This window comes from Colletotrichum truncatum (genome assembly GCF_014235925.2).
Source record: "Colletotrichum truncatum strain CMES1059 chromosome Unknown Contig_0001, whole genome shotgun sequence".
Classification (NCBI taxonomy): domain Eukaryota; kingdom Fungi; phylum Ascomycota; class Sordariomycetes; order Glomerellales; family Glomerellaceae; genus Colletotrichum; species Colletotrichum truncatum.
In genome coordinates this window covers 5149198-5271746 of record NW_027222398.1, presented here as the reverse complement: position 1 = coordinate 5271746, position 122549 = coordinate 5149198, and the positions used below count along the sequence as shown (strand labels likewise).

At 47.9% G+C, this 122549-nt stretch overlaps 43 protein-coding genes across 43 annotated transcripts; 21 read left to right on the top strand and 22 right to left on the bottom strand.

The window, feature by feature from the left end:
- Positions 1 to 10428: 10428 nt before the first annotated feature.
- Positions 10429 to 12312, top strand: CTRU02_201483 (integral membrane protein (CFEM domain-containing protein); the record flags this gene model as incomplete). The annotated part of the gene is made up of 5 exons (XM_036732587.1): positions 10429 to 10593; positions 10651 to 10786; positions 10856 to 11034; positions 11091 to 11127; positions 11186 to 12312. The coding sequence occupies 5 exons, from the start codon at positions 10429 to 10431 to the stop codon at positions 12310 to 12312; spliced, it is 1644 nt and encodes a 547-aa protein (XP_036575704.1).
- Positions 12313 to 13186: 874 nt separating this feature from the next.
- CTRU02_201482 (cytidine and deoxycytidylate deaminase zinc-binding region) lies at positions 13187 to 13811 on the top strand (the record flags this gene model as incomplete). Its single annotated transcript, XM_036732586.2, has 2 exons — positions 13187 to 13334; positions 13408 to 13811. The coding sequence occupies 2 exons, from the start codon at positions 13187 to 13189 to the stop codon at positions 13809 to 13811; spliced, it is 552 nt and encodes a 183-aa protein (XP_036575703.2).
- A 2686-nt stretch (positions 13812 to 16497) lies between these two features.
- On the top strand, positions 16498 to 18537 carry CTRU02_201481 (aspartic-type endopeptidase; the record flags this gene model as incomplete). Its single annotated transcript, XM_036732585.1, has 3 exons — positions 16498 to 16605; positions 16727 to 16965; positions 17022 to 18537. 3 exons carry the CDS (start codon positions 16498 to 16500, stop codon positions 18535 to 18537), a joined length of 1863 nt encoding a protein of 620 aa, XP_036575702.1.
- A 348-nt stretch (positions 18538 to 18885) lies between these two features.
- Positions 18886 to 20976, bottom strand: CTRU02_201480 (uncharacterized protein; the record flags this gene model as incomplete). The annotated part of the gene is made up of 3 exons (XM_070203863.1): positions 18886 to 19745; positions 20043 to 20469; positions 20524 to 20976. 3 exons carry the CDS (start codon positions 20974 to 20976, stop codon positions 18886 to 18888), a joined length of 1740 nt encoding a protein of 579 aa, XP_070062445.1.
- Positions 20977 to 22636: 1660 nt separating this feature from the next.
- Positions 22637 to 24031, bottom strand: CTRU02_201479 (uncharacterized protein; the record flags this gene model as incomplete). Its single annotated transcript, XM_036732583.1, has 1 exon — positions 22637 to 24031. The coding sequence occupies one exon, from the start codon at positions 24029 to 24031 to the stop codon at positions 22637 to 22639; it is 1395 nt and encodes a 464-aa protein (XP_036575700.1).
- A 2420-nt stretch (positions 24032 to 26451) lies between these two features.
- CTRU02_201478 (mutator-like element) lies at positions 26452 to 27468 on the top strand (the record flags this gene model as incomplete). The annotated part of the gene is made up of 1 exon (XM_070203862.1): positions 26452 to 27468. One exon carries the CDS (start codon positions 26452 to 26454, stop codon positions 27466 to 27468), a length of 1017 nt encoding a protein of 338 aa, XP_070062444.1.
- A 4222-nt stretch (positions 27469 to 31690) lies between these two features.
- Positions 31691 to 32728, bottom strand: CTRU02_201477 (uncharacterized protein; the record flags this gene model as incomplete). Its single annotated transcript, XM_036732582.1, has 1 exon — positions 31691 to 32728. The coding sequence occupies one exon, from the start codon at positions 32726 to 32728 to the stop codon at positions 31691 to 31693; it is 1038 nt and encodes a 345-aa protein (XP_036575699.1).
- Positions 32729 to 33758: 1030 nt separating this feature from the next.
- On the bottom strand, positions 33759 to 35426 carry CTRU02_201476 (uncharacterized protein; the record flags this gene model as incomplete). Its single annotated transcript, XM_036732581.1, has 5 exons — positions 33759 to 34302; positions 34359 to 34696; positions 34757 to 35074; positions 35095 to 35235; positions 35289 to 35426. The coding sequence occupies 5 exons, from the start codon at positions 35424 to 35426 to the stop codon at positions 33759 to 33761; spliced, it is 1479 nt and encodes a 492-aa protein (XP_036575698.1).
- Positions 35427 to 37079: 1653 nt separating this feature from the next.
- CTRU02_201475 (uncharacterized protein) lies at positions 37080 to 37688 on the bottom strand (the record flags this gene model as incomplete). Its single annotated transcript, XM_036732580.1, has 1 exon — positions 37080 to 37688. One exon carries the CDS (start codon positions 37686 to 37688, stop codon positions 37080 to 37082), a length of 609 nt encoding a protein of 202 aa, XP_036575697.1.
- Positions 37689 to 39205: 1517 nt separating this feature from the next.
- Positions 39206 to 40420, bottom strand: CTRU02_201474 (mannosyl transferase; the record flags this gene model as incomplete). Its single annotated transcript, XM_036732579.1, has 1 exon — positions 39206 to 40420. The coding sequence occupies one exon, from the start codon at positions 40418 to 40420 to the stop codon at positions 39206 to 39208; it is 1215 nt and encodes a 404-aa protein (XP_036575696.1).
- Positions 40421 to 40966: 546 nt separating this feature from the next.
- On the top strand, positions 40967 to 41320 carry CTRU02_201473 (ethanolamine utilization protein; the record flags this gene model as incomplete). Its single annotated transcript, XM_036732578.1, has 1 exon — positions 40967 to 41320. The coding sequence occupies one exon, from the start codon at positions 40967 to 40969 to the stop codon at positions 41318 to 41320; it is 354 nt and encodes a 117-aa protein (XP_036575695.1).
- Positions 41321 to 41601: 281 nt separating this feature from the next.
- CTRU02_201472 (C6 zinc finger domain containing protein) lies at positions 41602 to 43722 on the bottom strand (the record flags this gene model as incomplete). Its single annotated transcript, XM_036732577.1, has 2 exons — positions 41602 to 43521; positions 43627 to 43722. The coding sequence occupies 2 exons, from the start codon at positions 43720 to 43722 to the stop codon at positions 41602 to 41604; spliced, it is 2016 nt and encodes a 671-aa protein (XP_036575694.1).
- A 1528-nt stretch (positions 43723 to 45250) lies between these two features.
- Positions 45251 to 46837, bottom strand: CTRU02_201471 (uncharacterized protein; the record flags this gene model as incomplete). The annotated part of the gene is made up of 3 exons (XM_036732576.1): positions 45251 to 45722; positions 45780 to 46242; positions 46297 to 46837. 3 exons carry the CDS (start codon positions 46835 to 46837, stop codon positions 45251 to 45253), a joined length of 1476 nt encoding a protein of 491 aa, XP_036575693.1.
- A 1361-nt stretch (positions 46838 to 48198) lies between these two features.
- On the top strand, positions 48199 to 49899 carry CTRU02_201470 (ammonium transporter; the record flags this gene model as incomplete). The annotated part of the gene is made up of 5 exons (XM_036732575.1): positions 48199 to 48297; positions 48375 to 48657; positions 48713 to 48839; positions 48887 to 49323; positions 49409 to 49899. 5 exons carry the CDS (start codon positions 48199 to 48201, stop codon positions 49897 to 49899), a joined length of 1437 nt encoding a protein of 478 aa, XP_036575692.1.
- A 1459-nt stretch (positions 49900 to 51358) lies between these two features.
- CTRU02_201469 (mitochondrial import inner membrane translocase subunit) lies at positions 51359 to 51956 on the bottom strand (the record flags this gene model as incomplete). The annotated part of the gene is made up of 3 exons (XM_036732574.1): positions 51359 to 51400; positions 51471 to 51824; positions 51882 to 51956. The coding sequence occupies 3 exons, from the start codon at positions 51954 to 51956 to the stop codon at positions 51359 to 51361; spliced, it is 471 nt and encodes a 156-aa protein (XP_036575691.1).
- Positions 51957 to 55766: 3810 nt separating this feature from the next.
- Positions 55767 to 57565, top strand: CTRU02_201468 (uncharacterized protein; the record flags this gene model as incomplete). The annotated part of the gene is made up of 2 exons (XM_036732572.1): positions 55767 to 55938; positions 56019 to 57565. 2 exons carry the CDS (start codon positions 55767 to 55769, stop codon positions 57563 to 57565), a joined length of 1719 nt encoding a protein of 572 aa, XP_036575689.1.
- A 568-nt stretch (positions 57566 to 58133) lies between these two features.
- On the top strand, positions 58134 to 59158 carry CTRU02_201467 (thiamine pyrophosphokinase-related protein; the record flags this gene model as incomplete). The annotated part of the gene is made up of 2 exons (XM_036732571.1): positions 58134 to 58201; positions 58264 to 59158. The coding sequence occupies 2 exons, from the start codon at positions 58134 to 58136 to the stop codon at positions 59156 to 59158; spliced, it is 963 nt and encodes a 320-aa protein (XP_036575688.1).
- Positions 59159 to 60380: 1222 nt separating this feature from the next.
- CTRU02_201466 (nadh:flavin oxidoreductase nadh oxidase) lies at positions 60381 to 61460 on the top strand (the record flags this gene model as incomplete). The annotated part of the gene is made up of 1 exon (XM_036732570.1): positions 60381 to 61460. One exon carries the CDS (start codon positions 60381 to 60383, stop codon positions 61458 to 61460), a length of 1080 nt encoding a protein of 359 aa, XP_036575687.1.
- Positions 61461 to 62024: 564 nt separating this feature from the next.
- On the bottom strand, positions 62025 to 63329 carry CTRU02_201465 (uncharacterized protein; the record flags this gene model as incomplete). Its single annotated transcript, XM_036732569.1, has 1 exon — positions 62025 to 63329. The coding sequence occupies one exon, from the start codon at positions 63327 to 63329 to the stop codon at positions 62025 to 62027; it is 1305 nt and encodes a 434-aa protein (XP_036575686.1).
- Positions 63330 to 64893: 1564 nt separating this feature from the next.
- Positions 64894 to 65511, bottom strand: CTRU02_201464 (extracellular scp domain protein; the record flags this gene model as incomplete). Its single annotated transcript, XM_036732568.1, has 1 exon — positions 64894 to 65511. The coding sequence occupies one exon, from the start codon at positions 65509 to 65511 to the stop codon at positions 64894 to 64896; it is 618 nt and encodes a 205-aa protein (XP_036575685.1).
- Positions 65512 to 66884: 1373 nt separating this feature from the next.
- Positions 66885 to 68299, bottom strand: CTRU02_201463 (FAD binding domain-containing protein; the record flags this gene model as incomplete). The annotated part of the gene is made up of 2 exons (XM_036732567.1): positions 66885 to 67932; positions 68004 to 68299. The coding sequence occupies 2 exons, from the start codon at positions 68297 to 68299 to the stop codon at positions 66885 to 66887; spliced, it is 1344 nt and encodes a 447-aa protein (XP_036575684.1).
- A 3386-nt stretch (positions 68300 to 71685) lies between these two features.
- CTRU02_201462 (uncharacterized protein) lies at positions 71686 to 72068 on the bottom strand (the record flags this gene model as incomplete). The annotated part of the gene is made up of 3 exons (XM_036732566.1): positions 71686 to 71864; positions 71936 to 71993; positions 72060 to 72068. 3 exons carry the CDS (start codon positions 72066 to 72068, stop codon positions 71686 to 71688), a joined length of 246 nt encoding a protein of 81 aa, XP_036575683.1.
- A 2949-nt stretch (positions 72069 to 75017) lies between these two features.
- CTRU02_201460 (uncharacterized protein) lies at positions 75018 to 75953 on the top strand (the record flags this gene model as incomplete). The annotated part of the gene is made up of 1 exon (XM_036732564.1): positions 75018 to 75953. One exon carries the CDS (start codon positions 75018 to 75020, stop codon positions 75951 to 75953), a length of 936 nt encoding a protein of 311 aa, XP_036575682.1.
- Positions 75954 to 76249: 296 nt separating this feature from the next.
- Positions 76250 to 76927, bottom strand: CTRU02_201461 (GNAT family; the record flags this gene model as incomplete). The annotated part of the gene is made up of 1 exon (XM_036732565.1): positions 76250 to 76927. One exon carries the CDS (start codon positions 76925 to 76927, stop codon positions 76250 to 76252), a length of 678 nt encoding a protein of 225 aa, XP_036575681.1.
- Positions 76928 to 77892: 965 nt separating this feature from the next.
- On the bottom strand, positions 77893 to 78051 carry CTRU02_201459 (uncharacterized protein; the record flags this gene model as incomplete). The annotated part of the gene is made up of 1 exon (XM_036732563.1): positions 77893 to 78051. The coding sequence occupies one exon, from the start codon at positions 78049 to 78051 to the stop codon at positions 77893 to 77895; it is 159 nt and encodes a 52-aa protein (XP_036575680.1).
- A 1091-nt stretch (positions 78052 to 79142) lies between these two features.
- CTRU02_201458 (uncharacterized protein) lies at positions 79143 to 80165 on the bottom strand (the record flags this gene model as incomplete). Its single annotated transcript, XM_036732562.1, has 3 exons — positions 79143 to 79475; positions 79529 to 79812; positions 79865 to 80165. The coding sequence occupies 3 exons, from the start codon at positions 80163 to 80165 to the stop codon at positions 79143 to 79145; spliced, it is 918 nt and encodes a 305-aa protein (XP_036575679.1).
- A 729-nt stretch (positions 80166 to 80894) lies between these two features.
- Positions 80895 to 81535, top strand: CTRU02_201457 (uncharacterized protein; the record flags this gene model as incomplete). Its single annotated transcript, XM_036732561.1, has 2 exons — positions 80895 to 80952; positions 81030 to 81535. The coding sequence occupies 2 exons, from the start codon at positions 80895 to 80897 to the stop codon at positions 81533 to 81535; spliced, it is 564 nt and encodes a 187-aa protein (XP_036575678.1).
- Positions 81536 to 82630: 1095 nt separating this feature from the next.
- On the top strand, positions 82631 to 83587 carry CTRU02_201456 (uncharacterized protein; the record flags this gene model as incomplete). The annotated part of the gene is made up of 2 exons (XM_036732560.1): positions 82631 to 82641; positions 82705 to 83587. The coding sequence occupies 2 exons, from the start codon at positions 82631 to 82633 to the stop codon at positions 83585 to 83587; spliced, it is 894 nt and encodes a 297-aa protein (XP_036575677.1).
- Positions 83588 to 83759: 172 nt separating this feature from the next.
- CTRU02_201455 (cytochrome P450) lies at positions 83760 to 84991 on the bottom strand (the record flags this gene model as incomplete). Its single annotated transcript, XM_036732559.1, has 5 exons — positions 83760 to 83804; positions 83871 to 84262; positions 84316 to 84485; positions 84545 to 84752; positions 84808 to 84991. 5 exons carry the CDS (start codon positions 84989 to 84991, stop codon positions 83760 to 83762), a joined length of 999 nt encoding a protein of 332 aa, XP_036575676.1.
- A 335-nt stretch (positions 84992 to 85326) lies between these two features.
- Positions 85327 to 85701, bottom strand: CTRU02_201454 (uncharacterized protein; the record flags this gene model as incomplete). Its single annotated transcript, XM_036732558.1, has 1 exon — positions 85327 to 85701. One exon carries the CDS (start codon positions 85699 to 85701, stop codon positions 85327 to 85329), a length of 375 nt encoding a protein of 124 aa, XP_036575675.1.
- A 4170-nt stretch (positions 85702 to 89871) lies between these two features.
- On the top strand, positions 89872 to 91386 carry CTRU02_201453 (FAD-linked oxidoreductase-like protein 2; the record flags this gene model as incomplete). The annotated part of the gene is made up of 1 exon (XM_036732557.1): positions 89872 to 91386. The coding sequence occupies one exon, from the start codon at positions 89872 to 89874 to the stop codon at positions 91384 to 91386; it is 1515 nt and encodes a 504-aa protein (XP_036575674.1).
- Positions 91387 to 91591: 205 nt separating this feature from the next.
- CTRU02_201452 (carboxyphosphonoenolpyruvate phosphonomutase-like protein) lies at positions 91592 to 92431 on the bottom strand (the record flags this gene model as incomplete). The annotated part of the gene is made up of 1 exon (XM_036732556.1): positions 91592 to 92431. One exon carries the CDS (start codon positions 92429 to 92431, stop codon positions 91592 to 91594), a length of 840 nt encoding a protein of 279 aa, XP_036575673.1.
- A 1066-nt stretch (positions 92432 to 93497) lies between these two features.
- Positions 93498 to 94848, top strand: CTRU02_201451 (ubiquitin conjugating; the record flags this gene model as incomplete). The annotated part of the gene is made up of 2 exons (XM_036732555.1): positions 93498 to 93641; positions 93700 to 94848. 2 exons carry the CDS (start codon positions 93498 to 93500, stop codon positions 94846 to 94848), a joined length of 1293 nt encoding a protein of 430 aa, XP_036575672.1.
- A 169-nt stretch (positions 94849 to 95017) lies between these two features.
- Positions 95018 to 97243, bottom strand: CTRU02_201450 (heterokaryon incompatibility protein; the record flags this gene model as incomplete). Its single annotated transcript, XM_036732554.1, has 1 exon — positions 95018 to 97243. One exon carries the CDS (start codon positions 97241 to 97243, stop codon positions 95018 to 95020), a length of 2226 nt encoding a protein of 741 aa, XP_036575671.1.
- An 899-nt stretch (positions 97244 to 98142) lies between these two features.
- On the top strand, positions 98143 to 98673 carry CTRU02_201449 (uncharacterized protein; the record flags this gene model as incomplete). The annotated part of the gene is made up of 1 exon (XM_036732553.1): positions 98143 to 98673. One exon carries the CDS (start codon positions 98143 to 98145, stop codon positions 98671 to 98673), a length of 531 nt encoding a protein of 176 aa, XP_036575670.1.
- Positions 98674 to 100510: 1837 nt separating this feature from the next.
- Positions 100511 to 101664, top strand: CTRU02_201448 (uncharacterized protein; the record flags this gene model as incomplete). Its single annotated transcript, XM_070203861.1, has 2 exons — positions 100511 to 100743; positions 100773 to 101664. The coding sequence occupies 2 exons, from the start codon at positions 100511 to 100513 to the stop codon at positions 101662 to 101664; spliced, it is 1125 nt and encodes a 374-aa protein (XP_070062443.1).
- Positions 101665 to 102039: 375 nt separating this feature from the next.
- CTRU02_201447 (uncharacterized protein) lies at positions 102040 to 104300 on the bottom strand (the record flags this gene model as incomplete). Its single annotated transcript, XM_036732551.1, has 2 exons — positions 102040 to 103648; positions 103705 to 104300. 2 exons carry the CDS (start codon positions 104298 to 104300, stop codon positions 102040 to 102042), a joined length of 2205 nt encoding a protein of 734 aa, XP_036575668.1.
- A 956-nt stretch (positions 104301 to 105256) lies between these two features.
- Positions 105257 to 106058, top strand: CTRU02_201446 (uncharacterized protein; the record flags this gene model as incomplete). Its single annotated transcript, XM_036732550.1, has 2 exons — positions 105257 to 105534; positions 105599 to 106058. 2 exons carry the CDS (start codon positions 105257 to 105259, stop codon positions 106056 to 106058), a joined length of 738 nt encoding a protein of 245 aa, XP_036575667.1.
- Positions 106059 to 108393: 2335 nt separating this feature from the next.
- On the top strand, positions 108394 to 108956 carry CTRU02_201445 (small secreted protein; the record flags this gene model as incomplete). The annotated part of the gene is made up of 2 exons (XM_036732549.1): positions 108394 to 108699; positions 108762 to 108956. 2 exons carry the CDS (start codon positions 108394 to 108396, stop codon positions 108954 to 108956), a joined length of 501 nt encoding a protein of 166 aa, XP_036575666.1.
- Positions 108957 to 109255: 299 nt separating this feature from the next.
- CTRU02_201444 (beta-glucuronidase precursor) lies at positions 109256 to 111070 on the bottom strand (the record flags this gene model as incomplete). The annotated part of the gene is made up of 1 exon (XM_036732548.1): positions 109256 to 111070. One exon carries the CDS (start codon positions 111068 to 111070, stop codon positions 109256 to 109258), a length of 1815 nt encoding a protein of 604 aa, XP_036575665.1.
- A 2792-nt stretch (positions 111071 to 113862) lies between these two features.
- CTRU02_201443 (cytochrome p450) lies at positions 113863 to 115709 on the top strand (the record flags this gene model as incomplete). The annotated part of the gene is made up of 2 exons (XM_070203860.1): positions 113863 to 114954; positions 115011 to 115709. The coding sequence occupies 2 exons, from the start codon at positions 113863 to 113865 to the stop codon at positions 115707 to 115709; spliced, it is 1791 nt and encodes a 596-aa protein (XP_070062442.1).
- A 1485-nt stretch (positions 115710 to 117194) lies between these two features.
- On the top strand, positions 117195 to 117628 carry CTRU02_201442 (peptidase s8 and s53 subtilisin kexin sedolisin; the record flags this gene model as incomplete). Its single annotated transcript, XM_036732546.1, has 2 exons — positions 117195 to 117370; positions 117439 to 117628. The coding sequence occupies 2 exons, from the start codon at positions 117195 to 117197 to the stop codon at positions 117626 to 117628; spliced, it is 366 nt and encodes a 121-aa protein (XP_036575663.1).
- Positions 117629 to 120373: 2745 nt separating this feature from the next.
- CTRU02_201441 (uncharacterized protein) lies at positions 120374 to 121552 on the top strand (the record flags this gene model as incomplete). The annotated part of the gene is made up of 1 exon (XM_036732545.2): positions 120374 to 121552. The coding sequence occupies one exon, from the start codon at positions 120374 to 120376 to the stop codon at positions 121550 to 121552; it is 1179 nt and encodes a 392-aa protein (XP_036575662.2).
- Positions 121553 to 122549: the final 997 nt, after the last annotated feature.

Here is a 122549-nt window from a genome sequence, read left to right as displayed (position 1 = left end):
TTCTAGGATTTGTTGAATATAGTGGCTTTGAGAGATTTGTAAAGACCCATTAGGTCTATCTCTAGTGATCTTGAGACCTAGAAAATAGCTGATTTCGCCTAGATCTTTAATTTCAACGAATTTAGAAACCAATAACTTAAGCTTCTTTATTTCGTTAAGATTCTTAGCGAATATAATAAAATCGTCGACGTGGGTTACTATGATAATAGGATTGTCCTTATTATTATTATAGTAGGTTGCCTCGTCGGATTTAAGAGGTTGTAGGCCTAGTTGTTTAAATATAGCCTTAACCTTAAGTTGCCACTGTCGAGGGCTCTGTTTTAGGCCGTATAGGGCTTTTTCTAGCTTTAGAACCTGATTACTAGTAGGATTATATCCTATAGTGTTTTGTTTAGGGTTCTGTTTAAAGAATTCAGCTAGAGGAATATTAGAGGGATCTAAATAGATATCTTCCTCTAATTCGCCGTTTAAAAAAGCTCCTATGATATCGATATGATGAATTTCCCAATTGTAATAGGCGGCAAGGGCAAATAAAACCCTATAAGTTGTAGGGTTAGACCCTATAGCGAAAGTCTGGAAATAATCGATTCCGTAACGTTGTTCAAAGCCTCTAGCCACAAGGCGGGCTTTATATTTATCGATTTTTCCATTAGGTAATAATTTTCGCTTAAATACCCATCTAGCCGTTATAGGCTGGGTTGAGGCTAACTTAGAATTTATAGCCTTAAAGGTGCCTTTAGAGATAAGTTGGGAAATCTCTTGATATATAGCTTTAAGCCATTTGTCTTTTTCAGGGCTTTTAAGAACCTGTTTAATAGTAGACGGTTCCTTAGTATAGTAACTAGAAAAGAGATAGTGAATAATATAGTTATTCTCTTTAATAGTTATATATTCCTCCTTGTTCTTAATAGAAGGAAGCCTGATTTCGATTTTGTTTTTAAAGTCTTTAGAGACTATAACGTCTTTAGAGACGTCTTTAGAGGGTATAACTTCTTTAGCTTCTTTAACGTCTCTAGAGACGTCTTTAGAAATACTAGAAGTAATGGATTTAGAGGAATCTTGAGCCTCTTGTTCCCCCTCTCTTATAGTATTTCGTATAAAACGAATATGAGTAGCCCTTATGATTCGTGATTTATAAGGCTTAGTAGGGCAGTATATAATATGAATATTCGTTGCCTCTGTATAGAGGTATATGCCCTCTTGAGTATAGGTATAAACCTTATTCGATTTGACTTGTTTTTCCTTAGGATAATATATATAGACCGAATCTCCTATGTTATATAAGGAAGATAAATCAGGTCGATTATCCTTATTAGGAAATATATAGTTGAAAAATGCCTCGTATGGTGTAATAGGGAGTCTTGAAGTAGCTGTATAGTTTAATAACTTAATAACAGCTTTAAAGACTTCATCCCATAGAAATAGAGGTAGTTTTAAAGCTAGTAATATAGTTCTAGCCTTTTCAACTATGATTCGATTTGCTCGTTCAGCTATACCGTTTTGTTCTGGCGTGTATGCAGTAGTAAGCTCTATAACTATCCCTTTAGGTTTAGTATAGGCTTCTAATTTGCTTATAGCGAATTCAGTACCATTATCAATTCGTAATGACTTAGGGTACTGGTTATACTGCGTATAATAATATTCTAGCTTATTTTGTATAAGAGATAAGATTTTATCCTTAGTAGGACTGAAATCTATATCTCTATAGCTAGTATAATCGTCAGTATATGGGATAGCGTAGATATTCCCAGCTATAGTAGAAGGCGTAATCTTAATCGTATCGATACATAGTCGATCGAGAGGTTTAGTAGCCCTGTTATAGTTAACTATAGACTGTTGTCTAGTTAACTTAGCTTTCTCACAGCTAGGGCACTGTAAATCGTCCTTTTTAAGCTGGTTGATAGGAATCCCCTTAGTTATCTTAGCTGTCTTATATAGGTAAGAGTAACTAGGATGTCCTAATTTGTTATGCCAATCCATAGTAGGATTAGTAGGGTTATTACCCTTAAGATTAGGGTTATTTTGACCCTTTAGACCCTTAGGGTTAGGGTTACCTTGTAATTCCTCAAAAGCCATATAGTTAGAGGCTTCAGAATCGGAAAGTTCATCGATTCTAGAGGATAAATCAACCTCGTTATAATTAGAGGTAGTAGACTTTTTAGTCTTATTAGTTGAGGAGGACTTATTCGTCTTCTTATTCCTCAAACTATGAATATCAGGTTCTAATTTCCCATATATAGATAGGAAAAATCCCCTTTTAGGGATATTCAAGGCAGCAAAGGCTTTGTGAGACGGGGTATACAAATAATTCCCGTTAATATAGCCTCCTGAGAGATAGTGCCTTAGACCTGAAATAATATTTATAGGGAAATCCGGTATATATAAGGCTTGTTCAAGCCTAATAGTTGACCTTTGACCTTTAAAGTAGAGCGGTAGGTCTATAGTACCTTGGCCCTTAGGTTTTATAGGTCCAGCGCCTGTTTTGACTTCTGGGAGGTTGTCTTTAGAAGTATAGGCTGTAAAGAATTCTCTACTGTTAGCTATGTGAACAGTAGAACCGGAATCATACAGCCACCAGTTCTTAGGACTAGAACTAGAACTAGGGCTATTAGGCCTCTTATTAAAGTAACTAGCATCAATCCCACTATAATATTCTAAATTATAGAAAGAGTAGGAGTTGCTAGGAGGCTGTTGGTTTTCCCTTTTATTATTGCCTTTAAAGGCATTAGGTCTATAGTTAGACCTCTTAGTCTTTTTAGACCGTTGTTGAGACTGTTGCCTATGGATATAGGAATTAGACATAGGGGTGTCCTCATCACGCCTATTTTCATCTAATATATCCGTAATAAGGGCTTCTAAAGTAGGTATCTCTTTAGAACGTAAGGCAGCCCTTTGCCTTTCAGCCCAAATAGGAAATGATTTTGATAAGGCAGCTATAAAGACCGTATTTTGGTCTATAGTCTCGATTTTTGCTCCTACAGAGGCTAATTTAGATAAATAAGCCTTAAAAGAGCTAATAAATAGATTTAAAGAGCTATAATCCTCGAATTTAATAGCGTGGAATTCGAGATATAGCTGTTGCCTTAGAACCGGCCCGGAACCTTCATAGGTATCCTTTAGTAACTTTAGGGCTTCTGCTGGGTCTTTATTATTAAAAACCAGGCTAAGAGGTTCTGGCTGTAAATTTTGCCTTATAACTAGTAAGGCTTGTGATTTTTGCTCTTCGGTTATAGCTGAATATTTCTCTTGATCCTCAAAGTATTGGGATAAATTCAGCAATTTAAAATAGATTTGAAGGGTAGTAATCCAGGTATTCCAGTTATCTATACCCTTTAATCGTTGATTTTCAGGCATTAAACAGCCTGTAACGGCTCTTATAGCAGTAGTAGTAGTCGTAGTAGTCGAAGACATATTGACTTTTAATAGGGTGCTTATTGCCCTTAAATATAGGGACTTATAGCCCTTGGGTACTTATTGCCCTTGAGATAGGGGACTTATAGCCCAAAAACTGCTTATAATATAGGGAATTTATCCCTTAATAGGCTGCTGAAGATACTAAGGAGCTATGCCTTGAGTAAATAACAGGTATTTTGCCTTGTTATTAAGTGCTAAGCCCTAGGATATGCCTTTATAATAGGGTATATAAGCACTAAAAGCAGCAAGTAATATCTTAGAATAATAGTTTCTAAGACGTAATCCCCTTAATAGTCTCGTATTTAGTAGTACTAAGGACTTACACTTCGTCTGCCTTAATAGTACTAGAATAGAGTTAAAGTTTTAGACTTTTCGTCTTAGGGGAATATAGCCGTTATAATAATAACCGTTATAATAATGTACGGTTTAAAAGAATAATAAATATAAATTCCTAAAACTTATATCGTTTATAGGAATAAAATAGAGTTTAAGATATTTAATAACCGAAGAGTTGAGGATAAAAGAATAAGTAAAGTTATTACTCCGCTGGGCTCATAACCTGTTGGAACGGTAGGTAGGAATCTCGTAGATAGTACGATATCCTTATAACAGGGTATTAGAGTAAGGGAACTTGTACTTATGAAGTAGGGCTTTAATAGTAAAGAATGTATAGGCTTATATTGAAGCTGAGTTAGTTGAGGAACTAATAGCTAGCTAAGGGAGAGAATTAGGCTAGTTATATAGTAGTATAACGTCGCCTATAATAGCTAATATAGGAAGCTATAAGCTAGGTTTAGTATACGTAAGTATATACGTCAACTAGCTTATAAATCAGCTTATAAATCAGACTAGAATCTTCTTTAACTAAATAGACTTTTAGATAAGGTTAAAGAGAGTATTCCATAGGGATCTGAATGTCATATGTTTAAACTAGCAAGCAGCCATTCTTAGCTAGTTACTTTTGTAAGTCCTACTAAGTCTTAGATAAGACTAAATAGGATAAATAAGTAAAATAGAAGTATAATATACTTATACTTCTAACACATGATCCCTTAGAAGTTCTGGGCAGAGTAGCGTCCCTCGAGTGTGAATTGCGAAGGTAGCTTTTTTAGTTCTGGTTGGTTGCGGAAGAGGTCTTCTTTCGTAATAGCATAGCGGGTTGACTAGTCTGCTAGGATCGTAGCGATCCTATTACCGTTAATTACTATTATAGTGAAATAGGCGGTAACCTGGAATTGACTATCGCTGCCGGTCTCTTCCTCTTCGTTACCTTTACTAGTTTGTTTAGTTATATAGTAGTATTACTAGGGGTTTTCGGCAGTAGGTTATAGGTCTAACCCGTCGAAACCTTCGTATTAGACGAGAAATTAGCTATATGCTAGAAGTAACGTATCCTAGGCATATTAAGTAGTTTTAAACTTCTCGTACGCTTTTCGTCTTTCTTCTATAGTATGTTTAGTTAACTAGTAGTTAGGTTTTCTATATACGTAGTACTTCTTAGGCGTTAGCGGTAATAAGGGTTTGTTACGGCTTCTTCCTCGTGATAATCGACTTCGTAATAAACGACTATATCGTAAATAACGCCCTCGACCGTTAAAAGTTTTGTCGGTCTAGTACTGCTTTAGTAGGTTAGCTATTATGTTAAATTGTTATTAGTTAAGACGGGTAGCTATCTCGATCGACGAGATTAATTAGCTACGAAGTCCTTTGTACGTCTTAGCCGGTATAAATAACGCTATTACATACTCTAGAATATCTCTATAAGCGTATAGAAGTTAGGTATAGAGGGATCGGTCGTTATAATCCTGTTATAGCAAACCAGGCTAAATCTTGCTTAATTTGTTATATAGTATATTAAAATACTCCGATTTAGTCTTTCTAGGGTTATTACGAATGATTTAGGGAAGAGTAGTTATATTCTACTACGTAACGTACGCTTATTGCCTTTCCCTAGTCTCGAAGTATGATTTTAATTAGTTAATTATAGTCTCGAAGTTAGGCTATAGGTTAATTACTTTAATCGAGGCATAGAAGTAGGTTTTAGCTATTCCTTTTAGTATTAGGGGAAGTACCTTGTTATATTAAGAGGTATGAATTCCTAGCATTTTATAGTAATCTACAAATACTAGCATCTTCTTTTCGAGTATATCGTATATATCGCTACTATATTTTATATCGTCGGGGTATAGTTTCGTAAATTTTATTAATTACTTTCCGATACGGTCTATTAACTTATATAGTTAGAAGTCTATTAACGGAGAAACCGTAGGATATAGCGGTCGGTACGGTAGTTGCTACTATTATTATTCTTATAGAGGAGGTAGCTATAGGGTTAGTTCGACTCTTCCTCCTATACTATTAGCTACTATTGCCGGTCTCGTAATCTCTTTGTAGAATTCGGGGTCTTTTATTAAAGCTTTTAGGTTGCGATATCTCTTAACGCCTTGTTCGAGTTCTTAAGGTGACTAGTAGTAGAATTCTTCCTTTTTAAAGGCTAATGCTATGTTTTTCGAGATTTTCTTACTATCTATTTCGACGTAGACGCTATTACTAATTAAATAGTCTCTAAAGAATCGTAGGATTAGGGGAGGTACGTTCTAGAAGTCTTTTTCTAACTAGTCGGCGAAATCGGGAGAAACTTCGTTTTATAGCTCGAAGCCTATAAGATTCCTCTTTTCATAGGTCTTAAGTAGGAAACCTATATAGGAACCTAGTTGCTATAGGCTAGCGTTTGTAAGGTCGATTGCTTAGTTGCCTTATACTACTAGATCGATTATACTTTCGATTCTTTATAGGATAGGGACTGTTGATTAGCTTTTAGTAGTAACGCTGCTTATAAGCAATCCTTCTCGTAAATTTTGCTTTATTCTAATAGTATAAAAGGATTACTTCTATTTAGAATCTTAAATTCTAATCCTTAATAGCATTAGCTACGATTAGTATAAGATATAGGCTTAGAAGTAGGAGTTAAAAGACGATTCGGGATATTATAATTCTAAGGGGAAAGAATCGTAAAATCGGGGATTTTCGTTAGTTCGTTGTTTGTTTCCGTTAGCGCCGTTTTTACTAATATTCTCGAAGGGTATAAAGGTATATATAGGTCTCGAATTAGTAGGGAGAGAGTTCTACTATAGATTTTCTCGTAAATCTCTCTTTCTCGCTTTAGGCTTCGCTCCTTACTATTAGGAAGTTTAGAATCTAGTAGATAGTTAGCCTTATAACGCTTATAACTACGTACGTTTCTCCTAAGCTATAGCCTCGGAAGCGTATACGTATAGCTATATAAGCGGATTACTACCGGTAGTCTTTGCTTGCCTTTTAGTATATTCTTCTTCTAGTAGGGAGGTCTTTTATAGCAGGCGCCTCGCGGTTAGCACCTTGTCTAGGGATTTATTAAGAAACTAGTAAGCGCTTTGTAATTAGCACCGCGCGTAGGGGATAGTTATAGTTAGGGAAGTTGTTATCCCTTATAGGATTTATAAATCTTCGCCTTTATAGCGTAAAAAGGTTAGAAGACTGTTGATTCGGTAGGTCTCTTCTTCTAGTAATTGAAAACGCGTAATAGAACGCTTTTGCTAGCGATAATTAGCTACGATTAACCTTATCCTGCCTAAGGTAAGCGTAACAGTCCCTAGGTTATTCGAATAATCGGATTACTAGTAGATTCGAGGAAAAGAAGCTTTCTTCTACTAGTTTCCATAGATCCTAGTTACTCTCGCTTCTTCTCTTATTAGTACGAAATCCCTACTTTTACCTAGGCTTAGGTATCTAGTTTAAGAAGTCGTCTCTTCTAGTATTAACCTTGCTAATCTACGGTTTATCCGTAGCAAAGTAGTAATTATAAAGTTAACTAAATTAATAGTAACTATAAGGTTTACTACTAATTAGTATAGGTTTTATAGGGGGTAAAACGGAATTCCGTTCGTTAATAATAAATAATAGTAAATTAGTTCTAATCGATAGTTTATGATAGTTGAAAGTGGTATTGTTGACTAGAAGGTGGGGATATTCCCCCTTGGCCTGTTACGTGGGTCTGGGAGGCTTGGGCCTCTCAGCTGTTACGGCCAGCTAACTGACAGTGGGTTTGTGTTAACAGTAAGCCAGGGATTGACAACAGTAACAGTCGTTCTGGGGTCTGGTCGATTGAATCGTAGATCTTCAAAGGTCTTGGTGATCAGTCAAGGCCTCAACAAGAGTCGTAGAGTAGTCGTCACTTAGGTATAGCTGAAAGTACCGGTTAGGGTAATCACAAAGTTGATTGCTGAAGAGCTATGGAAGTCTGTCCTCGAGCCCGGCTCGAGTCCATCCTATATACAAGTCCTGAACGGTCCTCCTTATCTTGGCTATGTTGGATATTTGACATATCCAACATATCCGGGGATCGGTTGGATATCTGACATATCCAACATATCCAGCCCGGGTTGTCCCTACCCCGCGTTATCCCCGAGGCCACGTGACTTGTCCATAGTTCTTCCGTTCCGAGGATCCCTGGTTACACCTGTCGGCTGGGTTACATATGCCCTGCGTTAGCCGCCGGGATCCAGGCGGGGTCGTGTTGGCGACCATGTCCAACGGGTCGTAACATCAGCCTGGCGGGCGTGTGGCTGGAAGTGCTACACGACTCCGTATTCCAACTATCGCAATAGTCACCTTACCCTTGCTCTAATGACAAACTGACTATTTTTAAAGTCATGCCGTCACCTAAAGTGGTTTGTTCGGGTAAAGGATTCGATGCTCAGAGATCTTGTGTTGAAACGTTGAAAATTGATTCTGGCAGCGAGTCTTGAAGTTTCTGTTCTAAAAGGGCGCTGTTTGAAATAGAACCTCGCTAATGCCCTCGAATAATGAAGCTTTGGGCGTGAAGTTATGAGTACGACGGCTGAGATGATGGGATGATGACATGGTGATTATGAAGCGCTAATAAGAGCACAATAATGCTTCTTCAACATTATTAAATCTTGCGCGGTATGACGGATACTATAGCAACGAGCTGGGGCACACGAGGAAGCGTAAGATGCCTAGTCTTCCTTGATATTTATCTCTATACATAACTGTACTCTCGCCACAAGCCTTGTACGTCTGTACAGCTTCAATCTCATGGAGGATAAGGCAATCCAACGCTCCTGGTCTGGCCTGACGAACTTTGTGTCCAAGACCAGGGATGTGCTCACTACTGTTAGCAAATCACCTTTCGAGAATTCTACACTTGCAAAAATGCCTGCTCCCTGTGAGGATTTGCACACTGGACGAGCTTCAGCTACTAATAATTGGCTTGATTAGGTCTGAGCTCAGCTAAATGTGTTAACAATCGTTGCTATCGCGGTGTCGCCACAGCTTGCTTAGTCACGTCTAGTGATTAATATTACATCTACTAATAAATCTGTCATAATCTCCAGTAGGCTCTCAATTACGTTCATTCTGTTTAAGTACTCTTGACCTGGTCTCCCACCACAAGCCTGTGCAGGCCCGGAAAAGGCCCCTTGGAAGCTTGGGAACGCAACGAAGTCCGGCCCATCAAGAGACAGAAACTTTGCTAAGGGGTGCCATTGCGTGATCTCAGTTCGTTGGATCTTTCATCTTGGCAAGGGGAGGCGTCTTGGCAAAACGGTAGATGGATCTTACTTTGAGCAGGGAAAGGATCAGGTACCCCCGAGAAGCGATGCGAATAACCGATGTGCAGCTGGACATTAATCGAGGGTTTCGTATAAGGATTTTAGCCAACTGCCGTTGGGATACGCCAGCTCTCGTTTTCACCAGAATCGGAAAACGACCGGATGGTGGGCGGTCGAGAGAGCATGCACGTAGTAGGCTGGACGCAAATAAGAGTATCGGAGCATGGCGGAGTCTAAATAGAGTTTTCTGCTAAGACTCCAACAAGTCACCACTGATCGAGTAACCCCGCCTGAATACACCATTCTGGGCGGATTGTGGCCTGGACCGATGTACTCGTAGGCTAAGGGTTGGGACTAGACTTGCCAGCCGTTCTCGAAGCCACTCTCGAAACACCAAGGGTGAAACATCACAGCGTCCAACCCGGACCAGCATCCGGATGGAGACACGGATCGCGAGCGGGGAAGTTGGTCCGCGACCAGGAGACTCGACACTCCATTCAGAACCACGGACATTATGGCCCTATTATGCTAGATGCACTTTACTAGTCGACTTGTATGCGTGAGAAAGACGGGTGCGCACAGTCCGCTGTCATGGCCACTTGCTGCTGCTGCTGGTCGGCTCCATGAACAGGGAGAAGAAGCCCACGGCCCCATGAAACATGACAACCGACACCATGGTTGCTGCATCTTTCGCTAGAATTGCCCGTCCGAACTCTAATCTCACAAATGGCCAAATGGCGGCGACGCAACGAGGAAGAATGTCAACACTACCCTGCTGTGGCAAGGAAGTTATCATGCAGCCATGCTTGATGGGTGGTGTCCTCCCTCCAAGACGGCATTTGGTCTGGAACCACGAATCGTATTGCTGCTAACAAGAGAAACGCGCACAGATGCACAGATAAACATGCAGGCACACCTACCACTTTCAAAAGTGTCTCTCCCATCTCATCCCATAAACCCCAAACCCCAAATAACCCGATTGGGGCGCTGAAGACAAGAGAGAGCTAAGCGAGGAGAAAGCTTTGTCCCCTTTTCAGACCCCCCTCCTACAACCCTCTTCTAACCCATCTGGCATCTGAAGCAAGACCGGTTATCCTTGATGTGTCAAGACGCAACGGTGAACGGGTTCCTGCGGAAGGGGTTGATAACGACGTTTTCCCCCCCACCACCCGAGGAGGCGAAGCTGGAGGTCCCGTTCCCAATGGTCTTGAATCAAGAAGCCCTTGAGTTCATTCTACCGAAACTCTGGAAAAATTTCTTACATGCCGCCCCGTGTGGCGTCTTGGAGACTCGATATCTCTGATCGAACCTCGAACTAATACCTCAGTCGTCATTCTCGGTTGGCAGATTGGTTCCATGGATTCCTGAGCGGCTGTTACCGATAAAGAATCATATGGTCGGCATGCGGTCATTCACATCACCGGTTGCCTTCTGGGGCTTTGGGTGGATCGTCTTCGCGCTTTCGATGAGCGGAGTGATGGGGGCGGATGGACGAGGCGTCTACCTGGTTGAGCATCGGCTGGTTGAACGGCAACTACCGGACCTGAGCCATATCTCAACATGTGGTGTGAGTAATATGATCCCCTTGACTGGTTTGGTTGATGTGAGCTAACAGATGACGTAGATAAACTGTCTTGTCCAGGGCATTACGGGAGCAGGTTGTGACTTGACAAACACGACGTGTTCATGTGCAAGCTCTGAACTTGGCCCACTGACTGCGAACTGTATACTTGCCAACTGTACGATGCAGGATTCTTTAGGTAAGTTGCCCACGCTTTTCATCTTGGTGAATCGTTCCATATCATTGAAAAACTAACATGATGATAAAGATCTTGCAAAGCTCCAGGCTTCGCAGTGTAACCTACCGCACGAGTCTCAAACTACAAAGATGCTTGCGATTCTTGTTGTTGTCTACACATCCGCAGTAGTAGCTATTGGCCTACGTCTTATTGCAAAAAGCCTGGCCAAGACGTGGAGTATAGACGATGTCTTGATTATAGCTGCGATTGTAAGTTTTACAAGCCTTCCGGGTATGCAAGATCGGAGAGCTAACGTCGCCACCAGGTAATCGCTATCGCACCCTTTTCTTTTGTCATATTAAGTAAGTCACCAATGCTAAATGCAAACGAGGACAGGATGGTACTTACGGTAACCCGCAGTGGCCAGCAAAGGATTCGGGACTCACCTTTACGATCTCCAGCCCGGTGGTTTACTGGAAATCTTGCGCCTCTTGTATGCCGCCGAGATCGTCTATGTTTTTGTCCTCCTCTTCGCAAAACTATCGCTCGTCGTCTTCTATCTTCGAATTTTCACCGTTAAAAAGTTTCGGATAGCTGCCTACTCACTCATCGGATTTCTCGTGGTGGGACAGGTTGTCATCGGCTTCCTTACCATCTTCTCTTGCCACCCCATCGAGCTGTTTTGGAACAAGGACATCCACACTGGCGGTTGCCTTGACATCAACCAGCTCGCATACGCAAACTCGGCCTTGGCCATCCTTCAAGACCTAATCATCCTCGCATTGCCGATAGCTATGCTGCCTGGCCTTCAGATGAACCGCAACAAGAAAATTTCAGTCGCAATCATCTTCCTCCTGGGTTCGGTCGGATTCATCTCTACCATTATCAGACTTCAAGTTCTAGCGGTATTCGGCAGCTCCATCGACCCAACGTGGGACTATGTTCCTGTAGTCTGGTGGACCACTGTTGAGCTTGGCGTGGTTATCGTCTGCGCATGCCTACCGATGATTCGCAATCTTGTAGAGAAATTCTTCCCGGGGCTCAAGCTGTTCAGGTGGACCTCACCAAAGAAATCGAAAGACAGCTTTGGCTCTTCAACCGACGACAAGTCGTTCCAGCTGGGCCGATATCAAAAGTTTGGCCGGAGCCACAGCCCACCGCAGTTCAGCGACAATTACGTACGAGATCATATTGGGGGCCCTCCAATTCCTCCACCAAAGACTGGGGAATCAATAAAACACCGCGACATGCATGCATACGGCGGGCCAAAACCAAAACCTAAAGTCGTCGAACTTCCTGTCGCGGCTCCTCAGCCTTATGACCTTTCATGGAGATCTACAAACCCATACGGGATACCCCCGGACAACCCCTATGGGCTCGGGAAAACAAACTACAGCCTCAAGACTGAAATGTTGGAGAGAAAAGAAAGGAATTTCGATGTTGAACAGCTAGATGCCAGATACTATGGCCAGGCGATTACAAAGGGGGAACACCCTAATCCGGAGCGATGCTCGCATTGCGGAAGACAACGATGCAACGATGTGTAGCGCCTGCGATACCAATTTTCTTAGTAATTGAATAGATACCAGATATTAAAAACCTTGTTTCATCGTTTGCTGTATGATTATCATGGACTAGATGCAGCCATAATTCCCCATGAATGTCAGAAGCAGAGGTTTCAGGCCTTTGTTGAGGCCGAGAGGGTGTCTGATTTGATACCAAAATCTAGGTCTTTAGTATCAAACGGTACCATGACGGCTTCTTCCTTTTTCCTGAAAAGATGATAGAAGCACTGCCAAGGTGCGTATCAAATGTGGGGCAGTGAATGAAGTTATGCATACTACATAGTAATCCATGACGATGACTTACCGCAGCCATATACGCCTCGCTTGATCCAAACCAACCTCTAGGTTTTCAATACCCCGAATTTCTCACCAGGTACCTCATAATCCGCATATATCAGGGAGATACCGCTTACCTATGGCAGCTTTACAAACCCCACAACTTGAGGCACAAATCGACACATAAACTGCCTGGACGGCAACAAGAGAGCTGCATTTCGCACTGACCCCCAAGTTTGTCACGCTCGCACATTGGTAGACCCCTCATCCGCTATTCCCAAACTGGCGCCATCTAGGCCTCATTCGGTTGCATCTTGATCGTCGTGTCGCAGCTTTCGCCTCACAGACTACGTGAAACATGCGCGCACCTTCTACCAGCGTCCATACGCTCGCCCTCCTGATGCTCTCGTCGGTTGGGTGGTGCTGTCAACTCTTCGACACGGAGCAGGAGCAGCAACATCTAGAGAAGCATGGACTTGACTGCGGCAGTTCGACACCGCAGTGTTCGTCGCCGGTTCCGCCGGATTGGACGGAATGGAAGACAGACGATAGGATTGACCACACCATACGCGCACATTGGATGCGACAAGCGAACCTAGCTCTGCCAAGTCCCTGTCCATTCGCGGCATTCGGGTCCGTTATTGTAAACCATACGGCTGGCGGTCTCGGGGAACTGGTGTGTTCCGGCGCGAACAACAATTACCTCTCGGGCAACCCGACGCTTCACGGTAAGCAACCGTATATACATACTACCTGGCCTGTGAAAGAAGTTTGGTTTAATGCTGAAGCTTAAAATATCAGGTGAGATGGTGGCGATCAACAACTGCTCTGCCGTCTTCACCGACCCTCAAGGGCGGTATAAAATGACGCCGGCCGAGTCTCTCGCTGCCTTTGCTGATTTGACGTTGTATACCAACGCTGAGAGCTGCCCGATGTGCGCATCGGCGATTCGTTGGGCAGGCTTCAAGGAGTACGTTTATGGGACGAGCATCGATTCTCTTGTCGACATGGGTTGGGGCCAAATCACCCTTTCCTCAAGGGAAGTGTTTAACCAGTCCTCTAACCTATCCCGCAAGACTGGCTTGCTTGGGCCCGTGTTGACGAATGAGACGGATGGGTTCTTCAGTTGGCAGTTTCGTCCAGCTACCCCATGCCCCAAGGGCTGCTCTCGAAGCACAGATGCCGGCAATTGTGTTCCTGCATGAGCTGCCGACTCGGCACTAGGGCCGCGGAATAGGTATCGTCTTGCAGGACAGTAGCCCCTCCTTCTGAGGCGAAACGATGTAGGCAACTCAAGAGCTTGCTTGAGATTGGGCTTGATACAGTCTGTCTCCCGCTAATATTGAAAAGTTAATTGCCAAGCTTGATGCAAAATTAAACTTTGGGGTATCGTATGCTTTTGCAGTCGTAAACGAGGGCGTTTACCAGATAGTGTAGCTCTCAACGCATCCCTTCCACCTTGGGGATGTCAGGAAATAATATATTCATGCTAGAATTGATTGCCTGTATCGCCTAGTCGAACATTTTTCAGAAACGGCTTTAACACCTCAATAATAAATAGAACAGGAGAAGCTCTTGGTCATCACGATGTAAGACAGATAAATAGTAAAAAGTAGATAGAGGGAAAGCATTCAAAAAATTCTATCTATTGAGGAAAAAACCAAAAATATCAATTCAACAAAAGAATTTGATGCAGGGCTCAATCGGGGATCGAACCCGAGACCTCGCCCATTCACGCTGTGCGCAAGGGATGTGACGAACACAACACCCGAAGGGCGAATCATACCACTAGACCATTGAGCCATCAAAGGTTTGCAGTTCCTATGGAACCGAATGCACTGTGGATGCGAGGGCGGCGAAAATCCAGTACTATGGTGGACACCCACTCAAACCACCACCAGCCAATGCGCCTGCTATCGTGACCTGAAGCCGTAACCCTACATCTTCATCGAGATCAAGACAGAACAAAACACCCTTGAACTTACTGTTTTAGAACAGTCTAACCCCTATATAAACATGTCTGGATCACTTTCTACAGTCTACATTTACTTACCATGAATGCACTATGAATTGAAAAGAGCATTGGCTTGAACGAGATGCCAGCCAAAAAGCGGCCTCCCATGCGTCCAAAGGTATCAATAATCCAAACAAGCAATTCGACTCACCGTGACCAATCTTGCAGAATCTTCACAAAACACAACTCAATGTCCGAACAAATTACTGTTCCATCTATTAAGCGAACCATTACTGGTGCTTTTCTGGATCAGCGTGGCATCGAACACCACAGCGCTCGTGCACACGCTCGTTTCCCCATAGTTTCTCCATCGAGAAAATAACCTGCGGACCCAGCTCTGGGGTCGCCAGGTCTTTGGGACCGTGGAGAGCATTTGAGAAGATGCCTTGGCGGAGATCATACTTGAGTTGTATCGCCACGTAGGAATGCGAACGAAGAGCTCTCTGTCTCATCATCCGTAGGCTCGTGGTATATTTCACCGATGCCGATGGGCTTCGGCGATGTCGGGAAGTCGGCGACCACGTGCACAACTTCTCCAACGCTAACTCAGCGGCGTCAATGAAATGATTCAATCTTATCGAGAACGTAATTCTCTCGGAACCATCCGCTAGCAGCAGTGCGGTTGACTATCCGGTCCCCGCGGGAAGCTGGAACCACATCACGCCCCTGTTCGCGCGTGTTGTTCGATATGCTTGGTTGAATTACGGCAGCAGTGGCAAATTGTTCACTCGCGCTTAATCAACTTAGCCGACCTTCATATCACCGCAGTGGGTTACCTTTTTGAAAAAGACCACGGAGAACATACTACTACTAGTAGTTGGCACGGCTCTGACCCGACCAAAGGATCGGATCAACGTCCTCCCACATACCTTGGCCGCTAGGATTCCCGAAGACGAGAGAAACCATATCCCTGTTCAAGCATGGTATGTCAGACTTGAACAAGGGAGGCCAAACTCGGTCCGTGATGAGAACCTTGTCCTGGCATGTTGGCAGCACAGATGAACCCATGAGTAACAGTCTTAGCGCTGGACTTTATAGCCCTATGAACTGTTAGCTTCTGAGCTTGTGCCAACCTAACTGAGACAGGATTGATTAATAAATCCTGTTGATATGAGCGCTGATCGCGGCATTTGCGATGTTGTTGCGCAGATCTCGTCAGGGTTGCCCAGGCCACAGGGTCGGTGAGAGCGATTCGCTGCCAACACTCAGAACGCGGCCTGATGCGCCTTGCAACGCTTCGCCAGGCGCACTTGCGACCGTATAAATGCTTGCAATACGACCCTAATCTTACCCTGACGCCCGAGCGCCAAGGAACTGGAACTGCAGGTACTGGTGGCTCCTTGAACAAGGTTCATGACTAGTGCACACAATCAGCAACAGTAGTCGTCGTGCCACTGCTCAACGCCAACTGAACGAACTGAGCATCACCAGAGGCTTTAATTGCCATGTTTATATAGGACTTCGTCCGATTTCTCTTATATGGTCCCTACCGGTGAACTTTGTCACCTTTACAGAGTTCCTTGCTGAGCACATCTAGAAACCAAGCAGTCACAAGGAGGATGCCCTGTGCAACACATGGAATCGCCCAGGTGCAGTCGAAGCGGGGATAGAGTTACGAAAGTGGAATATCGTGAGCCCCTTCTAATAACATGGGGGTTTCTGGGTGGGTTTTGTCTCCCACTTCCGGCTAGGTAACCTTGCGCAACAGCAGGGCTTCAACTTCTCAGATTGCTTTCTTCCAGGATGGTGGGCAGACAAGAGCGCTCAAAAGGGGCGGCCTGCCATCAAAAGCGAAGGCTCAGTCAAACTTTGTACGGCCGGCTGCCCGTCATGCCTCGATTGAGAAGTGTATTGACTCCAAATCGCGATTACTCGTGATGTTGTTGCTTTCAAAGCCCTGGGCGGCGCTCATGCTGGCCAGCGTCTTTTATCCCACGACGAAGGCCGACGACTGTTCTGTCGACCCATTAGTTTTACCCATAAAAGTAAGAAGAATCGCGAGTCATTTCGTCACTTTTCACGCCTCGTTTGTTATTCTTCTTTTGGTGTCGTGGTGGGTTTGGTTGGCTTGTGTGTTCGTTTGGTATTGACTTCCTCTCCCCGCAGAATGTTACCTTTCCGAATGGCATCGGTGCCAACCGTGGCGTCAAGGTCACACTTGGCGGCCAAGTGCAGGGCATGCGAATGTCGACCATTTTGAACAACACACGAGTGAGGAATATCTTGGACTGTCCGCAACAAGACACATTGGCATTTGTTGGCTGCCAGGGAGCATCTGGTAGTGTGTACGACACAACCAAAGGATCTTTCAGTCAGGTATTGAACCTCAAGGACTGGAATGTCACGTATGTGTCACCTTTTTGAGCGACAGGGCCGGTGGTTTTGCTTACTCTTCGCACAGAACGGTTGATGCGCAGCCTGCTGATGGCATAACAACGGTGCTTCATGGATACGAAACTGCCAACTTCACAGACGGCCCAGCTGTCACCTACGGATATCCTTTCGAGGTTTGGGCAGATTTCGACTCCATGAACAAAAGCGCCTTGGCCCTTGGTCCTGATTCTTCCACCATCAGCCTCCTTGTTAAACAGAAACACGCACCGACCTCTAGCTGGAGTTTGGATTATGGCTCGACATCAGAACTGTACCCTCGCGACGGTCAGATTGTCTTCGGCGGCCTCAATGAAGCACGATTTAACGAGACGAAAAAAACCGAATTCAACATGTGGGGAGCAGGGGCGCCTGTAAACTGCCCTCTGCAGGTTCTTATCGCTGATATTATTCTAACTAACGACGACGGCGACCATTCCCTCTTCACCGACGTGGGCACCCGAGTATCTGCATGCATCGACACCGTCCAGAATGATTTCACATTCACGCCGAACATGTTCTCCCGGTTCCAAAACTTTACGAACCACACTTCCACCATCAATGGCTCTACCTTTGGTCAATCTACCTACCCGGCCAGTTTAGAGCCCAAGATTGGTACACTAACCATTAAGCTGACAAATGGTTACACCACCGTGATTCCTCACTACGAGTTGGTTACCCATGAACGCGGCACCGACTCTCGCGGCAGATACGCCGTGACAAACAACACACATATCAGCGCAACAGTGAGCTCAGGGATGAGCGACCTGGGGAACAATGTGCCTATACTTGGCGGTGTCTTTCTTTCTCAAAACTACCTACATGTTGATTACCAGGCAGGCAAGTTCTGGCTCAGCCCACAAGTTGCAAACGGCACTTTACCAGACCACATATCAACATCGTGTAACGGCACGAGCACGGGCAGCACAGGCGGTTCGGCCTTGGGCCTGAAGGTTGGCATTCCTGTAGCAATCGGTGCGGCTGTGGTGTTTCTGGTCGCTCTCTGGTTCTGGATGAAGAATCGCAAGCGGAACGTTAACAACTCTGTCGCCGGGGCTTCCAGGTCCATCCCCCGATCAGAGAAGCGCGACGCACCCGATTCCAAGTCATCCACGACTCGTTTCGCCGGATATCCAGCCGCCCACCACGCCAATCCTGACAACCATATGGAGCTCGAGGGCGACCTCGCGACAAGACCAGCAGAGCTGGAAGAGCCCGCTCCGGCGTATTCGCGGGCATCAGAATGGCCCCGTATGAACTCCATCCAAGGAGAGAATATGACATATTACCGGCCATCAGCGCGAGAAGAAGAGCACGTGGAAAGCTACGAACTCGCTGATACTTCCCCGAACCCACCACCAGCCGCAGTACCACCACGTCCGCCCCCAAAAAGACAGGACACAGCGGTATCGGCTATGAGTGACTCATGGACGCAAAGTCCGACAGCACTGCAGAAGCAGATATCAAATTTTAGCGACGTTGTGTCGCCGACAAGTACTACACGGGCAAACAGCACGAGACGAAATCCGCAGTATTCTACTACATAACGTACCAGATAGACGAATAATGATAATTCACTCTTTGAAGCATGAAACCTATTTGATGAGCCTTTCCTGTTTTGTATTACATGCTTGATGTTGTGCGTGAAGCTTTGCAAATCGACCCAAGCTTTGAAATGTATGCCTTGGCTGTTTCTTCTGGTTTAGTCATTGCTAGATCACACCTTTCAAAAGAAATGCCAAGATCCTTGCCGAACCGTATACCCCTTATAAACTTGGCTGGACTTAGCTTTTATCGTCTGGAAGACTTCTCACACGTACTTATATCTGCCGGTTGTACTTCATAAGAATGGTCATATTCTTTTATTCATAGTCTGATGTGCTCTCAAAGCCATCCTAATATCTTTCTCGTTGGTACAATGCAGATTCTACAGCCACAAATACAATCGTTCCCAAAATAACGCAAGCAAGTGTTAGCATTGCTCGGCTTTTCCCTGACTGTCCGACGACTACTGCAATCAACACAGCAGCCGTAGGTATAAAGAACCAGCTTATCGAACGGCTGATGTAAATCAATGTTGCAAATCCGGCGAAAACCAGAAGTGTTGTGAACCACCATTTCCTTTCAATGACCCATCCCCACAGCCCTTTCCACAAACCATACATTGCTGTTGCTTCTTCTCTCTCCAGCTGGATGCTTCCGCCGCGGAGACGCTTCTTGATTTCTTCCGAAAGTTGGTCGTGTGAGAGGTCATTTGGGTTGGTTTCTTGCAGTTGTTTCTGAATAGCTGCCGCCAGCTCCAATACGCCCTTGAAACCCATGGGTTTATCACAGCCGCCCCGCATTCTCATGGTCATGTGTGCTTTTAACCACATGGCGGACACGCCAATGGTCCACAGCACCAATAGGATGGTCATGACAAACAGTTGTATGTAAGAAAAGCCCCATTGATAAGTTTCCCGAACCGAGTCGTTGCCTGCTGCTATCTCACTTACCGGCTGGCAGCTGCCGTAAGTTTCGATATGATTTAGACTATACGTCTGGTTCCCGGGGCTGTAACTATAAGCCAGTCGCTTTTTGTCCAAAAAAGGCATTGAATTTGTTCGTGGATCAGTCCAATTCCGCCCATACAGAACTTCATCGTAGGGCTCTGGGATGTAGAAAGCCGAAATATTTAAAGTCGGAGCTGGGAGAGTCTGGTTCATCCAGATTGATGTTTTATCCTCCAGCCCGAAGAAACCATACTCTTTCACGTCTGCCAAGAAATGTCAGTGTACGCGCTTGCTTGAACAATCTTCAAATCCAACTCACAGTTAGAAACGTTAGCATGCATAAAGCACCTTGTGTTCAAGGGATTCCGCTCTTCCCAGTTTTTCCGAATGCCCTCGTCCCGATACGATGGCTCGGTGACACAGCTCATCGGGTTATAACTGTTGTACCAGGTACTAGGGACATAGTTACCCATAATCTCACCAATCATCTGGTCAACTTCGGTTGTCAGCCTTTTGGAACAAGCGAACTACTGCATAAGGACGCAAAACCTTGAAATTACCTGTGGAAGCCGTTCTGCGAAATACGATTGGGTAGTCTCCATCCAGATTAACTCTCCATCCGTCATGGATGACATAGGTAATCATGTCAAAATCCGAAAACTTCAGCATCTCTCCGTCATATCCGCTCACGAAAGCTTTGTTGTTTGCCAAATATCCAGTCATTGCGCCGCTAAACGTAGGAAAAAGAAGAACGAAGATGGCAACGACTACCATGAAAACCATTGCAACTCGCGACTGAAGTCTATGGGACCGACTGAAGTCACGTATCAAGTACCATGTGGAATACAACGTCGGCTGTTCCTGAAGGTAGATGGCCCAGAAGGTATTGTAAGTTACGGGGCTCATTTCGATAGACGTCGTAACATAGTCGGAAAATATATTCCAGGAGACCCAAGCGAGAAGAGCCTGGCCTCCCCTGCCAACAATCTAAATGAAGTCAGTCGCGAAGTTTTCTCTAATCGACTATTCAGAAGTACTTACCACGTCCCACGCAACGTCAACGAACTTGGCATTTGCAAATGTTAAAGTGCCCCATGCCATGGTGATCTGAAAGAAGCCAGACGCTGCCCAGAAATCATACCGATCGGCAAATATGCTGAAACTGCCATCTGGCTGGCATGCAGAACTCTTTGAGCCAGTCATTATTGCGGGCTGCATAACTATATAACTGAGTAGGACACCAAGCCCGGCAAGCCAGGCTAGGACGAACAACCAGGTAATGGTTGCAATCCAATTCAGTTCTATGAGGTCTGTGACGGCTGCGAATAGAGCCTCCTTCCATGCCCGCTTACTCCATAGTGTCTGGCTGAAGTCTGTGAGCTGACGTGTCACATGCTTGGTTTTACCAGTGGACGGCCTATCTTCTACCAGCAGAGGAGCAAATGGTTTTGTGGTTGCGGTTGCCTCATAGCTGCTGGCCTTTGGCGAATCCATGAGCGAGGTCGCGTCAAGAGATGTCTCGTTGCGGTCCGACTTTGAAATAGTCATTTTACACGATTCCTGTCATGATATCGCGTAGAGTAGTCGATCGCGTATTGCTGAAATCCAAATCCAAGTCCTTTCTAGCTACAAACAAATGTACGGTGCCGAGGGGTGCCTCAACTTGGCGGACGTCCATCCTTTATGGCGGCGGGAACGACCCGACCCTAAAGTTGAGTGCTGCCTGATGTAACTAGAAAGGGGGATTGCTGCAATTGTAGCCAGGCGTGCCACATCGATGTCGACGTAATACTTGTCAGGAATGTGATCCTTGGTGCGCTAGTGCGGCCCTGGTTTGCCCCAATGCATGTGCCACTGCGCCGCATTCCTGAGCGCCTTTTCGCCTCAGAGTGTCTGCCAGAGACTGCAAGCCGGTTTTGACGTCTGTAATAGGTGAGGATAGACACTGAAGTTGCCGATCCGGGATGGTCGCCACATACCTTAGGTATCGTTAGAAATAGCTTCGCGGCGCAGCACTGACTGACTGGCCTACCCTACCAGCCCTGCGTATGGTGTCCCTTGGTAGATCGGTCCTAATCACTCAATTGTGTTTGATTTGTAATAACGATGTCGCTCTGGTAGGGTTCTCAATTCTGTTATCAATCTCTACAACCCGCTACACAATCAATCTCAATGCAACCCATTTCAATTGCCAGCCTTTCTGTTCCTGAGGCTCCATTACATTGTGAAATTGACTGAATATTAGAAAACAAACCGCGAAAAAGTTTTAATTTATCTGCTGGCACAAGCCAATGCTGGAAGCCCGACATTTCCGTGATCGGCACCCCATATTTGGAGGATTCGAACCCTTGTACACACATCACATCGCAATCCAAAGTAGGAACCAGAGCTAAAACCTGGGGGCCTGAGCTTCCATATTTGCCTGACATCAACACCAAGCATACGATTTGTTAGTCCTTAAGGACACATCAAGCTACGTTACAACACAAGGTACTAAAGCTTGCAAAAACTAATTCTTGGATGTTGAATTGGTAAGCGATTAAACGGGCCTTTGATCCTTGCTACATTGGCGCTTGTAGTAGTATCATTACCTTACCCAATCCGAAACTACCTTGCCAACAAGAGCCCATGCTTAGAGCAGTCGATTGCACCTTTAGCATACACCATCCTCACGGGGAGATCCTCGACTGGACAGCACCTTGGCCAATAAGCTTGGAACTCGTGTTTCGGCAATTCATCAAAACTTTCAGGATGGATGACTGCGAGGTATGGATTTAATTAAGGCCATCTAGTTTATTCTCTCACGTCAACACCTCACAATCGCACGAACCCCGGACGGTAGTTGAGCTGAGACACATTGGGATCTCCATCATGACAGTCTCAGGAACAGGCGCAACAAACAACATGGATAAGGGCTTGTAGTCAAACAGCATATCCTCACATTGACAGCTTGAAGTTTGCACAAGTAAGGATCGGTTTAATTCCGAAACCAAAGATTATGAATAGACAAAAGACGTGTTAATAAAATATATTACTTGTTAATCGTAAGTCAGATATTCCTAAAACGATTGTTCCTGTGATGCCAGACGACTCCAGACTTTTCAGATCACTTTCAAGCTAGATATTTCACTCAAGCCGAGTCCTCAGCGAGTTCCTATGCCTTAGGCCCATACTTGTATCTCTCCCTCTCCAACTCCCGCTGCCTCTCACGCTCGTACTCTGCCTGTCGCGCAGCACGGATGTTGGCGTCTTCTTGATTCTTTATTTGGAAATTTTCGCGAAGAAGGCCCTCTGTCTTCTGCCTCTCATAATAACCTTCTTGAATTCGCTTGTCCTCAAGCTTTCGGGCTTGTTCTTGCTCACGAAGCAGTTTTTCAGTGTATACTTTCTCATCCTGGGCCTTGCGAATTCGTTCATCCCCTGTGACTTGCTCGAATGGCGAAGCCTTAAATTTCAGCTTGTCATTCTGAGCGTCCCGGATTCGTGCTTCCTCAAACTTTCGAGCTTGTTCTTGTTCACGAAGCAGTACATCAGTGTTTTTCTTGTCATTCTGCGCGGCTCGAATCCCATTTTCTTCGTAGGCTCGCTGTTTTTGCTCCTCCCGAATAGTTGCTTCGGTCTTTTGCTTTTGCTTTTCGTAATCCTTCGAAGAGTCATAATAAGGGTTGGCATTGGTTGCCTTATAGTTGTATTCGGGCTTTTTGGAGTAATCGTATGATTTGTCGTTGTATGCCTTAGAGTTATACTCAGGCTTTTTAGAGTAATCGTAATAAGTATTGGGGTTGTTTGCCTTGTAGTTGTACTCAGGCTTTTTGGAGTAATCGTAAACTGGGCGAGTGTCTGGAACGTCGACGACTTTGCGACCGCCGTTCTGTCTTAGCTTCTCGTTGATTTTGGCCAGATCCTGGTTTTGCTGATCCTTCTTTGCCTGAAGCCTGGCCTTATCCCTGGCGTTATCGAGCTTCACCTCTTTCAGCTCGTTGATCTCGAATTTCTTCTCAGCATTAGCTTGAGCCCTTTCCTTACTAGTCTTGGCATTCTTCTCATCGAGCCGAGCATCAATGATCTCCTTGCGTTCCTTATTCTCCTTTAACCGGGCATCTTGGTGTTGCTGGGCCTGTAACTTGCGAGTGGTGTCTAAATCGGCCTTCTTATTTGCCTTCTCCTTCTTTAGAGAAGAGGTAGAGGAAGACGACGAAGTAGATGGCTTCTTGTTGTTGCCACGGGTAGAGAGAACACTACGCCCCTCAATCCCTCCGTAGTCGTCGCGACGAGATAATTCGCTTTCTTCCGACTCTCCAAGATACTCGGCACGAATATTACGTGTCATGACCTTGTCATATTCCGAGTCATCGTTGCTTTGCTGAAGTGCAGATTCCAGTTCGCGAGAGTTGAGGTCTGCAAACTCTTTGAGCTCCTCAGAGTGGGGCTGATGACGACTGATAGCAGTAACATTGGTGCTGTTCAGGCCGTCAAGGTAAGCGCTGAGTGGTGCTGCAAGGGCAGTTGTGAAAAGAGACACAACAAGCAAAGACTTGATGGAAGGCATCTTTACTTGTCTTACAGGGCGTAGATTAAAATGGAGCCAGAAATGAGGAAGAGGTAAAGTGACTACTTGTCGACATGGACTAACATCATGTGTCAGGAGACATCTCACCTGCCTTATATACTCAAGCTTGTATGCACCCAGCTTCTTCTCATGATCAGCGATTTCGTCTTGCCCACGCCTGTAATTGCTCCCCACACTGGTGAATAAGTCAAAAGATTGTAGATAAAGTTAAGTTGGCAACCTGAGACGGCCTAGGCACTAGCCGTACATTCGGCATATCGCCGTTTTTTTGATTGATCTCACATTTTGTTGTCGCCTGTGGAAAAAAGAGACAGATTGGGGCGGGGCGTCGTCGGCATAGAAGCGGCATATTGAAGTTCGGTTACGGCGTCCACGGACTCCACGTTTTCCATAACGCGGCTGAAGTTGGGTATTGGTGATGGGTAAGCTTTTTTTGACTCTACGTTCTGAATTAAGCTACATCAGACGAAGAGGATGGGTTTTTGCGAGATTTATTGAGCAGCAAACGAAACCGAAGCGGTCGTTCGTGTCGACCCTTTCTGACAGCGACTATTCCTGCCTTGTGGACATTTCTCCATGAATCATGAGCCACGCGAAGACACAGGACATTGAGTCGACACGCGGGGTAGCACAACAGTTAGCGACTTTACACCTCTTGTAAATCCGATTAGCTGGATACGGTAACTACACGCGTGTTTGATGTCCGCGGGCCACGTAAATCTCCCGATGTAGGGTGTAAGTTGGACCAATCGGCATAAAATATAAGGAGGACCGGGTGGTAACCGTAACGGTAGCCCAGAGTTTAACATGCCAAGCGGCTCTAGGCTATTAAACCCACTCTACCGAAAGTTTCCAGCCGCCATTATCTGGATCATCGACGTTGGTTGTTCGGGGAAGTAACCCTGAGAGGTTGATCACGGAATAGCCAGTTTATCGTACGAGATAAAACGCCCGCAAAAGATGGTAGACGCCTTTGCCCAAGTTGCGGCTCCCACTTACAGTTCTCCTCGATCATCTAGAACTTTAAATACATTGCTCCCAGTAAACTTTGAAGCTTGGACTTGCGGATCCTGCCATCATTTTGGAGTATGTCTAATGCTCTCAGGCTTTCTTGATTTTTTAAACCCCTCCATCCCTGAACCATTGGGGTAGTCTGGCGAGGGGAAAGCCATTTTAATGGTGATGCCGCTGGAAGTTCAAAGCATGCCACGTAAGCTTAGATTACCTTTGGGCGCTAAAGAGATCTTTTGCTTCGCGCTAAAAGAAACTGCCGTGAGCAATTTAAATTCATATGCAAGGGGCGGAAACCTAAAGAAATCCGGATATTGCTTCTGTGAATGGTTTCTGCGGCCAAAAAGTTTCCTTTTTGTTGTGAAGAAGTACATAGAAGTCAGCCGATGGCAAAACATACTAACAGCCTACAGCTCAGCTGCGGTGCTGTTTGGTGATTTGTCTTCTCTCAGTCTTGCTATTTCAGCTCTGCTTCTGATAGATAATCGTACAAGGCATCTTTTACAGAAGATCAATCAGCATGTGGATGTAAGCCACTTTACCGATTTGAAAGATTTGCACTGCACTTATTCCTCAGTAACCACTTTTGTTGAGTTGGCCGTTGTTTATAAATATTGTCTTCACGAGCGAGGCGGTGGCTACCGACACATCTGCATAAAATACTAAACAAATTGGCATGGCTATCACAGAGCATCTGGCGAGCTCTTGTATCCCTGTTTGCTGGACGGGATGGCCTTATTGGGAGAGAACTGCTGCAAAGGCAAATGAAAGACACAGAAGGCGATAATGCAAAGCATATCTGGAATCTGGCTCACATAAGTCCATGGAATCAAAAGGGTTAAGTTTTGAGTTTTTACAGACCCGCACGTAAGACTTTCCAATATTTCAATGGGAATTGATAGGGACGCATCACGAATTGATAGGGACGCATCATCCTTAGGGACGCATCACATTCTAAGGTTGTGATTGGCTCAAAATTTTATTGTTAGTGCATCCGAATTCTGCCATCATCTAATGAAGTATCTTTCTTATCTTCTTAGCCCATCCCTTCATAACTACGAAAGCGCATTAGACATATTCAATTTATTCTCCTTTACAACGTCAAGATGTCTACCTCTACAAGTCAATCAAGGCCCCAATCGCGTCGCCGACCCAGCAGCTCTAGTATATACAATCAATTGCCTTCTCCCAAGCGCCAACGCCGTGCTATCTCAGTTAGTAGTGATGCCACTATCAGTCAATTCTATGGGGCTGGCGATCGTGAGGGTCAACCTGACCTAATCTCTAAGATTCTACCTGAACAATTACAGCAAGATTCCGACACAAGCTACAACCCCCAGGGAGATGAATTATATCTTCTATGTTCCTTTCCAAAGGGGACAATACGTATGCAGCGTACAATTTTACCTGAACGTCAACCAAAAGAAAGCCAATTAGTATTACAACCTGAAAATCAACCCTTACAACCCACTTCAGATCAGTTCTCTACTGTTCTAAGCCTCATTCAAGAGGTTGTTAGGACAAACCGACGTCTTACGCATGCTCTCCTCCAACAATGTGAACGCGTTCGTCGATATCGTGAGGCTTGGGGCTACTCACCACACCCTTCAGACATATCCTCAATCGGCGAGTCTCCTCCTCCTCCACCTTATTCACCTCCCCGACAAAGCCCAGAAGTGATAGCGATACCATCTTCTCCAAGTACTTTATTCCTTACTACAAGCGAAAGGTCGAAATCACCTACCCCCGAAACTATTCCAAACCCACCGATCCCTGGCGAACCAGAAGCAACAATTGAAACCCTCCTCGACCAAGTTAATAAATTTGCAAAAGAGCATGGATTTAGGATTGCAAAGTATAATAGATGCTATCGTAAAGGACGTATAATTCGCTATATACTTCGTTGCGATCGATTTGGGCTACCAAAGCGAGGTAGAGGTGCTGGCATCCGAGCCCGCGCATCTCGGAAGTGTGATTGCCAATGGCAAATTATTACTAAAGCAATAGAGGAGGGGAAATGGCTTTTACGTCAGCATTCCAACCCAATACACAGCCAGCATAATCATATCCCTAGCTTAGCATCATCTGCACACCCAGCCTATAGGAGGTTGACTGAGCCTATTAAGGATGCAGTTGAGACTACTAGTCGGCGGGTTGGTATTCGGGTACGCGACGTAGGTGCTATTATTCAGGAGCAGTTTCCTAAATCTGTTTTCACCCAGCGGGATATCTATAACGCTAGAGCCCGAATCAATCGCGAAAAGCTTAATGGGTATACACCAACTGCAGCTCTAATCAAGCTTTTTGATGAGCGGGAGATCCCTTATATTGTGAAGTGGGCGGATGATGAGCCGAATCGGCTTGTTGGGCTTGTCTGGACGTTTCCATACTCTCTCCGGATATAGAAGCGGTTCCCCGAGGTTATCAGCTTTGACAACACCTATAACACCAATCGCTTCAAGCTTCCACTATTCCAAGCTACAGGGCAAACATGTCTTGGATCGGTATTCAATGCAGCATTTGGTCTCATCGATAATGAGAGACTAGAGGGGTTCTAGTTCTTATCGCAGAGTATCTTACAACTCATTAATCAGAACTCTATTCGCCAACCAGATGTTATTATCACCGACTACGACAGACAGATGAAGGCAGCTCTTAACGAATACTTTCCGAATATGCAACAACAGCTTTGTATTCACCATATCAACTCAAACGTTATGCTTAAAGCCAAGCAGAAGTGGCTTCAGAGCTATTCTAGTAGTAGTGGGTCTGAAGAAGACGATCTAGCTCCACAACCAGTTACCGAACTTAGCGATGAGGACCATGCCTATATCCATACTTCAGTAGATAGGGCTACGCCACATAGCTACCGGGGGGTTCTTATAATGTAGAAGTTGGTTCTATTTGCTGAGACAGAGGATGCCTTTAGGAAAGCATGGGCAAACCTTTGCAAAGAGTTTAAGGACCAACGGCCTATTCTGAACTACCTGCATGGAATATATCTACCACTAAGGGAGCAGTGGGCACGTTATTCTATTCGCCAGTACCGAAACTTCGGCATCCGTGTAACCTCAGGGACGGAATCAAGCAACAACAACATCAAGGGCTATCTTCTTAATGGACTTAGCCACCTATATCACTTAGTTAATGTGATGCAGGATATGCTTAAGGATCAAGAGGTTCGCTTCAAGCAAGCTTGTGCACAGGATGAGATCCTCACAAGCCGTGAGTTTATAGGGAACAGATCTGAGTACCTTGGGGAGCTTCGAACAATACTCTCATCGCAGTGTCTTGGTTTGATTACGAAGCAATACCGTCTGGCAAAGAAGGCTCTACCAACAGGTAGAAATCCATTTCCAGCGCCTCTTAGAGACTGCACAGAGGACTGTACTGTCTCTATAGAGTATGGTATCCCATGCTGCCATAAGATCTACTCTAAACTTGTAGATGGGGTACAGTTTATGAAGGATGAGGTTCACCCACGATGGCGGCTGCGGGAGTCTTCTTCCCAGGATCCATATCGACGGATCCTTGATCCGAAGATTGCAGGAAACCTCCGTGGCAGACCTAAGAACTCAATGCAGCCAGTCCCATCATCCCTATCATTAAGGGATAGCACCCAATCAAGCAACCAGCTAGCTAGACAATCACACAGCCAACTACAAAGTCAACAACCTAGCCAATTAGCAGCAGGGCGCAGGCGTGGCAGACCACCAGGAAGCCGTAATAGGACCACCTTAGCAAGGCTTACACAAGAGACAGCCAGTAGCCAGGCGCCAACCTCTTCCCAGCGGCAGACACGAAGCCAAGTAACTACTCTTAGTACTGGCCGATCAACTGGCCTTCGTTCGAATGGAAGAAGATTACAGGCAAGCATCCGTAGGACGAGGAGTCAATAGGAACTACTTAGTAGTAGTGATGAGAGTCTCAAACGTTGAGGGTAGGGGGGGCATTCTTTATTATTATATAAGAGGAAATAGAAGTAGAAATCAATTGAGATTTATAAAAGCCGTTTCAGTTTAGTTTGATAAAACCCAATTCCTCCTTAGAAGGGAAGAAAAAGACCTACCATTTGAGATTTGCAAAAGCGGTCGTTTAGATGGTTTTGCAAATCTCAAATGGGAGGAATAGCCAAGAAACGTAGGCTAGTAGGGCGGGCCGGCTTTATGTCTATGAAACGGAGGCAGGCCTCTTATGGCTGTGAAAAGGTGGGGCGTTAGCAACGCTGGCCTCACCGCCTTCGCCGACTTGTACCTGTGGGTCACCAAAATTTCTAGCCAATCACAACCTTAGAATGTGATGCGTCCCTAAGGATGATGCGTCCCTATCAATTCGTGATGCGTCCCTATCAATTCCCATTTCAATAGCTACCTAACGATGGATTCTTGCGACTGATGGCAGCCACCAGCTAGCATTAGAGGCACATTTAGCTTGGATAGAAAAAAATAACACACAGGGAAAATACAATTACTCCGCGTCGGATAAAAACATGCCTTAAAACCACACATATACGCTCTAGACCGAGTTCCATGACTTTTACTCTAGAGGGAAAAACGTTGCCTTACAATTAGCATGTTTGCACGTTCCTCTCGCCTTTCTCTGCCGGTCAGTAGATCTTTGTCGCTTTAAGACTGGAAATATATTCGGTATGATCAAGAATACTTTCAGGACAGACTTTTTGCGATTTTAGAACTAAGTTGAACCAATGGACTTGGACTCGGAAGAAGCCCAAAATCGCGATGCACTTATTGCAAGGAACGATATCCGTCCGGCATGAAGGATTCGTGGTAGAGCCATAGCCGGCTTAATAAATATTGCGAACTTGATAGGACGAAGGTAGCACCTTCCTAGAAAGCAAATGCAGATCATTTCGATCGAACTAGGCTCAGCTTGGGAACTCAAACCCCATCTTTTCATCAGCATCAGTGCTGTCGAAGTGTTCCTCTCTAGGCTTGGGGCCATTTTTAACACGCTTAGTGATAATTTCTCATGCCCAAAGTAGGCCTATACTTCCAGTCATGATGCAAGGGAGGTAGTTTCTTCGGTTCATATCATGTTTTCGGCACCACGTCGAATTGGGAATGCAATATCGTTAACTCTTATTCGGCGATCCCAAGCTTGTATTAAAATCCCAGTGGATGAAGGCCTGAGGGCTCCTGGGGTCTTTGGTTGGTTAAGGATGATTGCAGCCTTGGAGCTAAAGCTCTTTTTTATGTTTCTGATATTAAATCTCGAAGGTCGAAATATTGCACAGTGACTGCTTGTCACGAAGATTGCTTTGCCTACGTCGTATGGTAAGTGTAATGTACATTTGGCTACATATTTTCACGACCGCGGGTAAGAACAAACGCTTGAAAGCCTGCCCCTCCTCAATGGCGCTCGTATTCCGCTCATACCAATTCTTCCGAACGATCTAGATTCCCCCCAATAGTCCTCTGATGTAGCCCTAAACAAAAGCATTCAACTCCTCTTTTTGAATTTCAATCATTCTTACTGGCGAGGGGATGGATCAGGCTTTGGAGCTAAGCACAACTCTCATAAAAGCCTCTGGCACTTTTCAAATGCAGCAAGTTCGCTGGAACTTTCCACATAATTCGGGTTACTCCAGACGCAAGCTAATACAATCAGCATGGTTGAAAATTGTTCAGCAGACATGCAAGCCAGTGCAGCTTGGACCACGCTTAAAAGTCTGCATTGAAGTGGTGGAGAACTTCCTGCCGATGAAAGTAAGGTTATCTTCCATGTCTGGTACTTAAAGTCTAAACCTAACGGATAAAGAATGGTATTCTGAGAGATGACTACACAGTCGGCTTTCCGGGAAATGGCTAGATCGGCGATTGGGCGGCTGGTTAACTTCCGGCCAAACTTGGTGATGGCTACAGTGTTCCCCACCGACAGTCCGAAAATCAGTCATTCCATCATGGAAAGGCTTATCGTATTTGTAATGTCCGCTCTCTTAGGTCACTGATAGCGAGCCTAGCAAACTATGTTTATGCACAACCCGAATAGTTGGCTCTTATCAAAGAGTGTGACCATAACCTTGTGCAAATCTCGGGTTGTTTTCGAGCTCAATCCTTGTCATCTGAAGTTCTGCGAAGTGAGGCTGAAAGTATTTGGTCTAGTACATGGTTAATGTCTTGCTTTCGTTAAAGTTGGAACCCAATTAGGTGCTCTCGGCGTCTATAAAGTTTTGAAAGTGGCTATCTAGTTTAGGAGTACCTTGCGATCTGGGGCACCCCTACAACAACATTGATGGCAAAGTCGGCTGACCAAAAGTGCCAAGATTGCAGACGACATGACGAGAAAATTGATGAGTGGGCAGGCTAACCGAGACTCAGCGAGGAAAAAATGAAAATACCAGGGAACAATCAGAGTTCAATGCACTGGTGGCGTGTGACATAAGGTAGTCGACATCAGGTGACCAAGCTCTCTCAAGACCTTGGGGAGCAGATAGCGAGATGAATTAGATCACCTAGGAGTAAGCACTAGGGATACACTGTAATAGAAGCTGCATCATGTTCATCATTCATTGCTGGGAAACAGGTCACGCTTTCAGCAGTAGAGTGGTAGATGCTAATAGTACAATACCTGACGCATTTGTTGACTGTAACATTTTTCTTAATATTTCTATTGTCCATCACGCACTTTGAAACGATAATGCTCGCCGCGGTCCAAATATACCACTCTGTCCCTCTGCTTCTGCTCATCCACCTCTTTCTTGAAATCATCTAGCGGCGACATAAACACGTCGTAATCATCATAATGAATCGGAATTGTTACGTCCGGATCAAGCAGTTTCATGAGCTGTATACCCTGTTTAGCGTCCATCGTTACCATCAGCAGAGGGGCTGATCGGCCGGGAATAGTTGTGCCGCCCAGGTGAACCAGCATCAAATCGATGCGCTCATTTTTCAGCCACTCGGGAATCTTTTTGAGATCATCGACCAATAATGTGTCGCCGGAGATGTAGATGCGGTATCCGGTATCCAAAGATGCATTATTTGCCGGGACGCTGGTTGGATGAACATGTCCCAGCTCCAACATCCACCCGTTAGTGGGTGGCACCGCTCCTAAGAAGTCGTTGGCGACAGCAAGTGGCCCGGGCGGGACGTGTTTGCCTGGCATGGCTGTGATCTTGATTGCTGCACTTTTGTCCTGCGACTGGTTGGAAGGGTCCGATATAACAAGCGTAGTGTTCTGAAAGAAATCCAAACCCTCCACTCTTTCGAAAGGTTCGTCCTTGAGGTCAGAGGAAGTCAAGCATGTTTTCGCGTGCGGTGTCGTGATAATGGGCACCTTTCGGTTCAGAGACTTTTCGACCAGCCGGTCGAAATGGTCCTCGTGATAGTGCGACAAAAGAATTATATCGATTTCGGGGAGCTCTTCGAGATCAATAGCGGGATTGGTCTTCCGCTCGGCGTTTACGCCTGGCCCTAGATGGACGTGGTCGCCGGCGTGCAAAAAGTTTGGATCCGTCAGGATCCGGATGCCTTGCCATTCCAATATCGTCGTTGCGGTGCCCACAAATGACAGGCTCGCATCCTCATTTCCGGTAGAAGCAGTTCGTGGATGAGTGTGAACTTTCCCAAGAGGTAGCTTTGTAGGCCCCTTTCTGGGAAGATGTTCCCGTAGAAGAGGTTCCCGACGAGTGGGATCAAGATGCATTTTCAAAGAATATGTTGAGAAATAGAGGAAAAAGTAATCAAATTTTCGTAATGTAATGAGTTGGTGTGGGCTATATCAATAGAATTAGGGATGACGTTCGGTGTAACATGACGTTGGATATTATCACTGGTGATGTAATCCACAACGCATCTTCTATCATTACAGTCGCCTTGCCAATCGATGCTGGAGAAAGTAATGGCGGGGAGAAAGAAAGCTCACCACGACACGTTGATTTTTCACGAGTATCTATTCGTACTTTGTATTCAATTGGTCAATTTGAGATGGTTGAAAAACCCAGAGAGGAAATGTCCAAGAACGAAGTTTTGAACAGCCCGGCTGGTAACACTTGTGGCAACTGAGATGATCCAGTAAAAATTAGTGACTAGGTGTATCACTTGGCTCTTGGGCGACAACTTATTGGACTACCCACCGCAGAAAGTCGTATCAGTGCCAAAGAAAGCTATCGTCGATTGAGCTATTGCCACATCGCCTATTGAGGGCAAAATTTCTAGATAGTATTGAATTTAGGATTCTTTTTGTTCATGTTAGTGAATTGACTCCTATCTCATATCTCGGGCGCCACCATCTATCTGTTTGTCCCATATGATGCTCTTCTGATTTACCAGGTTTCCGGTTACAAATGCGCTTCATAATAAATGTTTATGAATATTTCTGCCCTTAAAAGTTTTACAATTTTCAAAGCTGATGCACGTTGAAAGTTTTGCGATTTATGGTGCATATAAAGTAGTCACAGCGTTGTACTGGGCATTATAGTGATCAAAGTCGGGGTCTCTCGTTATAACTTCTGTAAGCTTAGGTTCACAATATTCAGCAGCTACCTAAAATGCGAGGCAAAAACAGTTTCCCAACTATGCCTCGGGGAGAAATTGTACTCTTTTATTCAGTCTGTGGTCATGTGCTATACCTGTCTGGTTAGCTTCAAAGTAACTTGTGTATCATACTATATACAAGAAATTACGCCATGCTGTTATCCCTGCTTGATATATATCTCTCATCCTGCCTCATGTTCTTACCAGGGCCACCACCAAGGGTTGGATCGTTTAACCACCCAGACACCGCGCTCCATGGTGTTGATGACGATGTAACCACTCTTGAAGTAGGGGTAGTGGCTCCAAGTACCAGTGTAGTTGTTTGCACCACCGCCAGGCTCATTGTCATCTTCGGGATAAATGTCGAAGTAGGCGATTTCCTTGACACCTTTGGCTGTTGGATCCCACCGAACTGAGGAAACGTCTAGGATGCGCAACCCCGCACCATAGTTGCTCTGGTATGAGAGGCCCCGGTGAATAAATTGGTTGTGGTCCACACTTCGCACTGTTCCCTTGAAGATTCCAGTTTGTTTGGGCTTCTCTAGAGATCGAATATCCCAGAAATAGGTGACAGGGAACCCATCAGCAGCAGGTCCGGTTTTGTTTCGCTCGTCAATTTCATCATCCAAAACCAGAAAGTCTTGCCAGTTAGGGTCAAACACCCAGCCTTGATGGGTGTAGGTGGCGCCTTCGTAAGAAGTACGTGAGATGATGTTTGTCGTGTTCTTATGAGTGACGTCGTAGCTGGGGTAACTGTTAGTAACGATGGTGTATGGACGTCAGAGGGGCGCTTGACTTACATAGTAAGTGTGTCCTCATTGTAGCCATAACAAATGTCACGGCCCCAGTACTTCAGATCAGGTCCACGATACACAATACATTGTGCGTCATGAACATAACCGTCGCCAGCAGCACAGCCCAGGTACTGAGGGTTGGTAATATCGGCCAGGTCAAGAAACTGCAGTCCAGAGTCGCAAGGCAGGTTGCGTCTTGGCTGGGCGCCGACTGCGACAGCATAACCCCTTTCCTCGTTGACCACAACATTGTGGCTACGACCAAGGGGAAGCGCCTCTGTCCAGTGTGCCGTTAGGTCGTTCTGGGTGAAAGTAACAGGGTTCTTAGGGTCAATGTCGAGAAGCTTGGTTCATGTCAGGACCTATTCTAGTCATTTGGCAGAAGGAACATGGGACGAACACACCTTGCGCAGGTCAAAAAATTGGATACCGTGATCAACAGCCTCACTACCAACAACAAGGTAATGTTTATACGTCTTGATCTCGCGCCACTGGCTTGGGGCGGAATATTGAGGAAGACGGCCAAGGTAAATGAGCTTCCCCTTTTTGGAGACCTCAACAAATGCAGCACCGTCAAATTGCCCCACAGCGAAGAACTCGCGGCCGTTGGGCGAGGTCCAGCCCCAGGAACCGGACCCTCTACCAGTGGAGTTGCCCAGGGCAGCGTGAGGTTGGAAGTCATAAAGGTCAAGCTGGCATGTGTTAGAAAGGGCTATCGACCCAAAAGCTGACAGTCACTTACATCCTTGCACCTGAACGTCTGGAGAGGGTCGCCTTTGACCAGTTCGACCTTTCCGTTCTTGCAGGCAATGGAGTCCTTGACGCGGCCGGTCCATTGAGCGGACTCAAACCTTCCCTCAGCATCAAACTGCTCCCATTGAGCCTGTTTGGTGTTAATGGTTTTCCCAAGATAATTGATGAACACGAAGGACTGACAAGTTTGTGTTCCATGCTCTCCTGATGAGCGGCACCCGTATCGTACCATGCCGACAGTTCCGCGCTTGGCTCCAGTTCTTTGGCCACAGATACTCCCGAGATGGCCCCAATGGCCAAGGCTAAATGTGCTGTTCTCATCCTGCAAGCTTTTTCTGACAGCTAGTACCACCAAAGGTAGCACTTTGTATTGATGTGAGATGAGCGGTCAGTGACGGAAGGAACGAGAAGGCCGGCAAAGGCTGAAGAAATCACTGCCATTTTATATTCGAGTTTCCATTACCCCTCTTCGTTCAGTTTGGAATCTTCGGTAAATTTGATCGTCCGTCCGAAAAGTTCCAATTCTCATCGACTTAGGGTAACACTACATCTTCGGGTATGCAGATGCCAAGGAATGACGAAACTGTTGTCCAAATAAGATCATTGAAAATTTTTAACATTAAGACATACTTCAACACCTTTACTTGGAAGCTGTCATCAGACAATCAATCAATAGGCTTGGTTCGGGTAGATGAATTAGGCAGGTGGAAGTGATGTCGTAACCGCTTGGCAATATTGTCCATCCTCACTCAATGCTTCCCCGCCTCAACTCTGCGCGAATTCTCTTAGAGCCTATCAAGAGTAAAAGTTTTTTTTTATACGACAGCGGCGCATATCAGCATATCATTTTTTTTTTTTTTTGGATTATTTTTCCCTATCACTTTTCTTCTTCTGACGTGATCTCTGTTCCGTCATTGAGCCAGAGAGCCACTTGCACCATCAGGGATATTGCATGAGACGATGTGACCTTTGAGCCAACCATGTGATGGCTACTTGACTATCTATTGGGGGAATTTTGCGAGTTGCAGATGTCCTTCTGACTATCTTCACTTTGAATCCAGCCCATAATTTGAGTTGAACGTGATTGAAATGTTTATTGAACACCTGTCACGACATGACTGTGCATATTTGCACAGCGTCGGAACCCTTTGCATATTATTTTTCAACTCAACTGTCTGTAACTATAAAAGTTTGAACGAGTGGCTCAGATTGTATCGGGGTGATAGCGTAAATGTCTCTTCAAAAAGGATAGACACTGCAAATGCTGTGAACAATATTGATGTCAAACCTGGGCTCAGGCATCATAATTATAGGAAACCACCCCACATTTGTAGGTTTGTGTTAGTTTCACACACTTGAAACTTTTAGATGATGGCAAGTAACTGGGTGCTGATGCGAACAGTTCTCGTGAAACCTCTAGAACTTGGATATGCACGTCATGCCACCGGGCGGTATCATCAAGTATTCAAGTGGAAAGCACCTTGATAATGCGAGGTGAAAGTGTCTTGCAAATCAACAACCTATTTCAAAATATTTCTTACAGCCTATTGGGGTGAGAAAACGTTGTGAAAACAAAAGCATGGAAGCGGGACTTGTTGAAGATTTGGGCACTAATCTGTTGCAGCTTGAGCATCTGGATGTGCGGATCAAGCAAGATACTCTCCAGAGGAGGTACATTGAATCACGACGGGCATGATGGGCTATATATCTAAACATAGTGCTCCTTTTGAGGTGGCTTTTTTTTTATTATCGCAACCTTAGGCTAACTCGGATACAAAAGAGTGGCATGGACGGCCTCAGCAGACCTACTCAACATTTGTATAAATCCTAACTTCATGTGATACGAAGCCATCCGATGAAAAGATGAATGAAAGACTGAGTGAAGGAAAAGACAGTGACCAGTTACTGAAGAGAGTCTGCAAGGCTTGCTATATCGCTTCGGGAAGTTGTTCCTTGCCCATGAAGATTGGAGATTTAGGTGCGGTAAACATTCCACTCGACCCTAGACATATCAATACCATTGTGGCATCCCATGTCACCTGTACCGCCGACGTGACCATTCCAGTTGAATCTGTTGATGGTATCATACGTAAGGTCCGCTACGTCTGTGTTACCGATGGGCGTGTCAAACCAATTGGCCGTGCCGACACCGAAAACGCAATTACCGCACCAGACCAAGTTGAACCATTTTCCATCGGAACGATTAAAGGTCCAATATCCCCGCAGAGTGTTGCGTGCATAGTCTGCAACGCAACGGCAGTCTCCTTCTGTCGGAGAGTCGGCGCCTGCCCGGTTGAAGAAAGTTGAACCACCGCACTTGTCTTGGTTTCCACCTTCGTACCAACGGAATCGTTTCTCCAGGCCGGATAGATCTCTGGACTTTGAGATTCCCTGATTATCCTCGGTTGATACAAAGTTCTTCGCTACCCATACAACACGTTTCTCGCCCTTGGAGTCGACGAAGTTGTGTGGTTCAAAGTCAGCGGTGTTGGCGGGGCCAGCTGGTTGATTCACATCAGCAGTTGGCAAAGCCAGCACTGTCGCGATGGCTCCGAAGGCGAGTATGAAGGATGCAAAATGCATGTTGTTTGATGATATTTGTTCCAAGCTAGGCTGTGGCGCAGTATGTAGAGATTTGTTGGACGTATGGTTCTTTCAACGATGGAATGAAGCTGATGATCTTCTGATTTTTTTAACCCCATACATCCGAAAACACCGGCTGCTTTTATACTTGTCTCGGACTTCCTCTCATTGCGGAGCATTTCTAACCAAGACTAAACACTTCATACTATTTCCAGTACCTGATCATGGGCTTGCAGAAAGTATAGGAAGGTTACCTTGGGTCGAGAATCAATTTGTCCCAATCAGTCCATCGGTGAAGCTGCCGTAACGGTTTGAGGTCTTCGTAACTGTAAAAACAAATAGTGCTTACATTAACCATGTAACCTCGCGAGAGACTCGTTTACGTTTGTAAGCCTAAAAGAGACACTGAAGATTCTGGAAATTGAGTCTCCGGATATGCATAAGCAGCTTGTTAAGGACACTAATGAATTGACAACATGTGGTAATTCTCTACTAAAACACACATGATGGAATAGAACTACTCCGAATCAAAACCCAACCCTCTTGGAGTAGAATTAAGCTCGGTTTTCCCACAGTATTGAATAATCCACATTTGGAAAACAACAACCGAGTTTACGAGGGACCCTAATTGGTAGCGTGCCCGCCAAGCACATGGTTAATCGACCATGCAGTAACAAGAGAAGAGCCTGTAGTGCGCATGCATCTGAACTGTGGATAACCAATCAGTAACCGCTTCTTCCCATCAAAAGCAACGCTGCAAAGTTGGCGCCTAGTGTTACCTGGCCATTACATATAACTTCGTCAACAAATTTGGAATGTTGCATTAACTTAGTCTGACTGAAAAAACCTCTCAGGCAAGTTATAATGCTTGGCATAGGTATAGAGCTGTGCTCACGTCAGCACAATGGCCCAGAGATACCGAACGTTCAGGCCCCTAGCATCATCCATGATGGTCTTCTATTACCGCGTAGCTCGGGAAAACCTGTTGTCTTCACTCAATTCTGTCTTTTCCTGTGAAAAAGACTACCGCCGCGTTTGTGCGGTTGTGATCCCAGTGGGGCAGGTGTTTGTGCATGGATGCGGTCTGCCAACTTTGGTGAACAGTCACGACTTTAGCCGACGAACCATTTCGCGAGATCTTATCACCATTTGTAAGTTGTTATTTTACCGTTCATTTTCGAAACCTATGCGGTGAAATACTGCAGAATATGTAGACGGTCCAAAGGCGCCATGATCCTTCCATTTGGATACCCGGCTTATGAGGTGGCTTGTGCGATTTGAAAATGCAGATGGAACTGTCTTCATCACTTCAGTTGTAGCCATAATCCGAATACCTTGTTGTCATTAAGAACAATAGAAACAGGCATTCATTAACCCATAGCTACAAATAACAAAACATGATAACTTAAAGAAATGCGTTGTCTACCCGAAGGAGGTGCTGTGACAAGGCAAAGAACTCCCCACTACTCCAGTTGTGCTTGAACGCTGTTGTTCCAAAAGCTGACGCACCGGCGTCATCACCAGGGGTATTTGTGGACCTCTTCCTCCTTCTCAAGGTCTAAACCCCTATCCAGCTGTTTCTGGTGCTCGTTATCAAGGTACTCGAGCAGCACCTTCTCATATTTCTCTCTGCCTTTGTAGTTGGCGACTGTGTCATCCCAGCTCCGAATCGCGCTCGCAAGTCTGCCGGGGACGTAGTCTTCCGTAGCCAGCTCGGTAATTGGGTGGAAGTAGGTTCTGATAGTAAAAACGACAGCACGAGTCTTGGGTAGCCGACGGAGAGACTGTCTTTCAGAACGGAAGTAGTGGTTTTCGATGGCTTTGTCTTTCTCGGCAGTGCTCCAGCTTACGACAGGGTCGTCCTCGTTGCCAATGCTCCAGCTCCAAGGAAGCGAATCGTCAACTTGAATGAAGTAGTTGTTTCGTGAGTAGATTTGGTCGCAGCGAAGACGCTTGAAAAAGCTGGCCATGCCGTTATGTAGCTTCTGTTCGTAATGAGGTACACTTCCAGAGGTATGAATTTCTTCAAGGGACATGCCGTATTTGTCTCCAAGACTCCAGAAGCCAGCCAAGAGAATAGCTCCAGCAAGTAGGTAGTATTTGCCGTCAGCTCGCTCCATCATTATCGCCAGGTCGTCCTGCACCAGCTTGGCTGCGATCGCCATGGGATCTTCGACGAGGGGCTTCTCCACAATGTTGAAGGATTCGCCGGACCAGAGGTTGTCGATGCCTACTGAAGTGCGCTTGAACATGGTGGGATATCGATTGGGTAAATACTGAACCAGTTCTTCCAAGAGCTCCATCGCAGCAGGGTATGCATCGGGATGGGTGTCGACGCACTTTTCACGTCTGTCTTGTATCCGAGCAACCTTGTCTTGGTGATATTTAGGGAAATGGTTATCGAGTTCTATCCATTCATCGGGCTGAACTGAACGAAGTCCCATTGTTACATGATACTTGGGACCGTATCGAAAAGCCCTATAGGGAAGTGGTTTTGTCGTTTCAATTGACCAGTTGGGATACGGACATGGAATAGGCATCTTGTAGGGTTCATGCTTCTCAACAGACTTGTCATGTTTCGATTTGTTTGACTTCGAGCCCAACACCGAAGCCTTCCTCGTCGTGTAGATGATAACTGAGCGAAAAGTGTAGGCGGCAGAACAAAGAGCAAAGAGACCTAGGAGAAGTTTCCATGAATCAGGGCTGATCGTTTCAATCATTTGGAAAGCCATGATGAAACTGAAAATGTTGGTATTGCTGCGGACGGTGCGAAATCAAACAAGAAGTGAAAGCATGCTTATGACGATTGTTGATTGTGTATGCTGTCGTCTCAAGTTGAGGAAAAGACGCGGCATTATCAGTCCCTAGCGCCCCGAGTAAGCTACCAACAAGAAGTAGCCTGACCTTGTAGGTGTAACAGCGCCGTATCTTTAATCCAGAATTGTTTCCCCGCGAGATCGACAACATTGGAGAATCGATCCCCACAGACACGGTCCCGAGCTGGTCCGGAACGCTTGTCCGTAAGAGGAAATTACAGCCTATCAACCCCCGCAACACCGAACTTTGCTGGACTACCTATTTCATTAACGACATCCGAAAGACACATCAGATGGTGGCGGAGAGGATAAATAAGGGCGGCTCGTTCCTGTACCACCGTATCGTAACAAATCAGCGCGATATACAGGTCACAGATTAGGCTACACAAATCGTTATCAGATCGTATCACTTATCTCATTGTACCGCCTTCCACCAACAAACAATCAAACAAACAAATTACAATGGCCTTCCAACATTTCGCCAAAGCCCAGTCTACCTTCAACATCCCACTTTTGGCTGGGGATAATGCCTATCTTGGAGATGTTTTCTCCAGTGACGACACGAACCCAGAGAAGCCAGTCTCGGCCGGCCTTTTCCGCCTCAAGAAAGGAGAGCCTCTCACCTATACCTACAAATATGACGAAATGAAGATCATTCTCGAGGGAGACTACACGATAGCCGACGCGACCGGACAGAAGGTTGAAGCGAAGCCTGGCGACGTCTTTTACTTTCCTGCTGGCTCGACAATTACCTTCACGACAACCGACTACGGCCTGGCTTTCTACGTCGGTCAGCGTAAGAAGAACGACTTTTAAGATGAACTAGAAGGAATGAAGGAAATATGGTCAGGTAGTCCACATTAACGTGCACCAAGAACATTGCAAGAGCGCAATACATAGCTTTGTTCCATAAAATGACATTCTTGATTCATACTGAAGGGGATTCAGTCCTTTTTAGTTCACTGCCATATCCAATATGTGAAACATTCAGCAGTATAATGTCTGATGCCTGGTATCACTACAGACCGCGCGGTAGCATGCGGCAAAGCCGTGATGAATATACAACACCCAATTGAGTAATCACCTATCGTAGCGTCTCACCCAAACAGCGAACGCAAATTGTTATCCTCCATAATATCTATCCAGTGCACTGTCGGCGTTCCAACTTCGCTGTCATAAGCCCTCCAGATAGATTGCACAAGGTCCTTGGCCACCACGACCGGGGCCGGGGGAAGGCTGCTTTCCAAGATACTCAACCGCCTCATTACAAAATGCCGAGCGCTGCTCACCTCGAGCGACAAGTTGCTCATTGGTTCCTCTGGTACCGGAGCCGACGCCATTTGACTAATGTATAAGGAGAGATTATGGGAGTCAAAGAGTGGGGGCGGACTGATTATGCTTGGCCCCGTGCCACCCATAAGATCTTGCTGCAAGGTTCCGAAGAGACTTATCATGTCGGATGATGCAGAGTTGTCATGTCGTAGCCCAGTGCTAGCCGAAATATATAGCAGCGGCTGAATGACACGGGTGCCAGATGTTGTAGGAATATGCTCCAAGACCTTGACGAGTCGAAGGGCGAGAGGAATAATCCATTCATCCCAAGGTACGGAGCCGCTATCTGTCATGGGAGATTCTGTTGGCAAACGTAGCGAAACCAGATCTGGAAAGGTCTGGTAAAGATGCAGCAGTGAAGAAAGCCGGTAAGCCTCAGCCACTCTTGCGAGGTGAGAGACTGGCGTCGCAAAGTCTCCCGTGTCCACGTCCGGGTTGTCTGGTGGGAACTCCAGCTCCAAGAGCTGCTCCTCCAGACGTTGGGCCACGATGAGGTCCTGCAACGCATAGGAGAAATATCGTTGAGGGTCCATTCCTTGTCTCATACGATGGCGGAAACTGCGACATAGTCGTATGCATTCGGCAAAGAGGCGGGTTGTCACGGTAGAAACCCCCGTCCATGGATGAGGTGCTCGTTCCTCGATGAGTTGTAGTTGGTTGGATGCTGTATCCTCGTTTTCTTGATGATCGAGTGGCTCATCGTCTCGAACGACGGCAAGAAGCATCTCACAATAGGTCAAACTTTTGTTGAAAAACGTCAACATGTCCAGGCCAGCGACATTGAGCATAACAGATTGTGCATTCAGGCGTTGAATCAAAGATCTCGCCTCTCGTAGGAATGGCAGACCAAAACCCCGTGCATCAACCCAGCATACAGTGGTACCGAGACAAAATAGGGAGAATAAGAGACTTGTGGGGATGGTGTGCAGGTCAGGCTGGGCCTTGACGACTTCTAGCTCCGCCTGGATGAAATCTGTCGCTCGCCCCATGAGGCGCAGAGCAGACTGTCGCATACTGGGCAAACGAGAGGCTAAGAAGGCAGCCGACATGCTCTCAAGGGAGCTACAAACCGTTGTCGACGTTCTCCATAGGTCGATGGCTATCTTGCGGTTCATGTTTGTGTTTGAGTCGAAGCCAGACCATGCTGGGCAGACCTGCTCAAACCAGTTGATGATAAAAGCAGATGAAGTGTCGACTAGGCTGTTGGTCAACGGTAAATTAGGACGAGATGTCTCGGCGACTGCAGTAAACGACGCTGGTGGTGATTTTATCAGCGTGTTTATCGACGGTCGAGACGTCGAGCTCCTGGCCGGCAACTTGGTTACGTCGAAGTCCCTGGCTAGAGGACCCAAAAGAAGGGACTCTGTATCCTCTTGGCATTCTTCATCGCTGCGGGTCGTGAAGGCCGTCCCACTTGATGAAGACGATGAAATAGAGTTGCGATGCCTTGGGCGACGATTGTCAGATGTGCTGGGTCCTTTCCCCTTGGTGTGATTCCGATTCTCTGTTACCGATGCCTCCGATCTCCTCGGTGAACTTGAGGTTGGATTGTAATCTTCGAAGGATAGGTTCTGAAGAGCAGGCTGGTGTTTGAATGACCACCTCAAACCTTGTGCATATCCCCCACAGTTGATCCCTTTTCGAGAACACTGTTGACAAGCAGGTCTTGTTTCGTCACATTTCAGCTATCCCCGATAGTCGTTAGTGCCTACGCGGAGGATATACTCGTTCGATTAAATGATTTAATCGTTCGATGAAGCAAGGGGTGGGACTTTTTAAAGACGACGTACATGTTTGGCCTTGCAGGTTACGCAACCTGATCTCGAACGAGGGTTGAGACCAACTCTAGCTTTGGGTGCCGCTTTAGGATTTTTCGGAGGTACCATTGAACCTCACAAGGGGGGGGGGAGACCTGGTATGTGTGTGGGCACGTAAACAAGCTCTGAATAAAAGACGCTTACAGATTTGTAGAGATCAGATACCAGCTCAGCAATTCATTGAAGGTAAGGTAAGAGGGAAGGCAAAAATGATCTTGGTCCAAGAACCGCATGCCAGCACGGTCGCGGGTATCTCACGGTAGGATGGGTCAAAATCGGGGTTGGGGGGTTGGTGCCGGTACAGGGTGCATCTGTTCCCATTTGCGGCGGCTGTGGACAGAAAACGCGGGGGAGGCGTCCATCTGATGACGCATTTTGTGCTTCAACATATCTCGGTATGGCAGATGATAAGCCAACGGCATCGATGATTGGACCATAACATTCGAGTTGATAGGTGAAACTGGCCTGAAAGACTCCCAGATTTATCCTTGCAGCGGCGGAGCGGCCACAGAGTTCTAGTTCTGGCCGGCTCTGCATAGTGTTAAATCTAGTGTACTCCCTAGGCCCGCAGACAAGCTGCAGACTAACTTCCCATGCAGCGCAAGGGCAGGTAAATATCGTTTTCGTTGGATCATATACTTAGATATATATGTTCTGACTAAGTTAAATTGGTGTTGGCTTCTTGTCGCAGCAATTAGCTTCCATGTTATATCGGCAGATAATGTGCTGCCAGCTCTGGTGTTCTGGGAACGGATAACGATAACCATCCTCCCCCGCACCAAGACCATGAAAAGACGGATGAATAGACTCCTCAGCTGGATCGACACAAAGCAGTGACACTGGGCATTTCAGAAGCGTTCATGGGTAGCCACTAGTACCAGGACCATACTCACAATTGGGTTGGAAACTCGAGAAAATACAACCCCGAGATTCCGCAAAGTCGTCGAGACCCTGGCATCTTCGGAGGTCGCGGCGATAAGAGAGGCCAATGAGCTCTAAAATAGCCAGGGATATCCTAGGTTCCAGGCCGAGATGCGTGGTGGCCCCCTCAATCTTCCCCGCATTATGAAAGCAGCCACGCCAACCATTGTCTTCACATTGTGTCTTTATCTATCACAAGGCCAGGGTTAGACTGGGGCTTCCACTAACCGACCAACCTAAGAGGCCCCGCCATTCCTTCACAGTCACAGATAGCGCAGACATTATGGAAGCGAACTGGGAGAGATAAGATTGATTTGGCTTTGTTTAGTATATGCTCAACAGTGTTATTCATTTATGATGCGTTTCAATTGATTTTTGTCAACACCAGAGACTTTCTCGCGTGGCTGCAGATATACCTCGTATCACGTACCCCATTCCCTAGTTTCTTACTTGCATGAAAAATAACCCTAGTACAACAGCGTTGATGTTTTAATACCTCACTGCGTGTTACCATGTTTGCTAATCACGTCTCTGCCAATAGCTAAGTAGCTCGCTCATCCCCCGTCTCATAGGGATCCTGAAAAACTACGCAAAACGCCAAAAAGTTGAGTGAGGCGGGATGCTTCAGCATTGGTTGCGCTACAACTAACGTAATCTCATATCAACAGAGACAAACTTACGCAACAGCCCATTTTTTCTCCCAACCCGGGAAAAACGGGGCTTCAGCTAATGTTTGATGCGACCAGTTTTCCTCTATAATCCCTTTCTCGATCTGATATCGTTCATACTCCTCCAAGGTTGGTTTCGCGACGTGTTCAACATGCCATGTTCCCTTGTACTTCAGTATACTCTCCTTACCATCGTTGAGGACTTTTAAAACTAGCGATGGTATGTATGGTTCATTTTTAAGCTCAGAAAGTGGGGTGAAAAGCGCCTTGAAGTTGAAGACCACAGCGCCAGAAAGCGGTAGGCGCCGCAGGGTTTGCCAGTCGACGCGGAGATGGATGTCGTCAGGCTTCAAGTTCGGGTTCTGAAACTCACGGTGAGTTATATCGGGATGTTCTGCCGGAAGATATAGTGGTTGACCAATTTCAAGACCCCAAGAGCCTCGCTGAATTGGCTTGGACGTGGCCATCTTGGTGAAGAAACTAGTGTGGCTATCGTTAGAGTCACTTCAGCCGTTCGGATGCGAATTCTTAGCTTACCGATCCATGCTAAACTCCATCTTTTCTTTATAATCTGGAACATATCTGTGAATCCCTGGCAATCCTTGACCGATCTTTTCCCCAAGGTTCCAGCCAACGGAGGAGCATATCATGCCAGCGCGAAGAACGTACCGCCCAGTCTCGTGGTCTCTCAGCATGATACCAAAGTCTTCAGGGACATTGTTTAGCAGAACGTGAAGAGGCTCCCTGGCGTCCAGATTGGTCTCAGTTCCGAGAATGCGATTTTTCAAAATGTTGGCCTTGATCTCGAACTGGGTAGGGTATCTCGCGCAAAGGAACTGCAGAACCATCTCCATGAGCTCCTTACAAGCAAGTTCTGAGCCTGGCAAGCTGCCGAGTACATCACTTCCATGCTTTGCGTAAAGTTCTTGGCGTTGAGCGATTCGTTCTCGGTATGTACTTTCAAGTTCAATCCAAAAGTCCGTGTCCATCTTCGTGAGAGCTGACACAATCTCGTTACCCACGATTCCACTTTAAATGAGCCTGTTTTACTCACACATTGTTTGGTGATACGCCCATCGGAAAGGCCTATAGGGTCGTGGAACGGCCTTATCGACGTTAAATGCATGCAGAGGGGATGGAAGCGCTACATCTGATAAAGCTGCATAGTCTGGGAAATCGCCAAGGGACCGAATATCACCAACACTAAAGCCACTGAAGTTGAAGAATGATGGGTCGGCTGTGCGATAGTCATCATGTAGTTTAAGGAGTGGCTTCGGAGTGATACCCAGGTTGACTTCGGTGATATTGTCATATTGCGGTCCAAGCTTCGTGAGAGCTGTTCTTTGTGAAGGCGGAAATACTTTTACATAGCTTTGTTTTTCTTCCGTGTCAGCAACACGCTGAGGAAATTCGGAATGAGCATGCTTGGCATTCGTCGAGGTTTTGCGACTGTTCACCAGTTTGCCTACAAGGTAAACAAATGTGCTAGCCGATGTGGCGATAACGAGAACGGCAACAACATAGGAACTGGCAAGATGGGACGTGAAAAACATGGCTAAACAGTATTCAAAACACACAGTATAACAGTGACTCATTGGCAACCAAGAAAAGGGCGTGAGAATGGCTCTTTTTCACGTTTCATAGAAACTCTTGCATCTTTCCGGCCGCCTAAGTACCGTGAGTTACCCCAGAAATTTGTGTGTAAGAGGTAGTATGCCGTTACTTGAACCATGGACCAAGCGCCTGACACACCTAGCACGCCCAAATGATCATGAATCAAACTAGAGCGTGTCCTCGTAGTGTTGCCGCCGGAAGAGGAAATTATATACGGCTAACTTTGGGCGCTCGGTGTGTTTCGGCCTAACCCAATCCGTCGAATCTACCCGACGACGTTCTAATAGACATCGATGAAGTTCTGATAAGAATGTACCATGTTATACAGGGTGTGGGATGACCCCGCTCGATGACGACCGCCCCCCGGCTATGCCCGCTCTTTCTGGTGTCCATACACGGAGGGCACGGCGGCATTGCAGCTGACACAGGCTGGGACCCCCTTGCGAGCGCTCGATATCGAATGGGATCAAAACATGTCTCCGGCACGGGACACCATAAGATACTACCCTGTTATAAAGGGGATTTGGGGGTACTTTATGGGACTGGACGTCATAGTCCGAGCTCTTGTCGGCCGTCATTTTGCAAACGTGAGTTAATTCTGAGGGTCTAGTTACCCTTACAATTCTTTGATACCGTCCTATAGGCCCATCACTGCTGGATCTGCGGATATGATATGATTTCTTTCGAACTCTGGCAAAGAAGGACACGAAACCCAACAGAGGAAGGCGTTTGGCATGTCGAGAAGATGGAATTGATGAGGCAAGACATGTGTTGTCTCCAATCAGCCTGTTTACGTTTGATTCGCTATTCATCATTGTGGCTTTTTTAGTTACCCCGCGTCGCTTTCCCTGCATAGATAGCAGACGAGCCCGTGGCCGATCTGTTTATTATGTTTCTCAATCAAGTTTCCCTTGCTTCATTCCGTCATTTTTGCCCAGACTTTATGGGCATGTAAACTCGGCTTCTTTTGTCCCGTTCTTGGTTCTGTAGATGGTTCACCACGTCGTTCGTAGAAAGCTATCAGGGGCAGGCCAATCAGGGAGCTTCACCTTATCTGGTACAGGGAAGATGATGAGAGTCATGGACGTAGTGAGTAGCGAAATTTGACACCTAGCTAGGACTAGATAACAGCCATATCTGACTTTCAATGATCTTCGATTGATAACGATTTGGGTAAATTGAGCATTGAGACCAGCTGTGAAGATTTAAGTGTGACCAGAACTTCCATTCATGTAGCATATGACCAGTCCGTCCTTCTGGTTCTTTAGCAGAGACCCAATGCTATCTTTTGTGTTACCTCCAGGCATAATCTTTCCTCTCGACAGTGCATCTTTGTGAAACGATGGCGGATATAATTCCTGTGATTGAGTTTCCCGACTACGCCGTCGACCCGACAGGGGGTAATCCCATTACTCATGATCTTAACGCTCCATACGACAAGGTAAATGGCCACTGAGATACTCGATCCCGACGTATCATCGTTTAAGAACAGAGGCTTACCGACAAAGGAACTATCAGGGCGACCTCTGTTGGGTTCTGGTTTGCACAATCCTGTGCTGGCAAATTACCCCAGCTATCGGGTTTCTGTATGCTGGAATGCACCGCCGAAAAGCAGCCTTGACCATGCTTCTGCAGTCTCTCTTCTGCGCGTCTGCATGCGGGCTTCAGTACTGGCTTTACGGTGCTTCGTTATATCAGTCAAGGACCACGAATCCAATCTTGGGTGACTTGTCTCTCGGGGTATTCCACAACCTCCTCGCGTCCCCTTCCTTCGCAAATTCCGACATCCCTGACATCCTGTGTAAGGCATTCGACGTAGCTGATTATAATAAATTTGCGAAAGCTGACTTGACTAGATGCCGCGTTTGGTTTGACTTTTGTCACGGCCACAGCCATGATTTTGGCAGGCGCGATGCTTGAGCGCGGTCGTCTTTGGCCTAGCATGCTCTTCATTCTCTGCTGGACTACTTTCGTTTACTACATGTTAGTGGCAACACCTTTCCGGAAAACTCCTATCTAACTCTTCGCAGTCTGGCATATTGGGAGTGGAACCCCAGTGGTTGGCTATACAAGCTCGGCCTCTACGACTTCGCGGGTTCCGGCCCTGTTCATATTGCCAGCGGCTTCGGAGCTCTTGCCTGGTCCATGATGCTTGGCCCTCGCATCAGCGACGATATCTCACTGAAGAAGAACAAGTACGCACCGCACTTCAAGCCGCATAACCCTTTGCTCATGGTCCTCGGCACGGTCCTCATCTGGTTTGGTTGGTTTGCATTCAATGGTGCTAGCTCGGCCAACCTCAGTCTACGGTCCATATACGTTGTTATCAACACGAACTTTTCTGCTTGCGGTGGAGCCGTCACCTGGGTATTGCTCGATTATATATATACCAAAAAGTTTAGCCTCGTTGGATTTTGCTCTGGAGTCATCTCTGGATTGGTCGGCATTACTCCAGCGGCAGGTTTCGGTCAGTCATGCAATCCGCGATCCAAACAACGATCAATGGAAATGTGGGAAGCTTTTAAGACATTTGCTAACATAAGCCGTTGCAGTACTTGTATACGTGTCGCCTGTAATCGGCATTCTTACCGCAATTTGCTGCTTCTTCACGGTCCGATATCAGTATCTCATCCGTGTTGACGATGGCCTCGACATCTTCGCGATTCACGGTGTTGGTGGCTACGTTGGCGATGTTCTCACCGGCATCTTTGCGCACAAAATGGTTCCTGCGCTCGATGGTGTTAGTGGTGACACCTACGAGGGCGGATGGTGGAATGGTAACTTTCGACAGCTTGGCTTGCAGCTCGCTGGTGCGACGACTTGCGCCGCATGGTCCTTCTTCATCTCATGCATCTTGTTGTTCGTCATCAACAGAATTCCTGGAATGCAGCTGCGTGTGACGGAGGAGGAAGAACGCCGCGGGCTCGACTTTGTTTTCATTGAGGATGCTATCTCGGACTATGACGGGGGAGATTTGTTCATACATAACGGCCAAGCTGTTGAAGTTCCTCTGCAGGAAAAGAGTGCTTCAAAAAGCGCATAACGTATAGTTGCAATAATAACCACAGCAACATGAATGATACCATCAAGATATTCATCAGATTTTATGCGCACGGCAACTGCTTTGATACACTGGGCTTTTGGTGATAAGCTTACAACATCCTCCATAGTCATTGCAATCAGGGAATTGCCCGGCAAGATGCACCTTTGATTTTCCTACCTTTGGCTTTCTGGTGCTGAACATCGTCGTCGACAATAATACTACGACGCATGCAACCGACTCTCTTGAACTGAAGAGTTGCTACTTTGAACGCCCTCTTGGTGATGGTAGCCCACATTCTAGCATCCAATACAGATAGGCATATAAATGGTGCTGACGGGCTCTGCTTAGCGTGGATCCTTGATTACGCAGTGGTTGACCTTGTTATTATTCGCCGGGCATTGATGTACGTTGGTTGCGACTGGAAGCTCAGCAGTTTCGATGTGGGATGAAATTCGAGGACGTGAACAGCAGTATATCGGCATCCCAGGGTGGTATCAGGCATCGGTTTCAAACGACACTGCAGCTTGTAATAAGGTGCCATTGTCGATTCGCTCTCCTCCTTACGAGTATATGTCGCAAACCAGCGTCCTCTGGACGACTTATTCACAAGACCCAGTCCGGCACTGGCAGGCAAGACCAAGCATCACACAGCACCCGCCGGACTTGACAAGTAATCATATGAGGCCGGATGCACAGGCATGCGAGCGCAAAGGCAGGGGATCGTTCGAAAGTTTTGTTATCGGAAAGGGTGGATTGATTCTCGGTCGGGAATAACGAGTGGGAGACGAGGCTTCGCATCTGTTTTCTTGGGGAAACACGGCTTTGACACATGGTCACGGAGATGATGAGTTCAGGGATCTTGACTAGAGATGACCATCGGTGTAATAGGGTGTTCGCTGTTCCTAATGCTGTAACATTTACAACGATCAAAGCTAAGATTAGAGTGGAGAGCTCCAGTACGAAGAGGTTGCCCGACCTCTCGGCATTAATTTCCTTCGGCAGAAGAACGACGAACAGGTCGGGACAAGGTTGGTTCGGCCCAAAGCAGCCCACCTGGTTTCCAAGCAGCAGTCGGAACACCTCTCAGTATGCGATTGAGTAGAAGTTCTCGTAGTGTGCTGAATATAGGCCCTCCAACCCTTATTTGAATATCCTCTTGTTCGCTTCGGTATGCCGCTTCGGGTAAATATGCCCCATCTGGATAACGTTATAATAAGGCGCAGGTTCGGATGCTGCCTTCCAAGTTTCCTTCCAAAGTATACAGCACGTCGTATTGAACAGCTGAGTGGATAAGCGCAAGACTGACAGGTGTCCGCCTCGGCACAAAAAGTAGTTGTAGTAGTTGTAGTGTAGTGATCTTCTATTTGTACATGTAACTCAGTATTCTTCAGCATTACCGTTAGACTAATAAAACAGGGCGGGAGGCCGGAGGGAAAAGATGGCTCTCATCAGCAATTCCTCATAATGCTGCTTGCTCGTTGCTCGAAGGGAGTGCAGGTGCCTATGTCAAAGTGATTAGCATTAGATAAAACGCCTGTGCGGCTGATGTTCAAGCCTGAAAAATGACCCACCTCCAGCTTCGTGCTGCCCGCCATGAGCTTCTGGAATCCGATACCAACACCCTCAATGACGGCAAGCAAGACGGCGCAGCCGATGGCACCGTTTCGTGCAGCCTTGAATCCACCACGGAAAGCGAGGGAACCACCTGTAAGGAAACCAGCTCCTATCGCATTCCAGGCGTCCTCTTTTTGCCGTGTGCTCTTGATTGCGCAGTCGAATGTGCTGAACAAACCACCCCAAACGCCGAAGTTTCCTCCCAAAACCGGTGCGCGCATCTTGATTGCTGAGAGAGCGCCGACTCTTCGCTCGCCATATGGACTGTTTCGGAAACCTTTGATACCGTGCCAGATAGTTCCACCGATGGCCTGTTAAAGGGTTAGTCGTGGAAGCTTGAAAACGGAGAGCGGGTGTTCAAGACATACTCCCATGGCGAACGCGCCACCGAAGTCGTTAAGGATAACCCATGGGCATGGGTCTCTGCCGTGATCCATAGACATTTTGAGGGTTTTCGGAAGGGCGGCACAATTGATACAGTTGGATCAGGTGACTGGCGACGTTGATCGGGTGGGACAGCGACAAATTCTAGATGAAGTTGTTGCGTGACGTGGCTGACGCGCCGAATCCAGAATTTTTTTTTTCCCCTTCGTCACCTTAGGTAAGCTTTCGGCCTGGTGGTAGCTTTGTTTTTGCGATCCGGAACTATGGTTCTTATCAGGTGGGGCACGTAAAGTGGATCCTCTGACTTATTTCGGTGCTCCGAAGCTTAGGTGATCATTGGAAGGAAGCATTGGGAGGCGGGCCTCGGCACCAATACCTGACCCACCTGTGTCCGATCTTTTTGCTAGGACTGTCACTGTCCAAACTTTTGACTTTGTGGAATCACCAAGAAAACATCAGCGCAGCAACGCTTGCAAGGAAGTTTTCTTCTTCTTTTCCGAATAAATTATCATTCGTGAATATTTCGGAGATACCAAGTATATATTGAAAGTGAAGCCTAGAAAAAGCGAGCTTGAGAAGGAGTCACCTGCAAGGCCTGTTTTAACCTCCATGTAAGGTTGATAAATCAAATCTTCCAAACAGCTCAGGCCACCCCTGTTACTGATACAGGTCAACATCATTAGGACTTCATTGTCGGATCGCATTGGAAGCTTTGTGTCATGGAGGCCGAGCCTCTTTGCAGGAGACAACTTTGCTGTAAAATATCTCTGAAGCATTTGGTAACTCGTATTATCTTTGACTTTCTTGAAGACTAGGTTATTGAAGATTTTGTTTTTGAAGGACCATATCAAATATGTTAAACGCGGCACAAGAAGGAGTAGAAACGAGTCTGTTGCATCACCAAGGATATGGGCGAGTCTTCGTGATGGCAAGGGTCAAAGTCCATGTCAATGCAGACAAGTTTGCCCCCAGCTGCCAGGGGTTTTGGGCATTCTCTTCAAGTCGAATGACAGCGTTGACGGCCCGAAGTCAAAAAGTAAGTTGGATCGTGCTTTGGGGAAAAGGGCCGAATAATGGTTTTCGGACGTCTTCGGGGATACCACAATTTTGATCATGGCTTTCCTCAATCTAAACCTGATAACATCTGGTATTTGTATTTTGATGGTAATATAAGTTTCGTTCTGGGTTTATGATGACATTTGGCTAAATACCAATTCCCAGAGCAAATCAGCGTACTGACCAATGACATAGATGTTTACAGCAGCGGCCACGAAAACCCAATTTCTGCTCTGCCCACCTCGGGAGTCACCGACATGACTCTTGTCAAATGGTTACTTAACCCCTTGTTAACTTTCACGTGGTTCGAATGAACCAGGACTTCTACGTTTGCCGCTGCCGTAGAAACTCTATGTCACAAGTTTGGAACTCTGAGCCCTCAAAGTCTTCTCGTATTTTCCATGCCTATTGCCGGATCTGAACCAAAAGCTCATGCTAAACCAATGTCGAGCCCGAGCTTACCGAACCTCTTTTTCAGATTGGACATACATTCGTAGGCGACAAGAGCACCCTGACGTTGGGGCGCGGAGCAGACCGCAAGAATCTGTCATGCAAGTGGCGGCAGAACCTAGATAACAGGAGACACCACCACATACGCTACTAGTTCTTAAATCACGAACTGAACAGCCAACTTTTGAGCTTCTTCGATAGTTTCTTCTGTATAGGTCTTTAGATATGTACGGTTACTTAGGGACTCCATCCTCTGTACTTCTGGGCATGTTGTTGCGAGTTGAGAATCCGCCTCTTACATGCCCATCTCTTACATGCCCATCTCTGAGGCTCCGTGCATTGTTGTTCGGAGGTAGTCGCCGGGACCAAGACCTGTTTGAATATTTGCCGACAAGAGGATTCTCAAAGGTAGAGTCGGTTAATTGGCGATTAGTGATCCAATCCGAAGCTAATAAAACTCTCATTGGTTTACTCCGTTTTGGGTGTTTAAATCGCGAGTTATCCGAGCCATTCGGACAAGCAGTCCTGGCACTCAATGCATACAGACTTCATCGGATATAGTTCGAACTTCAGGACATGGGTACAATCACAGCACTCCTAGTATGAAAATTTGGGCAAATCTTCTTTAATGTAATGTGTCATATCAGTCGAGGTTCTTACTTTGCAGGTACAATGGCACCGTTGATCTGGCCAGATGCAACCGTACAGTCCGATAGTCCATCAAACACGTAGCTGCTGCAAGCGGCTTGAAACCAGACCACAATACCTGACATGGAGGAAACCGATCGCTTTGTCCAAGTCTCAAGGCCATGGGTCTGCCCATCGTGTCCGCACCCTCCGCATATGGTTCAACATCGTTGTCAACTTAATGCACACATTGGCCTCTGATGGTCCACTCGCTGATATCTATTCTTCCAAGGCCCATGACGCATATAAGAAAATCCAATCGAAGAGCGATGAGGAGAAGCATGTCAGCATCTTTCTTTTTACGTCTAATGCGCTGTGTTGGACCCTGTCGGCGCTCGACCCTTTCTGAATAGGTCATCATGTAGTTGACTAAAGTGTCAGTTCCTTAAGGTGATCAGTGCGATCAAACCACTGTTATTGATCAATTCTTGGTTGGCGTCTGTTGACGGTTAAAAAGATCCACTCAGGAGAGCTATATGAGATAATCCAAAAATGCAATCGACTTAACCTCGGAACCTTAATACGAGAACAAACCAAGGCACAACAGACCGTAGTTGGCTACTTGTCAAGAATGGAGCTGAGATGATTTACAAAATGGGGGGAAAACACGACTTCACAGTGGCCAGCTAGTTGATGGAACAGCAGAGGCAAAACGAAAAAAATGCTATGGCCAATCCTACGGTGTAGATCTGATTCATAGTTGAGTCCAATACTGAAACTGTTGGTTTCATTACAAAGTAGTCGGCTAGATACACATCCACCACGACATCGGCGCGGAAAGTAATCAATCTGATCTCGCAGAGTTGGTCCAGCCAGTGGCGCTAGGCCACAGAGTTTAGGTATGCATAAGATAACACAGCACAGATCTGGTAACGGTCGAACGGTGGGCGATAGGATTGTTACCTCCGGAGCTCTAAAGCTGTTTACGCTTTTTCCCCCCTTCGTCATCCAAACAGATGAAACAGGATGGTATTGGAGTAAGGTATTCAGGGCATGGTGACCATTCAAGGTGCCCGATGAGAGTTTGGGTACCCGCTGTCAGATTGACGTCGGTGATGCATCCAACACCGACAGTTCAAGGTGGTAGATCGTAGACTTAGCCCTATCCTCGTCTCTCCGCTGATTATGACTCTTTATGCATACTAGGTATTTACGAAGTATACTCATAGGCTAATCTAGCAACAAATGAAATTCATGCGTCGTCAAGATTTAGAGAATGCCACCAGCCCTGCAGGATAAGTCTGTGCGATTCCCGTACGAACCACTCTGACTGGTGGCTGTTCAGGAGAAGCTGAAACTCTAATTAGCATCTCTCGTGCTAAAGTGGGGATGCAATTGCCGGCCAGCAAATGCGCCTTGCGTAGTATATCACTACAGGCCAATCCCCTATGGGGTTAGGCGAACCCCATCCGACATTCGGGTTTTCCAAAGTCAACACTGAACTGAACATGGTTTCATTATAGCCACGGCTTAAGCTGTCTTCGGCAATATTTAACGCACACTAGCCCATGGAAACCGATTGGCTAGCATTGCACTTATCGGAGCTATTCCTCGATTTTCGCTCAGGAGGCGCCCAGGCTTGCGACTTCCCCTATTTCCGACTCGTTGACGCTGGAGAACACTGAAAACTCACTGATTCGCTCACTCTTCGGCACCACGTATCAACCAACTAAATTATGAAGATGCCAACTCTTTGTGAACGCAAGAGAACCGGATGTCTTGTATGCAGAGCGAAGAGAAAGAAATGCGATGAGAGGAAGCCCGTATGTCTTTCATGTGCCAAAAAAAGCGAACAGTGCGTTTGGCCAAATAACTGGAAAGAGCCGCAAACGGCTGATGCTTTTGCCTGTGAGTTGGACTTGAAGCTTTTTTTTCAACAGGCTACGGCTCTTGATTCCCCAATACCAACTGATCACTTGAACTCTCAGATGCCGACACATCCAAGACTGTAGTACCTGGTTGTTCAAAACGCGACCAGAGGACTTCAAGTAATGCTACCCGACCACAAGCCGAGTTCACCAGCAGTACGGAATCACCGGAACATGCTTCTTTGCAGCCAATGTCGGAGTTGGCATCGCAAAAGACAAGTCTCGAGAGGACTTACTTCCGTGGCAAAGGCTTTCGCGATTCCCCAAAGCTTTTGCATCATCCACTCGTTGTACCTTCGAGCGTACAGTTAGACAGCGATGACTTCCAAGTGCTCTTCCAGCACTTCATCTCGCGGTCGATGCCCTCCATGTCCGCCGACGATGTGGATACGGAGATCTATGTCAGCCTACTGGTGCCTTTGGGTCTCACCGATGACCTCGTTCTCAAGTGCATGCTGGCACTGAGCAGCTTGCAATATATGCTGTACAACCCCACCAACAGCAAAGCCATCAAGCTTTCCAATACCTGCTACTCCAGAGCCATATCGGCAATGCGGGATCGCGTGGCTCTTAGCAGTACCGAATCGCAGAATGATCAAACGGAGTCTCTTTGCTCCGCAAGCATTTTATTAGCCTTGACGGAAACTTCACGAGGCGACTCAGGCACCAATCATGTCGACTTTGCAAGCCATCTTCTTCAAAGCATGTCGCCGTCACTGCGTAGAAGTGTCGATCAGAGACTATACAAGCACCTTTTGCGAATTTGCGTGTTTCTGCGTATTGAAAGCTCCACGGAAGAGCCCCCATCACTACTTACGCCGGCAAAGCTTAGAAAGCAGACAGACATGCAGATACTCGGTGCTCAACTCTGGGAAGCTGAAAGCAGAGCTCAGACACTGCTGCAATCTGAAGAGCGTGGACTTTTTCAGTCCCCCTTCATCACTGGATTGTTGACGATACCACACCTCGGGCGTCTACAAAACGCAGATTGCGTCAAGCAACTCAGTAACCAAGAGATAAGTGCACAACTGGCAGCGATCGAGATGCAGATAATGTCCTGGGCGCCCCCATTACCGAATACTAGCCTCAAGGTTCGCCAGGTTTGGACTCTTTGGCGATTGGCAATGCTGCTATTGCTGTACGATTCACCCGTAGCCGGAAACTTCTGGCAAGCTTCGAAGCGGAACGATTGTTTTAATGGGTTTATGCAAGAGCTCAAGTTGATTCCCAAGGGCCATGGGAGCTTCGGTCTACTGATGTGGCCCATAATGATAGCGGGGTCTTGTGCCCAGTTGCCTGAACACCAGAAGTTGATCCAAGACCACCTGGACCACTGTTGCTGCTCTCTTGCAACGCGGATGCCGGCCCTGATTGCGGATATGCTCAAGCTGACATGGGAAAGTCAACCAACGGACCATGGAATGGATGAGAGCCCTGAAGCTGTGAATGAATTCACGATCGATCCAATGTTCCTGTTCACCGCGACCTCATCATCAGCAAAAGAATCATCAGCGGCATCGCTGTTCTCAGCATCACCGTCGCCAACAGATGATTCAAAACAGGATGAGTTGGGAAGAAAACCGTTGAGCGAACAGGAAGTTGGGTGAATGTGTCAAAATTGACTTGACGCGCAGGCGCAGGTCTTATCGGGTTGAGAAAACCACAGCTGTTCCCCAGACTAGCCAATGGATGGAACTCAGCTCTATGTACTGCGCCGCCACATATGAATGTTTCACTGGGATAAACGCGCAATTCGAACTCACAGCAGAGGAGAATACCAAAGGAAGAAAGGGAAAAAAAGTATTTTTTTTCTTCTCCTTTTTCATTTCCCTCCATGTATCGGGTCAGAAACCAGCATCATCATCACTTGGGCGCAAATAAGACGGTTTTTCAAGTCACAATATCCTATTTAGAATCGGACACAGAGATGCACCTGAGCAACAACCCTGGTTTAAGACATAGGAGATTGGGCCTGTACCAGTGTTCATCATGTCGAATCAGAGCCTCACAGAGCAGATAGCCCCAAGCCGAAGCGGGTCCGGGTACGTACCGAACCTCAGGGGATTTCCAGTTCACCCATTTAATCCAGCCCCTCTCAATCGTCCCAGACACAAGTCAACTCTACAGTCACCACTTACATCTTGAATCCAACCTCCACAAGCCATCCAAATAACCATGGCCGAGCAAGGTCATACACCGTCTACGCAAAAGGGGTTTATCCCTCTTATCAACAAGGTCAATAAGTGCGTCAATTGCCTACCTGGCTCGTAAAGACCAGATCACTCATAACTAACTTTTTCACCAGTGTACCCCTTGACTTCGACTTCAATACCCTGTACAAGCTCTTACTCCCTAATGATACACGTCCGCATGGGTTCATGGTCCCAAAGACCGCCGAGCGTCTCCCGTGGACCTCTGACTTCCAAATTGATCACGATGAGCGCACCGTTCGCCTCTTGGATACCACGGCCAAGGATGGCCCAGACCCAGGCAAGGCTGCCACCGCCGCCTTACAACGCGTTGTCGACGCCGCCATCGACAACTCTGACAGGTTTCCCACCCTTAGCGGCCGGCACAGTGAACCCTTCCGAGTTTTGGGCGCCAATCATTTCGTCTCCATCGAGCGCTTTCCCGCTCCGCTGTTCGGAATCTCTTCGCGGGGCGCCCACATGACAGCCTACGTGAAAACTGCTGATGGAATCAAGATTTGGGTTCCTAGGCGCAGCGCTCATCTGTTCACGTTCCCTGATCTTCTGGATACTACGGTTGCTGGAGGTGTCAAGGCAGAAGATTCGCCGTTTGATTGCATCGTTGCCGAGGCCACCGAGGAGGCCTCGCTTCCTGCCGACTTTGTCAAGGACAACGCGCGCGCTGTAGGCGCGGTGACATATGTCAGCATGAACGAGCAGAAGGGTACTTTCTTCCCGACCGTGCTCTACTGTTACGACTTGGAGCTTCCCGAGTCGATTGAGCCGGTGCCTGGCGACGACGAGGTGTCCGGTTTCAAGCTCATGACGGTAGCGGAGATTAATACGGCTATGCTCGAGGAGCAGTTCAAGCCGAACTGTGTGCTGGTCATGCTCGACTTTTTCATCCGGCACAACATCATTAACTCGGAAAATGAGGAGGATTATGTCGATATCTTGACAAGACTACGTCGACACCTACCGGTACCTACGTCTCCTGAGCGTAGGTCATGAAAAGCCATAGAAATGCGCGTGTCGGGAGTTAATTTGAGGGCATATAGTCTAAGACAACTGTAAGGCAAAACAATAAATGCACCTTGTTAGCGACGACTCTCAAAGCTTCGTGCATATTATTGTGCCGTAATCGATCTTGATCCGTCCGTAGGCCTTGACTAGCACCATCGAGACCACGTGCAGTCCCGACGGTAGGGCGCTCACCTGTAATGATCAAGCCGACCGGGTCCGAGGCAATGACTTCTCGAAGTAGCGCGTGGAATTTTCACTCCAGCGCCGATGGTGGTAATGACACCAGTGTAGTTTTCAGGACAGGTACACTCAACTGTAAAGGTAACGTCCTGGAAGCTGTGACTGTTAGAGACGAGGGAACTCCAGCTCATGCCACGGCCAATGAAGTCATGACTTCCGTTGAGAATGGCCAGCAGTAGTTTTTCTTGCTTACAAAGTCAATCCCGACTTTGAGGTCTTTTTTTCGTGAAAGCTGTAGTAACATAAAGTGAACCGCTCTGTAGGATTGCCGTTAAGGTGTTAGTGAGGCACTTGAAAAGAGTGACACCCAGTGGGTAAGATCATAGTGCGACCATTGACGGAACGTCGGCTGCAAAGATCATTCTCGTCCATCCAAAAGTAATGCGTTAATCGAAACGATGTCACTTGTCTAACCATGGTGGAAAGAAGGACGTGAACTTCGGGGAGCTCATACTTCTATTAGCCAAGTTTCGGGCAAAGACATGTTAAAAGACATACCGCCAGGCCTTTTGCAGGTCAAATTAGGATTATTAAGATTATCGAGATTATTAATCTATGCTTATAACTCTATCGTACGGTGAGACGGACAACATAAGCTGATGATGTTCTCGACTTGGTAATCATTCAGCGTTAAAAAAAAATTGGTAAGTGAAAAGTACATGCAACCACAATTGGAGACTTGGAGACTTGGAGACATTTGGGGGTCTAGTGGGTTTGGAGACTCGGACGTTCCCAAGACCCACAACCTCACAATAGAAAGAAAATCTGAGGAGATAGCGTACGAATTTGTCAGCCTAGTTATACTAGAGTGTTTGGGACGAATGGGTTTGTTTCTTTCAGGTTCGAGAATAACTAAATGACAATGATCGAATATCAATAAATGCTGTTGGGGGGCTTTGGCAGGCATAACTCCTCTTCGAAGTTACCTCCCGTTATCATACAAACCTTCAAGAGTTACTGCTTATCTGCCATGAAGACTCTTGATCTTTTCAAATCACTCTCGCTGAAGCGTGGGCCCCCTCTCAAGAACCGACTCCTTCTTGCACCTCTTACGAACTGGCAGTGCCATGTTGACGGGACCGTTTCTGAAGACGAGGCTCACTGGCTCGAGCAATGCGCTGCAGGAGGGTTCTCCATGGTGATGACATGCGCTGCTAATGTCAGCCCCTCTGGCAAAGCTTTCCCGGGGCAGATGGGCATTTACAGCGATGACCATTTGCCAGGCCTTAGACGTATAGCCGATATAATCCGGGCTCATGGCGCTGTCTCCTCAGTCCAGATTCACCATGGAGGCCTGAGAGCCAATCCCGAGTTCGTCAATGATCTTGTTGGGCCGTCAGACAACCCGTCAACCGGCGTGCGTGGGCTGTCACTTAAAGAAGTTGAAGACGTCCGCGACGACTTCATTGCCGCGGCTCAGCGCGCCGAGGAAGCGGGCTTCGATGGCGTTGAGGTTCATTCTGCCTTTGGCTGGATACCTATGCAATTCCTGTCTCCGCTATTCAACCAGAGAACAGATAAATATGGCGGCTCTCTGGAGAACCGTTCAAGGTTTCTCTTTGAGATCATCAGTGGTATTCGGGCAAAGTGCAAGCCTGACTTCCAAATAGGCCTGCGCATATCTTTCGAGCGGTACGGCGTGCCTTTGGTCGAGATGCGAGAGGTTGCTGCCAGAGCCATTAGAGAGGAAGTGATCGACTACTTGGACTTGGCGGTTTGGGACTGGAAGAAAGTAACCCAGGAGGAGCCTTTCCAGGGACGTACTATCCTCGGCCTCTTCACCGACCTTCCACGCTCTGCTGTTCGAGTCGGGGCTTCTGGTAAGGTAATGAGTGTTTCGGAAGCGGCTTCAGTCCTGAACGCCGGTTGTGATTTTGTCATGCTTGGCAAAGCAGCAATCCTCGAACCTGATTTTCCACGCCGCGCGCAACTGGACTTGGAACATCGGTCGCCGCAGTTGCCAGTCACGCAGGCTTACTTGAAAGAGAAAGGGTTGAGTGACAACTTTGTCAGTTACATGCGCACTTGGGAGGGATTTGTGACGCCATGATCTGTTATTTAAGAGCAGTTACTTCATCCGACTGTCTACTTGTAACGGGGCAGAAGTTTGAGGATTGCGCGGATGGGAATTTGAAAACACAGAGAACTCCTAGTTTGATGCCGCTTCTGAATGACTCATCAGAGTCGCGTGTGTGTGAAACTATGTACTATAGGCTATCGCACATAACAGAATCAGAGTCCTGTCTTGTATCACCGGTCGGTCGCTCATTATACTCTTAGGAAAACTAACTTTTACTAATCTGAAAGCCATTGAAGCCTTTAGTATATCTAAATCACCTAGTACGCCTTTTTGCATAAGAAGATTACACGGCATCTACCGAAAATACAATGCCTCTAAGGAGCTTCTTCTCCTTTTCCTTAAAAACGTTTGAAATATCACGGCGACTTCAGAATTTCAAGAGACAACACCAAAATTTCCATTGAATATTACCCACTAAGTATCACATGTCACAGTGACAATGTATGCGTCCCTGCTATTTATCTACATATCCATAAAGTCTTGCCCCGACTATTAGGTTTGTAAGATTGGTGCTGTTCTGCAAAACGGGGTTGCTCAAGAAGCCTTGGGCGCCGGACATGTGTTAGTGACAGTCAAGATGTTAACAGCGGCATGAACGATAAGGTAGGCCCGGCTGCCACCACTACACGTCGGGTACACGAGCGGAGTAGGATTCGACCAGGTGGGTAAATTAGGGATGCTTCCAGCATTGTACGTGTACTGGCCCGGCCCGCACTTGTCGATGGGAAGGCAGTCGAGGTCGACGTGGACCTCGGCGAGGACGTAGGGCGGGTTGAGCAGGTATGTGACGGTGACACGACCGGTCGGGTTTGCTGTTGCGACCCAGACGCCTACATCAATGGCCTTGGTGATGTCGTTACCGCCCGCGCCCACATACAGCGGACCGGAGATACCGCCTTGCAGCTCGGCGAGTGTGGGAGTCTCGTACCAGCCCCAGCGGTTGCAGCCTTGACCGGACTGGCTATTGAGGGTGGTAGATTTCTCTACACCGGCAACGGGGTTCTGGAAGCCGAAAGCGGTGCCAAAGGCGCACGTCTTGAGTGAAGGCGGCGGCGTTGGGGCCGTCGGGGTCTCGGTTGAAGACGTGCTGCTTGGTGCAGGGCACGGTGCTACATTGCATTTCGAGCAGCGGTAGCTGATTGCAAAGTAGTTATAAGTGGGATTCCATGCCGTACAACTGCGTCTCGAATCTCTTTGGGTGCACACTGGTTCATGGACAAACGTGTGGACGGTTTTGATGTTAGTGGCCGAGTCAACGGACTCAACCTGGCCGGAGAACTGCAAGTAGAAGCCCAAACCCTCGCGGTCTCCATTGGGGCACATTCCGGCCAGGGCACTCTTGATGCTAGTGGTGGGTGTGAGGCCCAGAGCGTCGTTGAATGGTAGCTTACAGACGAGCTGATCATTAACTCCAGACGGCGCGCAGGTGAGTGTCGCCGTAGGTGGCGGGGTGCTCCAATGCGCAGAGTCGATCATGTTACCCATCAACTTCCACGTTACCGTTGCAGATTTCGTGGTATAGCCCGGGAACGAGGACACATTGAAGTAAATGTTGGGCCCAATAAAGTCGAGACAGACCCTGGAAGTAGCCAGAGGTGCATCATAAGGCCCGATGATGATTTTGGGACACTGCTCGGACCAGTTGTTCTCCAGTGGAAGCTGGAAGTTGTCCTTATCCGGCATGGCCACGCCGGCAAGACTGCAGTCGTTAGAGCAGACGTCGTAGTCCCACCTTTTCAGGATGGACGATCCTCGTCGTGCTAGTGATGACAATTCGGCATCAGCTGCTGCCAGCCCTATCAGGCTGACAAAGGTTGTTGCAGCAGTGGTGGCCTTCATGGTTGAAATCTCCGTTGTAAGAATTTTGACTAAAAGTGAGGATTTGACGACTGAAGAATCGGGGACAATAACCATGTTTTTGTAGTTCAAACTTGTTCTGAAATTAGCTCCCTACAATTCTCAAAGAAATTGAACGGAGACGAGCTAGCCACCTGAAAACGAGGCTGGCAGCAGCTAAGAATAGTCGAGAATCTCAGGCATGCAGATGGAAGACATCACTCTATTGTTATTCGCCGGCCCACATAAGACCATGCGACGGCAAATGCCGAATCTCCAACGGTTAATGTGGCTGTTGAAACTGTCACCAAATACGGGTTGTCCTCAAATGATGCTACCTTAGTATGAAGCCATAGTCGTCAGCCGCAGGGCATCTGCCTTACCACATTTAACTTTGCCAGTGGATGCCTATTGCCGTTTAGATTCCTTGCGCCCATTTGGTCTCATCCTACATGAGTAGTCTGACTCTATCGTCGTACCCATCAGTCTCCATAGCATAATATCGAGTGTGTACCAGCAAATATAACAATCAAGTTGTGAATGAATCGAGATGTGACCCAGGTAACATACTTGGCAGCGAGTTCTAGGCCTTTGGTATGGTCTGGGGTGGGCACCCGTGCACTTGGCTTGAAGTGAAATCCTCTATTCAACAGCCATCGCCTCAGAAGCCAGGTGCTATGGTGGTTTTAGCCTCAAGCTGGCCTTGACGTGTCATCTCAGCACCAATAATGTTGGAACAGCAACATGGACGCGAATAACGACCGGCGTCGACTAGCGTATGGCTGAACCACATGGCCTCCAACGGCTGACATTCTACATTCTATCATCTTCAGCCACCTTTAGCAAGTATACTAATTTAACGTATTGCTGCCCGCTCTTAAGAATCTTCTTGTGATATTAATATGTGAGAGATGGTTCAAGAGCGTATTGAGGAAAACTGTTGTTTTCAAGAACTTAGTACATTACCAAATGGTAGAGAATGAAGAGCCAGATCTTCTAGAAGTGGTTTCCCCGACGGATGTTAAAAGTGGAGGATTTCGCCTTGTCTGAGCCGAATTACTAGCTCAGCCGTTAAGCAGCTTCAACTGTCACATTTCACTGCTAGTTCTTCAGCTTGCTACGTCTCTGAACAACAAACACAGGGGGCGCAGTTGCTGAAAGTAGCCTAACAACGCCACAGCTGGACGGGCGCTTGATCGGACCCCTAATTTGTAACGAGTGGCATGAGATGTGCCTGAGCCTAGACCTTGAATATTCTGGCGTATAATCATACCATACTTGCAGCGGTCTCGCCTATTTAATTATCTTGACATACCAAAGTTTGCAACTAAGCATTGACTGTGCTTCTGAGGTCGAAAGTAGGTTCTCCGCGGCTGCTGGGAATCTGCAGCATCCCTTATTTTGATGCGGTTGGTTTAGACCTCACCAGCCACGTGCACTAAGTCTTGTATCGGCATAGCCTTTGCAGCGCCTGGTCCTCTCCCAGCCATATTCAAGGGGTTTATTCGAGATTTCATAATGGTCTTCATTGTCCTGGTCTCAATAATCTGTCCCTAGAGAGCCTACATCAAGCCGTCATCCACATGGCAAAGGTCATAGCCACAAGGAATGCTGAGAACATCTCCGGCGCATTTCTCGCCCCAAAGCTCACCTTCTCGTCTACCGAGTACTCGAACTGCCCAAGCACGTTACCCCTAGGCCAGTACTCGCACACAAGGTACCACGCATTATCGTTGCACAGCTTGCGCGCGCATCCGACGTCGGTCGTGTTCTTCCATACAAGTTGCGTGAAATGCCCCGTCTCCTCACTGAACTCGGCATCGTCGAAGTCATAATCGTCGCGCTCGTCGCCCCATGCCTCGACGCTACGGGTCACGTTCGGATACCCTTTCGCCAGGTTTTCGCCATAAGGTCCATCCGAGTGCTCCCAGTCGCAGTCTTCCATGCCATCGAGATATTCTTCCGCAAAGTCGGCAAGAGTCTCGTTCCAGGACACGTCCGAGGCGTTGTGTTGCTCTCGGTAGTGGTTTGTGCTATTGAGCACCGCGGAGGTGAAGGTGTCATCGGAATCCCATTCCGGCTCGGGGGTTGGCTGCGGTAGGTTTTGAGTGATTGTCGACACTGCCGACTGTGCGGCGGTAAACTGAAAGAAGATGACTGCTGAGGTAAGATACTTGAGATGCATGGCGGTTACCAAGTTGATTTGGATGGGTTAGCGTTGTCATTGATTTTATTGATTAATCGAGCAGTGAGATCAACAACACTTGTGTAGCAAGACTGAAGGTGAGGTTCTCTTGTCCAATTTGCGAGTCTCGTCACTTTAGATATAATAAACTCATGTTTTCGGGCGGCATCACTGAGCAGTTCTGTGACTGGATGGTGAGGTTCGCCAAACCAAGTTTTGTTCTCATGACCTTGCCTCTCGCCCGGTCAGTCGGATCGTGAGGGTGCAAGATGACGCATTCCGAGCCTCTGGGGGCATCCCAAGCCTATGGAGTTGCCCGACAGCGCTGACGAGGCCCTTGTTAAGTCAACTGTTTTTGCAGCTTGGCGACCCATTCAGGTTTCTCTGCGGTTCATCCGGGCTTGGGGCACGTTTGGTGGCTGACACCACTGCTGAGCACAGCCCTGCGCTGATCATGTACACATTGGTATAGCGCTTTCTCCGGTTCCTTGGGACTGGGCGTAGCGGGGTTATCCTCCCGTTGTGCCGTCTCTTCATTCTTGGAGTTTTCCGACGAACCGAGATTGAATAAAGAAGAAATACAAGATGGGACGAATAGTTGGTTTGTTATGCATATTCGTTGCTTCTGAAGCAGGTTAGTTCGAGCCAAGTGAAAACTGAAATCAAAAGCTGGTGGGTGCTCCCAGTCTTCAGGGCACCTCAGTTCACGTATCACCAGGTCTTTTGGTTTAAAACGTAACAACAAGCAACGCTCGCTGTTGCGATTAAAATGATTCTTAAATACGATGTCCCAAGGTCTGGTAGCTAAAGTCCTAATCCCCTTGCCGGTTTCGTGATGCGAAAGTTCAGGGCCGATTTATACGTTTCTAGAGCTCAAGAAGGTATGCGTCCTGTGATCTTGGCTGCCGGCCCCAAAGTGCCGGAACTGGCCCTTCACCCTCTACCTATGCAGTGAGTCACTCCTCGACGTCATTCTTAGCATATCAGTCGTTCTTCTAGACTCGAGCTATAAACTTTCAACTCTAAACCTTCGCAAATTGGCGGAAATATGAGATGATTGTCCTTCTAGATGGGTGTCTTGTGGGAGCACCTCAAAGTTTGGCAAAATCAGAAGTTTCAATAGGCCAGTATCCTCTTCTCGATGTGTGTTTCGCAAAGGCGTGGACTGTTCGGTTTCCGACAGACTTTGGGAGGTCCTGAAGCTATCTCAAAACGGTTTGCGCTAGTAGTGCTGAAAGTCATAGGAGTTATTACATCTAGTCGTACGTGTCTGTTCTAACCATGCCTAACCCGCCATCTAATGCTCAGTAAAATACATGACAAAAAAAAAAAAAAAAAAAAAAAAGAGGAGGAAAAAGAAGAAGTCTCTATGCTTAAAGCGCCCGGTTCTTGGACATGTTGTTCAGCAGCGGATGTAACCACTGGAAAGAACCCGGCTCGAACGGCTCCGACGTCGTGATGAAATCCAACACTCGCGCCTTCTGAATCGCCGGAGATACGATGTAAGTCAAGAGCATCTTCTGTATGAAGCTCCAAGACAAAATATATCTTGCCATAAACCAGTCAAACGTCGACGCCCACGCGTGCAATCTCGTCAGTCGTGCAGACTGTCCCAAGTCCTTCTCCAGTAGCTCTAACCTCTCCGTTCGGTACTCTTGGAAGAACGAGTCGAGAGTTTCGTAACTGGGCGAGCCTCCCGTCTCGGAGACCATCTTTCGCAGGCCGTTGCACAGCGCGACGACGTCCTGCACGCCGTTGTTGAATCCCAATCCGGCGTTGGGGGTGAATTTGTGAGCGGCATCGCCAACAAGTACAATCTTGCCACCCCACGACCATTGCGTGCAGATGCCTTCCTCAAGACCTGCTCCGCCGGCGTTGTATCGTTCCTTGAAAACGTCCCTCACTTTCAGTGTGCCGGTGACGGGCCATTCGGCGAATCGGTCGCCGTACTCCTCGAGCTCCTTCTCGGTGAAGGAGATGCGCTCTTTTGTCGGCTCGGCAAGCTTCTCGTAGCAGAAAATCCAACCCCTTTCCTTTCCGGTAATGTACATGACAGACTTGTCTGTTCCTTGGGTCTCGTAGCTCTGTCCGGCGGCTGTAGGACGTGGGAAAGATGCCCACATGCAGCGGTAGTTCGTCTCGTACGGTTTCTCGGGGTCCCAATCCCGAGACGGGTCTTCTTCGAGGGCAAGGCGACGCATCTGTCGGCGAGTAGCGGAGTGCACGCCGTCAGCTCCAAGAACGATGGACCCGGTGTATGTCGAGCCGTCTTCGCAGGTCACGGCAACGCCTTTGTCGGTTGAAGCGATATTGGCGAGCTTCTTGCCGGTGAAGTAGCGCGCCTTCGCATCGTCTGGGAGGGTGTCGTAGAGGGCCTGGATCAAATGCGCTCTGTGGAATGCTAGAGGTACCGAGCCGTGACTATTTAATAAGGCCAACGTCAGTATGTGTTTGCGATTTAAAGCGATGGAAAAGTAAGTAAAAAAACGTACTGCTCTTGTAAGAGTTTGAAAGCAGACGACTCCTTAAAATTGTATCCATCACTGGTGAAGCCCTTATTGTCGTTCAAGAGACAACCGATCTCCATGAGCTTGTCGAGAATGCCCAATTGGTGGAAGACGCGCATGCTTGGGGGCCCCAGCACCAGACTTGCGCCAAGGTCCTCGACAATATTGGTCCGCCTCTCGAGGACTACGAAATCGATTCCTGCATGGTGTAAGGCATGTGCTGCGGTTATGCCACTAGGGCCACCACCAATGATGATGACTTTGAAAGGGCTGCTTGTCATGCTGTAGATGTTTTACAGAATGGAACAATGGTGGTCAAGGTTGTTTCGCTGGGTTATGTTGTTTGGTATCTGGTACGGCAATAAAAGTTTCGACGATGGCGACATTGTCGCCGGCGGAGGGTTATATACTGAGCCCCCCTTCTTATCCTCTCCACCGGACTCGGTGCCGACCTACTTTCCATGTCCTGCGTATCAGTGTTGCTTGAAAAAGACCCGTTTGCCGGGGTGCTAGTGTCGCGAAATCCCTGAATCGTCGAATGGTGCGATATTGCGGGAACGAGACTAGGGAAGGGGATTACAGTTTAGCCCTTTTCTCCGTCCTGTGTAGTCTTTTACTAGCGTATGCCAATCGAGCTGTCACTACCAGTACAGATCACAGTGGAATGAACCGGGTTCGTCCAACCTGCGTGGCTCGCCGAGTTGCCGCCCGGGAATGCATATTGTCAGAATCACGGATCTGCGGGGGTCTTTGCTCCGTGAATGAACGGAGTCGGGGGAATTGTAGGGTGATACAGGAGAGAGAGTATAGACAGAGCGCTACAGGGTACTGTTTACCACTTTGTCCGTCCGCTGGATATCTCCCGACCGGAAGAAACCCACCTCGAAAACCCATATGGGTTCAAACATACATCTGCCTCTAGCTCTCTCATGCTGTGGATAGCGGGTATGACCTTACCAAGTCCGAATAGCCTTTTGTTAATGCCGTCTTTCGGGACATCAGTGGAGAAAACTCTTTGTATTCTACAGCGGGAAGCCGCAAGGTTTGTGTCGTCATCATCGGGCACAACGGTCCCCGAGTCCCCGACGATGGATTGCCGGGACGGTATCGATTACCCCCGATCCGCTACAACTGGTGTACCTATCTCCCCTATTACGAGCTGCACTACAGGCCTTTTGATTGAGACGGCAAGCGACTTTTACTGCCGCTTTCGCCGCAAACATAGTACTACTACCGCTTCCCCATCCTTTCCTCTCACCAACATCTTGGCCTGGCAACTAGGTTGATGCCCGCATCAGCTGCGATGCGTAAAAGATTTAGGCATCAAATGTCCGTTTCCGCCTGTCGCACCCCGCCCACTCGTGGCTACTTGAACCTAATCAAACTTGGGGTAAATTTGGCAGCGAGGAGAAATACCCACCACATTCACACCCTATCTGCATCTAAATCCAAGTTTTACCCCCAGAGACCACACTTTGGTGCTGCCGCATGAGCTTACGGTCCCAACAACGATTTGCCGTGCCAGCTGACCCTGTTAATGACCAACTTCTCTTCGGTTTTGAAAACTTTCCAGGGAATTATCATCCAGTATTTGGACAACTTTATGTACGCAGAGACGAGACAGGCAATCCTCGAGACAGCTTCAAGTGCCTAAATCTAGTGGATATCTATTGCATTCGATTACCTCTAGTGACTTGGTTAAGCATTAACCATGATTTATCATCTGCATTCAAATTTCACCGCCGCATTCCGGCATAAGGCGAAATTACAATAGTATGCTGATAAAATATGCAATAAGTGTTAAATAGTAGAGGTCGAATCGTGAATTCACACTCACAAACCCCTCCCTTCCTTGCATCACATCGCCGAGGTGGTTCCCTATATAACTACTGCTTGTGTGCCTACCGTATATAGCTACAGCCTATATAGGTCTCCTAGCTTAATAATTCCTACTTGACCCAGTAGCTAATTAGATAATAAATTTATGACATAATAATAATCATAAAAATTCTAACTGTAATAGTTTTTTACATTCAATAGATTAATTAATTAGTTCCACAACTCTAATAGTCATATATGTACTTTCTACTAGCTTCACTCACACTCTACAAGTGTAACTACCCAGGTTGAACCAAATCAAGTATCTTATAGACAGTCAGAATCGTGGTTTTGTGAACCGAACGTAACAAGGAGACGGAAAGGATGCCGACTATGACGGAGGACGAGAAAATCCAGGCTGCGGAGTCGAACGAGCTGAAAGCCAAGGTGAAGAAGAAAAAGAACAATGCGAAGGCGGCTGGAAATGCAAAGAAAGACGACGGTTTCGAGGGGTTCGATGATTAAGCGCTGTAAGATATTATTTCACTTTGTTGTTGTAGACTTTTGAACGACTTGGAGACATTGGGATACCGCAGGTCTTGGTGGAGGACGACGCAATCCCACGAGACCCTCCATCTGCCCCATCGTTCTTCCTCGTCGCCGAGCTCGAAGCATTCACTCTAAAGTTTCCACAGCGGAGTCGTACTAAGGCCAAGGTGAAAAATGTGAACCGGAGATGACTCACTCTCCACCGCGTCCTACTTTGGTGGGCAACGACGTCTGGGCCTCAACAAACAGGATAAGCACGGTAGCTCAGGGGTAGAGCGCTGGGCTCATAACCCAGAGGTCCCTGGATCGAAACCAGGTCGTGCTAAGTTAGCTTTTGCCGCGCTCGTGCAAATTGCTTCCTTTTTGCTTCTTTCCATTGACAGTGCCTTCGAAGTCGACCTTCAGCTGTGATTTGCTTTGCATCGTACGCAGTGTTCGCCACCAGAATTGAAGACTCTCTGTCGCGACAGGTAGCATTATCGTCTTGCTCTGGCGAGGAAAACTCTTGACGTGGAAGTGTACTCAGCTAACGCCCTCAGAAAAGTCGTCAATGAGCATGATTGGGTCGCAAGTTTTCAAGGCTGCCTCGGCGAAGTGCCCCAGTTCTAATATATCTCACGCATAAAATCAGCTTAAAATTGAGAATATAGGAAGCTGATGGAAGTAAGTGTGACAGGATGGTAAGCACAGGGTTAGAGAAGATGAGGGTATGGAAGGAAACTGCTTTGACGAGTTTTCAACCCGCCCTCCTCCTAATGTGCATTGCTAGGATATGGCTGAAGCTGGGCGAAACACGGCGACTAGCAGTTTGCATCACAATTTTGATTAAACCAAACATGCTATATAACTGCCCTTGGCGCTGATTGGTCTCAGGAATTGTGGCTTGTGGTTGGTAAGCCATGAAGATAGCGGTTTGTACGTCACAGTTTGTGGCTCTGAATACTTATCTGAATATGACCTCACCTTGCATCTTGTCACAGCCTTCTGTCGCTTGACTTAGTACTTCATACTGCCACATAGAGTAATGCAACACCTCAAGCTGGGAGACATGGTAGCAATAGTCCAATCCGCTACTGCTATCCTCTATCATGGCAGTGTTTTTGCCTATGGAATACTGTTTCATTTCATCATAGCTGATGCTTGTCACCGAAGAGTAGCGAATTGATTTATGCAATTCCCTTCAAGCTGCTGAAATCGCGTGAGTATTAAAGCTAAAAATTGTATTCTATCCCGCGCAATTTGACTGCAGCGCTAAGAGAAGGTCGGGGGTATCTAGCAAAAGAAACAAATATCCAGCGCATCACAACTCCTTGACATGCATCTGTGATTCCTTCTCCTTCGCGGCCTTCTCTTCTTCCAATGTCTCTGCCCAGGTCTTCTTCGACATGCGCGGGGGAGGGTCGCGCTTGTTCTTTGAGGGCCTGTGTCCTGAGGGCAAATCGCCTACGACGACGCCGGCGTTATTCGGGGCATTCATGGCTAAAATGCTTCATTAGAATTTGTCGACAATATTTCGCGAGGAAGGGTCCAAGAGCAAAAACCATACGTACCAACGGCGTTAATGGTGTGTACGGCGACCTTGTCGAGTACATCGAGACACGATCTTCCCTGTTCACGAGTCACAAGTCAATTACCAAGCCAAAGGTAGAAGGACAGTGGGGTCAGAACACATACAAATCCCATTTTGAAATCAGTTTTTGCAAGTTCAAGTAGATAGTGTTGTTTAATCTGGCTGGCGAAAAAATCGAAGTTGAGTAGGTAAGGAGGATTTGCCTGAGACATAAAAGGACTGCATTTTAAGCTTATCTATGCCATCCGATCTGACAGGCACCAATGTTGCCTTGGAGGCGGGCGGCAAGCAGATCCACACGGCGAAGCAACCAGGTAGGCGATCCTGAACGGGTGCGAGTGATGTCATCGCCGGTCGGCCCTTACGCCCGGGTTGTGACGGGACATGTTAGCGGCCAATCCCGATGTCCTGTTCGGTGGGCGCTACTCCGGGGGCCACCCCGTTTTTCTGCTGCGCCACCGGAAAAAGAGGGTCGCGCTATGAGGTGCTTTCCCCGTTTGTTTGGTCGTCCGTCGGCGACGGTCGCATACCTGTGACCTCTAGAAGCCAAGCAGCCATAGCTGAAGTCTGTGAAGGCCGGGTTAGTAGTTGGGTTGGTGACAAGGCAGCGATTATCTGGTGTTGTATGTTTTTGGTAGAAAACCATTTGTTTTTTTGCCAAGATACTAGGGATCATTGCATACACAGGTAAGGGCAACCAACTATGACACGGAGCAAAAGCTTCGGTAATGACAAATCCGTTGTCGTTATCCCCTGTTATGCACCTACGTCGGCCAGTACTTCAGCTGGTTGAGTCGTAACAGACGTGTTGGTTTATTTAGTTCGTCGCCTAGTTCTACTTACTCTACATAACTACATACCGAGTAATGGCTTAGTTTCGGAATTCTCATTCAACCCACTATCTATAATCTCCTATGTCTTATTCATGGATGACACTTGTCTGTTTACATCCAGAACACGATACACAGATAGCTAGCAGTAGTTAATTATAGAGTCCTGCACTTTTCCACCCCAGTCCCTAGAACTTTCTTTTGTCTCATATCTGCCGGATCCTTCCCATGGATGACATACCTAAGAGCCACGGGCCGGAGCCAGCGGGCGTGCTATTAACATCTTCATAGGAACCTCTCAGGGTACGTTTCAATCAACTACGTTGTGATCCCTCGCATGATTCTTCTGCTGAGACTTCTTTGTTCTTTTTAAGGGGCGGGAGCTATTGATTGAAACTGCAAGCCAGTGCAATTTCAAAATCTGATCTGCTGTATTTTCACATCAGAATTGAAAGTCTGCATTAACAAACAAGCTGCGCGGTGGTCAGTGTGGCTAATATTGAAGAAGCGAAGAGAAGCACGTACCTCAGATGGCCTGAACCAGATCGGCAAAGTTGTAAAGCAAAAGTTAAAAACCACATGTCAAAACGACAAGAGGCAAGACTGTCACGCCAATAACTACGCCGATAAATCCAATGCAAATTTTCGTTCCTTCTGTTTCTCAGCCACGACATCTCTTGTTACTATATAGCTCTGCTGAATTGGGTCTTCGGTCGGTGTCGCGTCATCTATCTCCCTCCCGACAGCACTAGCTGCTGCATTTCCTTTTTTTGCCATGTCTGGAGTGGAGCGTCCCTTCAAGACGTAGAATGCTACCCAAACCCTCGAAGCTGGAAGGATAAGTAATCCATACGGTAGCCAGAACCAAGCCTATCACAGGATACCATTTTGGTGAGCTTTGTACTCGACGGTAGTTTGTGAAGCACCGGGCTCATCCTCATCATGTGCAGCCTCATCTTCATTCCCTCGCTTCGATGGCAAGCGTGGCAACAGGATGATGAATCTTGCAGGAATCGACAAAGATGGAAGGCTGGCCAAGTGGTTGTGGTTTCTCATGGCCCTTATCCCCCTTGCAAGTCAAAAGCAAGCAGAAACAAGAAGCGAGCGTCAACAAGCTTCAACTTCTGCCAACATTCGAAAGACAATTGAATGAGAATATCAATGACGACAAGATCTCGGTCGACGACAATTCTTTTCAGCAAATCACCCCCTGTGAGACAGCAATGTCTCTGAGTCTCTATGTATGTCTTGCACCCCTCACCTGGAGTTTCGGGGTGCCCTAGCCGTCCAAGGCTAACATCTCATGAGTGAAATATTTCGGGCATTCCGGACTCGTTTGCCACTATAATTGCGTAGCTGAACCCTTCATTACCTCATTGGTCGATTTGAATGACCACTAGAGACAACTGAGTTCTTGGTATCCAGGGCAAAATGTAAATGTCAATCTGCTCCGATGCGCCCTATTTATCTGCGCCTTCAAGTGGTAAGCAGTTTCCTAGTTTCCTTAAACTACTTCTTCTTGTCGATTATTAAATAACCGGAAACTTATGTTTATTTCAGACTCATGAGGCCAGCTGATGAGTCGTGTTGTCAATACTAATGTTATTCTGAGACTGTTGTGTCGTGTCAAGTCATTTCCTACAGTCCTCGGGACACGATCAGGCTATGAACCACGAACAAGTAGAACATGAAGGTTTGAAACATACCGAAGTAGCCATTTCTCAGATCTGCAACAACAAAACCGGTCTTATTACGTACATAGCCTTTGAACCCTGCGATTTGTAGTGTCTCAAGCGGCTCGAAGTTAGCAAGCCAGCTTCGACATCGGTCATCTGGAGTATCTGCAAAGACTGCCGTACCCTAGCGATGCTCGACTCTAGGGTAAAAGAAATACAATGCTATGTGCTAGTGACGTTTTGGTGTCACATTATTCGGTCGTGCCGGGCCGAGTCTTAGGCAACCACGCAAGGGGTTGCTCAGCTAGCTCAGCTCACCCCTGCAGAAGTGCACCCTACGGCAGGGCCTAGAACATGGCCTAAGTCGTTTCTCCATGAGGCAGTAGAACACAGTCGAGAATAAGCTGACAGCTCCACCTTTCTCAAGCTATGGGGTATATAAAGGGACTTCTGTCTACAAGCCATACAACCATGAACTCAGGGAGCAACCACTCAGGCAAAGCTACTTCTATTCTTCACAAGTGATATTGCCCAAGGGACTCATTACTCTGAAGCCATGAGATTCTTACTTCATTTCACAACTCTTATAAGCACTGCAAGTGCAACAGTCAACATACTACTGCCTCTGTACGTGTACCCTATCAACGACCTCCAGAAGCCGTATGATGGCACGGTGGACTGGAAGGCTACCATTGCAGCCATTGATGCTCATCCGGACCTCACCTTCAATGTCATCATCAATCCCAACAGTGGGCCTCCCTTCGCCAATGAAGCCGGCACCAAGATCGACTGGGCAAAGTGGATCGGCCAGATCAACCAACGTCCCAACGCCGTAACTCTCGGCTACATCTCGACTTTGGGTACAGTGCAGCCTCAGCCTCGCAGCATTTCCATTGTTACGCAAGGGGTCGACACATATGCTTCATGGACAACGGCCAATGACTGGGATGGTATTTCCTGGAACATCTCCATCAATGGTATCTTTTTCGACGAGGTCAACACCGACCCTTCCCACCTCCAATACTACACACAAATCTCCAACTACGCCAAATCCGCGACTGGCACTGTGGTTTTGAACCCTGGTGTTGCGGTGAACCCAGCCAGCTCTTCACTCTACAACGTTGCGGACGCCATTCTGTCGATCGAGACGTGCTACACGGCCGATCAGAACGCACCTCAGGATCGATGCCCTAGAAACACCTACACCCCGTTTACGCCGGCATCGCTAAACAGTCTCCCGTCCAATGCGGCCCAGAGGGCCAAGTCTGCCGTGTTGATTCACGACTTTTACGATAGCTGGCAGCCATACCAAGCTGCCTCCATTTCCACCCTGCAGACCGATATCAACGCCATTGTAGCCAAGGGCGTGCACAGCCTGTACGTCACGCAGTGGGGTTACAACGAGAGCTTTACACGGGAACCTGCCAGTGTGGGAACGGTTTCCAACCTTTTGGCTCTGGCTCAAGGCCTGTCGTCGGGTAAGCCGCTCTGAAGGTTTGGACTGGATGGATTTGAAAAGGTGGATAAGATGGAATCGGAGTGTACACCCAAAAGAGGATTCAGGGAAACAACTTGAAGACAGACATTAAAAGTGTTATTTCGACTCCCAAAACTTCCATTTGGAAGTACCCTTTAAAGGATGAACACGAAGGAAAGCAATCGGTGCTTGAGGTGTTGGCTCGCTCATTTGAAGAATACAAGCAACATTACCAGTACATGGAACTGTTTCTAAAGTGACAATGGCCTATATGACTTGAGCGTGATAAACTTCACTGTATGGAGACTTTTCTAACACGTGTTCCTGACGTTTTCCAAGATCCTCTCATTATCTTTGCTGTTCTTTCCCTTCCTCAACATAAAGTCCTGGCTAATGGTCTCCCCGCTCGGGACTTGGAACTCCAAGTAGTCCACCGTTTGAAAACCGTACTTCTCATAAACTGCCTTTGCCTTGGGCATCGATTCCAGAAATATCGGTACCCCCTCCTCTTCAGCCCTGCCACAACCCCAGCGCAGTAAAGGGGTAGCCGCGCCTTTTCCTTGATGGTCTTTGCGACTGACTACAAGCTCAAGGTACCAGTGCCTCACGTCGCCCATGATGGCCGCGTGCCTCCTTGCAAGGGTCCCAAAGAACCTGTTTGCAAACTCCGGGTTGCCCTGCACCGGCCAGAAATCCTGCGGTGGCGGCGGGGGTACGTTCGCCTCGCCGTCCCTTGCCGGCCGCACCCATTTGGCCCAGGCGATAACCAGGTCCGGGTCTTGCTTGTAATCCGGATCGGTGATGACGAAAACATGGGAACGGGCATCGCTCACTTCTTCCGCAAACATCTCGCTTAGAAGCTGGCGGCACTCTGGCGAATCTGGCGGGAAGCACGTCTTCGCGACTGGGTTGTCGCTGAAGGCTGAGAGGTAGACAGCGGCAAGGGCCGGCCCGTCCCCCGTAGTGGCGGGTCTCATTGTCGGGGCCATTTCAAAACTGACCAGCAACAAGGATATCAGGAGGCTTATGGGCAGTAGTAGTGGTTGTTAAGTGCTGGAACCAAAGCCGACCAGGAGATAGGTTCAATTTCTATCAAAGAACCACAACCATGTGGAAGTCGAGTCAAAGTTTGGTTGGCAGATGCGGAACATTGCGCGCCATTAATCGTATTTGAGACGGAAAAATGCGCAAACAACTGCTAGTTTAGGATGGTCCTCAGCGGCTACGATACCTGTTTTGGGGCTGGGGTTCTGTTTCTTACCCTGTCCCTTGAGGGGCAGGCCAGATTAAATCCAGGTCTCACTATAGGCACCAAGAAACGTGAGCCAAACCATAAATATGATTAACACCTGAAAAGGCTACTGCGAGCCCACGGTCCAAGATGGTAATATTCTGTCAATAAACAACCCACAAAAATGTCTTTTACACTGGTAGGCAGCGGTCCATATGGCACATACAAAGAAAAAAAACAAAAGATATCACGACAGAGATGAGATTTGAACTCATGCGGCCGAAGCCATGTGATAGCGACACTAATTCGAGTCACACCCATTAACCACTCTGGCACTCTGCCCTAATTGGATGGAAACGAATTCTTTATCAAAAACTATAACCAGTCTTGGTCAGTACCCACTGCGGCTGTTGAGCGGGGAAGCTTTGCTAGTGGGGTCTGGAAGATGCCCGAAACTAGGTGTTGAGTTTATTTAAAGACGAGCAACAATCACAGGGTTGAAAATCGGATTAAAAGCAGGCATGGCATGAGGATATATGTATCAGTCTGATGATTATGTTTAAAAGCGTCTTAGATTATCTCAATTTTATCTTCAACTCTTAGTACGTGGACATCGAACAAAGATGTCTCAAACCCATCCCTTGTCAAGCACACCTTATGTTGAAGTGGTCAAAATTGACCTGCTTCACTGCACCCACGTCATGGCAAGACAGCTGTCCAACCCTAGAGCCATTGCAGTGTCCACCAGAAAAGAAATTGACTGTGCAGTTGCATCCCCCATTCTGCTTTGCGACTATCCCACACGCACCATTGATCGCTGTGAAACATTGGCTGATTCCCCGCTGTGTCTGATTCGCACGCTGGAGGCGTTGGCCAGTACATGCCCCGATTTGCCCTCGTCCAACGTATGCGGATGCCTCGCAGTAAACTGCCGCCGAAGTTGGCGCCAGTGCAATGGGAAGAAAGACTGCTAGTCTCATTGTGAATATGAAGGTCGGTGTATACCTATTGCACTAAGTTTAATATCAGCGATGGAGTCGCAAGTTCGGGTCTTGCACTCGTACCTCTTTTGACAAAGCTCAATGCAAATCAGGAGGGCTAGAAGGAACAAAATGCTTTTGAACACTTTTTCAGACTTCAAACACGATGCGGTGGTTTCGCCTTGAGCACAGTTGGGGCATATATCCGCTGTCTTAAACATCGACTGAAGGCCAATCCTGCATGCTCAGAGGGCGAGCACAGGATACAGGGCTTGTGTGCCTGATCACAAAAAAGAATTACAGTTCATTAGTATCACGGTTACAATCCATGTGCAAACAGCCTATAGAATAATCCCTTGGGCATATCTTATGACCAAAAACGCGTATGCATGGTAACACCAGAACAAATGTATGTCTTTCTGCTCTGACAAGAAGTCAACCTTCTATTATGCTCGTGTTATTTTCGTAGAATTGAGGAGTTCAATGACGAAAATGTCCAAGGTCGCACCGCGGGCTCGTACATTCTTCAGACAAACCGCGTCGCTCAATGTGACACTGTCACAGTCTGCTCGGATATCGCATGTTTCCGTATTGATCAAATGATTGGGGTTTTAAAGCCCTGAAGTGAGTTTTCAACACCTTGCATCAAACAATTGCACCAAATGTAGTGGTTCTTTTCAAGACGTGTTTACCGTGCCTATATCGAAGGAAACTATCTTTGCATGGCTTGTTGGCTGATATAGTTATGGGTTTGTCTGATACACGAAATTTGGTTATGACAGTAGTTGCTTCCCAACATGAGCCTCTCGAGAACATAAGGACAAGCAGATTTGAATTCAATGCGTTGTCAAAACCTTGAGATAATTGAAGAAGAGTCATTGAATGAACGGTGGTTGAGTTTTCTATGGTATTGGTTATCTATCATCCTCTGTTCTTGCGCCTGGTAATGCTCAAAGAGTACAACAGCCGTCTAAGGAATGCGAGGGAGGGTTACTAGACTGGACCCGGTTCCGGTAATACAGGCCACCCAGGTGGCGGGGCTTTCATCTTCTGGAAAACTTTCGGGTCCATTGCATTCTCATTGACCCATTCTAGCAACGCGTCAAAGTCCCGGCAGACTTTGTGGTTCATGAAATCTGGAAAAGGTTGATCCCAGTTTTTCACCCAGTTGAATGTTATCATGTCCACGCCCCCTGAACATTTGAGGTTCTGGGCCAAAATGTCGAAGCAATGTCCAATGTGGGCTTGATGCTGTGCCCCTCCAGGCTTTGGTCCCTCTTTTGCTTCGTAGTAGTGCTCATAAGAAATTTCTCTCCTCAGCATGTCCTTTTTTCCGTCTTAGTCTTGCTTTTGGGAGGTTCTGGAAAATTATGACTTACCAAGCAATGTAAATGATGAAATACCTCAGTCTGGGCTATGTAGGCGTCTGACCCATAACCAAGTTCCTCCGGGATCTTGACTGCAACAGTCGGGTCTTTACCAAGTCGTCTCACGTCTGCCTCGCCGATAACAAGGGGCCAGACATGATCACCGATGCGATGCCATTCGTCGTCAGCTTCTTTCCCAACGCGTTGGCGGAGGATGGATGGCGGATTCGTGTCGTATAGTGTGCCGTTGGTGACGCGATTTACTTTAGGAATATCGAACTTTTCTAGAATCGGGGCTGACAAGACAGTAAGCATTGGCTGAGGACACGAGGGCGAAAAGGAGCTTACAATAGAAAGATGTGGCTTTCCAATGATCTTGGATACTCGGAGTCGCTCTTGATACCCTCAGCCATACGGCACAAGACGCAATGAAGAGGCCGATATTGAATGTTGTCAGTAGAACTGACGGCCGCAATAGGACATTAAACCATGAACTGGGGTTCCTGTTCCGGTCATTCTGCATTTTTGCAGTACTGGCGGGCAGTAAAGCCTTTTCCAAGTCTGCGAGCTCATCCGAACCATTCAATGATGTCTCGTCATCATTGACGAAGTCGTTTCGGCCAGCGAATTGCCCTTCACGTGTATCCATCGTCGGGTCCACGGTGATTTCTTGGACACTACTAAACAAAGAAGTCAGAAATGAAGGCAAACATTGAAGGAAAGGGTTTCGCCTGACGGAAAGTGGCAGTTACCGTCAGCTCAACGCATCTGCGTCCGATTCTGGGAAGCATACCGAACCTGTCGTGTACGAGATATCGAATGAGATCACCGCGGATGCCGACATATCTACCTGCCTTGATAATACTAGGTTTTGTTACGAGTTGCGACAACAGGTCTCCTCAAGCTCCACTGCATATTCCTTCGCCGCATTTCTGAATCTTGGCGCATCACAAATGACCCAGTGGGTGGCCTAGATGCAGCCAGTATCACTGATCATCGCTCACATACCGTTGTGACCTTCTTCTTCCGGTATGCATACTGAATCGGGTAAATTCCCGGTCCTAACCGATATGCACCGCGCATGATGCAAGTGAAGAGTGGATGTTTTGATCGTGCTTGGGGGGCAATCCGTCGTGATTCAGATTAGCTCGCCTAATTGTCTATCCCATCATCACCCTCATTGTGCAATGTAAACCTCACAAGTGGCTCATGTAAGCGGCAAAATAAAACAACTACAGGACCAGGGATACTGTCTTAAGACTGAACCCATCCGCCAGTCTTTCTCCTTTTTTGAAGACACTTGGAAACTTCACTTTGCCTCATAACTTGACCTCTTCAACTTCGACTCCCCAACAGCAGACGAATTATAACGACCAAAATGCGTTACCAGCTCCTTGTCCTTGCTGCCGCTGGCCTTGCCGCCGCTGCTCCCCTCGGTACGTGCCCACAAAAAAAATAACAGGTGACATGTCTGCAGTCAGTCAGTCGTAGCTAACTTTGGCTGGGTGCAAAGACATCAGGGGAGCTGATGCTGAAGCTGAAGCCATTCCCTTCTATCCCAAGAGGGACGGTGGTTCTGAGGCCGAGGCCATCCCATTCTACCCTAAGAGAGGTGCCGATGCAGAGGCAGAGGCTATTCCCTTTTACCCCAAGAGAGATGGCAGCGCTGAGGCCGAAGCTATTCCCTTCTACCCCAAGAGGGACGGTGGTGCCGAGGCTGAACTTCTGCCGTTTTACCCTAAGAGAGGCGACAATGTTGAAGCTGAGGCCATCCCTTTCTATTCCAAGAGAGACGGCGACGCCGAAGCGGAGGCCATCCCCTTCTACCCCAAGAGAGATGGTGGTTCTGAGGCCGAGGCCGAAGCCATCCCATTCTACCCTAAGCGAGGTGCCGACGCAGAGGCAGAGGCTATTCCCTTTTACCCCAAGAGAGACGGTAACGCTGAGGCCGAAGCTATTCCATTCTATCCCAAGCGTGGCTCTGACAACGAGGCTGAGGCAATCCCTTTCTACTCTTGATTAAAGCATAGGGCAGCTGCACCAAGTTTTCATGTGTGCCTTTGAGAAAGCTTTTCATGCATGACAGAATTAAGTGCATACATTGTCGGAACTCATCATGGTCATCAAGATTATGTAGTCATTACCTAGGTCAAAGTTCCGAAGAACTGTGAAATGGAAGTTAGGTGCCTTTGGTTGGGAAGCCATTAAGGAATTGAGGATATGGTTTGACGGTGTACCAAGGCAAATCAGCACGCTCGCTACTACATTGAATTTAACCAGACGAAAGTAAGCCTGAAAAATGTGTAAGCTGTCCAATCTTGAAGTCACTACTTTCGCTCCATGATCTGGCCGTGACCGGTGTGCCAAGCAAAGCTTGGATGTAGAAGCTTTTGCCTTTTTAGGCTTGCCGTGAATGTCGTCCAGTACTAACTTACCCCGCCGCACTCGCCACGTCTACGAATAGCTGGATATGCTTCGCAATGAATTAGGAAATATGTCCTCAAAGGAATCTTGGCAAAACAGCAAGGTGACACCAAGACAAGGAGGACAATCTAGAGTGTACGTGTTACATGCGGATGCAGGGCCATAGATCCATCCAAGGACAGCAACGTTTCGTTGACCACAAATGTAGGATGATAACAAAAGTTCGCGTGCTACCATGCACAATTATGCATACCCTGGCCGCGAATCGCGTACTAGCCGCGGCCCGCACATCGAGCGGAACTGCGAAGATCAGATCAAACGAACTTCTTCCTTTGGCTTAGGGCGCGGGGGCCGCGCCGCCTCCTGGGGCTGAACGCGCATCCAGGATTCCAGATTCGTGGAGTTAATCTGCGGCATCCCCCATTTGAATCCCTTACTTCATGTCATCCTTCACTCCTATTCCTAACATCACGCAATTATTGCAGCTGCCTGTCTGAGAAAGAATGACGTGAGGGAAGCCTGTATATGCGTAATTGTGTTGCCATCACTTTTGGAGAGAAGTGCAGGATTTGAGGTACTTCCTGGGTGCACAGCTCTGGGTCAGTCTTGTAAGGTGTCCTGGAGTGAGTGAACCAAGAGAGTTCACCTTACTTGTGTTTCAAGGAAGGAAGACTCCAAAACTTCACAATCATGCTCAACGTGTATGTTAACTTCTCATTTGGAAATGTCTGGTTTGCTCATCCTCTGACCTAATGCTGAAACAGCTTCAAGAAGTTGTCCTTACAAGGGGCAAATAGAGACGACTTGATTTACACCAAGATTCCAAAAGACGAAGAAATTGCAGGCCGCGAAAGCGAAACATCCAAGACTATCCTCCGGCGCGAACCTTCAATCACAAAAAGAGCCTTCGTCATTGCAGCACGCCTCATTGTCACCCTTCTCGCTGTATATGGCCTTTTTACTTTGCTGGCATCCCACTTTCCTTCTACGTTCAAGTCTCATTCGCTGTCTTGCAACTGTGGTGATACGATAGAAGAAGCGAGGGCTAGAGGATGCGTTTACGATTCACTCGCAGCAGCATGGCTACCAAAGCACTGCCGTTCCCCAACACTGACTGCGGAGTTCGAAGCTTTGGGCCCTAATGAGCCAGACACGACCGGCAACACCTGGGGATACTGGCACGATCAAAACCAAACACACCCAATGACACTGGAAGAGGTCAGTCAGCTTCCAGAGGCTGCAAGACACGGTCAGCATGCGCGTTTCTTCACTACGCACGAATGGCACCTGGTTCATTGCGTCTTTTACTGGCGCAAGATGTGGGAAGCGGCTCGGTGTGCCAAGGGGGTGAAGGGCGCTGCCTGTGGCGAGAATGGTGTACTGGTCATTGAGAAGCGATATGATACTCTCATGCACATCAACCATTGCATGACAATGATGCTCCTACGAGATCCTCTCGACAAAATCGCTGCTGAGGCTGGTGTTGCACTGCACTCAGACGAGTTGCACGTCGCGAAACCTCACAAGCATGAAAGCACAGATGGTCATCACGGTACGGCTGTTGGAGGAGCCAAGTCGGGAGATCCATATGACAAGATGGACACAGAGCATAAACATGGCCAAAAAACATCAAATGGTCAATACTGAGTGTCTGCTGTGGCTAGGCTAGTTCTCAGCCGGGAATCAGTAGGCTAGTAAATATGAATGGAAGTGATCAATATTTTCTTTGTACAACATCACAGAGGACAACGATCTTGGGCCAAGTCAAAAATTATTTGAGCACCACAATACAGCTTATAGGCTATTAACCTCTCATCTGTTACAGCTTCTTCAGAAGGATTTTCGCAGTAGGGTCAGGAGATGTCTGTTAGATAAGATAGTTAGCAAGACGTGTTATGACAGGCTATCACTACTGCTGATTCCCACATACCACTGATCCAATTTCCAAGTTTTTGATTCTTTCCTTGCTACCTCCCACATTCATAATATCATATTTCAAGATTAATGTGCCGATAATGATCTTGATCTCGTGGACGGCGAAAAAGCGGCCTGGGCAAGCACGGCGCCCATAACCCCAGAGCTGGCTTGTTGGCCCCGCGCTCACAAATTGTGCATTGGAGACCGTATCGGCCTGTTTTGAGCCCGGTTTTACCTTTGCTCCAGCCAGCTTGTAAAATCGCCAAGGATCAAACTTTTCTGGCTCCGGGAAGTATTCCTCGTCATTGTTGATACCGATGAGAGGCGTCTCAATCACCGACCCGGCTGGAATTGTCTGACCATTGGAAAGAGTGAATGGTTTGAGTACCTTTCTTTGAAACGAAGCTGCAAGCTTCATTAACTTCGAAAAATGAGGCAGAGAAGACTTTGGTTCGTACCATAATTCAAAATATTATAACATCTCATAGTTTCTTTGAGAAAGCTATCAAACTTTGTTATCTTTTGCATCGAAGTGTTTGTGAAGGAACCATTGCTCTCGGCTAACGCTTTCTGAATGTCTTCACGAAGAACTGGAATTAGCTCAGGATATGCTGCCAGCGTGTAGATTCTTCAACATCATGTTAACATTCTGAAGAGCTCGTATGCTGAGTGCGGGAAATTTCTAACATATTGGTAGTTGCGAGCGTAGTACTGTGGATGGCAGCAAAGCCAATTGCAAGCTGATATCGTGCGAGCTCTTTATGGTCCCTCTGACCGAACCTAGTCTGGGAATCGATAATCCATTCTAGCATATCGTTCGGCTTTTGGTAGTCAGGGTCCTTTTCAGCTTCAAGTCTTGCTGCAACAACTGGTCGGAGGAACTTGTCCGCTTCATCTACCCGTTGACGCAATTTTTTTCACTTCCGGGAATCTCGATGACAAGAACGGACGCATCCATGGGGCATGTGCCGCAACTTTCGTAACTGCTGCTATAAGGTCAACAGCTGCTTCTTTCTCCCAGTCGATATCATCTTGGCGATGATGTTTGTTGTTCACTATACTCGGGGCCAGTTCTCCTGTAGCTTCAATGGAGACCTCTGTTACTGCAGGGGTTGGTGCAACAAGTGTTGCCATACCTCCCAGTGTGCTCGACTCGAATAACTGGAACAGAGAGATAGTCGTATTGAACACCCTTTCCACTTCAGCTCGTAGCTGAACCAACAATATTGAGCTGCCACCAACATGGAAGAAGTTGGAATGCTTTGTGACTTGATAACGAGAGAGTACCTCTGGCGTTATCACTTGCTCCCAAAGCTGTCGTAGCCTTAGCTCGGTGCTGTTGAGTTGTTCGTCGTCATGAGCCGTGGAATGAGTATCAGTCTCTCGTGTCCTGGGAAGCGGGATAGATTTAAGCGCAAATCTATTTACTTTGCCTGAAGAGTTTGTTGGTAACTTTTCCGACGGTAGGATCACGGCTGGACGCATGTATTGTGGTAGAGAGAGCCGATCCAGTATGAAGCTAAGGTCTTCAGAGGCGTTGGGGACTGCTGGAACGTCGACATGATGCGCTTTGCCGTCCTCGACTCCCAGGTCTGGTCGGCAAAGTTCGGGCTTAGATTGAGGCACACTCCTGTAACTCCGACCATTGCTTTCTGGAGGACGTCCTCGTTCTCGTAGTCTCCGGGGGTAAGCAAGGCGCCCATGGCCGACAGAGCTTTTGCGGCAGGTGTTTCAGGGTTGCGAACAAGAGCATGTACGGCGATGCCGCCCGAGAGGAGATTTTTGGCAACTGCACCGCCGACTGTGCCGGTAGCACCACAGACAAAAACGGTTTGCTTTGACATGACGGTACGGTAGTACTGTGTGTGTCAACGGATCGGATTTTAGGTGATTCAAAGTAGACAAAGAGATTCACTTCGGAAGTGTGAGATATGAGATATGACCGACCATTACCAAAGCATTTTGAGCAGACAAATCAAAGCTGTATATGAGTCCTGCTCAGTTTTAGTTTGCTACTCGTGGTGGGGTCCCAAAAGGTTCCTTCTTTCCCGACTTAAGGGATTAAAGATAAACACAAACCTAAAGCGATGAGAATTCGAAACTTAACTTTCCTCTAGAATTTAATTATTTAGCTGCATTTATGTATTGCTGTGAGGACACGTAGTCTATCATATGTACCTAGAACTTCCAGTCGCTCATAATTGAATAAGCTTGGGATACGTTTATCAGTATATGCAATACTCGCCTTGAAAGGTTAAAACCGGCCTTGGGAGGGTCCATAAAGCGCCAGCGCCTACGCCACACGGAGGCTCTAACGCACAAAGACAAGATATAATTACAAAGTACCTTTTTGAGAAGGCGCCACGAGTTGTCCTTGAATCAGTAACATGTTAGTCAGTATTTGACTGACCAGAGGTGAAAAGAAGCATATGAGGGATGGTTTGTGGCCGACAGCTGACTTTTTTGCCGAGTTGCAACCATGACAGGCTCAAAAAGTCCCAGTATGAAAAGTAGAAGGCCACGCCTGCGACCTGATGCAAAGGCTAGGATAATTTCTGGTCGTCGATTAGAGATAACTCAATCCCTTCTTAAGTGAAAGGTTCAAAGTACTGAAATCAGAGGTGGTGTGTGAATTTGGTATAGCAATGAAGTTCTACAATTGGGAAAGGCTTTAGAACTTCAAAGCTAAGCACCAATCAAGTGTATGCTTGATCTTCTCTTGGTAGTACATGGTTCTCAATTAATAGGGTCTTTGGGTCTGAGAATAGGTGTCTTTAATTTTCAGTACGTTTCTTCGTTGTGTTATGTATTGCATGCAATTTTTGGGGACATGTCCCTGAGTTTCTCGGGCACAATATGCAGCCTCACAACTTGATCGGAGTAAATCCAGGTTGATTGTTTCTGTATGCACCGAAGATTGTTTATGTTTATAGTAGGATAGCAAAAGTGTGCTCCCTTGTTCGGGTGTGTATCTGCGAAACGGTCTTATGTTTCTGAGCTCGTAATTCTTGAACTTGCTGGCATTGGAAAACGCTGACATTGTAGTTCTTTGTGCCAACCACTGAAAGAACCTTTTTTCTAGATAACTCTTTCTCAACGAACTATTTTAATAACTTTGCGTATTAAAAAACATACGCTCCAACGGAAAGTGTGATTTTTCCTAAACAAAAGCTATCACTCTGAACGTTATATGACTTTTCAAGTTTCTTAAACAACATAGCAAGCCTATTGAAGCGCAAGACTTTAGTCTAAGCACTAGTACAATGGCTGAAGATGATGCCTCCCGCACATGAGCCTTTCAACGATACCTCTTACTACGCTCAAACTCAATATGTTTATCCATGCATTGCTTTGAGGTTCCATTGCGCCGGAACTGAATAATGAAGCAACTGAGCGTCGATAACAAATTTTTGAAGATGGTTTGATTATTCAGGCAACCTTGGGGTTTCTCGGTAAGCAGAGCACGCTGTCATCAGGAAGAGCGCTGTTGCTTTTTAAATCCCACTACAGCGAAGATAGATAAACGTCAGAAGATATAGGACGCGGTAAAGCCAGAAGCTATACTATGACGGAAATGCAAGAACTCTACAACACAAAAAAACTGATAGCTTGGTTCTTTGAGTAATCCTGCACAGCCCCAATACATTCGACCTCTTCATTTACCGGTTCAGAGCAACTTCCTTGCTGTTTCGCAGACATGAACTCTCGGAAGGTTATTCTGGGTGAAAATTTGAATGAGAACGAGTATTGAAATCTCCCATACAAATTCCAAGGATCGCCAAGGCTCCGCCATCAACAAGACGTTAGTAATTAGAAAATTCGACTGTCCTCGCAAGACAAAAAGGTACGGCAGCAAATAATTGATTCAGGGTGACCCATGTCCAGAAAATGATAGTTATATCCTCTAGTTTGATATACTCATCGGCTAAAGAACAAGGTTGCAGCCGAGGGTTCCGATTGTGATAGCTATTCCACCAACGATAATTAAGCTCCGTTTGCCGGGGTCACAGTGCTGTGGATGTTTGCATGTCATTGATCGGAGGCTTGCATTTATTTGCTACTTGAATTCGAGCCAAGTAGTGGACGAGAAGTGGCTTGACGATGGAAGAAAATGGACGTGAGTAAATAGAGAAGGCAAAATCATACACAACCTGAGGCGAGCTGAGAAGGGCGTGTTCTCAATGGAAGTTTGAAAGTAATCAGACTTGGTTTCTGTGGTCTTCACTCGCAAGCCATGTCTTCATGTCTTAAAAATGCTTGTTGCTTCGCAAACATGGAGAAGTTGGCAGCGCGAATCGCTATCGCCAACCCAGAGATGGAGTTCCCAGCCAAGATAAATGCGGTTGACCATGTACGGTATGCTGCGAGCGCGGCAAGTCTTTAGAACATGTGTTGATCAATTGAAGCAAAAGTCAATAAATTCCACTTTAAATCATTAGAAAGCATTGCAATGTACAGATCGTTAGTGGGGACCATTAACATTGAGGGGTTGCTGAGCAGACTCCATGTGGCTAGGGGACAGGGATTTGATGGTTGGAAATAAAGGCGAAGGTCTAGATGCTTGCTGCAATTCTGCCTGGGCGGGTTTCGACTACCATGCCAAGCCAAACTTCAATGCGACTGTGCTGGTAGATGTGTATTGATTAAACCAGCACGAAAACGAAAGACATGGTAGCTAAACTTTCTTCGCTTAGGAGGCTTCCAAGCAGGTGAACAGTTAAGTGTTGTATTCGCTTACTGGTTGGCAGGCATGCACGGAGCACTCCGTGTGGCTGATGTCGCTAGCATTCTCTTTAAATAAAAACAATAGCAACGAGTTCATCACATGGTAAGCCTGTGTTTGGAATGATCTAGTTAGTGTAGAGGAGCCAACCTAGATTTAAACTTCTACTTATTTGCTGGGCGTGCTTCAAGTCTAAAGTTCAGACAGCTGTTCACACCCGGCAGCAGATCCTGTTCATCTACCGAAGATTAAACAACGCCAACCGTCAATTGAGGAAATTGTGGACAAAATAAATTGCAAAAGATCAGGTCGTACCCGGGTTCGAACCGGGGTTACCAGAAATTTTGATGCAAGTCAAAATCTGGAGTGATAACCACTACACTATACAACCAAGGAACTGAATCCTGTGTGGATCCGGTTGTTGTGATTGGCCCAGTGTTGGAGTTGCTAATGAACCCTCACATGCACTCAGGGCTTTTTTATTGTGGACCACTGGAATTTTGCTCCGGCTGTGTAACTCCGTATACATTCTCAGTCGTCACGCATTGTTGAGCCTCTTACTTCGTCCGAGACAGTGGCTCTGGTGCTTTTGGAGTAAATTAGTGTTGTCACAATTCGTCACTCCTTAGCCCCAGAACTTGGACATGTGTGAGATTTGCACGTCGTCATCTGGTAAGTGCAGATGCTCATCCATGGAAGGCCTACAATACCCTCTGCAATATCTCTCAGGCGGTAGTCAGTCTTGGCACGGCGATACTAGAAGGTGGCTGTGCGCTGGAATTTACAGGAGGTAAGGAGCCTCAGGAGCGATTATACGCCCGTAGTCTCGGAGAACAATGACTCGAGGGACTAGGGACGCCGTTGTGATGGGCCCATCAGCTTGGAATATCCCTGGCAGCTCCAAACTTTATCTGAATAAAGCTGGGAAACAATTTAAGAAACTTCCTGCATCTTCATTGAAGTTGAGACAATGGAGACTTAGCGGCCGCCAAGCTCCCCTGTTCCTACTGCTCCGTGCAACCAGACCATAGTTCATCCGGCGTCCGGCAGTGCCGGGTGAAAAGCCCCATAGAGGCCGATGCCCTCTTCGCAATGGCAATAACCCGGCGGGATGTGGGCAATTAGACATTGCCAAGAGGTCGAATCATACATCATAGGAATTAAGGGGCCGTACCAGATTGGTATAAAGAGCTGCTCATGCTTTCTCTAGGACACAGAAGTTCCGACCGAAGTTCCCCAAGCACGGCGCTCTAACTTCATCCCTTCTTTCGCCTTTAGCTTTGTTAGCATCATGGTTCGCCTTTCCAGTTTCGTCGCTTTCGGCGCGGCTCTTGTTGCCCCTCTTGCCCAGGCACAGGACTTGGAGACTTGTCTCGAGATAGCTGGCCTTATTACCTCCTTCCCCGAGACCAATGCCTCCTTTCCTAACGACATCCGCTCATGGCAGCGCCGGATCACTCCCACTCCGGCCGGCGTCGCTTGGCCTCGTACCACCCCCGAGGTCGCCGCCGCTCTCGCTTGCGCACGGGAGGCCAAGGTCGTCGTAGCCGCTCGGGACGGTGGCCACTGCTACGGCTCTTACAGTCTGCCAAACGGCGGCCTGACCCTGAACCTAACCCACTTCCAGAACGTCAGCTATGACGACGCCACCGGTTTGCTCACCTATGGCGGCGGCTCTCTTGTGAGCCCCGTTGTTAGCTGGCTCTGGAAGGAGCACGGCGCCCGGTTCCCCCACGTCCGCGCCAACATGGTTGGCCTGGCCGGCTCCTCTATCGGAGGTGGCTTTGGTTCCCTTTCTCGTATTCTTGGAACTCCCATGGACTATCTCGAGGGTGCTACGTACATGCTGTACAACGGCACCATCGCGGAGTGCTCCCGCACCAAGAACCCTGATCTGTTCTGGGCTCTTCAGGGAGCCGGCAGCTCCTATGGCATCATCCTCAGCCTGACCACCAAAACCTGGAAGCCGACCTACCCCAAGGCCATCGACTACACCATCACCCTCAACGACACTACCCTTGCTACCGGTGTGGATGCTCTTTTGACCATTCAAGATCATGTCCTCACCGGCGCCTGGCCTGACGAGCTTACCCTCCGCTGGTCTCTGACTGCCCCGCCCTTCACCGGCTCTGGCTTCTACTGGGGCAACCCTGAGGATTTCGACGAGTTGATGAAGCCCCTTCTTGCCAAGCTTCCCGCAGGCACCAACCTGACCCGCAACATCCAAGACTTCTGGGCTGTCGAGAACGTTGCCACTCCGTCAGTCGACATCCCTGTTGACACTTTCCCTCCCCGCAGCTTCTACCTCCAGGCTCTCGTCCTCCGTGCAGACCAGCCCTTCACCAAGGAGTCCGCGACCGTGTTGTATCAGCACACCACCTTCGCCTTCAACCGCACTGATTTGACCAAGTTCGGCTTTATCGACCTCTGGGGCGGCAAGCCCACCCGCGAGCTCAAGGATGGAGACACCTCCTTTGCGCACGCCAACAGCCTCTGGCTCATCCGCTGGGAAGGCCGTCTTGCCACCGGCTTGACCCAGTTCCCTGCGGACGGTCTTACTTATATGCAGAACGGCTTTGAGCCCTTCCGCCAGCAGCTCAAGACTGAGGGCGTGCCTCTCCGTGGTTTCGTCAACTACCGCGACACGGCTCTTACCGTTGACCAGTGGAGCGAGCGTCTGTACGGCAAGAACTTCGCCAAGCTCCAGCAACTCAAGACCGTGTATGACCCCGAGGGCATGTTTACCGCCCACCCCCAGAGCATTCCTCTGCCTGGCCAGGAGCCCCCTGCTGCCATCAACAAGTAGACGAATGGCGTGGTGAACCCTTTTGGCGGGCCACATACTGAAAGCATTTCTATATATTTGAACTTAGATCGTACCCTCAGTTGGTCGGTGCACATACTTGACCCCTTCATCTTTATGAGACAATACAAACTTTTTTTTTTTTTTAACACCTCCTTTGGAAACAAGAACTACCTGTACTGCCATCTGCAACTGTAGAGACCTCCTTTTAGTCTGCCAACTTTCCTCCAGAGAGTATCCTGCCAGCTGCCTTCTTCATAGCGTTCATCGCAATCATGTAAAGACTGGGCCCGACGCTGATCCTGGCTACGCCAATGTTACCTAGGTCCTGCGTTGAAAGCGAGTCAGGCTGATCACCAAGCTTCACAGCAACGCGTCCCCCGAGCTCTCGCACGAGCACTTCAACCTCCGATGTGCGCAAGCCCCTGCCCATACCGCCCCAGTAGAAAACAGTCGTGGCTCCCGTGTCGAGGTACATGCGGCCTCGTTCAACCGCTTCCCTCAGAGCCCCTTGGTCGTCGTTGGCGAAGTACGGCTCCAGTCGGAAGACGTCGCATCGAGCATTGACGACAAAGTCAGGGCACCCGGCTTCTTTTGCCGCTGCAAACGCCCTCTTCAGGCGACTGACCTGCGTCTGCGCGTCGTACAGTGACCCATCGACACCTTTGCCGAACCCTGCCGACGGGATGCTATCCTCGATATTGGCGCCCACCGCCCCCAACGCAATCACCCTCTGCACGACCTCTTCGATTCTCTCGCCGTACCCGTCTTGAATGTCGACGGTTAGCGGTAAGCCTGCGGCTTTGACAACCGGGGCGATCTGTGCGATGGCGGCGAGGTTCTGCTCGAGCGTGAGATCCTCATCCTTGACTCCCAAGATTGCGGCAATGGCCCATGATGCTGTTGCAATGGCTTTCACGGGCTTGGTGTCTGCGGTGTTCAGGGAGAGGATAGCGTTGAGAGATGCAACGTCCCAGACATTGGAGAAGATGATGGGAGATGAGGGGGAGTGTAGTTGTTTCAACTTAAATGCAATTTCGTTGGCCATCTTGAATAGAAGATGGGTATTAATGATAGATTGTGTAGAGTCATGCACGAGTTGATTTCGAGTACAGCATTTGAAAGAGATAACAGAGCTGGGCTGTTGACATATTGCCTACAGCGATGACTCTTTAGGCGTTTGCGGGGGAAAATTAGTCTAGCATTGCGCTAGTGACATGCGAAGGGCGTACCCGCATCCTGCCGATACAAGCCGTAGCCTAAATTCCGAGAGATACTTTGATATAAGTACGATGGGGAGTTCAATCAATTGTTATAAAGAAAAGAAGGAAATTGATGGCATAAACCCTCCAAGTTAGCTATTGTGGCATTATTACTAAGTCTGAATAGGGGGAAAAATACGGTACATCAGGGGCTCAGAGAAAGGATGAGTGAATTCTCAAATACAGTGAGATCTACAAGAATTGGTGGATACTTTTCCTACCTACAATGGAAGAGCATGCATCAGGGTAGTTATGACTAAGATCACCTCGAGCCGTTGTATTGGTAGAAGACTATTAGCAGAAATTCTCTCGACTACTATTATATTTTTACCGCTTTCAGCCTATGAATGCACTATGATGAACTACTCATCTTTACTGTGTTCCTATCAAGGACGCCAAGATATGCAGTCGTGAGACGGTGGCGGTGCAATCAGAGGCAAGATTCCCAAGAGGCGATGGCGGCAGGGGTGGGTGTTTAGTCCGATGAGGCTGTAGAGCGCTTATGCAGCTTCGCCACGCCCTATCAGTTATCAGGCAGCAGCTTTCTGCATGAAGTTTTGCCGCAGACCTACGAAGAATAGTGATGATAACAACGGAAAGGAAGAAGAAGGTAATCGGTGTTGGCGCACAGGTACATGTGGTCGTTGCAATCAAATGACTGCCAACCCCATCATCAACCTTCAACGACAATCTGCATCATTTGAGCAATTTATCTGTTCTGCAGGATACTTTTGCCCTGACCAGCTGTCAAGGATTGGGATATTTAACCCTTTCCTAAGCATCTTCTTATGCCTATTCTGGACTGTCTGATCGATTACAATACCTTGAACAGACTCAAGTTAGCTTTTCCCAATGTCATTTGCCTTTCGAAATGGCACTGCTGGGAATGGGACTCGAGGCGGCCAGGAGCCCCAGTTAGGAACATCGCCTTGGGACGCTTTAGGGCCATCATTAGTGCTCTTGGTTCTTGTTATTATCCCTCTTTTCATCATTGCCGTAAGCCTCCCGCGTTCGTCGCCATGTTTGACATCTTGACTTACGAACATCTTGGCAGACAATACACGTGGCATACACATTAAACCATCTTTACGTAGCTATCGCTATGATTGAAGAGGAGGATGACCCTTATGATGATTTGTTTTGGGAAAGAAACGGTGGCCGTTTCTCAGACAACCCACTTACCAACATCAGCATTGAGGGTGACTTTACTTCCGGTTCCGTGGACGACAGACACTATCTGGCTGAGCCAAACGACGACATTCCCAGACCTAGTCCCCTAACAGCCTCACTGCGCTGCATAGACACGCGTCTTCGCCTTTACTCCGGCCGTTTGGCCTCGTTCCGCGGCCTTTTCGCCTTCTCTATGATCGTGTTCTTCACCATTCTTGCCAAGGTCTTATACAGTCTCGCCACTCTTACTCGATCTCCAGAGTCAGATAAGAAATGGGAATTATCCCCTTCACTTAACTCGGAGCTCTCCACAGGCCTGCCTGCTCTCGCAATCTCCCTTGCTACAGTCCAGCTGAGCACACGTTGGGTTCACATCATCGTCACACCCCCAACACCCTGGAGCCCGTCCCGTATCATCCCACACCTTGGGCATCTGCGCTCGCTAAAGTATCTGTTCATGGGCTGGTGGACACTCCTATACCTTTTTCTCGGCGCAGTCAAGTCGTTTCGGGCGAACTTACCGCCGTTCAAAGATGCGTTTCATGCTACCGCAATGCCCGTAGCTCTTCAATGGCTCGCGCTGAATGCAGCTCGGTGGATTAACGAACAGGCCAAATCCGCATTTGGCGTGTCGAGCGTGAAGCTCACCATGGAACCCAGGCGCATGTGGAGCACTGTGATGGCCTTGGTTATCGGCAACGGTGCCTACCTGATCCTCGTAGTTCCTATCCAGGCTGTTCTCTTCCGTATCCAGGCCTCCATGTTGCCGCAGGTTGCGAAACCTGTCGTTTCGTTCCGACAGATTTTTGGACGTCTCGTTGAACCGCGACACATTGGTGGTACGGGTTATTTGTCCATGAGCGGTGCCTGGCGTTCGTTCTCTCGTCAAAGTTGGCGTCGCTTGATGATAGTGCAGGTCAAAGTGCTGTGCATCAATACGATGCTTTATTTCATGCTGCCAGCCGTATGGTGGGTTCTGAGGTTGGTTTTGTTGCTTAATCATAAGGCCTCCGAAGGAACAGTTGACACTTAGCCAATTGAGAGAGCAATGGATTCAATATATTATTATCAGCTACTTGAGAAGCGTGTATAATCCTGAAGCAATTCTAGCTATATGTATTATGGTGGGTACTGTTGGTCCAAATATATACTGAGCTGCCTTTTCATGTTGATATGGAGGGGTTGTAGCAGATCTCTAAACTTCATCTAAGGCAAAAGAAGTCCGGAGTAAGATTGTTTCCCTGCCATTTCCTAATGACTTCCCCATCCATGAAATGATGAACATAACATTCTCCGATAAAAGAATAATCCCCATCTCTCAGAGGCCTCAGCACATACGGAACCCTTCCACCAAAAAGCACAACAACGATATCTCCGGACCTCATGGTCTCCGGACCTATCCCCAATGAGCCGCCACTCGCGATGAAAAATGCTCTATCAGAACAAGCCCGCGTGAATGCAGCCTGGAAACGATGGGGGTTCCGCCGGGCTCTTCTCTGCTTTGCAAACCAGCCTTCTCCGAGACTGTGAAACAGCGGAACATCAGGCGTGTTTTCCGCCAACCAAGCCTTGGCGTCAGAGAAAAAGCCGGGGTCATCGTTTACAGCCATCTGCTCGTCGGTGAGACCAGCAGTGAGGGTCGAGAGGAAAACTCGAAGCCCCTCCTTGGTTGGTTTACCACCTGCTAGACTGGTGATGTAAAGGTTCCAGGCCGACTTGACGAATTGGCACTCGTCTTGGTATGTGATGTGCCGGAAACCGTACGAGCTCAGCTTCTCGCTGTAGATATTCACAACAGCAGCGCGAACGCCCTGCAAGGAGAGGCTGTTTGGATCCAAAGAGTCTCCAATGACCATGTTCTTGCCATCATTTGCGTTATACCAAGAGGCGTCCAGATTGTGTTTGATGAACTCGGCAGATGCCTTCACCTGTCTCCAGTCCGGTACCCACGATGGCCATTCGGCACTCCTCATAACTCGTGTTTGTTCGACATGTGAAAGAACTGAGAGGTCCCCGTGCTCTATGATTAGGAATCGCGCAAGATCCCTATAGACTTTCGCACATGCCTCCTCATTCCCTGGAGCACTTGAGTATGTTGGTTCAAGCAAAAAAGGCAGCCCGTGAGAGTTCGTCTCCGTCTCATGAGCCATCGAATATGTGGCGTAAAGTTTATCTTTCTCGTCTGTCGCGTTTCGACTCCTTAGTTCTGCCAGCATTTGAAGAAGTGGCCACCTCTTGTCGATAGCCTGATTCAACCTCCACATTGCTGCCGCTTTTGCCACAGGCAGCAAATCATTCCTGTCCACTCTCGAGAACTTGTAGTTTGCCGGCATGCCGTATCCGTGATCCTCAAACCACGCTGCCGCCTGTCCCAACGCCGCCCACTCCAGCTGCCAATCCCCTACAATCACTACCGCCCTTCGTGCCAGCACGATCTCCTGTACGATCCAGACGCGGTCGAACCAAGAGTTTGTCAGAAATTTCCGAAGCACTGTCCACTCGTCGGCTGACGGAGAAAGCAACCCGTACGCTTTATTCCGATGGACGAGATCCCATGGCGGACGCAGCTTCGCAAGGTAATTCTCGGCACCTTCAACGTTTCGAATGGCTTGAGCTATGAAGGCGAGAACCAGTGGCATCGTTCCGTACTGCAAGAGGTGATATACGGGCCGCTGTCGTGCGAAATGACCACTAACAGTAAGCAAGCCATTCCCTATGTTTGGTACCCTTTCTGTATTGAGCGGTTGAACAGCAATCTGTGAAGTGTCGGCAGGTCCTAGCCAAACTTTTACGGTCTCGGCGCGAGAAAAGATGCGGTCCATTAGCTTTACTTGCTCCTCTCGCTCCGCCGTATCGGCTTGGTTAATACAGAGGCTGTCGACCCAGATGAAGTTCTGCTGGAACTTGTCGTCCGGCGGCATCTCGTTGCGATTGCGAGCAATGCCCTTCCAGGCATTGTGACTTGAGTGAAGAGCGTGAGTCTCGGGCCAGATGTCGTGGGCAACCCATGAGGGAAGTGGACGGAGATGGCGAAGGGCTTGCATCAGGTTGTTCCGGATTGGCATGCGATGGCCATTACAGATTATGGGCTCGGAGGAGCTTTCGAGGCCCCAGACATAGGACAGAGCGTCATAGGTTGGTGCCTCCTCGATGGCGAACGTTGTGAGCTCGCATTCGACTGGGCTTGTAACATGACCGTATCGGAGCTTCAGCAGGCGAATGGAGTTCTGGGGAAGTGGGGTGTAGACTGGGCCGTCGGGTACTAATGAGAATTGAGGGAGAGGCTCCACGCGAGCTTGTTCGGCAGTTTGGGGACTTCTGTCTGTGTTCTGGTCATGATCTTGATTGGCGATGCTAGGGTGAGCTGAATCCGGTGTCGTGTTTGTTGGTCGCAATGTAGACGATGTATCTTTGAAGAAAGAAAGCATGTTTGCTTATGGAAGAACACAACAGCTATCACAACTCTATCACTATGGCCAACGTCTTCTTTTCAAACACGACATGATGTTTTGTTCAAAAGCTTCAGTAATAATGAAAACCCAAGCTGAGAAATCGACATGAGGCTAGGCGGCCATACATGCGAGATGCTGTACAGCCTGGGGATTGACATGGATCATCCATCTAGTGATAAGCGCCTCAACGCCACTGGGGCAATTGCGTTATGATTGGCTAGCTTGAGGTGTTTTGGGTGCCTTGCCAAGGGTTGGATCCTCAATCCTTCGCGCCCCAGTAAGCAGAAGGAACATGCCGCAGGGAATCGGCAATGGCTGTGCAGCGGAAGCTAGGATTGTACTGCGTGTGTATGCATATGCTACCCCTGAAATCTTGCCGCCGGCCTTTAAACGAGTCCTCATCAAGGTAGTACATAACGTTAGGCTGTAGTGAACCTTGAAATAGGCGGTTGTTCCCAGGGGCCCATCCCCATTGCAACTATTGACTGATATATACTGCTTGACTTTGGCTGTATAGTTTGGGTACTAACGGCGAGTAATTCAAATGACCCTCTACGCGAATATCAAGAGCGACCTGAAGCTCAAAAACAGCAGTAAGTTGTACCCAGTTAGAACGACCCGACGAGTCCATCATGCTGACCAGGTAAAGCCATCTTTGCTCAGTGGTAAGCTGAAGTCGGAGCCAGCCCACGATTCGCTCACTCACAATCTATAAAATAGGTCTGGTGTGCTCTCAGCAGCTTTTCTGTCGATAGCTAGCATTACCGGGGTCATCTTCATTGGTATCCGAGCGCAATTCGGGCCATATCGATGGATAGGCACGCTTATAAGCGCCTTGTAAGAACATCTTCCTTCCAAAACCTCCTATCTAAGTCATGACGTGCTCACCATTCTATCCTAGTCTTTTTCCGATCGCAGTCCTGGTCGTTGAGCTCCCACATGTTTTTGCTTCCTATAGAACCTGGGTGTTCGGCGCCAGTCTGGCCTCCTGGCCCCTTCTTTACCTCGCAGCCGGAGCCCCGACGGGCCAGTCCGGTAGCGTCCAGTCCTTAGTAGACACCATCGGCTGTGTCGCTGTGGCATCAATCATGGGCCTCTTGAGCAATGTCAACTCTGTCAAAGCCCGCATCTGCTTCTATGTTGCATTTTACTTCGCCATGGACGTGGCGATGCAATACCCGTCCGCTTTTGGCGTCGTTAGTGAAGGAGCCTTGTTGTTATGGAAGACTCCAGCCCTGGCATGCTGTGGACTCACGTTGTTGGGGTATGCGCTCTCACTGCCTTTTGGTCATCCTTTTGTGTTTAGTCGGGCGTTGGGCGGATCGGGAGTCGAGCCAATGACACTATTGCCGCTTGGTACGGGGCCAAATCGAAGCAATATCGCGGGGGGAAGGATAATGATTTAGAATGATTTTGACAATTTTAAAGCTTTCTGACCTACTTCCTTCTGCCCTGGGTAGGTGTTGACGATGACAAAGCGAAACAAAAGTAAGCAGAAACATATGCTCATGGCTCTTTAATGCCCGCGGCCATATGCGTGATCTCTTTGTATTTTGTGTAATCTACAACAAATGCTCAAACATTTTCTGGCAAAGCAAGTCATTGTGCAGTCGAACAGCACCCAAGTATGGGGAGAGTAAATGTATGCTGGCTTCAGAGACATAGAGCAACATAACATTCAATCTCACAGCTTACCTATTCACTAAATAAAACCTCATGCTCACTTCTCAAGTCGAAGGCATTATTAGCTTTCGTCTTCACTAGTAAGCCTAGGTCCCGCAGTCCCCGCTAGAACTAGGGTTCTTAATATGGGCAGAACCCACAACACTACTGACGACACCTTGCGAATACAGTCCGGCACCCTCTAGTCGAGGTTATGCGCTACTATGAGCTTCTCCATTCTCGGAATTCCCATCGAAATCCATTCAACCCTGCTAGGGTACGAATCGGGAGGGTGGCCGAGTTGGTTATGGCGCCAGGTTAAGGTCAGCTTAACATCTGTTTCCTGGTGGGGCAACCCGCGCGAGTTCGAGTCTCGTCCCTCTCATTTTTTGATTTTGCCGTGGTTGCGTTTTAGCTATTGATCTGTTTTTGGCCTTTTACATAGGCATATAGTGATTGCCCACAAGTTCAGCTGCGTTATTTTAAATGTTTCAATAAGCCGCCTTTAATATCAAGACTGTGGGGGGTAGCTCATTTGGCATAAGCATGCTTGATGATGCATGAGGATTTCTTTTCGCGCAACATCACCAGACTAGGTACCTTTTGTGAATGCACTTGCGCGGACAATTATTGGTTCGTCTAGAACTTACAAGTCTCACTTCATAAGCATGACAATTAAGCATATGCAAAACTCAATAGGCCGGATAGTTGCTCTACTGGCCATGGACAGGAATAACAACCAGTTTCCATGGACAACATCAGGTATGATGAGGTAAGCAATGGAGATAATAAGCAGTGCGGAAAGTACCGACCGGAAACATTTCCGGTGCGCTTCTCGAGACATGACAAACGTTTGTAGCGAAAATTGTTTGTAGGCTACCCGCAAGATTTTCTCCGGGGCTTTACGACCGGGGATAGTGCTCTTAGGGAAACAGAATTGAGTAAGCAGCAGTGGTTCAGCGATTAGCAAACCAGATGAACATATTGCACGAAGTAGGTGCAAACGAGTCTCTAGAAGGAAAACCCTGGCCCCGGGAACAAATCGATTAGAATTAGGTTCTGTCGGGTGCATTTTAGCTCCGTAGTTGCTGGAGCTGTTGGTGAACGTACTACCATTTCCTCGGAACACGAGTCAACTCGACTGCCGGTAGCCGGAAGCACCCAGGATGCGGGGCCTTTACATCCAAATACAGGAAAAATATCCCATTGACTGCGGTATAGCAGCAGGTACATGGCCTGGAGGAGACTAGCCAACAGGACATGGATGCTATGGCTGTCACTCGAATAGCGAGCATTATGTTGTCTAGTATTCGCAGAATTATGGGTCTTTAAATGATGATGCCATGTCGCAGCCGATGGGATACGTACGACCTTGATAAATGAGCACTTACGCTGGCTTGTGTAGACCCCTCGTATTTGTAAGTCAACATCGGCGAGTCAGTCAGATTTGGAGCTTGTTGTATAAACATTCTTCATATAATAGCCATCAATTGCCTGCACCGTGAAGATAATCTCAAGCCAAAGTAGAGAAGAGGTTTGCAAAAAAGCCGAAAACCAGTACTCGTCTCTTCCTTTTTCGTCATGGCACCGCTTCTCACCTATCTTGTGCCGCTGCTGGCCTTGCCAGCAATTCAGGCCTGCCCGACCAAGCATCACAGCAGCTCGTCCTGCGGTCAATTGTCTGGAAACAAAACAATCAAGGCATTCCAGTTATATCCCGAGAATGCCGACTTTGACACAAAGCGCTGCGTTGCGTACTTTAGGTTAGTTGCCTCAAGTTTTAAGAGAAGCTCGGCATTCCGCCGACGGAAGAACCCAATGTTCAAAACTAAATCCTTCCCAGTGTCCTATACAACTCCACAGTCGCTTCCTGGAACCCCTATACCTCCGAGATAGAGACCATCGAGATTCCCGGTCTGAGTTTCGACAGTGAGCTTCACTCGAGCGGCGTCCGCGTTGATCCCCTCGACCGCCTATCCATCATCATTGATGCTGGCTCCGCCTTCGACACGGAAGGCAAAAATATCACTGGCGACAACATCCTCGTCAAGTACGATCTCACGCAGAAGCGGGTGTTGTGGCAGCGCAATCTGACTGAGTTGACGAACGGCGTCTACGGTGGCTTCCAAGACACGGCACACGGTCCTGACGGCACTACCTATGCTCTCGGTACCTTCCCGAGCAGTATTATCCGTGTCAGCCCGGACGGCAGCAAGGCGGACGCATTTTACCTCAAGACCCCTGCTATTCATACCATCCACGGCTTTTCTGGTCTCGTCACCGCCCCTGATGGCAAATCGATCCTTGTGGCCGACAGCTCTGACGGCCAACTCTACCGCCTCGACATTGGCGTTTCTGCGAACAGCACTGCGGTGGCGCCGGTCCGCGTCCCGCTGAAGTCGGCAGACATAATTGGTTCAGCACTCGATGGAGTCTCGATTCCTTCCCGGTACAACGGCAAGGTTATTCTTGTCTCTGACAACGTCAACGGGACGGTGGTGCTGCACTCGGATGACGCCAAGTGGGAATCGGCCACCGTCCTGGGATCGGTGCCCAACGGATACCTTGCAGACGGAGGATCGAGCGTCACTACGGTACAGATTGGAGGCAGTGTGTATGTTGTGACTGAGTGGTTTGGGGATTCTAAGGTGGCGGGCACGTTGGCCGGTGACCGCTCAGAGTGGCCTCTTGTTGACATTACTGCTGCTGTCGATGCCTTTCTGGCTAAGCTGTGAGCAAGGCGCGTACCGCGCATAATGTGATTCAATCCTAGGTTTTAGAACAACATTAAGTCCTTAATTCTACTTAACTAAAACATATAAATTCCGCTTTGGAAGTATAGAATGGACATCATGTCTGTTGGTGAACTGGCCCGAAGGCTTTTGTCCAAGGCATTCGGGGCTGCATGTTGACCAGCAAATTTCTTGCCACACGCTTCTGACCATGCCTTCTCGTTCCTTACTTTGATCGAATCTTCATTCGAATTCATTCCGGAAGTCTAATCCACCGCTTACCAAAGACATCTTTTGGTTTCTTGTGAAGGAGAGTGTTGGTCTCAGTCTATATGGGTAAATATAAAAAGCGTACAAAAACATCGTTCCCCGCAAAGGTCATACTTTATTAACAGGTATCAGTTCTGGTCCACCTTGAGAGTACTCAAACTTGACGTCCATCCCTCTTGCTCTTTCGTCCATCTCAGATTCACTGCTGGCTTCTCTCAACAGTGACCTCCCACTTTCATCGAGGCCATGAGCAAGAGTCGCCAGTGAGCTTCCTTTCCACGCTGGGAGCCCTAACCCACGAGTTTCCAAGATAGACCATATGCAGAAGATACAGCCTCCTATGAGGGCACCAACAGGCAGCGACAAGAAAGCCCAGTTCACTCTAATCCGAATCACCCACTGTTTCATTGTTCCAGCAAGCGGATCGGTCTGGAGCGAGCGGTTACGCATCCACTTGGTCAGACTAACAGCGACATTTTCAAATGTTCTCGTCATGTTTTGCGAAGCTGCTAAGGCGTTGAGTGCAGGTGTCTCTCCGCCATAAGTTGGATATGCAAGCATTTTGTCGCTCCGTGGTGTTGGGTACCGAGAAAACTCTTCAAGAAACCAACTCAAAACAGACCCAATAGTATTATAAGACACATTGAACCGTTGGGAGTTATCTTCAACAGTCCCAGTAGTAGCCGAGTAGTTTTCATTTGGTGAAATCAGTTGTAGGTCTGTACGTTTAGAGTCTCGGGAGCTCCAGTAGAGTGTGTAGTTCGTGAGCTCGTTGTAGGCTTTGTATTCATCAATCGCTTCGAGGTCCTCCGTGGTGAAAGAGTCGAGGTTACGGTTCGAATGGGAACTCAGTATTGATTCGTTCAAAACGTTTTGTCGCACGGTGGACTGGTACGTGTTTGTGCAAAAGTACAGTGCACATTCCTCTGATGTGACCTTGCTCTCTTCCCAACGTTGGTGCCTTTGCCGGTACTCTTCACTTGCCTGGATGGTTGCAAAAGAGATAATTAGGGTTTTGGAGTCTCTGAACGATAGAGTATCACTTGGTCTGCAGGTTGCTCGAGCCGTCAACTCTGCTCCGACCATCCAGGAGGAATAACCACCATACTCATCTTTCACCCTCTGATCGGTTCTGTATATTGATGACTGAGCAATTCCATGGAAATTGGATATGCTAAGGTCCATGTCCGGAATTTCATATCTCGTATAGGGGAACTTTTTGGTTTTATTGCGGGAAAAATGAGTGTCATCGTCAGGCTGGTGGAAAACTGTGATGAGGCTATCATTAAGGACCGCCTCCCCGCTTGACCGGGCCACGTAGCTTGATATGTCGTAACAGGCGGCGCAAACAGCCAATGATGTGTACGGTTCCCATGTACAGTTTCCCGTAGCGCAGTTGAAGTTTGGCTTCAGATTGTCGACAGAGCTCAGGTTAGAAAAGCCTTCCCAGATGGCTGCCAAGGCACCAAAATCGTATTCGGATCGCTTGCCTTCAAAGGTGACGCGAGAAAATGAGCCATCCAGAGTTCCTGGCATGGGATCGCCATAGCTATAGCTATGTAGGCCGACATCTAGCCTTTTCGTCCTACCGATGGCTGCTGCTGTTGAAGATTCTGGCATGTCCATTTCTTCACCCGAGAATGTGATAATGGCTTGAAGGAATGGTTCGAACCCGACCAGTACAACTGCCGATAAGGCTCCAAGAGCAGTCCAGTTTCTGCAAAGTCTGTCAGAAAGTTACGGGAAGAGACCCAGAAACACAAGGCTTGGTACCTAAGTTTAGTCCACCACAGCAGGCGGATGCTCCCCCAAGGTCCCCGACTAGCTTCCTCGAATCGGTTAAAAGTCATTATTTCGTCGCTCCTCTTGCAATACCAGTTCCATTTCCCTTGGCTGATGCAAGCGCTTATGGCAAACGCAAGTGATGCTCGAGAAGTAGCCCCAAGGATGGACAATATGGCGTTCATCGATATGGGCAAGGACCATTGTGTTAGGGGCTTGTTCTCAAACAGCGGCAGCAGAACAATTATCGCAACAAGAGCGCAGATGCTGAGGATTATCGCAGAAATCTCCAATCCCCAATGGTTTTCTCCAAACTGCAGTAATTTGCGCTCTCGATCCGACCCCTTTGACGAAGCGATCTTGGCATAAGCTCCAGGCTTTTTATGCGACAAATTGTCAGCGGCCAATCTGTGGTGCGCAGACGAGTCTTGGGTTGGGAAAAGGGGAGTCAAAGGCCTTTTGTTACCGCTAAAAGCGTTAGACGACATGTGAGGATGTTCAGTTGATGGTTTGTGTGCAGGGGGTATCTGGTTCAATTCAAGCAATGGAGCGCCAGCGTCATGGTCATGGTGGCGTGTGGCTGTCATTACGGAGGTTGGATTTCACCAAACGGTTAGGGTAAAAAATGAGATAGCAGTCAAAATAACCTTTAGGGGTAGAGCCTAGGCATGGTTGCGGCACTTGAGGTGTATTTACAACGTGATGGCGGAGGCAACGCGTGTTTCAAGGTTGCACAGGATTGGTCGCCTGATTTGCTTCCCAACATCTGTACTCATGTGCTCCGTACCGTTGAGCCCATTTGCGACAAATTTACCAAGACTGTGGCACAGTTTCGTACTGCCACGGAACAAAAAAAGAAAGGAAAAGGTGCCTTCAGCCCCTGTTACTGATCCCATTTCCGCGATCTGCAAAATCCTACTTGAAAGACAGGACCAAGCTACACCTGCACAACCTTCTGATGTCCCACTCCATAAGGTGATGCACAATTGGCGGTCCAATGTTCGTGTAGTCTTCTCAACGGGGGTCCTACAATTGACTAGCTGCATATGACTAGGCTACAGCAAATCTGAACAGGATAAATTCACAGCCCCAGCCCAATAATTCCTTATACAGTAGTTTTGGCGAAATTGCCTTCACATTTGCGAATCATAATGAGGAGTGATTCTTGGCATTCACGTCGTGTTGTTTTCCCCAGCATGGTCAGTATTAACCGTAAGTCCCGGGCGTAAACACAGCCCTGCGTAACATGCCTCGCTTTGGCTGTAGCTCTGCAGCATATTGAACTGGCCATTAATTAATACTACGCAGCACGCATTCGCGCCAATCATGGTGCCCCTTCAGGCAGCAGGGAGGCGGAGTACGAGGCCTCCACGCCCGGAGTGGGAGCATGATCCCTCGCGGTAGGGACCAGTTGATAGGCTATTGAATCTATCATGGTGCGAATTATTCAAGGGTCGATCGTGAAATATAATGGCACGCCTTTTACCTTGGTTCAAAGGACGCGCGTTCTTGCATTTCTTGTCAGCTACTAACTGCAACTGAAATGCATCCTACGGCGTTCCTGTTTCTTTCTGCGGCCGCCGGCCTTCTCGGCCCCGTTGCGGCCCAGGTGCCGACCGAGACGGAGAAGTCAACGGTGTGGCTGCCGCCGCGCTCCACCACCATCGGAGAGAACATTTACGCGTCCGTCATCACAGCGGCGCCATCCTCGACCGAGTTTTTGCTAGCGTGTACATCCGTCTTTCGATCGGCGTCGGCGTGCTCGCATTTCAACAACGTCACGTTGACGTATGGTAACAACACGATGAAGATCGGATTCAGGTGGGCATTAGACTACTTCCCTGGGATGATGGCCAGTAACCCTGAGGCTAACTTGTTTTACCAGGACCGACACTTTCGATTGTAAACGTGACTCAACAGCGACTTGTGCTGTCGCTTCCGGCAATGCCGCAGCCTCGCAGTCTACTCTCGCAAGCTCGGTGTCGGCATCGTGGTTCACTGCTATTACCATCATCGACGGCCACGACAAGCTCAGAAAAGCCAAGGCTCGCAAGACATCGACGCTTGCCGGCGCCGCACCAGCAGCGACGACTTCGGCGAACAACAACGGCATCTGCAAACGTTCAACCAAGGGTGGAAGTGGAAGTGGAAGCGGTGGTACGGACGCTGGTTCTGATGACGGTGCTGATGCTGGTTCTGGCAGCAGCAGTGCGACAAAGCCAAAAACCCATTCAGACGGCGACGCCGGTGGCTGCTCTGCCGCTAGTAGCAACTTTGGAGGGCTGTCACTGGTGATGACAGGCCTTGCAGCAGTTGTCGGTGTTGCTGTGACACTCTTCTTGTGAGATGCGACATGAACGAAAGAGATGTGGAAAAGCCCAACTGGGTTTTTGTCTCGCTCACGATTGTGGACGACAAAAACCTAAGATAAAAAGACGACCTGGCCACGACGAGACGAAAAATAATAGCAGCTCGCTGTTATTGATGGGCTCCATCCTCCCTAATCAAATCTAGGTACTCGCAAATTAGCGGTCTAATCACGGTCATCGCTTGTTTAGATGGTATTTCCGGCTAAGGTTGTGTTCACGAAATCCTTGAGCGGGCGTTATAGGCATGGTTCAACAAGCGAGTACGACAACCAAACTTCTTGTCAATATTTTTATTTTATTTTCTGTATCTAACGGGTAGTCACGTAGTGTGTGTACCCTTGAAGCTCTCCTTTGCGCCCAGATCAGGGATTTGCAAGATTCAAACAATAATGACACACATATGACAATCCTGTTGGGCCCAAAATACCACATTGTGCGCGCTCCCCACAGCGCTTAACCTCTGAAGGGGCGACGAACCGTTTCAGTGCTCCTCGGTCGCCTGGGTGGTGGTTTGACAGGCATTGGGAGGCGGCCAAGCAAGGGGGGGCAGGGGATCATGCTGCACTAGCGGCAGCTAAGCACCTAGTGTGTCTACCTTGTTTTTTTAGTGTATTGCCGTCCCGAAACTCTGTTATGATTGAGGTGAACTCGAGAGAACCCTGAACCCAACCCGAATTTACTGGCAGTAGTATAGCAGCGGGGAGTGTGTGGCAGTGTCCCCAAATAGTACGTGACTCTGGCGGTTTGTTCATTGCGCTCGGGAAGATGCGATGCCGTCCAATCAGTCGAAATGAAGTTTATGCCATGTCCAGTTGCCGAACGGGACGTGGCGTTCAAGACAATATTTGCTTGATTCAGTTGACATGGTGTCAGAGGCGACGTCAAGAAAAGTTTCGCAACTCGAGCAAAAGCAGTTGGGACGAAGTCCAAAACTCTGCCCAGCCAAACGCAGGAGACCCGAATTCTCATCATCTCTGGTCGGCGTGTTTGGGATCTTCGAGGGATCACCGATGCAAGTGAATCCACATTGCTCTCATGTCCTCGAGGCCAGCGGGCGGTGATGCCAGCCAACTTCCACCGGTCCGTCCTCTCTCCAACGACAGCAAAAAGAAGGGCATGACAGATGTGGGCACGGACAAAGCTCATGCCGTTCCAATATTTGCCTTCCCAACGTCTGAAGGTTAAGCTTGGCAGTATGATACAGGGGTCGTGAAACCCCCCTGGGAGGGGTGGGGAATCTCGGAGCTTTCCCGCCAAAGCAGTCAGCCAACAGGCACTCTGCCGCCAGTGGGCATCTGTAAAGTCATTCTTCAATAGGCACAGTAACCGATCAGATACCCAAAAGAGGGAAAGGGAGAAGGAGAATACATGACTATCTATTGAGTACCTTTGACGGAATTACGAATTACAGTCTGTCTTGGTTTAGGCTCTGGCTTACCGAGACCTCCTTGCCATGACCCTAGTAACGCTATCTTAGTCTCCTTCAACTCCGTCTCAACCCCGGGCCCATCTTCATGTTTGTTGCCTTGCCCGTTGCGGCCACTGGCCAACCCCTTTGGAACTCCTCGGAGCCTCGCGAGCCTCAAAGGTGTAACGACAGGCGCTCAGTCAGGGTATTCCCTGTCGCGCAAGCCAGATCTGAACATAAGCTGGCTTCCTGATCGGGCTTAGCAGACGCAGCCGCAACGTCTTGGCAGCTTCATCGGCCCTCCATGCGTCACGAACTTCAGACTTCTTCGAGGCTGGCAGGCGGGCTCGACATGAGATGCTCGTGACGCTGCCGTCTCAATCGCCCTGCCGAACCCTGCCATCCCATGTTCGATCAATGGTTTGACTGATGCAGTTGGGGGCCGCTGCGACTGTGCCACCGCAACGTCTGTGCATTTCCTGGCCTCGAGGGGTAACAATACACGAACGATGTGAATATCCGAAAACGAGGATTATAGCAAAGGTGGGAATTTTGGGGAGGCAAACATCCAATGATCCGATCCTACCTTGTAACTTAGCGCCGTTCACATAATGTGAACGGACAGAGAGATCGTCTGAAAAAAAAATCTTGTATAAAGATCAGCTCGATCTTCCTCTTGGTGTCGTCTCTTTCTTCTTGTCTCATCACGCTCTACAATCATTACAACCTTGTTCGTCTTTTTCTTCTCTTCATTCTACAACAGCTGTGCTGTCTTCAATCTCTTCCTAACGCACTTGATCATTCATTCTATTCTTCCGGGTCCGTGTCCCTCTTTCCGTCTCATCTCAATACCATCCAACATTTTTTAAACGTCAACTTTCGACCCACCTCAAACCATTCAAAATGAAGTTCTCTCTCCTCACCATCGGCTTCGCTGCCTTCGCCGCTGCCGCCCCTCTCGCTGCTCGCCAGAACAACGTCTTCTCCACCCAGACCTTCAACGACCTCTCCATCAGCGGCGGTACCGCCGGCACTGCCAAGCAGGAGGCCCTCGACAAGCTCTCTGGTCTTCCCACTGACCTGAGCTCTGTCAGCAAGGCTGATCTGGACTTCCTCAACAGCGTCAACCAGATCGCCAACAAGGCTGAGAAGGAGGCCTTCAACCCCGCCATTGAGGCTGCCACCGGCGAGGAGGCTGATGCCCTTCAGGTATGTCACTTTATCTAGTTCCACATCAAGAGCACAGACTGACCAGGCACGATCAAAAACAGCGCGGAAAGATCAAGAACAAGGTCCTCAAGCTTACCGCTACCATGATGAAGCTGCAGGCTCAGCAGGCCCAGGGCCAGGACGTCGCCGCCAAGATGGCTGAGGAGCAGAAGAAGCTTGACAACAACATCAAGCAGGACGAGGCCGAGGCCGGTAACGCCTCTACCGCTCTGGACTTTGAGGCCTCCACCGCATAATCGACTTAATGAAGAGAAGGTTGGGAAACCGGGCGTGAATAAAAACACGTGACCGGTTGATGAAAATGAGGATGGGAATGAGAGACATCGGTCATGAGAAACTCACGAGACGAAAAAGGCGCTGTGTGCCGGACTCGGATGATTCGATCAAGTGCTGGCCATTTTAATGTTATTGGATTGTATGGATACTAGTTGGTACGTTCTAATAACTATAAAAAAAGAGATTAAAAAACCTTTTATAATCTGGGGTCCTTCCTTTTTCGCGTCAGGGCGGATCTCAGGGGGCATCACCTTGGGAATTACTTTGGTGCCTTTTCTTCTGCCAAAGCTGTCCATCTCTTCTTCAGAACATGGACTGAGCTCTTTGGTCGCCTGTCTCGTGTGAACACACCCTTTTTGTTTCCGTCTACCCGGTGTATGCCAGAGGTAGTATGAAAATCGGCAAAATTCCAAACGTGCTCCCCTACTACACTATCAACCCGATCAAAAACGCGGTGAAACATTTCTAGAAACTTTGCCTGGTACTCCTCGCTCCAAGGCAGATCAGTGACAGAATGCAATCCAGCCAGACTCTCAGCGCCGTACTCCGTCATGATGATGGGCTTGCCGAACTTGGCCTGCCACCCCAGTAAATCATCTTCAAGCGACTTTTCTGCAGCTTCCAGGTCCCCGGTCTGCGTATACCACCCGTAATACCGGTTCAAACAGATGACGTCGAACAAGTCCGTCAGTATGTCCGTATCGAACGTACTAAAACTCATATTCGCGAAACAAACCGGTCTCGTTGGGTCCAGCGCCCGTGTCAATGAGACCAATGGCTCGAAATACCCTCTCGCCGCAGGTTCACTCGAAGCTGGTTCGTTCGCAATCGTCCACATCACAACAGACGGGTGGTTCTTGTCACGAGCCACGAGCTCTCGGATAGCCTGTGCATGTGTTTCTCGCGTCTCGTCATTGCAAGCTTCGGGACAGAATGTGGGCGGCGGTTTAAGGCCGAACATGCCTGCGATGATTCCCAGATTCAAACCTACGGCGGGAGTCTCGTTGATGACGACGATCCCGTGCCGATCAGCGTATTCGAGAACTTCCTCCGCGTAAGGGTAGTGAGCCGTCCGGAAGGAGTTGGCGCCCATCCAGGACATGAGGTTGAAATCGTGTATCATGTATGCCGGGTCGAAGCCTTTGCCGCGAATAGGGGTGTCCTCGTGCTTGCCGAAGCCGGTGAAGTAGAAAGGCTCGCCGTTGATGAGAAAGCGGTTCCTTTCGACTTTGACCGAGCGCACACCCACCGCTAGTTCATAGGTGTCGAGTGCCTCGTTTGTTCCGTTTTCTGGCAGAATTTCTGCTTTAAGTTGGTAAAGATATGCCGCTCCGGGTTGCCAGAGGTGTACAGACTCGATTCTAATCTGTCCTCGGCTTTTGATCGCAGAACCAACGACAGCCCCATTTTCGTCTCTGAGAGACACTTTAATCCGAGTTTCTTCAATAGGCTGCGATGTTTCAATCACATATTCCACGATACCCGTACCATCATCGACAGTCGTCACAACAGTCATGTCGCTGACAGAGACAGGCGGGACCGCGCAAAGCCATGCCGACCGCGCAATGCCGGCATAATTGAAAAAGTCATGCTGGTAATGCTGTTTCCGTTTTCCACTGGCGAGCGTTTCAACCCTGCCAGGAGGGATCGTTTGGAAGGTCAGTTCGTTGCTCACACCTACCGTGAGGCGGAAACTCTGTCCTGGTTTCACCAGGTCTGTAATGTTGGCCTCGAATGGAGTATATCCGCCAGAATGTTCTGCCACGAGCTTTTCGTCGACGTAGATCCGTCCATGGTGTGTCACGGAATCGAACCGCAAGAAGTACCGCTGACCGACCCAGCTTCGAGGGACAGTCACTTGCTTCTGGTAATATACCCATCCTACATGATCGCGAATTTTTTGATCGACGAATATGTCGTTGTAACTGGCAGGCACAGGCACCTGGAGCGTTGGCGGGATCAGTTTGTTCCAAGGTGCTGTTTCTTCATCATTGGATGAATAGTGTACAGCAAAATTCCAGATGCCGTCCAAAGAGACGAGCTCTCGAGTGAAATTGGATTGCGGCTTGAGCATGGCTGGCAGTAGGGGCTAAATAATTATGGTTCGGTGTTCAATTGATCGATAAGTTACGTGCTACGTGGGTCGTTGTTGAGATAGAACGTCGATATCGCAACTGTTTCCGCACTATAGATTTGTTTATAGATGTTTGGGTTGTTTGTTCAACGTCGGAACAGCCGCGCCAGCACCGGCCGGTGCAGGCGCCGACTACCGTCCACAAGTACCGGCTTTTCCGTTCCGCATTATCCTCCACCTCGGCACCCCACCTCGTCCATACTACCACCTGTGCCGCAACAATGCATCAAGGCACCAAAGAGGCAGGATCGACGGCTTGTTTCACGATCACGATGTGATACAAGCATCTTTCGTGATTCTCACGTGATTGAAGATTTGCGCAAATAAAACACATGTTGAGTTCATTTCAAGCCCTTGATCGATTTACGGTTTCTAGAAAATTGCGACTTTCGACGTTAACGAATAGGCAACCCGTTCAAGTCGTAGAGCGCGGCGCTGGCGGCTACCAAACGCCGTGTCACTATACTGGGGGATTGTAGGCATGTCGATCGGAATTTCCGGGCCCGGGCGGGCAGCGGGTGTCCGTTTGATAAATTACCGAAGTAGAGTTTGGGCGCGCGCAGCATCTGACGCAGGAGAATCCCACGGGTTTAATATTCGCGGCTGTCCTATTAGGCTTCTGACCTTCGTTGGCTGACCTGTATGTGTTGATTAGCCCAAACTTAGAGTGAAAAGGTTTTGGCCGGAAAGCCAAAGGTGCGGTATGAAGTTCCACGCACTTTTGTCTGTATACAAGATCAGATGATGATCGTTTCAATTCAGAGCATAAAGTGTTCAGTAAACATCTGTGAGCAGAAGACTTTAGGTTATATCCCCTCTCTTATAAGTCTGGCCCAACAAGGGAATCACAATTGTCACTGGGTCCATGTGTTTCGCTGTCCAAGTCTTTGGTTGTTTGGAGCATTTCAACATTTCGTGTTCGATTGGCTAATCGACTCCAACGACAGCGCAAAGCACTTTACCGTGCCAATTAAAATGACGCAAGTAGGACGCTGGAAACAGACCTCACTCTTTAGGCCAGGGCATCTTATGTCTCTGAGTAAAGTAGTGTTCTCCAACTTGTTGGCCGCCTTATACAACTGAACTTCCGATGCGGGCTACGCCTCTAGAATCGAAGCTCAAGGAAGGGTCCTCAACACTCCCCATCTTCTTCAGGCACAAAAATAGCTTGCATCATTTCTGACGCGTGAAACCTGCTCCTGTCAGGCATCATCCGTACTGGGGTGGAAATTACGCAACCCTTGACAAAGAGCCTCGGTTACAAGAGAGCGGATCTGGACCCACCCACTAGGAGCTTATTTGTAACTATTCGCTCTCTCTCTGGCCAGGAAAAAAAACCGCACCCATTTTCGAGGTCGGTAGTTATGGCTCCTAGACTAGGGTTACAATGGCCGCACAACCGATGAAGTGGAATCAACGGGTTGATAGAGCCCCATGCTGGCCTCGACGTCAACAACAACATGCACAGCTCACAGCGAGCTCATCCCCGATGGCACAATTGGCTAGCGCGTCAGACTGTTAATCTGGAGGTTGGTGGTTCGAGCCCACCTCGGGGAGTTCAAGTGGTTAAATTCCACAGCTGTTGAATCAACTTTTGTTTTTGAAAGGCCCGGTACCAAGGTGGAAATCGTTATCAAATAGAACAGCCGTCTTTTGGTGGTTTATCATCACGGCCGCGTCATGTCCTTCCGCTGGGTATCTAACCTGTTAATTTTAAATGTCTTTCTTTTGGGCTTTGCATTCCTCTTTTTTGTCCAATAGTGCTTCTTTACGGAGTCACTGCAACGTCGAATCCCAAAAATGGTATCGAACGATGATTACGTGGGTGTCATGATCTTTTCTCACAAACAGTGCCTTGAGTTGGACTGCATACTGGTGGTACAGTATGACTCCAAACTGACCGCCTCTTTGCTTTTTTGCTCACTTGACACTGTTCGTGTGGTTGTTAATATAGATTCAAATGAGGATTTTCTTGGCCGAAATCGGACTAGGGGATATTTGATTGGGCCAATGCTTGACGAAACAGCAAATATTTCTCATGGGCACTGACTGGCACATGTCCTCGGGAGAAACCCACCACATTCCAGTGGGTGTCAGGAATGACAGTTTAGTCTTGTCGAGTACTGTTGATTGGCCCAGACTCTGGCACTAAGTGCCGGTCTTAAACTGTTGGGGTCAGTCCGGTCCTCAGCCGCGTTCCCGCGACTCCTCTACCCCAAACTAAACATTAGTTAGCCCGACGGCATCCAATGGCATTAAGATCACGCCGTCCGCGGCCGCTTTGATGAGTTTATTTTGCTTCGACATAATGAATGCCAAGTGGTCACTGTTTAAAAAAGCCTGCCTGGGAATAGGCGGGGCATCGCGGGTCTGTGGTCCGTCTACGGGGGCTACCCATACTCCCATCAATCTCTTGCCACGACTTGATTGCCGCGTCCGGTAAGACGTTCGTCCTGGCTCCATCTGATAGCGTCGTCGCATATCGACCTTTGGTGGAGTTTCCCAAGCACATGGACGTCGGCTGCCCGCGGACAAACGCCACATTCAGCCCCACGCCGCCCCCGGGGGACCTCTTAAGTAGAAGGCAAATAGGATTACGGACGAATGGCCTGGCCCGAGTCCCCGACTTTATCTTTCATGTTCGAGAATATATATAACAGTCGTTCTGCCGGCCACGGATGTGTCTCCCGTGAACCTTACTCTGACGTCATCCCCATTGGCAAAAGTTCACCATGTTGGGTGCACTTTTACCTGGACGCTCTCTGAGCGATGCAGTAGCTACCAATTCAAACCCCTTGAACAACACATATCTTCTTCTTCCCATTGCGGTCACCTTTCTGTTTTACGTTCTCTACAGATGGGCTCTTCCCAAGCCCATATCCGACATTCCTCACAATGCGAGTGCTACGAAGAATCTTCTTGGAGATGTTCCATCGCTGCTAGAGGGCATGAAACGGACTGGTGAATTCCACCTTTGGATGCTGGAACAGGCCGCCAAGTATCGCTCGCCTCTGTTCCAAGTTTTCATCCGCCCTCTGGGCAAGCCGACCCTGGTGCTCTGTGACTTTAGAGAAGCACAGGACATTCTCATGAGACGGAAAGATTTCGATCGGTCTCGCGGCACTGCTGATCTTCTCGAGGGCGTCGGTCCAAACCACCATATTCACATGAAAACGGACGCAGAATGGAAGCGCCATCGGAGGCTTTTGCAGGATTTGATGTCTCCCGGCTTTCTGAACGAGGTCGCTGGCCCTGCGGTATACGCTGGCGTGCTCAAATTGATCGACCTCTGGAATGGCAAGACTCGATTGGCTGACGGTCGCCCTTTCCATGCCGAGTCGGATATTTACTACGGTGCTTTGGATGCTGTGATGGCTTTCACTTTCGGCGAAAACTTCCCCAACAGCGCGATCCGCCCGACAGCTGACGCAGTCAGGAACCTCAAAGAAGAGGACATTGACCGCCTTCGGGGTGCTTCGTCAACGGACCGTAACGGCCTTCTGAAGTTCCCTGTGGGAGAGTGTGATGAAAAGCTCACTGCGACACTGGTAGTTGCTGGATCGATCGAACACCTTATTGGATCCCCTATTCCTAGGATTAAATGGTGGTTCGTTGAGAGGAGAGCGGACGTTAGCCGAGCCATCAGCATCAAGAAAGAGTATGTCCGCGAAGAAATCTCCAAGGCAATTCAACGTCTGAAGGAAAACGGTCACGAGGAGACAAAAGTTCTGTCTGCTGTCGAGCTGGTTGTTCTCAGGGAGAAGAAGCTCGCCGAGAATGAAGGTAGGCAGCCCGGTTTCTTCAGCCCTACAATGATCGATGAGGTAAGTGATTCCTGGTTTTCCTCCGACAGCTTCTATCGAAACTCATACCGCTGCAGGTCTTTGGTGTTGTCGTTGCAGGCCACGATACGACTAGCACAACTATGTGCTGGGGAGTAAAACTTCTGGCAGACAACCCTAGAGTGCAGACAAAGTTACGAGAGGAGCTCCGAGCCGGGTTCGCGGACGCCGCGGCCGAAGGTCGAAGCCCTACCATCCACGAGATTACCAGTACCAAAATTCATTACTTGGATGCCGCCATGGAGGAGATTCTGCGTTGCGGTGGAGCTGCTGCTCTCATCGACCGAGAAGCCACATGCGACACTGAGCTTCTTGGTCATCATATCCCCAAGGGCACAGTTGTCATGCTGCTTGGTCGCGGACCTAGTATGATGAAGCCTGCATTCGATGTCGATGAGTCCAAGCGCAGCAAAAGCAGTCTCGCGGCAAAGGCCCGGGTCTGGGATGATGATGATATTAGTGAATTCAAGCCCGAGCGCTGGTTCATTGGCAACGAGGGAGAGGCATCATACGAGTTCGACCAGCAGGCGGGTCCTCAGTTGGCGTTTGGTTTGGGTACTCGGGGTTGTTTCGGAAGGAGGCTTGCTTACCTGGAGCTGAGGATCTTGGTTACGCTGATTGCGTGGAACTTTGAGCTGCTGCCTTGCCCAAAGGAGTTGTCTGGATACGGCGCCAAGGAAGGTCTTACGTATAAGCCTAAAGACTGCTATGTTCGCCTGCGCGCGGCCGAGAAATAGTAGGCCTGGCATCATCATCGGCGTTTTGGATTGCACCCATGAGCATTTGCATCATTTACTAGCATTTACTTATGCTGTCTTAGTATCAAGTCATCTCCATATACCACCTACCAAATCTCTGGCAGAGGATGTTCTCTTCTACGATTGCTTCTCAGACTGTGAATGCCATGGCCCGTAGCACAACTGTGGCGGCAAACGGCAAGCTGAATACCAATTATTACCTTGAAGTTGAACGTGATCACTTCTATTGCTGGCCTGTAGACTGAATGGCTATGAAACCATTGGCCAACGACAGCTTCCTTAACATGAATCATAATTTGCCTCGGGGTGGCCGACATTTCTATTCCAGCGAGTAATGTCTTTGATAAGGTTATTCATGTCCTGTGTTATGCTGGGGGACGGTGATGGTATATCGAAAATAATCAAACCAAGTGAAAGAAATTCGTAAACATCTTCAGAATGATAGCTCGTTTTGAACCAGTTATTACCACAAGACTCATGTCAGCTTTGTGATGCTTTAGACGAGGCGTGTGGCCTTACGCCATGTTTTTGACATTTGATCCGATTGGTATTGACCCAGTCGTCACGAAGGGAAGGCAAAACATCATATGATCAGATATTCAACGGCGAGCTGCAAACAAATATGAGTGCCTAGGAATTCAAACCGGCTTAGTGGACTTAGGCCGATGTTTAAGATTCTAGCTTTTCCACACTAGTGATTGTGTGTTTCACAGGACTGTTCTTCAGGTTGTACGGCTTCAATCACGGCCAATCAACAGACTAGCATATTTGTCAGTTACTGACATGTTTGACGTGGCGTCGAATGTTCCAGCGGAATGTTGCAAGAACAGTTACACAACAACTCTTCAGGCCGGCCCCGGGGGTTGCTCCATCGCCGATGAGGGTAGGGAGGAATGATACTTCTCCGGATGTGCGCGGCAAACTCCCGGAAATTTCACCCGCCAAGTCCCCGCAGGACCATGTTTTGTCACTGGAATGAATGAACAGTTTGCAGACAAACAGTCAAGGCTATTCGAACCAAGCCGTTAGATTCAGGCAAGACGTATCAAGTGGCTTACATGATAACGAATTGGCAGCTGAAAACAATTGTGGCGACCTGGCCATGGACATTGATGAGGATGGAGTAATATGTGCGCTTACTTACTGGTGGTCCAGGTCTCCTCAAAGACGCCGTCGACATCAAATGTACATTTCCAATCGACGAGGATCAACAGGGTGGAGCATACAAGACATTTCGAGCCGGCTAGCTGCTTCTTTTGTTTTTGTTAGATTCTTTAGAGAAGCATCAAATTAAACAACATCGGTTTCATAAACAGTAGGAAAGGATCACGACCGAGGAAGAGTATTTTAAAGAGGACATTGCCCCTTCCCTGTCCCATCCATTACACCCGACCAAACTCCAACACATCAGACATTTCCAGAACACACACTCCCTAAAAGACCTTTTGCAATCAAATTGGCAGTATGAGGACTTCATCCGCGCGCGCCGCCATCCTTGGGCTTCCGGCAGCTGTAGCAGCCGTCTGCGCCAACAACTGCGGCCGTGCCGTTGCTGGCGAAGCTAGAGACAACCCGCCTTTCATTATTCGTGAGGCCCAGTGCTCTGCCTTCGTTACAAGTACCGCCACATTTACACCCGAGTAAGTCGACTTTTACTCGCTGAATGTCTTAACCCAGGCCTGAATAATTTCACTAACAACACCTCCAGGGCGGTAACTGTCACCATTGACCCTGTCCCTACTTTCGCGACTGAGTGCGATGGCATCACCGAGTATTGGTCAGCATGCCAGTGCTTTACCGGTGTTGCCCCGACCGTCGTCACCCTTACAGTTCCGACGCCCACGGTTTACGTGACAGCAACTGTCAATGTACCTCCTGGCCCGATTGCCAGCTCTTAGATTCCTGACGACTTGCCAGTTTGTTTGTTGTTTCGTTCAATATCACCCTCAATCAAAGCTTTGAATCTCGTTCGCAAGGTTACCTACCTTCTGTAGGGAGCTCGCTGTGGAACCTCGTTTACCCTCGACCCCTTTGACTTACCCACTTTCCGCAACTTTGTTCAACACTTGCGTTAAGAAATTGGTCTTCTGCAACAAGTTCTACACTTTCCCGTGTCTCGTTTCAGCTACGAGTTTTCTTCGACGTGCTTTTCGGGTATCATCTTTCTCTAAAGCACGCATCGAGCACCGCCTATCAAGTAAACGGTTTTGCTGGGTGTTTGGCACGATGATCGAGGACAAACTCCGTCGGAGCAGCTGGGGCACTTTTCTTCAACCCTTTTTGTTTGATGCTACCCGTTGGTTCAGAATGTTGGTATTTGGCTTCTGATGCGTTAGGTTGATGGACTGGATTTATCCATCAGCATCATACAGAGGAAGATATTGATCACAGGAACAATATACTAATTGGCGGTGTTGGCATGCTAAATTCGAATACCCATGTGTCTCTACCGTGATTCTCAGGCAACCTGTTGTCAGGAAGCGATCCGCGTACGGCGCCGGGGCCTACTTTCGGTATTAGTGGGGCAGGGAGTAAAAAGGAGATATTAGGGTTATAAGCGCGGGCGCCGCGAGTCGGCGGCGCACAAGCTGGGCACAAAAAGGGGAGTCGAGGGATGTAAGAGGGGGGGCAGATTTCAGCGTTAGCACCTACCTAGACCTACCTTAGCAATATAGTCCTATCGTCCTTACTCCGTCTATTCTATTATTAATAGTCTGAAATCTCGAACCTTAAGGGAGACGGACTATTAAGCGATATAGCGGCTAATACCCGACGAGTCAACCGCGATAGCGCTTTGCTAGAGTAGCAAACGCAGACCTAACTACTTGCGTCTGACGCAGGGTTTGGATAACCCGATAACAGCCAGGCTACGCCCTCGCGTACACGAACGGCGAGCAAGCGGCTAGCCCTCCTAGAGCAACAAGAGAAGGAACTCGAGGAGGAACTTGCCGTCGCAAGGCAGGAGGCGCGGATTCGAAGCAAACTAGCTAAGCTAGCACGCCTCCGAGGTAGCGACGGAGGAGATTCCGCGCCGTCGAGACAGGGCCCCTCGCCGGCAGGGGAGCTAAAGACCTAACCCGGACTCGTACTATTACTAGCTAGCTCCGTAAGTAAATAGCTAGAAAGCATCGTAAGTAATAATACCTCGCGGCTATATCAGCCCCCGGCATTACTAACCCTAGAGTATTACGAAAAGGCTTACCGAGAATTATAAACCTTCTTATTCGATTACTATATACGTTTCGACTTATAAGTAACCTAGATATTAAGCGATAGCGATAAAGTAGCGTTCGCGATAGGTTGCTTTAAAGGCTAAGCAAAAATAGTATAGATATACTACTTTAAGGAGAAATAGTAAAACCTTTTCTTCTAAGTCTTGTTAATTATATAGAAAGAGTTTGAAGATTATCTTAAGGCGGAAGTAGTAAACCTAGGTAGCTACTTTATTAATACTATATTATAGCTTAACCGGAGCTACTAACGACTAGACTAGACGGTCGATTAATTTATAGCTATTTATAACGCTTTTAAACTTAAACTATTATATATGCTTTCGGAGGAATAACAAGTCTCCTCCCTCCTAAATAAGTTGCTATTAAGCACCTACGTAGCGATTACCTTATAGCTATTCTTCTCCTAGACGTAGGCGGAACTAATTATGCTAGCATGCCGGATCGAATAGGCAGGCCGCGATAGTCAGACTTCCTAGGCATTATAACCGCCTTACCGATAACTATAGCATGCTAAACTAGCTATATAGCTAGCAAACAAAGCCCTTAAGCTTCTTACTAAGGTAGAAGGCATAGCGATTAAGAAGGAGCCGCGGGGGGCGATTAAATGCTATAACTACGGGGAGGAAGGCTATATAGCCTTACGATATCCTAGACCCTTATAAAAACGAAGATCCTGCTATAGGTACGGCTAGACAGGTTACCTCGTAAAGCAGTATAGTTTAAGGAAATATTACTAGTATAGGAAGGCTAAGTACTTTCGGAGGTATTGCCTTAAGCTCTTAATAACGTCCCCGAACGGTATCTTAGTAGCCGTAGCAAGGGAGTAGGGGGTAAGTTAAAAGCGCTGCTTAGAGATCAGACTATAGCTATGCTTAGGCGGCTATTAGCAACCTAAGAAAGCGTTAGTAGACTTAAGGTCGGAAGCAAACCTAATTAGTACGAGTTACTTCTAAGTATATAAATCGTAACTACGTATCTACCCTAGCCTCTCGATCGTTAACGTTAATAGCAAGCTAATTCCGATATATAAAAGCTACTATGTCACAGTTCTATTAGACACAACAGTAGGGATGCCACAGTTATGGGGCTGCCAGTGTGGCTGCCAGTGGGGCTGCCACACGTGGGGCGATACTGTCGCCCTAGACCGCCCTATAGGTATATTAGACCACCTGTTCGCTAGACCTAGGATAGACCTAACCTAATAGACAACAATGACTAGAACGACTTATTAACTGTGACAAGTGGTAGCACAACCTACTTTGCGATCCCTCGCGACCTCATAGTTAATTTTTCAGCATGGGCAAATAAGCTACTTTTTTCAATCCGTTGAGAAACACCAGACCGTGGCCAATCCGCCCGCACCAGGCTAATTCTGCTGCTAACGCTGCTGCTAACGCCGACGCCGCCAATATGCGCGCACCAGCTATACTATTCGCCTCCCCTCAAGACCCTACGCGAGACCATCACCCCTCGTACCGTCAACGCCGTTATCCCTCTACGCCTACGCCAGCGTGGGACCCAACGGTATGGCCGTCAATTGACGACCTCAAGGCTATCCAGACCCGCCAACAGCGCCCAGAGCCCTGCCGGAAGTGTAGCGCTAGATTCCCCAGCAAGAACGCTCTCTTCCGCCACGTCTATGCCAATAGCTGTGGAAGCCAGTTTCGCTGTCGCATCTGCTATAGCGATTTCACATCTCGCAACGCCCTATTCCGACACCTACAACAGGGCTGCCAGCCCTCAGCCTGTAGGGCTAGAATCCCACAGCAGGAGACTGCTAAGACTGCCGAGATTACTGAGACTGCCGAGACTGCCGAGACTGCCGAGACTACTGCCGAGACTACTGCCGAGACTGCCGAGACTACTGCCGAGACTACTGCCGAGACTGCCGAGACTACTGCCGAGACTACTGCCGAGACTGCCGAGACTACTGCCGAGACTGCCGGCCAGACCATAGAAGTTATAGAACGGGCTTCTGCGCCGTTTCTACAGACCCTCTTCAACGCCGCTAAGCATGCCCATATCTATACCGAAATTAGCCTCTGTATGACTATGCTACAGTCCCAACGACAACAACAGCAACTGCTTTTCCTACCAGACCCAGGGAGAAGATTCGCAGCCATAACGAACATTCAGCAACGATACGGAGTATTCTGGCCCGACGCCGACAGCAAGTACGGCAGGGAGCCTATATTCTATGACCAACAGACACTATGCTACCGAGACGTAGATCTATGGCTCTTAGCAATTGGAAGGAAAATCGTTAATCCATACGCTCGAGACGAAGTCCTCCGAGAATGGCAGAGCCTACTCAGAGGTAAAGCACTCAGCTGGTGGGAATATCACCTTAGGCCCGTGGAAAGGAACCGGTATAGGGCCCTAGGATGGTACGGCCTACAGAAGGGACTAAGTGCCCGCTTTGGGCCAACCCAACTAGTTAATTACAGCCAGCCAGCCAGCCAGCCAGACAGTTACGCCCAGCCAGACAGTTACGCCCAGCTAGTTAATTACAGCCAGCCAGCCAGCCAGCCAGACAGTTACGCCCAGCCAGACAGTTACGCCCAGCCAGTTAATTACAGCCAGCCTTAGGCATACCCCCCTATTACGCCTCGCACTAATAGAGGCCTAAGGAAGTCATGTTATTAAGCCGTTTAAAGTCATGTTTAGGCAGCCGAAACGATCGGGACGATCGTCTTTTTCGGGACGGGCACCTGTCACAGTTCTATTAGACACAACAGTAGGGATGCCACAGTTATGGGGCTGCCAGTGTGGCTGCCAGTGGGGCTGCCACACGTGGGGCGATACTGTCGCCCTAGACCGCCCTATAGGTATATTAGACCACCTGTTCGCTAGACCTAGGATAGACCTAACCTAATAGACAACAATGACTAGAACGACTTATTAACTGTGACATACTACCTCTAGATAAAAGCTAGGGATAGCAACAGAGTAGAAGAGAAGTAGCTTTACTACTTCGTAATCGCAAAGCTTATAACGCTAACTCTAATCCTCGGTATCCCGTAGCTAGAAGATTCGGACCTGATAATTAGCTAGAAGGCGAAGGCTTAGCGTTACCTTCTTTTCGAACGATACCTTAGCCTTGTCTCGACTAAGAAAGAGCTACGATAACTCGTAGTCGTAGCAATAGCATATATTATATATAGCAAGCCTATACCGACGACGCTATCGAAAAGACAAAACGATTTAGATAAAAAGTAATAGAAGGAGTTTTATAGCGAATTTAAAGATCTTTTCTTAATAGAAAAGGCTACCGAACTACTAGCCTACTCGGCTTACAAGCACCGTATTAACCTTAAAGAAGGAACTATAGCGCTATAGAGTCCTATCTACCTACTATTAGAACGAGAACTCGAGGTTTTATAAGACTATATTACGAAGGCGGAAGCATACGGATAGATTCGCCTTTTAAGTAGCCTAGCTAAGGCGCTTATTCTCTTTATACCTAAGAAGGGAGGGAAGCTACGACTTTACGTCGACTACCGCATGCTAAATAAGATCATACGCAAGGACCGTATGCTACTACCGCTTATAGGGGAGATCCTAGACTATCTATCTAGTGCGAGGG